The 144179-nt window shown below is 38.5% G+C and overlaps 4 protein-coding genes across 5 annotated transcripts; 1 reads left to right on the top strand and 3 right to left on the bottom strand.

Annotated features, from left to right (window-relative positions):
• Positions 1–42193: 42193 nt before the first annotated feature.
• Positions 42194–47184, bottom strand: plk2b (polo-like kinase 2b (Drosophila)). The gene is made up of 14 exons (XM_014985581.2): positions 46892–47184; positions 46685–46792; positions 46467–46583; positions 46131–46260; positions 45752–45935; positions 45406–45604; positions 45129–45276; positions 44906–45000; positions 44470–44602; positions 44266–44346; positions 43976–44135; positions 43594–43723; positions 43337–43447; positions 42194–43183 (listed from the first exon to the last, which is right to left on the bottom strand). The coding sequence occupies exons 1-14, from the start codon at positions 47111–47113 to the stop codon at positions 42992–42994; spliced, it is 2010 nt and encodes a 669-aa protein (XP_014841067.2). The 5' UTR covers positions 47114–47184; the 3' UTR covers positions 42194–42991.
• A 1644-nt stretch (positions 47185–48828) lies between these two features.
• On the bottom strand, positions 48829–52577 carry LOC106916957 (adenine nucleotide translocase lysine N-methyltransferase). Its single transcript, XM_014985584.2, has 5 exons — positions 52228–52577; positions 50455–50559; positions 50201–50341; positions 49378–49428; positions 48829–49286 (listed from the first exon to the last, which is right to left on the bottom strand). The coding sequence occupies exons 1-5, from the start codon at positions 52393–52395 to the stop codon at positions 49107–49109; spliced, it is 645 nt and encodes a 214-aa protein (XP_014841070.1). The 5' UTR covers positions 52396–52577; the 3' UTR covers positions 48829–49106.
• A 4183-nt stretch (positions 52578–56760) lies between these two features.
• On the top strand, positions 56761–68343 carry rab3c (RAB3C, member RAS oncogene family). The gene is made up of 4 exons (XM_014985585.2): positions 56761–57333; positions 61264–61382; positions 64993–65117; positions 65417–68343. The coding sequence occupies exons 1-4, from the start codon at positions 57055–57057 to the stop codon at positions 65605–65607; spliced, it is 714 nt and encodes a 237-aa protein (XP_014841071.2). The 5' UTR covers positions 56761–57054; the 3' UTR covers positions 65608–68343.
• A 1760-nt stretch (positions 68344–70103) lies between these two features.
• Positions 70104–127366, bottom strand: pde4d (phosphodiesterase 4D, cAMP-specific). Of its 2 annotated transcripts, none has more exons than XM_014985592.2 (15): positions 124885–127366; positions 92061–92252; positions 90579–90615; positions 90422–90498; positions 89819–89868; positions 86282–86394; positions 77877–77970; positions 77615–77790; positions 77431–77529; positions 77160–77324; positions 76905–77004; positions 75731–75885; positions 75490–75612; positions 74426–74608; positions 70104–74343 (listed from the first exon to the last, which is right to left on the bottom strand). In XM_014985592.2, the coding sequence occupies exons 1-15, from the start codon at positions 124971–124973 to the stop codon at positions 73849–73851; spliced, it is 2148 nt and encodes a 715-aa protein (XP_014841078.2). In that variant the 5' UTR covers positions 124974–127366; the 3' UTR covers positions 70104–73848. The 2 variants fall into 2 exon arrangements, with proteins under 2 accessions (XP_014841078.2, XP_014841079.2); XM_014985593.2 differs by lacking the exon at positions 124885–127366 and adding an exon at positions 105848–119536.
• Between the last annotated feature and the right edge of the window lie 16813 nt (positions 127367–144179).

Raw genomic sequence — 144179 nt, 5'->3', positions numbered from 1 at the left:
TTAAAGAACAGCACTGTTTGTTTGACATATATTATCATTTTTACAACTTCAAAAAATGTGAATAAAATGGTGAGTGGAGAGTTTAAGTGTGGGACATTAAATTTATGCATTAGCTAATAAAGTCAAAAGTGGCATTACGTCTTCTAATTAGTCTGTCATAACTTTTTGGTAATTATAAAACAAATGCTAAACATTCAGGACATTTGACAGCTATATTCAATCAGGATAAAATAGAGGCCAGTTTAGAAAGTAGTTAGGGACTGAAAGGACAAATTTATTCATGACTTCATTTTCACATTACTAAAACATTCTTCTGCAAAACGCTGCACATACACATAATGCCAGCCGGTTTTTTAGGACAATTACTGTTGCTGGGAAGAGCTTGTCAAAACTGGACGAGGTGGAGAACCAGCCAGCTGTGGAAATTTGCAGTCCTCTGGGGGATGGTAGGAAGTATTCTGTTTTCCACCAAAATATCATCAGATTGAATCAGTTAAATGCAGAAGGAAGATTGGTTCTGGGACGTAATAAGCCTGTCTCAAAGCAGCTGTTGGGCTGCGTCATGACAACACTAAAGCTTTATTTTTCAAAACTAAAAACGAAGGAGATGTAGACATTACCTCTTAAACTTACAGAATAATACATACAAAAGCAAATCTGATTGTTCTAACAAGTACATGGAATCAAGTCACAATGAGTTCCAGCTATTCCTTAGACTAATAAGGCTGAAAAAGTGTAACTGCTGAAAAGATTTAAATATGCTCCTTTTATGGGCTTATTTCTCCCATCTTACAAATTAAAATGGTAGTTAAGCTTTTTTTATGAGAAAGGAAAAAAGGCTGTTCAATATTTTTAACTTGGAAACCCTCAACATTTTTATAGCATTTAATAATAGCCTTGCAAAGGGAAATACATGTATGGTAAATTGACTCATATAGTCATGAGTCTCGGACTGAATTGCATTGTACATGAGGTTCTGCTATTTTACTGTTGCAGTGAACCAGGTCAGCTATAACACTATGGTGATGGACGTGGCAAAAGCTTCAATGATTGCACTTTAGTGATGAACCATGTCAGCACGTCAGTATTGCACGGATGTGCTCCTGGGCAAGTCCAACTGTGCAATATATATCCAGAACACTGGGTAAAAAGCAACGGGCACACTTCTACTGGCCCCATTTAAATTTCTTCAGGAATTTTCTAGTTCATCTTTGCGAACACAACCTTAAATTACACAACCCAAAGTGTTCGGGACACCCAGGATGAGGCAATGTAGCCAATGGCAACTGTTTGCTTTCTGTGCTGCAAATATTAGAACTGCTAATCTGTTTTCAGCTGTGATCTCCCACTGGAGGTTGGTTTACTTTCATCAAAGGGAACTTGCTTTTAGAGATTATGCAACTCCATTAATGCCACTCGGCTTGGTTGCTGTTCACTAATGTTCTCGTTGCACTTCCATCACGATGAATGCCCTCTGACAAGAGCCAACACAATTCCTGTGAGGGCTTTGCTTTGGTGGATCCATGGGGATTTCTGAAACATGGGGTTTAAATAATAAGGACACAGAAAGTCTCTAAACTATTAAAGTCTGCTCAAACTTGTGGTGCTTAGATAAGGCTGTTGTACATGAACTATAAGGATTAAAACAGTCATGGGTGCTAGTTGTGTTGAAAGGTCCCTTTACTTTCTCACTTCTTTACATTTTATCCTAAAAGTAAAAATTCTTTGCAATTTAATTTCACCTTCATGTTTTACCAGACATGAAGGTCTTTTAAACATTTTTCTCTTGATGATGGCTGCCTATTGACTCACAAGTCCACAATTTAAGTTTAATTCATATTTTTGTTTTGCAAGTATTATGTCTACACATGATGCACAACTGACAAAAGTAATTAGATCTTTAGGCCCTTTATTACTTACAGCCTTTGGCAAAATAACATTCCCCTTCATTTTCCCAAATTGGCAAAAATACAAAAGATATCACAGTGTGACAGACAGAAAACAGCATCTTGCAACAACAAACAATATGCAAGGAGCAATTATAAAATTGGCAGGCAGCAGATCAATTAACTGAGGAATGATACATTTTTCAGCTCCACCAGAAATCTGGAACTTTAAGCATCTAGCTCTGCTCATTCTCTTAGGTTGTTTATATATATACATTTTTTTATGTCTGAGTTATTTATGTTGCAGTATCTATGAACACTGCAGAAATGGCTAAGACATGCCAAGTTCCTGACCCAATGTTTTTTGGAGTTCATCTTGTTTTTTCTAAACACTCTGTTTAATGTCTCCCTATACGATTTGAAAGTATTATTCTGCATTTGGAACAAACTGAGTTTTGTGGCAGGCTTCTTCTCGCAATTCATCCTATATGCAATGTAGAAATGTTTTGCTAAGTTGTCTATTATGTGCAGACACAATTGGGGTTTTACCCTTGAGCTTAAGTGTCTTTCATACTGACTCATAGGTCAGACTCGGTGGCTAAAACAAAACATTCCTCGACAGGTTGTGAGATAAATGGAAGAGATATATAAGAAGTATAAGCATCATAAGAGCACACTGGAATTAAGACGCGCAAACACAGACATTTCTTCTGTGTTTGCATATTTTTAAAGAGGTTCAACAGTGGCCACTGCAGCACTGCAGTTTACAAGGTGGACGTCATCATGTGTGCCAATGTTTAACAGTGCAGAATGGGCTCAGAAACAATAGACGGGGGAACCCTCAGGGGCAAACTCTTTCCAGGGATGATTTCAATCCAGAAGGAAGTCAACTGTAAAAATGGATGGAAAAGTTTGGAGAGGGAGGTGGGAAGGGAGAGAGGAAGTGGAGAACTCTGCAGCCTTTTTTTTTTTTCTCCCACAAAGTGCAGCTGCAGAAGCAAAACAATAATGTCATGAAAAACAACAGGCAAAAACAAGCACTCTCTCAGCAAAGCACTCCTGATACTTTGGAGAAAAACATAACAGCCCGTGATTAGGCACAAGCACCAATTAAGCGTGTCATGACCTCGAAAACCAGAAAGATCAAACTCCTGGTGCAAATTTCACTCATTAAGCAACCTGGGTGTCATGGTTTGGGTGTCGATGGCATTCGATGCCAATGAGACCACTTACACTTAAACTTTTTCATTATATATTTCCCTATATAGTTTACAGCTTTGGGAACTAAATTTCAATTTAGAGGCACTGAATGAAATAATTCAAGTGTTTACTATCTTTAACAACCTGAACATTAGCCTACAAAATCTAAGCTTAATGATGTTGGCGTCTGTTAGCCACTTTAATTTATTGTTGCTATTTATAAACCAATATGACAGGAATGGTTGGATAACAGATTAATCCTGCGTGGAGCCAAAATTCACCCTGTCCTGATCTCTTTGGAGTGCAGTTTTCTGCCTGATGCTCAGCTAAAAGCTAACATTGCTTAAACATTTGCATTGTACATCTCTTTATGTACAGCTTGCAGCAATGGGCATCTTTTATTTCAAAACTGATTATTGTTGTTCACATTTGGATTTTGTTTCTGATGACTCCTAATGTTTTGAAAGCACAAAGAACTGTTGTCTCATCGTGGTTTCCAGGCTCCATAGAAGCGCACTGTTTGCATTTAACTGAAAGCATTGCCATGCCCAAGAAGAGACTGATGGAGTTGAAGCTGTGGAGACCTCTGGAGGGAAAGTCCATTATATTGAGTGAAAATGTAAATAGTGTTGCCCTGCGACAGACTTGGCGACCTGTCCAGGGTGTACCCGGCTTCTCGCCTGGAACGTTAGCTGGAGACAGGCACTAGTAAAGAAAATGGATGGATGGATGGATGGATGGATGGAAAATGTAAATAAGCTGTCAGAAACAGAGCTATTGATATTTCTGCATGCACACCAGCCATGTGAGTTTTTCCAGGTTTTTCACAGTGATTGAACTGAACATTTCAGGGAAATCACAAGCAGCTGAAATCAAGCTCATTAACAATCATTGTTCTCATTATTTTGCCTCGGGATCCCGCTGAGCTTTTGGTATACTGTGACTCACCGGGGATACGCATGGAGAGAGAAAACGAGAGAGGGGGGGAATAATGGAAAGGAGGGTTTCTCTGTTGTATCTTTCTCTCAGGAGGGGTTAATTAACAAGCTATGTTACTTTACTGTTCTTTGTTCTTCAGTTCATTGGGCCTTTTCACAATTCTAAACTTTTAGAATTGCAAAGAATTAAGAATCTAGAACTTAACTTGTTATTAAGCTACTTTCTAATGAGTAATTAAGCCAAAAAAAAAATAAAAAATAAAATAAAACTGAACGTCAACACCTAATGATCAGCTAATCAATCTATATTTGAAATTAAAAGAGAAATTTAAACAAGGGTATGGATTTGAGAGTGTTACCATCTTAACTGTTCATACCTGTAACATTTATCAATTATCTGTCAGACTACTAGAGGCCTAAAATAAAGGGTTTTTTGGTTTAATTGTGAAATTTAACCTGACAGGGAAATATCTAACTATGCAGACCTGATTCAGATGACTGCAGTTCAGGAAAAGTCTGTTAATCAGCCATCAATTGAAATCAGGTGTGCTGAATCAGGAGCAACATGCAGGCAGTGTGCTCAGAGGACCAGGGTCGACAAACGCTGGTGTAACTTTCCTGGAACTGTCAGTTCCTGGAGTCTGAAGTCCACTACATCAAAAGAGATGTAGCAAGCAGTCTGAGTGTCAGATTCTCAGAATGCTCTGTAAATGCTCAGGATACACAGTAAAGGATATTTATACTGTATTGTATTTAAAGTTTTGCATTATTAGAGATAGATTAAAGAAATTGTTTTAAAGCTTTAACTAACAGACTTTAAAACCTTGATACATTATTTTGAATAATCTCAACAGAAAAGTTAATCAAACTTACTAGCCATAAACATTTGATCCTAAGATATTCCAAAAAATTAATTCTACTTAAAAATGTAATTTTACCATGCCACTGCAAACGTACTTCTTTCATCATCGGGGCGGCTCATGTTTGTAAATATTAGTTTCCTGGGGGCCTTCGTGACATGCTTCTCATCGTGTTTACTCATGTACTCGAGTCTCTTTAATCTGAAGCCATCAACTGGCTCTCACTCCTGTTTACCCCGCTACATGTGTCCTCATTAAAAAGTGTTGTGCTGCTCGCTAGATGGCTCACGGTGGCTTGTTGGGCTGAACTTTGAGGGTAGCTCAGGGAAAAGTTCAGCACATCACAAAAACCACAGACTCGGTTAAGAAAACCCAATCTGTCAATCACATCACGGCTGAGAGAAAAAAATGCACGTGCACAATTGCAGATTTGTTTCTTAACTATTCAACATTGATGGTGAGGATTGCACTTCAACTTTTACCTGGAAAGAAACTGCCAGCCTTAGAGCTGCAGACATGTTCATGCACAAAGTGTTCTGGGGACAGCTGTGTGAAGGACAGAGGAAGGAATACAAAATGTTTGACCTTTAGAAGACTGTGGTCTTAAAAAAAAAAAAATCAGCACACTCTCTTCAAGCCTTTTCAGGAATCTTAGAGAATTCTGTGAGCCTGACTCTCCGTAATTACATGTTAGTCCCGTTGGATGAGAGTAGAGAGCAGGCGGAGAGGGCCAGAGAGTAGGCGTAGCTGCACAGTGGGTGTGCATGTGTGTCTGTGTGTGTGTTTGCATGCACAATTCAATTTGGGGATTAAAAGGCTTTTAAGGCAAGGACAAAATGTCAAAGTGCTCATTCTAAATCGAATTAATGTTTAATTGAGCTCCTGGACAACAGTGAAGTTCAAGTTAACACTTTGTATTAACAATGTCCTGGTCTGCTTGGAATAGCATCCCAATATGCCCTTTGTTCAAACTTTTTCTCCAAGCTCATCTTTATAGAAGGAACAATTTATCCTGCTCTGCCTCATTCTCATTTTATCTTTGATAGTTGTTGCCTAAGTTATTTATTATGCTCAGTAATTATAGTTAGCTATTGCATCCTGCAGAAAATACACCACTCATAGTCAGAAATAACCTATCACAGCCAGGAAAGAATCTCACTGTGCAGAATGTGTTTATGGTGGATAAATAACCTATTTATTCAATTTAATCTTTTTGATTTTGTTTGAATAATGTATTTGTAAATCAAACAATAGCAGAACACAAAGGCCTTTTATGAGACAAGGGTTAACTGAGGCCAACATGGAGACTGAAACGCACATTTAACACAACGCATAAGCACTAAAGTGTCAAACTGCCAAGCTGATTAATATTTCTATATGATTTTTAAATGCTTTAATTTCTAAGTGTAGCAAGTGCAGGATCGCATCTTACATAACTAGTTGTTTAGAATATGTGACCAGGTGCATCTCCTCATCTGCGCTTTGCCCCGTGGGACAACAAGCACCTTTCCTAGCGCTGTGGCAACGCTGAGAAGGAAAAGACCCTAGATGTTTGTGTGAGGGTGCAGTTTGCATCAGTGAGCCGACGGTGGATCCAGGCATGTGTGAATGCCAGCGTACATCTGTGCTTGTGTGTTTATACGTCAGCCAGAAAGCGTTAAGAAACGGCCACATGGGGCAAGGGTGGTGAGTGTTGCTTGGTGGTAGGACATGATGAATCCTGACAAAGTGTCTGTGTGAGTTTTTGTTTGTGTGCTGCTTGAAGCACGGAGGATGCAGTGGTGACGACTGTAACTGACAGCATCCTGGTCTGGAAATTTACCCCAGCAATGCTTTGGCTTCCACTTGTTCATTTCCAGTTTCTCTTCAGCAATGAAATAGGAAACGCTGCTATGACTCTCTGATTATCTCCATTTATTTTAGCAATGTATGCATCATTTGCATTCTACTTTTCACTACAATAAGATATTTTTAAAACAATCTTCTTAATCTGACCAGTCTGTTCTCTCAACATCATGCCATTAGTTTAATATTTGCCAAGCAGACATGGCATGCTAGTTTGATTTGAGTGTTGAAATGCTGCAGTGCAGACAGTGACTCATCGAGGCACAGGAAGCTGTAGTTGACAGAGCAGAACCTAAGAAGAAATGTCTTAATGCATTGTCTGTACATGTCACCATGGATACCACAACAAGTTTTATATATTTCACTGTGATGTGACAGATTGAATATTGTCAGTGTGATAAATGAGGTCAAAAACAAGAGATCAATGAAGAGCATATTTTGGATTTGGTAGCTGGTGAATATGTATACATGAATTAATTAATATTTAAGCTGACTGAAATTAATTCACAGCTAATTCATGTTGAAGAGGAATGATAATATATTTTACAGACACATAGTGCCATTTTATAGCACAGTGAAGTAACTTTGTTGCCTTCAGTTGTTATGAACATGCTGTATATATAAAAAAAACTTAGAAGAAATATCAATTCAGCTCATAACAATATGTGATTCCTTGAAATTGTCTCTTCAAGAACTTTTTACCCTTCCTGACCCTCTCACCTCACCATGTCATCACAACAATGCTTCTCTCCACTGTCTATTGAAGCTCCAAGACAGAGCTTTTGGACAGGCAGTGCCTTGTATATGCACGAAGGCATCCCTGAAAGATCCTCTTGGTCATAAATCCATATAACTAAACGGTTACACTTCTAAGGAAGTTTAAGAATTTATTCGTCTAATTTCTGTTTTATTCTGAACTGTGCATAATCTAACCTTTTTCCTTCGTCTCAGTGCAGAAGTTTCCATAATACTTTGAAAGGAAGTTGTTTGACTTCTGATAATTTTCCAAAGTATGAGCTTAATAGAATATTTTTTTAATCTTCCGGGCATTCCTGCATTTTGACAGAAGCTGGCAGGGACCCACAATCAACCCGAGACCAGAAGTCTGCGGCAGGGTGAGGGGAACTCTTCTCTTTGTGAGCCAAACTCGGCAGTTCCGGTTGCACATTGAAAAAGTAAGGCTGATCTGTCTCAGCTAAATTAAGCCCATTTCATAATTTAAATAGCATAACCTCTAACGTAAGACTTGTTACAAGTAATCCCTCTCTCAGCTCCTCTGCTCAATAAGGATATTAGCGTTACCATGTTTCTAAACTTAACATAGCCTCACCTTGTTTTGTGGTGAATCAGTCATTTTCAGGTATTTGTTAATCTTGAGCATCCGTCCTGTTTGTCATAACTCAGTTTATCACTGATTGCAAATTGTTTATGGTTGGTCAAAAATTCAGTTCAGTAAATTTCAAAAGGTCACCTTTAATCCTAAGGAGCTTAACTTTGAATATAATTAAACAAGATTAAATTAAATTAAAAACAATTAAAGAATTCAATGTTGTCATCCTCATCTTCTGCTACATTTAGGTAAGGATTATTTGACCAACTATGGACATTTTCTATGTACAGTAGAGTGTTAAGGTTTAATCCAGATGATCAGGTTATTTTTAAGTAACATAGCCAAAAAGTAACATAGCCTGTACAAAAACACTGGTTTTTACCAACTTAATTTCAATGCACACACTACAGGTACACCTGAAGACTGAAAAGTTCCTGTTGTTAGAAATGATTACCAGGATAAATGCCCAGGCTAAATAGACTTCAACGCGGTAATGAACTAGCAGTGGGTAGTAAGTAGTTTGCTCTAGTAGCACCCGGGGATCTGAAAATGGATTTGAAGAAGAAACATTACAGAGAAACTGGAGAATTAATCAGGATGGCAGAGCGACAAGTAGGTCCGTACTTACTAGCACCTGACTAGTTGGAAGGCTGATGACTTGAGATGATCAGAGCTTGTGACCAGGGTGGCTTTTGACATGGGCAGCATGGGCAAAGTTTAAAGCAGTGGTGCCCAAAGCATCCTGCATGTTTTAGTTTCCCCCTAGTGTGGCGGTAACAACCTTTTCAGCATGTCAGTGTTCTTTTTAGGCCTTCTAATGAGCCATCATTTAATCCAGCTGTGTTAAACCAGGAAGAGAACCAAAACATGCAGGATGCCGGCCCTCAAGGACCGACTTTGGACACAGCTGTTTAAAACAACGTGCATGCTAAATATTTGCACAGTGTGAGTTTGAACTCTTTAGCACAAAGAGTCAATGAAACATTTTAGTTTGTGTTCCTATTTTTGACAAGACAGAAAAATGGATGAAGGTGGGAAATGAAAACACTTTCAGATAAACACTAAAGACTTGTGATACAGATTTTACACGAAAGACAGGTCTGGATATTTGGTCTGACGAGATGGGGAAAAAAAAAGATTGGGTCTGTAAAGGAAATTGACTTCGACCAATTCTGATTCAGCTAATTTAGGACTTTGTGCAATGTACCCGGTAAAGATGTGATGCATTTGTTTGGCTTTGTTGAGCCAGACTGTCTGTGCCAGTACTTGTGGTTATATTTACCTCTTTTTTTTTAGCAGATGCTATTTCAATCCAATAAAAGCCTCAGCCAATGTAATGTCACAATAACCACTCTGTTTCTGTAATAGTGCCCACAGAACTCAAAATAGCCGCCTTCAAGTCCTTACTTACAGCCAGTTTAAAGGATAGTTGGTATCTCTCATTTCCCACCTGAAGCATTTAGAGAACATGCTGTACTTTTATTTCCTAGACAAATGCATGTACTGAGGTATTCGATAAATTAGTCCTTCTTTTTATTAATCCAAATAACTAAATAAATTAAAATTTTCCTGACAATAACTAGAGTTTCTGATTATCGTAACAAAATTAGATCCAATGTAAAAAAGTAAGCATGTCTAATTATACATGAGAAATGTTTTAAAACAGTCATGTTTTGTGTACTCTTCTTTATTCTGTTTTGCTGTTTCTTGTCACATCTTGTTCACTTGTAGCTTATGATCTATTCTGACCTAAGTTCATGTTCACTTGTCCTTAAAACACACTCCTAGCATAATGAGCAAAGTACTTAAAAGATTTGGATGGAAGAGGTGACTCAGACAAAAACAACAAATGCTTCAACTTTTACCACAAAGATCCTAATTTTACTTCATCTTACTCATGTAACAACAAGTTTTGATTAGGATGAATTACTAGAATTAAAAGTTTCCTGAGAACAATGTGAATTGTAATGTCAAAGGTGGAGCTGGACACTTCGAAAGAGAGTTGTTTTCCTCTTCCTTTCATTGCTCTGTTAGCCTAGTTATTTTCAGTATGCTGTGTGTGTCAAAAGCAATAATGTTGCTTTACAGGCAAAATATGCAGCTCAGACAAAGGCCACAATAGCAAAAATAATAATAATAAAAAAATAAATAAAGTCAAAGCCAAAATGAAAGGCTGCTTTTGATATCAAGAGCATAACATGTCAAAATAGCCAAGAGGTGAACCCCCACAACACAAAGAAACTTTGCCAAGGACTCAGGCAAGAGAATGGCAGTAACAATATTAATGACCAATAGAAATTACAGTTGTTGAAGGAAGTGCTGTATCTCCACTTTATGTAACTTCATTTCTTCTGGATCTGTTATTTGTTTATTGCATCATGAAAAAAAGAATGTGCAGCCTGAATAAGCTATGTGAAAAAAGGTTTATAAATCAACCAGTGTCACAATCTGATCAAAAATACATACAAATTCAGCGGTCTCTATTAGAAAAAAAATGAAAAGCAACATTTCTGTGAGGTCTTTAGGGCTTGGATTTTTTTTTATTTTTATTTTTGATCAGCGTTAAAATGATTAAAATTTTAAAATGTAAAAGGCTGCTAATAAAGATACGATAAACAAAATAAACTGGTACTCAAAATTTAGAATTTTTTTTATTTAATTTTTTTTATTTAGTGATACTGCAGAGACACAAAAACCGACAAATGTAGACAACAATTTAAACATTTTAACATTCATCACCACTTTTAGTCAACCAAGAGAATAAGGAAGGAGGGGTTTGGGTTTATTTTTGAGCTTTAGTACCAAACAGCAGGGAAGAAAGGGGAAATGATGGCCAGAGTTCAGAATAACATAGATTTGTCATCTTCCAGCACCAGAACCTACTTATCTACTGTGTTACACTGAATTGGGCTGCTGACTCACTCACTGGGCAAATTAGCCTTCTCCGCTGTTCCGGGTCACAAACAGTTGTTGATTTATCTGGAAGGTAAATCAGACCGGCAGGTGTCAGTTCTGACACAGTTCAATGTGTTGGTGGTTTCTCACTTTAGATTGGATTAAACTAAAAAAAAAGTTACTAAGCAACACCAAATACTGTTGCTGGTGAAAAGAGTTTAATCTCAAGTGTTTGCATACACTTTATATAGATCAAATTCAATTCTTATGATTCCCCATCTAAACTGATCAAGTCTGCAGTGACTGAAGCTACTTGAAAATATAATCAGTGTAGAAAAAAACTACATTTAAAATGTCCATGTTGCAACAGCCTTTTCAACATTTTACATGTCCACTTGTGCCACCTTACTGCTTTGTGCTATTTTTTTAAACGTCCTTTTGTATTTAAAAATGTTTCAAAACAGTCTGCACGCATTGAATTGCTTGTTTGTTTGTGCAGGTATAGTCAGTGCCCAGAAAACGGGCTGTGTAATAAATACAAGAACTATGAAAGGTTCTAAAATGTCAAAGCAGTTCTAAAATTTCAATGTTCCATTGCAAATTTCTGGAGCATCTTTGAACCAATTTATTTAATAAAGTCAAATGTGCATTACTATCTAGAGTAAGAATTCATGAAAATATGATGGCTTTATAGATATTTCAGAGACATTATTCAGCATGTTTTCTATAAACCTAAAATAACCTTAATGCCCTTAGCAGAAGAAATAACTCTTACTGTCCTGATCTGATAGAGTTTGAGTGTCGTTTGATTCGCTTAGAGTCATATGAAGCAGACAAAAATAAACATAGCCCACTGGCACTCTTCCCCTTTTTTGCAATATTTTTAGCAGTTATGCTTCAGACAGTTTAAAGCTAAATCATAATTCGTAGCAGGGTCTGTGGCACAATAAAACAGATACAGTTAAACTCATAAGCAATGCATTCGTCGGCGTCTAAATGAAAGCATAATATAATGAACCATTGCAAGGACAAGTGAAAACACTGTGACAGTCTCACTTTCTGCCCCAACTTCACAGACAGCCACTGAAGGAAACACTAGCTTTAAATTCAGGGTCACAAAACAAATGGCTTCTTCAAATTATTTCCAGCTATGTAATGTGACCACATTCTGTCGACTCGTACCACAACAACTTTTGCGTGGCAGTCATTGTCAAGATTTTAAATAATTGTTGACATAAAATAACAATAATTTTAAAAAAAAACAGCTATAACCGAGCCCCGTGAGCACTGTGACAACGCTCCAAAGGAGGAATTATGGTTGCTAGTAATAATTTCTGAATGACTGCTTCATTACTTTGCTGTCTGAATGCAAAGAGAAAAAGCGAAGCTCTGCATTTTCCGTCCTTCAGTCCGCTTAGTCTCATTGAGCAGCAGCTCGCTCTGTTAGTGCTGTTTGGCCTCCGAACAGGGATAAATCCTGAATTCGCTCTTGGTTGCAATTTTGTCGGTCAATTTTGTGCGATTCATGTTTTATTTTACATGAATCCCACGGCTCTCTCGTACAATGGGTTCTTTAATCGTTTTGAAGCTGTCTTGTCACACACACAGTCCTCAGCACTCCCTGCGTTTTCTGTGTCACACTAGCCTCGCTCTCTCTCTCTGTCTCTCTCTCTCTCTATCTGCTTCATCCCTCTTCCTCCGTTATCTCTCTTTCACCATGCCTCCTGCCACCATTAGTATTCTGTTCAGTCCCAGCCTGTCTATGAAGGTAGTAGTTGGCTGTCTGCTCCTGTGCTCTGGAGCCAATGGCGTGAGATAGCCTAGTATGACAAAATACCATTTTAATCAGTTTTTAACTTCTCTCCTATACAAACACAAGACACCACAGAAAAACACTGCCAAATCCATATCAATCTTTGTATCTCACCCTGCAGCCCCCTCCAAAGTCCCCCACCCGACCCCTCTCCTCTCCAGTGTGGTGGTAAGTAGTGCTGCTGCACTTCAGGCTGCCCCTGAGTGCAGTCTGAGCTGACAGATTTCATTAGAGCTGTAATGCGGCCTGTCTCGCCTGCCTCACTACGTCCTTCAGGACAACACAGACCTGAGACATCACGACACAGCTCAGCACCCAACAATGCATTTAGAAAAGCACAGCACGATGCAGCAAAGGGAAGAAAAAAGATGAGCGTGGAGGGAAAAAAAACCTAATCTGACAACTCCATTTAATAAATGAGAAATTTGGTGAGTCTTATTGTTTCTTAAAAAAAAAATAAGCAAGGGATTACTCAGGCCATTTAAGGCGGTGACTTCACCAGATGTCACGTAAAATATACTTGCGATGCTCTGCAAAAATATGTCATTCCTGTGCTTTGGAGAACCTTTACTAGCCCTGAAGACGGTAAAATAATGTAACTCATAAGTAAATATCACCTAGACAGACTCACACAGAAGAATATTGCTGCTCCAGCTTTCTGTGGTATAACTTTTGTATGCAGGACCATGCTTTTACTTTCAGTCAGGGTCATCTGTGGTCAACCCACGCAGAATTTTGCAATTGTGAAGCTGCCACAGAGACCATTCAGAGAACTGGAGTCTGCCTTTTGTGAGTTGTGCACAGCATCTGCAAAGCAAGGATGGATATCAATCAATGTTATTTAGTCATTGAATAAAAACCTTAAACTGAGTTCTTTAAATTTAACTTTAGCTGAAAAACATATATGTTGGTGTGTGGGATAGATAATTTTTGTTTTCATGTGTCCCAAATGAACTAATTTTGATGTGAATGTACTTTCTCCCCACAATGTTCTATGTACTATTTGTTTTTAAAAATATTTTTGTGTTTAGATGAGTCAGAGAACAATGCTGCAGATGCTTTATCCAGCTCAGCAGGGAGGCCTCCAAACTCAGCCAGGCTCAGAGAAAAACAAACCCTACTCTACATATTATTGTCTGTTTCATATCAAATTGTCAAGTATTTGCTTTCATCTTAGGTCTTTTTTATTACCTTTTCTACATTGCTATGGACCGCTGAGTCTGAAACATAGTTCGTACTTAAAAGGACAGCTGTTGTTTGTCATATCCCTGTTCGCACAGTTGCCAGGCTAGAAGAAAATTACAGGTGAAGAGGGTATGTGGGACCATCACAGTGGGGGGTTTTTACGTCAAGTGGATGACGTACACAAATCCCACAACGTTGCTGCTGCACACATTTAGATGCTTCTTTGGATTGATGCACATTTGAACAAATGAAGCATTAGGATGTGATTTCTGACCACTTGGCGTGAGACAGTTTATCAATATCTGAGGTTTAAAAATGCAGAAGTAAACACCCCCATGCTGTCTTGAGGAACAAATTACCCACCTATTTCCATTATGTGTGCTTTCTACCTGAAACATCCATAATGAAGTGTGCAGTCTGTATCATGTAAATGTTCATTTAAGACTGACAGTGGCTCAACATAAATTGTGTCAATCCCTCATTTTATTAAAGCCCTGGCAGCAGGGCTGTAATACAGAGACCTTAATATAGTACAGAATCTTCATGCCAGCTTTCCTGGCTCAGTACTGATGAGTTATATTGACATAAAAGATTCAACCGGTTGCTGCTTGAGTACCATGTGGCGCAACATGTATCTTATAAAAGTACCCACACTCCCTGGGATTTTATTTGGATCCATTAAATCTGAAATGTGTGGATTTGTTTCCAGCCCCCCTAAACTCTGATACCCCTACATAAAATCTAGCCCAACCATTTGCCTTCAAAAGTTACACAATTAGTCCACGTTTGAAATTTTATCTTCACTTTTGTGAAGTGGCTTGCCAGATAATACTAATTAAGTAATGGCTCTAACAGGAAGAAGGAAAAGACTGGACAGGTCACAATTCCTCCTGTGTAGTTAAGGGGGTGGAGGACGAGGTCGAATCCAGTGCTTGTGCCTTCACCCAGTCTATATTTCTGCAGTCTGCATGAAAAGCCATCATCGACGGTACACTGAGATTTCAGGCACAGTACAACTTTCTGCAGAAGGCCCTGTTGGGAACTTACATGCTAAAAAAAAAGACGGGAAAATTTGTGTGAAGTGGTCAAGCTAACACCAGGGAAATGGGAAATCTAAAGATAAAATTTTGCTGATTCCAAATAAATTCCTTGACAGGAGTATTTATTCAGCTTCATGCATTTAATTACTATCTTTTCTTCTTTCTTTTTTAGAAACACACCTTATATAACAACAAAGTCACAGCAAGGTAAAAGACATAAAAAGCAATAATATATTGACCAGAGGCTGTACATTTCTTTTTTTCTTCAATAGTGTCGAAGTTTCTGCTACTGTCACCGCCCACTGAATTCATTCAAAATCAGAAGAAGGAAATTTTGATCACCTCTCATTTTATTTGTTCGCCTTGTCCTGCGCACACAGGGCCATTATCAAACTAACCTCATCACTTAGCGGCCATTTGTCCACTGACCTCTTCTTCTTCTTCTTCTTCTTCTTCTTCTGCTACTCCCAGAAATCAATACACCAGAGTGAGCTCTATTGCCTTGCTTTTCCATGTTTCTTCTCTGCCCGCGCATTAAGTGCTTTGTTATGAAGATGGAGAAGTACACTTGTATAAAATGTAATTCTATTTTTAGTTTTTGTCAGATCCCTTTTAGATACAAGATCTCGTCTTCCAGGTAGTCACAAAGCGAGGATCAGGCAAAAGGAGCACCCACGTCACCAGCAGAATTACTCCAGCTGCCTCCTTTCACTGGTGACCTCAATGGTTCTTTTTTGAGAGTTTATTAATTTGGCGAACACTTGACAATCAAGCCTCCTCCGAAGAAGGAGACCTTTTTAGGCTCTTTCTCACCAAGACAACCAAGCACAGCGGGTTTATTTCAAGCTGAGGCACATGAGGGTTCATTGACATTCTGAGACAAATCACACTGAGCAATCCTCTGCCTGAATCCTATGGATTACACAGGGCTTGCATCAAGCCGGACCATGCAGTGCTGGCCTAAATTACTGTGATGATTTGGAGTTTCATTTCAGTGCAGGGGCATTTAATTACACTTTTAACTAACGCAACGCTACAGAAAGATATGTAAAACTTAATTCAAAAGTACTGAGGCAATCTGATCAAACACAGTGCTTCGTTACAGAAACATAAACAGAGATGGTATGCCACTGGGTAAGCAGCATTAAATCCACAGCAAGTCCAAAATCCCAAGACACCAGTTCATTGACTTTACTCCTCAGGATTTGCTGGTTGTTAGTTTTTGAGATGACTTATACTCAACGATATGAACTGTGCCTTGCTTTGAATCAGGCCTATCCTACATTACGTGGTATTTCAGACAAGTCCAGACAGGTTCTGTAACTGGAGTTCAGTACGCAGGCTCCTGTTATGACACAGGAAAAACCAGAGAACTTTGCACATGTGAGCATTATATCAAAAACAACCTGACAGTTCTTGATGAGCTGGAACAAGTAAACACAGTAATAAAGTCACACGAAGTCCTGCCTGTGTAAATGCCATTTTGCCAACCCAATATTTAACAATTTTGTGTTAAGTTCATCATAACTTAAAGGGATACACTTCAAATCTTTTTTTGCATGTCTTTTTTTAGAGGTAGCTTCCATTTAATTGATAATTGTGGGGGTGAGCTGCAGTGGTGCTGCGGTAAAGCATAACCCACGTATGGAGGGCTTAGCCCCAAACGCAGAGGTTCGAGTACCAGCCTGACGACCTTTGCCACATGTCTTCCTCCTCTCTTATTAACCACTTTCCTGTCTGACAACTCTCAAATAAAGGCCACTAGCCTCTATAAAACTTGACGGTGCCGTGAGAAAGGTTCAAGCTGTTTTTGCTTTGAACTGCTGCTTCTCAGCAGGAAGGTCCTTGGTGTAAATCTCATCAGGTCTCTTCCATTTGGAGTTTGTACCTTCTCTCTGTGCATGCACGGATTCTCTTCCATCACCCCAGCTTTCTCCCACAGTCCAAAAATCTGCACATTATATTAAATGGCCAATGTGAGTCAGCATGAGTGTGCATTGTCCAGGGTGACTGTCAGACAGATCTCAGTCACTATCCCTTAAACTCCTTTCTAACTGTACCATCTCCAGCCCTGCCACCTCCAGCGTATCCTTCTGTCTGTTTTGATCATGTCATCTTCAGTCCATACGTCATTGCAGGTCTCCCTCCCATCTTGGGAACCTTCGCCATTATTCTGAGAGTTATCCTTCTGTCACAAAGTAACCCTGTCACTCATCACCATCTAATTGTCTCCACCTGCCCTTTCCTCTCCGCAGTGGCCACTCTTTTGGATGATTGACCACACATACTAAACTTTATCCACCATTTTCTGTTAAATCGTGGATTATTTTATTTCATTTTATTAATTTGTTTATTTTCTTCACTTCAGTATAAGTAAACTAAGATTCATTTTGTGAATCACAGTTTATCAGTGTTCCATGCAAAAGCCATTTATTGATTTTAAGTTTTCTAAAGCCTCAATAGAAGTAGTGGGAAGTCAATTTAGTTTCTCTCTTCTGGTTTCATTTTCTTTCTGAGAAACTTTCAGAGGATACAATTTTATGTAAGTTTCCTTTAACCCCTTTTATATGCCAGTTCTTTTATAAACAGGCACAAAACCCACTTTGTTTTATTCCACTAAATGCTTCACACACCTGCTGAGGAAAGCAAAGACAATGGAGTAAAATAAGCTCGTCCATCAACTCCTTGGAGGCCTTCCCAGCTCTCTTGTGCTGATCCCCATTTCCTGTTGTGCAGGAAGTGAGACTGAATCCACTCCACCCACTAGCTAGAGGCTAAATACTATGTAGTGCAGCAAGATTGAAGGGATGGGTAAAGTGAATGAGTTGTTAGCTCTGTTTATGTAGCTACAAAGCAACACTGGTGTATTTTAAGTTGGTAAAATTAAAATATAGCTTTCTTAGACAATGGGCTGTGAATACAACTTAACATAACAGCTGAGTTTGTCCATTGTAGGAGGTCAGTGATGGTTCAGTAACTCAGGAAACAGTCTGGCAGGAAAAGAACTGTTGGGTTAATACAAGGTGCAGGAAGCCATTTGCTTGGACAGCCATCTCTTTCCTGCTGGAAGGAAAGGTGTGATCCCTTTCGTACTCGATGATCTGCAGCTAGAGGCCTAGCTAGACTCAGCTAACAGCCTATTGTGAAACAATTAATGAGTCCCGTTGCATCATGCATAGACTGCCAGTTTTTCTAATATTTAAATCAGAATTAGAGGTTTTTGTGTATTCTATGTAAATACAGTCCAATGTAAGATTTGTGAACAGTAGATGAAGGGAGTTCACGTTTGGGACCATTTAAGGTTTTAAACCGTGCTGCTGGCTTCAAATTAAAATGACTAACTTTGTCGTAGAAGTGGAATAAAATGACCCTTTCAACATTTGATTTCATTGTTGTTTCTAACAAAATAAAATAATAATCTGCTATTAATTTAGGGTTTTCATGCAGCGAAAGCTTTCTTTCACTTACTTACCACTGCGAAACCCTGGAGATAATGATGGTCATTAATCAAGCAATCACTGAGCTGTAATTTTTTTTAAACAGTTTATCATTTTAATTTACTAGCTGGTGGTAATTTTTGGTTATGCTTTTGGTTAATGATAATGTTTCAATCAGTTGGCTGTTTGAGCAGCTCACCTTTCTTTCTTGATCAGCAGAAATGATTCAGCTCAAACAGTTCAGCTCGAATACAAGAAAAAATTTCGAAATGTTTTGAAGGTTTCCACAGAGCTCCGACAGAAGAACATGAGCTGGCATCTCCAATGACCCTAACCTGGTTTCCTAACTCTAGTCAATGTGTTATTTTCCCAGTGAGGTTGACTGAACACACCAGTTTCTTGTCAGTACTGCACATGGGTGCATTTGCATGGCAAAATGTGAACATGTGACCTGGATAAGAAAAACAGCTCAAAGCTAAATTAATAAACTAATCAACTAGGTTTAAATCCTTCCAGTTGGATCAGCACAAATAAAAAAAAATAGATTTATAAGTTAAATGAATGTTCTGCATATAAAGTAAATAAAGAGGGGAGAATATGAAAGACCAAACAGGAAAAGGATGGATGTGTTTCTTATTTTCTTGTTTCTCACAAGAAAATAAAGTAAACGGTGTGGCTTGTGTTTTCTTCAGCCCCGAGCTCTGTGAGATGTTCAAAGCAAGTGTACATAAAAATACAAACGTTTACTTGTGGGTTTGCTGTGGTTCAGTGGGAAGAGTTTCCTTGCAATCAGAAGGTTTTATGTTCAAATGCAGCTTCTTCCCTCGCCTCATCACTATGCCAGCACAAGGCGTTTAACCTTGAGCTGCCTTTCTGGATATCAGTGTATCCAGCCTTGGTAAGTGAGCAAAGCCGGATAAATGTAAAACACTTTAAGTGGTCAGTGTGAATAGAAAAGCTCTATACAAAATTTCAATTCCCTTTATAAATTCAGTCCTTTTACTCATACAAGAAACAGTGTCTGTGAATCTGTGCAGGTAGACGAAAGATATACTTTCAACCTCTTGGATGAAATTCAACTAATTCTACCTTGACTATAATGCTTCACTGTTTGACAATCCCCTGCAGGGAAGATTTGGCAACCAAATGGCAGCTTGAACGTCATTTGGTTGTATTTACCTACGGGCTCAGCGCATCCCAAACTGCCACTTGCAGTTCAGGATTCTAGTATTTTTAAGAGAATCACATCACTTCTTGTTTTACCTAAAACATTACTTTAAATGTTAGCATTTTCTGGTCAATTTATTTATTTATTTTTTTCATTTTCTCATGGACTTTTCCGCAAAGAAACATAACCACTCTCACAAGTTAGCACGGTTTTCCCCACATTGTTGTTGATCCACATGTGAAGCTGGCAGTTTTCTCAACACTGCGACTGTTGATTGCTAATGGACTGAAAGCAAAGGTCCCTCTGTGAGGCTGTTTTGTTGCCTCATCATCATTCCAGTCTTCTACACACCAAAAAGACACCCCACTCATCCACATACCTTCCTATAGCCTCCTCTGGTTTATATCCTTATTTTTCAGCTCTGTCCTTTATAACCCTTCTTTTCTACTCATGATTTTCATTCACAATTGTGTGCTAACTCTGAAGTTTGAGTTTAATTTTGTGATATCAATGACCAGATGTAAAAGTTTACCTTTAAAATCTTTCATCTGGTTGATGATGCTAAGTGTTGAGTGGTTTTTGTTCTTCTTTGACTCCCAGTGCTCCCTGTGTTTTGTACATTTTTGATCATTTTTCTTACTAAAACACCAATATGAACTCATTGTTTCAGCCTTGCTACATTTGGGTCCGCCGTCACTACGGCACCATCAGGTGAACACAAGGGCGTAGGAACGAGTCTGTCATTGGGGGGGACGCATATCGGAAACCTGACAGATCAGTAAATAGCTTGAGCAGAAGTGTCAATTATGCCATCAACACGTCAGTAATGCGTTACTCTAATTTGACCCTTGTTTCAGTAACAAGTATTCTAACATGTTACTATTTGCAATCCAATAATCAGATTAAAGTTATGCATAGTATGATGACCGTCATTCCAGGATGAACACTCACTTTAGAATTTGCCTCACAACTAGCAAGATAAATACTCTGGTAGCACACACAGGCTAACAGATTCTGATATATCTTCTTGGTCAAAAGACATTTGATTATTGGTCAAAATGCATTGATATAAATTAACTGGTAATTTAACTGGTTTTACTTCTTTCTAAAACCAAAGTAGAAAACAGCTCATAAAATAGGACTCGGCAGTTTTAAACTTAATACAGCAGTTTGACCTACAAAAATAAAATCTAAAAACAAGTTTTGTTCTTTTTGAACAACTCTACATCAGTGCAACAGTTTGATCTACAAAATAAATAAAAATTATACTTTTTCACATCTAACAGACATCTTAGTTCCTCACTGTTAACTCAGTCCCACTTTCCATCCCTGCATTCAGTAACTTACCATAAAAAACACTGAGGCAAAAAGCCTAAATGTTTTTTTTCCTCCTGTCATTTTCAGCCACATTTAACTAAAATATCTATGGATATGTGTTTCTGTCTCTGCCTCCCTCTGACTCTCTGCAGCCTGATGTTCCTGCATGGATTCATGGATTTACAACAGACACTACAGTGATGTACAGTGTCAGAATGTGTCAGAATGTGAACTAAATTTCATACAGTATGAGAATTTAAACAACTTAATTTTCAGATGTATACATTATTATACATCTCAACTTCATTTACTGTGTAGCAAAAATTTTCACAAATTTATTTTAAACCTCTCCTCAAGCACCTTTCTTATTGTCAATGTCTCCTAATCATTACCCTTATAGTTTGGAAATAATGGAAAAAAATATTGAAACGTTGAAAGAAATCAACCTGACATCAGTCTTCACCTGTTCTCCTTTCTGGTTTTATTGAAATTAATGTAATTTTTATATCTTCACATTCTGAAACTTCACCTGGCTCTCCAATGTCTTCCCTGACCTGCTCCTCTCATAATAAAATAGTTTAGTTTATTTAAAAATTAAAAAGTTAATACATATTTTAATAAACTAAATGAAGACCTCACCAGAGCTTCTTCACCTTTCTTCAACATCATTCCAGCACTGTTGTTCTTCTAAATATCTAAATAATATAATATAATATAATATAATATAATATAATATAATATAATATAATATAATATAAAATACATGTTAAGTGGTCGAGTATGATCAGGTGTTGCTCACTTTAAATAATAAAAAGGCTAATTTTGCTGCTGTTTCAGTCTCAATCTGATTAAATAAATCATTATGGCTAGTAGCTAACTTTTAGACAAAGTAATAATATTGGACATGTGACTATTCCAGAATTAAAACAGCTTAACCAAAAAGATTTAGTTCTATTTATGAAAGTAAACTGACAACAAGATGTTATAACCGAGCGACATTCATGGCAACATTCCTAACAGATCGTTTACCTCCTTCAAACGGAGTTTCTGACTCGTCTGCTGCTGCCTTTACTCTGAGCCATTCAGAGGGGGGAGGGGCAGGAAGCGCTCTGCTGAATGCGCTGTTGTGCGCCTTCAAAATAAAAGCATGCGAGTGGAAGATTTTAAAATTCTTCGCAACTGCGGTGAAATTATTGGGGGGGACGAATGTGGCTCTCTCCAATATTGGGGGGGACATGTCCCCCCCGTCCCCCCCGCTTCCTACGCCCCTGGGTGAACATACAGTAAAAGGAGGCTGCAGTAAGGCACAGAAATCTTCAAAAAATAGCCTAAGACAAACGTGCCTCCTGTCAGTACAAGTTAATATACCTCGTCTAATCTTAATTGATGTCCTTGCTCGGACCATAACCCAGAAATTGAAAGAACGTGAAGTCACCATTAACCAGCTATGACCAGATGCTCCTTGAAACATTTCAAATTACTAATCATATAAGTTGTTCAAGCTGCAAAGGCAACTTTGAGAGATGAACTCACCCTGATTGGCCTTTATGTGCTTTCATTACACAAAACTCCACAGTTTAAGAAAAAAAAAAAAAAGAAGCTCTTGTTTAAGGTTTCCTGCAAAAGATTTGGACAAGTCAAAGAAATCCTGCAAGTATATTCTGATGAAATGAGACCAAGGATGACATTTCACACATCTTTAAAAATGTTGCTCTGTTACCCTAAAACACTACATGAATGTTTTTTGCATTTGTGAATTACTTGAGTTATTTTTCTGCACCTTGTGTTGTGTATATATAATGTCAATTAGATATATATTTACAGAGAAAAATATTGATGTATTTAAGACTTACTTACCACGCTAACAACTTCACACCATCGTGTTCAAAATAGCCAAACCGTCATTTTAAGAGGTGATATGCAACAGAGTACAGTTCAACGTAACACCTGTCTCCCATATGTTACATAATCTTCCATAAGCCTGGTGTAAACATCAGTCTCCAGGGGAACGTGGCAGTAAAAATCTTAAAAAAGGAACGATGCTGATGTCATTTATTTCTGTCTACCAGAGCATGTTAAGATGATTTCAGTTTTACAGAGTAAGTGGCGGGTGATCTCATTTTGTCTGCCACTCGTGAATAGATGTGAAAACATTTGATCTGATTTTGTGTCTATGACTGGTAAGCCATGACATCACCTGAAAGCAGAAGCAGACGAGATGCGCCGTTTGACCAGCGTTATCATAACATCATCAAGCTTTCAAGGACGAGCAAACGAGGGCTGACGTAAGACCAAGAAATGCAGAGGCAGATAAGGAAAAAAATATATAAAAAAAATTACCTGGCAGGTATTCTTTGAATTGCAGAACATTCTTAAGGACAGCTGTTATTCCCACATGTTGAAACTAAGATGATATCACACGGAGAGTTGTGTTTCAGTCTTGACAATAAAAATAAACACACACAATAATTACAACACTGCTGCTTTCTTTTTTCTTTTTTTTTTACATTTTTTGCACTTCTTTTTTTCCCACATCTGAAAGAAGATAGACAGCACCTGGCAAATGGGAGTACAGATATGAGTCTCCAATCTCCACATTGAGTGGTTTTGGACAATACGTCTTCACACAAAGAAACATAAGAAACGATTGACAAAAGCTCCTTCCAAAAGATTTCCAATAAATCACAAGCTTAGCCCATAAACAAATTAATTATTTTTCCTCGTTCTTGATAGTTGAGAGTTGAGGATTTTGAAGCATGCCTGGACTCGCTCATACCGGTATAAAAGATTGCTTAGTGATTTTCTTTCTTTTCCTTTTTGATTTCTATCGTGCCTAAACATGAAAGGTTGTCAAGGACAGTGTTTTTTTTGTTTTTTTTTCCTACAATTTTTGCCAAGCAACCCTGACAGAATAAATATCAAAAACTGTTCGTTCTAGATGATTTTTGGGCGTGCTTAAACAAGACCCCCATCTGGAATGAGACATAAGGTTATCCTTACATTTTCTGCAGTTGTTTTCATTCCTTCACAGCTTGTGCTTAATAATAGGTGAAAGCAAATGTGCCTGCCTCTTTCAGTATAATTTGTTTCCGTGTAAGACATCGGCGCTAAGTTATTAAGTAAAACACAAAAATGTAGAAAACTGACTAAAAAGTGTTAGTCAAACGTAACTTTTGGTCTGCAGGTGGTCTTTCAGCTGACACACACACACACAGATGTACAGACATAAAGTAACAATTACTTTCATCACGTTACCCTGATGAGAGTGTGAGTAATGCTGTTTTGTCTGTGTTGTTGCTTTCAGTCAGTGTAAGTCACACACAGGTGAAGTCAGCACAGAATCCTATAAAAACTTCCCCTGGGCCACAAAAACCTACATGTAGCTTGCAGGCTATTTGGAAATTTGTGGGCCCTTATAAGGATACAAGACAAGTTTAAGTATAGACTTTCATGATAGGTGAATACAGAAAGCATTGTGCAAACGTGTCAAGTAAAAGAGTATGAAAAGAAAAAGTGAACATTGCTTTGGGCTGCAATGAATTAATTAGTTTTATTTGTAAAATGGAAAATGGAGTGTTTATAACAGAAACAGAAAACATCTCTGTCTCCAGAAATGTACCTGAATTGAATTTATCATTGTCTAAAACTTAGAGTCACCTAATTGAAAAAAAATCCAAAACTATTTTTACCACACAGGAGTCCCCATCAAGTGCTCCGTTCTTTTAAGCGATGTGTGCAGCTGCAGGACAGCGGGCTGTGAGGAGCAGGGCTGGGAAACTCTGAGTTAGAGCATCTCTTCAAAATTCCAACTCTGATTGTTGGGGTTTTCAAGGCAACCCCTTTGTCAAAAACCCAATAGCCCAATAAGCTGAGCATACAAGTCCTCTATCCTTCTTGAGGATTCCATTTCACAAAACAATTTCCTCACATAGTACAGCACAACCTTTGTCTTGTTAGCATGTTGCTGCAGTGTTTAAATAGATTTTTATTGGCTTTGTTTTCTATAATTTGCTTGGTTAGTATCCTATGGTTTAATGCGTCTAATTCTGAAAATAAGGGGATCAACACATAAATTCTAGCTGATGGTTTATTACATTCCATCTATAATTTAACTTTGTCTAATAAAGCATGCCTTCAGCTACAAGCACCGTTCAATCTTTCGGCACAGGCTAGAGGAAACAGTGGTCTTTTAATATATGATAATGTAATATTAGCTGTCATTTAAATTAAGATTTTGACTTTAGAATTACATTTCAGAGTATATTAAAATGTTTTCTAGGACGTTGCCTTCATTTTCCTTGTACCTGATTTGCCTTGGAGGATTTGAAAATGGTTATTATATCATCACATTTCTTGTCTATTATTAAAAAATACTGTCTTCTAGAGATTTTCTCCCACCTCCTCCATGTTTTCCTCCCAGGGCTAAACTCATCTGGCTTATTGTTCTGATTTCATCCACTGAACCAAACAGAGGATATCCAGTCGGATGTGTTCCTGTTCCCTTCTCCCAGAAGCAATACAAACAGTGACAACAGCTATTGTCTTGCTGCCTGGTTAACAGTAAGTGACATGACAGTTCGTCAGCAGTTATTCTGTCACTTCTGGCTAAAGTCGAGGGTTTGTTCAAAAAAAGCATGTACCTCAGCGGCTGTCACTGTTTATCAGTCCTACGTCAATCTTATAAATTATTCTCTGAACAGTGGCAGCAGCTGCATCCTATTATTTCTGCTAGTACAATGAAGCTTTCCAACAAGCTACTTCCCCCGATGGTCAGAAAAGTGTTGCTGAAATTGCTTTCTGAAACAGCTGATATCCTTACATGTTGCACTTGTCGGTTTTAAAATGCTTGAATTCAACTCTTCTGAAAACTAACGAGAAGTGATCAAAGCAAATGATGAGATAGCCATGTTTGAGATAAACAACTGTGTTTACTTATCTGGGCGGACACTTCCTGTGGATATCAGAACGATAACACCAAAGTGACTTTTAAATAGGGACACTTGATAGAAATGAGATTACACCGATAAGGCAAATTAGTTTTGGGAAAGAAAACGCCAAAACATGTCTAAAAATAATCCCTGTTTTGTTTACATTTGATTAGATTTTAGCCTAATATTTTCAAACTCAAATTAGGCACACCTGACTAAGACGTGTTTGGCTTTTTCATTGCTGTAGTTTCTGTTGTGACATATATTTTTGTGACTCCTCCATTCCACCACATCTCAAAAGTGCTCTGTTGGAGAGATCTGATTTATATGGAGGTTCACTGGAGCACAGGGAGCTCATTGTCATGCTCAAGAGACCAGTTTGAGATTACTTGAACTTTGTGACGAGGTGCATTATCTTGCTGGATGTAGCCATCAGAAATGCATACTCTGTAGTTATACAGAGATGCATATTTTACTATTACTAGCAGTCTGCCATGTTTGATGCTGTTCACACCTAAATCTTACCCAACTATCTGTATTTTGTAGATATTGTGACTTATCAGTCTAGGCAATGCTGTTTTCTATCTGTCTCTGCTATTATTGGTTTCACTCATCTGTTACCCTCGTCCACATAAATGCCACTCACCCAATATTTTCTCTTCAAACCTGAAAGATTGCTGTTTGTGAAAATCTAGTGGAGCAGAAGTTTCTGAAACATTCAGACATCTGACAACAACAGCCGTGCCATATTCAAAGTCCCCCGAATCCACTTTTTTCTCAATCTGAGGCTCGGATTGAACTTCAGTGAGTCGTTGTTCCCTCCACTGGATGTCTGAAGATGAATGGTTGATTTACATTTTGTGTCAACAAACAATTTAACAGGTGTACCTATAAAGAGGATGTTGATACAAAAAAGTGCATGCTCCCCTTTTCATGCATTTGTGTCCTAAGTAGATTTTCACTGGAACTGTTAATTGGCCACTTGCCATCGTTCGTCCTTATTTGTCCCTTGAAAGGTCAATGTGTCCTTAAGACTTAGTGCTCCATAAAACAGAGTCAAATAAAGGGCATAACAGTCACACTCCAGTTCTATTGATTTAACCTAATCAGAGACAAGGAGGTGTGTAAGCAATATAGGATGACTAACACTGAAGCGCAGCTGGATGTTTACACGCAGGCAAATGTGAGAAAACTGTTTGCCATGGAAACAGCATTGTCTCCCACTCAAGAGCAAGTGTCTATTATCTGAGATGATGTGCTGATTGGCAGTGTTGTGGTACTCGAGATCGGTCTTGGTCTCGAGTCCGGTCTTAAGACCGTTTTCTGATGGTCTCGGTCTCGTCTCGGATTTGGTCTCGGTCTTGTCTCGGTCTCGGGCTCTGAGGACTCGGCATTTTATTTCAAGACCAGTCGAGACCGCAACTGTGAAAATATCACTAAACGTGCAGCATACTGTCCAGTTTATTTGTTAACATCTTTGTTTTCAGTGGATGCAAAACTCACCGATTAAAATCCAAGCAACTACGTGTTTCTCCCCCTCCCCCTCCCCTCCCCACCTTTCACTCGCGCGCGGCGCTACTCCCTCCTCCCTCCTCCCCACCTTTCACTCGCACGCGGCGCTCCAAGCGGCAGAAAATGTTTGTCTAATCGTCAGTAATATAATAGCGCTGCATAAATAGTAAGAAATCCGATGGCCAGAGCTAACTCAGCAGCGCTTCGCTTTCAGAGACGATGGGGACAACGTCTAACTATTTTCGTCACTTAGAAAAGTAGCTCAAAGAAGGTAAGCTCCGTTAACATGATGTTAGCAAAGCTAGCTGTACAGAGACACATAAGAATTTGTGATGAAAAAAAGTCACTCACTGCCTGAATTATTGTGCGGAGATGTTGACTGACCTGTCGCATATATAGGACAGCTATGTCCAAAAGTCTGCAATATAGTGATGTGACATTCAGAAACAGTCGATTCTTCTCCACGGCTCTTTATTTATTAGATAGGACTGGAGTGTCACTCACTGAGAGCCGTTGTTTACGGTGGCCGACAGGTGCAAATGCGCACCAAAAGAGAAAACACCCCCGAATTAGAAAACACCCCCGAATTCGAAAACACCCCCGAATTAGAAAACACCCCCGAATTCGAAAACACCCCCGAATTCGAAAACACCCCCGAATTAGAAAACACCCCCGAATTAGAAAACACCCCCGAATTAGAAAACACCCCCGAATTAAATGCAGCAAACAAAAAAGAAAACACCCCCGAATTAGAAAACACCCCCGAATTAGAAAACACCCCCGAATGAAATGCAGCAAACAAAAAAGAAAACACCCCCGAATTAGAAAACACCCCCGAATTAGAAAACACCCCCGAATTAGAAAACACCCCCGAAGCAGCAATGGCGACAAAATAATTTTTGCTGTATTACACTTAAAATTACACAAATTTATTTTTTACAATGTTTTTAGGCGAGAATGTAGATGTGTAGATCTGAAATATCTGCTCGGTTCATTAATAAATCACCTACTTCCAATATTGCTCCGACGTTTTCGGAGATGTCTTCTCCCGCTGCATTAACAGCCAGCTTCACTCGCAAGCTGTCAGCTGGCCGGGCGCTCCATGTAGATATTAATAAAGTATTTAATTTATTCCTGAGCAAATGGGTTTGACTGATTAAAGTTAAGCCTTCAAACATAGTTTATTTAACTGTAATGTCTTACTACCTGAGATCTGGAGAGTATTTGAAAATGAATAATATCCCTTGTATACATTAAACATTTTAGAATCAGACAGATTTTCTTTTTACTATGGAACAACTTTTATTACAAAAGGTGAAGAATAATACAGAAATAAAGAGTAAAAAACAACTGAGTCCGTTTTTTTTACTTCGTTGCTCTGTGCTTCACGTTGTCACGGTTGCTAAGCAACATAACGCCGAGATGGAGGCTAGGCAGCTAGCCGGAGGCTACAGCTTCTCTCTTCTGGTCGTCCATATTCGTGGCCTTCGAAGGACCCGTCTTCTGTAGATCGGGCCGTTTCTCACATAGACATAATAAAAGGACAGACGCCTAATGAACCGCTCTCGTCTTATCAATACATACTTATATAAGTATACAAACATAAATAAATAATCATTAATACTGAATAATATACATTAGGCTATGCATGATTATGCACGCACACACACACACACACACACACACACATATATATATATATATATATATATATATATATATAAATATAATGTTTTCCAGCCTACGAGTTCTGGTTTAAGAGTGATTCAGCAGCTGAGATTGGGTCCAAAATCCGATACGAGATTCATCCGTGCTGTGCAGTGAATCTGTCTCTCCCTTCTTCCTCACGTCGTAGGAAACCTTCAAAACAAAAACGGGACATTTTCGAGTTATCTTACGTTGACTGAGTTAAATAATTAAATAATAGCCATTGTCATCTGTGTAAACTTTGCTGGTGAATGTTATGATTTTTATAATATTGTTTCATTTCTATAGTAGGCTCTTGTATCAGATAATCTAAATGTTGGAGAATGACTGAAACATTTTAAGATTTACGGAATCTCGGTTAGCTGTCAGAGCGGGGGCTGAACACCAAGCACTATAGCTAGCATTAGCTGGTATTTCGCCAGTGGACATAAATACAGTATAGTAATATTCTAATCACAAAAATACACAGTAATATGTCCATCTTACTTGCGAAAAGTCTGTCGAGCCCTCACGTCAGTAGTCCGTCGATCCGATCAACAATATTCCGCAGTGCTGAAGGCATCTTCTGCTGTTTTGGTTGAGCAAAGCAAAGTGTATTTGCGCCGGAGCAGCCAATCGTGGGGGGGAGGGTGTACTCTTTTATTATGTCTATGCTTCGAAGGATCAGTTTCTCAGGGCCCTTGAAAGGATGCAGAGCCTGAATTCGGACACAGCTATTTTTTGTTATAGACTCCCCATAGTGGTCTGGAGCACTTCCGTTTTCAACACTTTTTGTTTGCTGCATTTAATTCGGGGGGTGTTTTCTAATTCGGGGGTGTTTTCTAATTCGGGGGTGTTTTCTTTTTTGTTTGCTGCATTTAATTCGGGGGTGTTTTCTAATTCGGGGGTGTTTTCTAATTCGGGGGTGTTTTCTAATTCGGGGGTGTTTTCGAATTCGGGGGTGTTTTCTAATTCGGGGGTGTTTTCGAATTCGGGGATGTTTTCTAATTCGGGGGTGTTTTCTAATTCGGGGGTGTTTTCGAATTCGGGGGTGTTTTCTAATTCGGGGGTGTTTTCTCTTTTGGTGCGCATTTGCACCTGTCGGGGGTGTTTTCGAATTCGGGGATGTTTTCTAATTCGGGGGTGTTTTCGAATTCGGGGGTGTTTTCGAATTCGGGGGTGTTTTCTAATTCGGGGGTGTTTTCTCTTTTGGTGCGCATTTGCACCTGTCGGCCACCGTAGTTGTTCTATCAGATTACCATACACTGTCAGAATAGCATACGTGCAGTGAGTACCATGCCTGCGCATGCGCATTAAGAAGTCCGACCGTCAGAGGAGTTGTCAGTTCACCATATGCAGCAAGTTATGACGAAAATAAGTCATTAAATTGTTTTCAATGATAACTATATAGATATACATGTGTTGTCATGGTTGCAAAGTGTATTTAAAGCAGGTCTGGCTGCAGCTGGAGTCAGCTACAACACACGCCCGTGTAAAACTCACTTAACCGCTAAGTCAGGATGCCATACAACTGTTAATAACAGATCTACGTCACGATTCTATGTTCCTAGCATACATGCAGTGAGTACCATGCCAGCGCATGCGCCTTAAGAAGTCCGACCGTCAGTGGAGTTGTCAGTTCAGCATATGCAACAAGTTATGACGAAAATAAGTCATTAAATTGTTTATAATATGACATAATATGATAACTAGATAGATATACATGCGTTGTCGTGGTTTCAAAGTGTATTTAAAGTAGGTCTGGCTGCAGCTGGATGCCATACAACTGTTAATAACCAAGTGTATGATGATCTACGTCATGATTCTATGTTGCTGATTAAATAAAATCATATGGTAATGACAGCGTATGCATGTCTGAGCTAAGAGTACGACTATCTGGCAACGTATGCTGATCTGACAGAACACCGTGAGTTCGTGCTAAGCGTATGACGATCTGACCTGACAGAACACCCGTTCTTTGTTCTAGTAATGCTCTGAGTACACTGCATCATTATTTAATTATGTACGTTGATATTTAAATGAACAAATAACTAAAACACAAGAACGAAAGAGCATGCAGAGCATGCACATTGCTCTTTGTTTTTGTTCAAAGTGGCAGCTGTAATGTCTGCCATGGTGTCAGACTACCTGGCTTCATGTACTGGGAGAGAGAGTGAAAACAGTCCCGATGAGCGCCTTCTGTTTGGTTACTTCTTGCTTGTTGCTCCTTGGTCAGTGTTCATAGTTGAGTGTTATTTACCATCAGGGCATTGCCTCAATTGCTATGTTTAATGGTGCAACAGTGGTGGATTCTTATATGAGCAATATGGGCAAATTCCCAGGGTGTTATGTTTTTAGGGATGGCACGAGACCATCACACATTGTAACACAGAAATGGAATATTTAATATTGGTAAAATGTATTAAGTATTTAATATCTAGGTGTTTTTATGGGAATATGGATCTTTCAGATTATTCTGAGAAGCAATTTCGATCATATTTTACATTTTATTGTGTCATGTAGCATGGCCGCTGGTCTTGGTCTTGACTCGGTCTCGACTTTCCTCGGTCTTGGTCTTGACTTGGTCTCGGACCCTAAAAGTCTTGGTCTTGTCTCGGTCTCGATACACTCTGGTCTTGGTCTTGTCTTGGTCTCGGGTTAGGTGGTCTTGAACACAACACTGCTGATTGGTTCATTGATGTGTCTGTCCAACAGGCATACAGGAACACCTCTATTGACGGCTCTCTTCTGATGTCAGCCTCTCCTGTTTTCTCTTTCGCCTGACATTTTACGGCTCTCTTTCACAGTCTATGAATGCCTGAGCACAAATCAATTCTTCATGAATGAAGACAATAAGGCAGGCTGGGTGGCAGCAGCTGACTAGAAAGATCTGTTAAAGTGGGGGTATTATGTATATTTCAGTGCAATTTTTAAAGCACAATTACCTTCAGTAATGCTGTCTGTATCAAACATAACTTAAAATATATTTGACTTCCAAATCTGACACTTTGAAATTGGGTGGCTGTCTCTTTAAGAAGTTCTTTCTGACATGCCTATTTCACGTCAAAGTCGTCTGGTGGGGGAGACCTGAGAAGGGACACTCTATGAGGCAGAAGCTCAGCTGCTGCCTGCAGCTCCGAAGAGGAGCTTTGTGTTAGCAAGCTTTTAGGCACTCCAAAATGGTTGCCATGGGAGATTCAAGGATTCCTCAAATATTCATGAAAAAAATCAAATGGTAAAAATGGTAAATGACCTACACTTGTACATCGCTTAATCAAGTTCAGAGGACCCCAAAGCGATTCAGACTGCATTCAGTCATTCACACATTCTCGTGCTGATGGTGGCAAGCTACTCCAAGGAATAGCATTACACATAAAGCTAAAAAAAAATCTACTTTTAGAATAAGCTGAAGTTATTCTGTGTGATCTGAGAATAATGATTAATGAAATAAGGTCATGCTTAACATCTGTTTATTTTGATTTTGCTATATTGAGCAAAGACAGAATGTACCCACTACATTTAGCGGCAGTTTTTAAGTACAAAATAAATACATTTGCCTTTCACAGAGCAGTAAAGTCCAAAGTTAGTAGTAAAGGATCAGAGCCCGGCATGTTGGAGACATTTCCCTGTTTCAACACACCTAATTAAATATGAGTGTCTTGGGCAGGCCCCATGCAAAACCTGATGCCCTGCTGAGGAACTAGTTTAACATTTTAAACGAGATGTGTTAGAACAAGAATCCACCTGTTTTTGAGGGCTGTCACAAAACAAATTGAGAAAAAATACTTTAAAGGTACACCCTGAGGACAAAAATAAAAGTTAAACGTGGAGCACTGTATAGCTGTTTAACTCGTATAAAGTGTGTATGCATGTATGCATGATTTAGCTGAATCAGCAGTTTTACATGAAAATGACTTGAACATAAAATATTTTCTGTAGCTACCAGCTCAGTACATCCGTTGAGACTAGAATAGATTGTGAAGTGCCAGCATGAAGTTAAAGAGAAACATTAACATTAAAGGGTTCCCTTATTGAGCAACATGGCCCCACCTGTGTGTACAGGAGTGTGTGGTGAAGGATTTTCTTTGCCTTCCTATCTGTGTGAATCACAGGACTGAAATGCTGCTCTGATGCCTCAGGGCTTTCCTCCCAACGGAAGACATGGCCATGTTTAAACACTGGCCACACTTCACAGATCTTTTCTGCACAATTACTGATACCGACAGTCAACCTGAAACAGGCTTTGAACAGACTTCAGCAGCTTGTGTGACTGATTAAAAGACCATGTGCCTTTTTTTTGTCTGTTTATGACTCCAAATGTTAACTTATACAAGTTAATTAATTTTCATCATGTAACATTTTATAGAATGATTCATAGCAAATTGCCACAAGGCGGGTTTGAACTGTGTAAACTACTTCAAAGACAGTCTTTTGGAAGCAAAGCTTTTGAACAAATAACACATGAATGAATCATCTTCTGTATCAGCTTTTACATGCATACTTGTTGAAACTTTGCACAAAGGAATTTGAGCAGGGGGTTCTCACACCCCATTGGCTTCTAGGGCTGGAATTTGGGATTTTTTTTTTTAGTCTTAGATGCAACTGTTCATGAGAAGAGCTTGAACAATAATTACACCCCTGTCCAGCACATTTCGGTGATTTACAGTGAAACTACCGTGTTGTAATGATTGGACTGACAGTGTGGAGCTTTTAGGCAAGGTTTCGATCCCACTGAAATTACTGCTGCAAGTTAAAGCAAAAGCAGGCGGTGTTGGGACAGTCAAAATATGTAACTGCCTTGTTTTGATAGAGTTTGAGTTTAGTTTTATCTGAATTGCTTTTGTTGTTTGTCAGTTGTTTAGAACATCCCTTAGTGTTATTTTTATTTTGAACTGTTTCCTTTGTTTTTCCTCCACATCAACTTTGCTTGGTTTTCCTTAGTTCTCCAACCCTGCAGGTTATTCAGGTAATTAAATTCACTCGTTGCTTGAATAAGTGTAAATGTTCAGTCTGTGTTCAGTCTTTCATAGAGTCACCACTATCCACTCCTTGGTGCTCTCCTGATTGTCGTTTTTTTTGTTCTGTAAATAAATAAATTTTACGTAAAAACAAACAAAAAAAACTTCATTACGGCTTCGTAAAACTGCAGTGAACATGTTTTCACAGTTTTCCCCAGTCCAGATTTGATGACTAAACCTGATGGTTGCCATGTCCTGACAACGAAAGCGGAAACATATGAAAAAAAAAAAAAAAGAAAAAGACAAAGAGGAAACTTCTACCTCTAAACATTTCATTATCTTCTTTTGGCCTTTTCCTGTTTATGTATGTTTATTTTGGATTTCAGAGCGCAAAGCAGTTCAAACTGGTCTAAGAAGTAATCAAGCATCATATCGTCCATCCTGAAGGGAAAAAAAAACATAAAATTGGCTCGCTGAGTTGGCGGAGGTCAAGGATTACGATTATAAAACAGTGAAAGGTTTGCATTGCTCCTAATACCAAGTTTGTTTTACTTTAATTTTTAAAAGAGAAGCTTTTTAATTTGAAAATTGCTATAAATCCAGTCCTGCTGAGAGAACAGAAAATGGCCTTTCAGTACCCTTAGTCATAAGTCTGCCCACGCATACAACCATGTGATGCTTTAATAGCACGTCTGCAGATCATCACCCCATTTTTCGAGGAAACCAGATTCTCCTCAGACCTCACGGAGGAGGGCTGCACCAGTCAGAAAGGACGTAAGAAAATCTCTTATTAGAAATGGAACAAAAAGCATCAGTCAGTTCAATACAGTAATCAGCTTGTGATGCTCATCTGCATGTGACAGCATCTGAGACGGTAACGCAGCGACTTGACGTATGAGAGGGTTCATCCGAGTTCAGTCAGTCTGGCACGCGTGATTAATGTCTGAATAAAACTGTTGTTCTGTCTTAATTAGACACGTTCAATAAAGCATGAAGTCCAAGCATTTAGTAATGGCAGCTTAATTAGGAGCTGGACAACTGGACACATGGGAGACAGAGCGAATTAGACAAGGAGAGTAAGATTAAAGCTAAACATATTCAGCTTCTCTGTGCACAGTGATCTGGATTCAGAACATGGGATGTGCTTCAGTCTCTATCGGTAACTGGGGATATTTTTGCCAAACTCTATTGTATTGTTTTAAAGTAGAATTGATAAATTCCTCTGAAAATCGTTGGAAAGAACGTTTAGGGTTTTTCTTAGGCTTTGCCTGCCTCATTAATTGGTTGTAATTCAGAACTTGGCATTTTCAAAGGACTCTTTATTTTTCTGGTTTAGCCTCTTAACTCTGACCTATAGTAAGGTTTTGAAAAGACTTAAAATCTCAAGAGAATACCATGGCTACATAAAACAGATTTCACAATAAATCATGTTAAAATTTTACTTTCATGTAATTTGTTGCCGATTGTCCAAAAAATTTGATTCCTTCACATTTCTATTGTTGAATTTATCATAATAGCACACTTTAATTCACCAAAAACGTGATATGCATATCGCTTTAGATATTATAGACTTGTTTTTCTGCACTCAACTTGTCCACTGTCAGTATTTTAGCCACATCTTCTTTAATATGCCATTCCAGATAGAACTGACAATTAGTGAACAGCTGCTAAAGTCAAACGAAAGGCTTTAGAAGAACAAACTGCTGATGAAGACTTCTTTTAAACAATGCAGAAAAGTAAAAAGAAAGAAGGGGGATTAAACCTTCAAAAGTTCACAGGAAGGGGAATAGAAGTGGTGATAAATTTACATGAAGGTGTTTGAAAGGGCGTTTCATTTGGAATCAGTCTTTGCTCCTTTTGTGCTTTCTCACTGAGGTATAAATAAGATAGATTTGGCACAATTCTTTGATCCACAACTGAACCAAAGCCTATTTTTACAACATGCAAGCTTCTATTTTTAGTTGGTCAAAAAAGATCTCTTCAGAGGGCTGATTGTAGGAAATTGCAGGAATCAGAGCTTGAGCGTCACACAAAGTATCCACCGCGTCTTACCCGATGACTCATTCGCAACTCTAAATATCACTGAACACCTGGAGGGAAACCAAAGATGACATGCTGCAAATACACTTGAATATCTACAATCTTATTTAGACACTCAGTAAACAGATTTCTTTTATGAACAAGAACATTTTGGCCCCAGGTAATTTTGTGAGAATTGGCAAGTTCTGATCTCTCCAGTCAATAGGCTACAGCTGGAGTAGAGGAAAGGCTGAGTTGCACTCATCCTGGCTCTTTTTCTGTTTTAGTCCACAGAGTAGGAGGAGGAGTGCTGACATTTGATATGCAAAGGCCTTCAAATTCCCAAAGAACATCCCAGTACGTGTGTACTTCAAGGCTTTTTTCCCCCCCTTTCAAAACTCAACTAAATTCTCTTCATGATACCAAACTGACTCATTGTTCTGCCTGCAGAGAACTTTCTAGCAATAAAGAAATTCATTTCACTACCAAGTCTGCCTGGTGGAACAATACCTTTCTCAATGTCAATATGACATTTCGAAGCAACAGCTTTGTGGGTTTCGAAATGGAAAACGACCATGTTTTGCTAAAATTTTAATGGGAGATTGCATCACAGCAGTGCTTCCCAAGCAGTGTGAGAAGTATCACTTTTAGGGGGGAGCATAGAAGAAATGTTAAACATAAACTATTAGTAAGGCATAAACAGATTAACTGAAGGATTAAAGTCATTGAAAGCCAAAAAGACAAGTTGTTAATTTACAGCTTGAAATGACATCAAACTAAACTTATTATAAGGGCATATATGGCATAGACCACAATGTTAGACTGACTATCTATCTATCTATCTATCTATCTATCTATCTATCTATCTATCTATCTATCTATCTATCTATCTATCTATCTATCTATCTATCTATCTATCTATCTATCTATCTATCTATCTATCTATCTATCTATCATCTATCTATCTATCTATCTATCTATCTATCTATCTATCTATCTATCTATCTATCTATCTATCTATCTATCTATCTATCTATCTATCTATCTATCTATCTATCTATCTATCTTCTGCAGGTATTGGTAAGCTGTTCAGAGTTGATTTGCAAACAGGAATCGGCGTGCATCTAGAGGTTTCACTCTCTAGATGCGTGAAGCGGGAACAAGCAACCTTGCAGATGTTATGGTGATGAAAGGTGGATCTACAAAGTGTTGCCTGAGGGTGTGCCAGTGGATGGCGGGGGGGACTGAGTCAAATATAAGCAATACTTTTTGGATTGTTACTTGTGAAACATTTGGAAAATCATGGCGTGTTTTCACTTCATTTCACAGTTAGAGCTAACTGTGAAATGAAGTTAGCTCTAACTTCATTTCAGATTTTATGTGATTTTATCACATAAAATCTCAAAGAACTACATAGCAGTTTGTGTTTGTAATAGGACAAAATGTAAAAAACTTTAAATAGCAACTGAGTCACAGTAATTTAACTTTCAAAGGAAAATAGCCAAAAGAGGTTTTTCTATTGTTCTCTATGGAAACAATAGAGAATATTCCATATTGTTCTCTATGGAAAAACAAACTGGAAAAAGTGTAGTCCCTGTTATGGTACTGTTGTAGCCTCTCTATGTAGCTGTTTCAGTGAGGTGGTATTGTCAGAAAAGGTTTGAGAACTACAGATCCATACGATGCCAAACACCAAAAGCTATTCCCATTTGACACAAGCAGATTCCTGTGTGGCCGGACAAGTTGATGAGCAAACATTCACTGACCAGCTCCTGATGTGACCTGAATTTCTGAGTGTGTGTGTATATAAAAGCTGAATCTATATTCAACCATAGAGAGTTCTCACTCTAAAAGCCTAAGGGTAAGAGCCAGTTTCCGAGCTGCCTCCTCAGAAGTAGCTATTATTGTATCCATGCGATGAAGACGCTGCACTTCTATCCAGTAGTAAAGATGTCCTTGAAGGACTGAAAAACTTCCCATCACCAGCAGGGTCTATTCCTGTCAGGCTGAAGCAGCCATTCCAGGGGTCATTACTGTCTGAACACACACACACACACACAGACCTGGAGGTGTTGTCATGAATAATTCCAAATTGCTGCTCCTGTAGGCTACTTCCTGCTCTTGTTTCTTTTCTGTGTGGGTATGTTTATGCATGAGATATTCATAATTGAACTCTGAAGTGCACAGATATTTTCTGAGTGAACAACTAAAGAGAGGAGATGACTCAAACATCCATCTTCAACTTCCACCATTACGTAAGCACGAAAGAGGTGGAGAGGTCTTCGGCAACAGACGGCTGAATCAAACACTGGCTGGGGATAAAGGCTGATTCTCATTCCAGCTGATAAGCGGCCAGTGGTTGTGATTCTCAGTGCAGGGGATCAGCGAATAGAAGCAGCGTCACACATCCTTTACGCAGGGTTTGTTAATTTCAAGCTCTCGTCACGTTGGTCAGCGGGTTGCTTGTTTCCATGGCCACGGAGAGTGAATGTGAGAAGATGTTCAAGAATGAGTGTAGTGACTTTCCCTGAAATGCTGTGATGTAATCAGTGACATAGTTTGGCAAAGTCTGTCACTGTGATAGTGTGTCTGTGTGCAGCAGGCTTTTCTTTCCACATTTCTGAGCCACCCGCTCTGCCCACGTATCTGCTAATCAGTGCGCCTGTTTGTATGAGAAATAACGACCTCCTGTGTGTATGTGTGTGTGTGTGTGTGTGTGTGGGGGGGGGGTGTGTGTGTGTGTGTGTGTGGGGGGGGGGGGGGGTGCGTGTGTGTGCGTGCATGCATGTGTGTGTGTGTGGCACAAGGTCAGCCACATTGCACAGACGTCCATTTTTGCAATCCATTATTTACAGCTGCAAATGAAAGCTAAGCTGAAGGAAGAGGGAGCCTTGAACTGCAGTTCAAACCACTTCCCTGCAAACAAGTTTTCCCATCTATCCATCGCTCTACCATTTCCTGTCGTAATTGCAAGATAAAGTAACCAGACCAGTGCATGGCTTAAAACACTGAGAGTTTTAAGATTTAATCAAACAGACTACAAGCTGAGTACAAGAGAGATTCTGTTAAAAGGTTTGAATAGTTACCTTACCTGTATGATGTACCTCTTCTTGCATCTTTATGTGAGCTTCAGCTACACTACAACCCCTGGCAAAAAGTATGGAATCACCAGTCTTGGATGAGCAGTCATTCAGACATTTCATGCTGTAAAACAAACTCGGATCAAAAACATGATACAATATTAAGGTCATTCCAAAGTGCAACTTGTTGGCTTTCAGGAACACTCAAAGAAATGAAGAGAAAACATTGTGGAAGTCAATGAATGATACTTTTATTGACCAAACACAGGGAAATAAATATGGAATCACTCAATTCTGAGGAAAAAAGTATGGAATCACTCAAATTGGAGGTAGAAAAAAGGACACACCCAGTCTATTTCCTTTCCCTAAATGGACACCTGCCCCAGATTAGATGTGCCCGTTAGTGTGCAGTTCAAAACACCTGCAGTCATGACACCTTGGAGGGCTGCTGGACGAAGTGGAGTGGCGAGAACCATGACTCCAACAAGAGAAATGTCCCTTGAAACAAAAGAGAGGATTGTGAAACTTCTTGAAGAAGGTAACCCTTCACGCATGGTTGCTAAAGATGTGGGCTGTTCACAGTCAGCTGTATCCAAGATATGGTCCAAACACAAACAGCATGGAATGGTTGTTAAAGCCAAGCGTACTGGTAGACCAAGAAAGACATTAAAGCGTCAAGACAAACAACTAAAGGTCATTTGTCTTGAAAACCAAAAAAGTACAACTAAACAGATGAAGCATAAATGGGAGGAAGCTGGAGTCAATGTATGTGACCGAACCGTAAGAAATCGCCTAAAGGAGGTGGGATTTCAATACAGGAAAGCTAAATGAAAACCAGCATTGACACCTAACCATAAAAGAACAAGATTCCGATGGGCTAAGGAGAGGCAATCATGGACTGTGGATGACTGGATGAAAGTTGTCTTCAGTGATGAGTCAAGAATCTGCAATGGACAAGGTGATGATGCTGGAACTTTTGTTTGGTGCCGTTCCAGTGAGATTTATGAAGAGGCCTGCCTGAAGAAAACAACCAAATTTCCACAGTCCTTGATGATATGGGGCTGCATGTCAGGCAAAGGCACTGGGGAGATGACTGTGGTTAATTCTTCTATCAATGCACAAGTTTACATTGACATTTTGGACAGTTTTCTCATCCCTTCAATTGAACAGATGTTTGGAGATGATGAAATGATTTTCCAAGATGACAATGCATCGTGCCATAGGGCAAAAACAGTGAAGGCATTCCTTGAAGAAAGACACATTCAGTCGATGTCATGGCCTGCAAATAGTCCAGATCTCAACCCAATAGAAAACCTGTGGTGGAGATTGAAAAAAATGTTCCACAAGAAGGCTCCAACCTGCAAAGCTGATCTGGCAACTGCTATCAAAGAGAGTAGGCACCAAATACTGTTTGTCCCTCATCAAGTCCATGCCTCAGAGACTAAAAGCTGTTATAAAAGCCAAAGATGGTGCAACTAAATACTAGTGATGTATTTTGAATGGTCTTTTGTTTATGTGTTTTTCATGATTCCATACTTTTTTCCTCAGAATTGAGTGATTCCATATTTATTTCCCTGTGTTTGGTCAATAAAAGTATCATTCACTCACTTCCACAATGTTTTCTCTTCATTTCTTTGAGTGTTCCTGAAAGCCAACAAGTTGCACTTTGGAATGACCTTAATATTGTGTCATGTTTTTGATCCGAGTTTGTTTTACAGCATGAAATGTCTGAATGACTGCTCATCCAACACTGGTGATTCCATACTTTTTGCCAGGGGTTGTATTTTGAATAGGTAATAGATAAGCAACACTCCACCATGACATTTCTAGCCATTTAACAATGTAGCAAACACTATTTGATCACCAGCTAAACAAAACTACCTCAGGTCTTTTAGATATGTTTAAAACTCTGCAGCATAAATGATGAAGTGCTCAAATGTATACCTCATATGCAAAATTGCTATAAAATTCCCACAACTGCCTCTCAAATGTCCAGAAAATGACTCAATAATAGCAACACTTAACCTCAAAACCAGGCAAAAACTGTACTGATGAAGATATTCTCACATAAGGATAACTAATACTGAAAATGAAAGTGGCAGCATTACCCACCCTTTGATTAATTCAGTTAATAGTTACACTTATGTCACTTATGTGCACACAGAGTTTGTTTTGATGATCCTTGAAGGAAAACTAAGACAAAATAAGACAAGACAGTGGGTGTTGCAGCTGAAGCAACATACTCCATCCTGATGCAACCGGAAACTGTGAGTTGCACACCTTCAATCCTAACACACACTCATAGTTCAAACTATAAATTAATAAAACTTCAAAGGCATGACAAGACTCTATGGTCCACAAAGTCCTCTTCTTTTTCTAGGCTAAATGTTTTAGGTAACATGTATTTTTTTTAAAAATGAGGGAAGATTTTCACTAACATGGTTTCTAGAACAGAATATAGTAGTGGGCATGATCAAAGTGGGCGTCTGCGTCATAGTTTTTAATAAAACCTGTAATTTCTAAACAAACAACTGGAGATAGGCGCCATCAGTACATGTTCTGTTTGAAACATACTAAAAACAGAATAGAAAAGTAAGACACTCTAAAAATGAGCTAAAAATTATAAAATATGTGAAATGTGAAATTACCGTACTTTTATATCTTTTTTTTATTGCTCTGCTGTTCTCAGTATTTGCTTCACACAGGAAGAATGGCGTGTCGCCTCCTCTCTCCACTTTCTGTGTAAATAACCACTGGCTTCTTGGTAAATTCCCAACTTTTGCAAACATCCACAGATTTAATGTTCATAAAATACCATTTGAATTCAAATCCACTTGGCTCTTGTCTAGGAGCAGCAGTTACCTTAATTCTGATCTTGATTTATGCAAAACGGTGATTACTCTACTTTACTAGAGTAGCTTACTGGAGGTGAGATGTTAACTACCCACATTATAAGATCCTAACAGAACCCTACTCTAAAAACTCTTCTACTAAGAGTTCATACCTTGGAAGGTATTCAATAAACCTCAATGCCTTCCAAGTGCTTTTGTTAATGAAAATTAGTACGGAAAAACTCAAATGAAAACAATAATCAACTTTCTTTTTTTAGAAAACACTCTTATTTATTAAATAAATAAATACTGCACTTTATTACACAATAAGTTATTTAAGACATTGTTACCTAGGTGATAATGGCTCTTAAATGGTTCTAAAAAGACCTGGTGTAATGTCATTCTACATAACCTCTCGCTCATTGTGCCGAGACCATCTGTCAAATAAAGACAATAAGAAACAAATCACAGTTTTTAAAAGTTAGCGTAGTGTTACACCCCTCCCCGCTCAGACAAACATGTACTCATTTAAACCCTTCAACATCCACACCAGTCATTTCTTTCCACAGCTGCGGTGGCTTGGACACATACACTGTACATCATTTACAGTATCTCACAGTCGAGCTCTGTTAAAGTTCAGAGCTTCGTTTTATGCTTCTGGAATCAAACCAACTGTTCTGTACACACCTAAGCTGGTGCCAGCCCAGCATTAGTCTCGTTACATGCCCGAAAGCCCAACATGTGGGGTTCACATTCGAACCAACATCCACGGTCCTCTCTCTCTCTTTACCAACAGTAGAAATCAGCCCTTTGTTCCCCATCAACATTCATTGTGCTACATTTCGTTTTCCCCGGCTCTTTCAGTCTCTCTCTGCATTACACTTTCACCTGCACCGACGCTGAGTCATGACAGTGAAACGGTGCAGGAATGTTCATATATTTTGCTCAAGCCCAGCCCTGAAAATCCGCCTGTTCTCTCGCAGGTTTCCTGTTCCTCTGCAGCACTGCAGTAACACAGTGGGTGGAATTTTCAGTGTTTCAGTCCAAAGCAATTTTTGTGGGTTTAGCTGCATCTCTGAAGGAGCATATTGAGGGAGTACACCAGGCGCTGGCGCAGGTCGTTGGGGCAGCCAGACGTCAGCAGGGAGCTGAGCTTGAACGTTTTAGAGACTCGTTCCTCGTTGATGTACGTCAGCATGTACTCATCCCTCTGGCAGCACAGGATGATCTTGGTGTGATCGTGGTAGAAGTTAACCTTTGGAGAGAAAAATAAACAGAAACCCATTAGAATATGTTACCTTTTATCTATATCTGATGTGTAATTCAGTGGAGAGAAAATGTCATCCAAACAGTTCCTCTGAACATGCCCAGCAACAACTGTGTTTTCCGCAGCTGTGGGTGTGTTTACCTGGAAGGTGCCGTCGTTAAAGAGCATCATGAGGGCGCGGTCTGACTTGAGCCACTGCAGCAGGTAGAGACGGGGCATGTGTGAATCTGTTGTAGTACCAAGGTCCCCACCCTGAGAAAGCAAAAAAGACAAATGCCTCGGGATTAGACAGGCTGCAACTTGAACATTTCTCATGTTGTAGGGTGTGGAGAATGGAGGAGCAAAAATAACAGCAAGAGAGATACGGCTTAGCTTGAGAGACTGGTATTTTTACTTACATCCATGAGGTTTTCCTCCATGTAATGGGAAAAGTACTTCAGCACAGTCACTTGGCCCACAAAGTGCTCAGGAACCTCGCAAGTGGGAAAGACAGAGCGCTGGCCTAACTCTGCATAGTAATGAATGGTCCTGAGAAGGAAGAGAGCACAGGGTGTTACACATCCAATTTGTAAAACCAACACTAGATAAAATAAACAAGAACATATAGCACATTTTGACTTTTGGAAACAATTTTTTTGTGAAAACTGGAGCTGAATATGTCAAAAAATAACCCAATCTTTACGGTAACTCCTTTTTCCTTTTGTAAATCTGACTGTATCACCAAGCCAACAGCTTTAACAACAAAGTATAGGCGTTATGAAAGCATAGACTACTGCGTACTTTCTATCAGGCAGGAGGCTCATGTGGGTGCCATTGTTGAAGAGGACGCCAACGGTGTGATCGGACAACTGGTAGCCGAAGCCGTACTTATTGGAGTAGTCCACCCATTTGGTGACCCACTGAAGACTGCAGCTGTTTAACGTCTGAGGAGTGTCGTTTGCTGCAAGGAGAGAGGAAAAGTCAGGATCAGAATACAAGTACATGAAAGATTTTGGGCAAGTCTGAAGCATGAAAGTACACAAGGGAAAAGCTAAAGGACTAAGGTTTCAGTTACTCAGTAGTTTACTCACCTTTAGGCATATTTTCTAGGCATCCTCTTAACACACTGGCAACAGTCTCAGCCACGCTCCCTGTTGTATTGTCTTCAAGACCTTTGGAAACAAAGACAGAGAACCATTTATATGGATCACAGGTAAAAAAAAAAAACTAAAAAAAATCCCCGCATACACTCAAGATTTATTACACATAATCTTTTCACTCATGATGTAACTTACATTCACTGCTGCTGCTACAGCTGCCCAGACTCCCCCTGACGATCAGACGAATGGTGTCTTGCGTTGCTGGCGACTGACTCTCTGTTGCCAAGGCAACGGGGCTCCCGGCAGATGGCGGAAGTAGACTTCCATTCTGAGGTGGGAATGACGACAAGGCTTAGATTCTGCGAGTTTAGATCATCTCTTCCTACTCTGACTCAGTGGTCACCCACAGATTTCAAAGTGCCTGCCTTTAAAGGTTGAGATTAAAGTGCTTTCAGCTAGTTCAGAAACTGTGCTTGTTAGAAAGTTTTGCTGCAACTACAAAGGGTGATTCATTGGATTCTCCACAGAGGGGTATCTCAAATCCACACAAGTTTTAACTGCTGTGTGACTAATGCACCTGCGAAAGTAGCCTACCCACGCCCTTGTAAATATTGGGCTGTTGCTTTCTTACCTCAGACATCTTTTTGCTCTGCTGTTGACTGATGACCGTCCTCTCCAAGTCGTGCTGCAGTTTGTAGATCTCCTCCTCCTCCTTAGTTAACTTGTCTGCAAGAAAACAGCAAACATTAATCCTTCAAGCTGCACAAACTGACTCTTAGAAGGTTTCATGCAGGCATCATCTGAGTCAACTAAGTAGTATTTTTTTTTATTATTATTATTATTACTATACTCACTGAGGGTCTCGTAGTATTTGACCTTATCTCTCTTCCCACCAAACAGTGCAGCAGCAGCTTTCTTAAAGAAGCTCTTTGCAGGACTGGAGACGTGAAAGTCTGGTGGTGAATGGCAGCAGCTAGGCGACAGACGCTCTGGACTAAAGCCCTGTGGAGAAATGGGGAAAGTGGGTCAGTGTGTGGACAGATAATTACAGGGGCAGAAGAGTCATCTCTGAACTCCCACAAAGTGACATTTGCAGACTGAAAGCCAGAGCAAGCTGAACAGAGGTCTAACCTGGGTGAAGAAGTCGTGCCTCAGAATATGCTCTAGATCGGGTCTATCTTCTGGAATTTTGGCCAGCAGATTGGCAATGAGCTGCTTCGCCTGCGGTGACAACGAGGAAGGGAGCGAGTACCGTGCTTCTCTTATACAGCGGTAGGTCTCCTTCAGGTTGGTGGTTTCAAATGGAGGTCGGCCCAACAGCATAGTGTACCTGAAACAGAATCCAAGCGATTGCATGAGTATACGGTTTAGAAAATATATCTTCTGTCTTCAAGCGGTATTGTAATTTATGATGTTGACAAATTTTGCTGGAGCTTTTTGCAGTCCCTAACAGTGGAATAATAGGAACCCAACTCACATTACACAGCCCAGAGCCCAGATATCCGATTCACAGCCGTGACCCTGCTTGTTGAGGACCTCAGGGGACAAGTAGTTTGGAGTCCCGCAGATCGTCTTCCTCCTGTTTCCCGCCGGCTCCAACTTGGCAGCGAGACCAAAGTCTCCGACCTTCAGTTCCATCGACTCGCTAACAAAAAAGTTCCCTTTGGGAGAAGAAAAACAGTGGAAATATGAATACTTGCTAAGCCAACCCAAGATCAAAGGCATGGTACCACACAATTATTATGGATTTGAAGAGTTTGGTTACAATAAATCACATACATGTACAGATTTGCAAAATTTTGCAAAAAAAAAAAAAAAAAACTGTTATGAAACTTTTGTGGATAAAAATTTCTTACCCAATTTAAGGTCCCTGTGAAGAATTTCTTGTTCATGCAGATACTTTAGTCCAGAAACAATCTGTCTCAGGTAATACCGCACTTCTGGCTCGGTAAGCACTTTGCGCGCCTTCAGAATGTGGGCCAGGGACTATGGAAAGACAAAATAGAAAATATTTAAATATATACATCTACTTTAAGAAATCCTACATTGACATGCTCCATCATAAATGCAACTCTGTGAGCTTCATTAAGAAGTCGAAGGTTGTTATATAGTGCATAATAAAATACAGATAACTGGTAATATATTTACTTTCTATGCAATGTCTTCTTTATCTTTCTTATAATTGCACTCACTTTTCGACTGCAGTATTCTAGCAAGATGTAGATGTTCTCTTTGTCCTCAAAATGGTGATAAAAATGCACGATATTTTTGTGGTGCAGGACTCTGTGCAGCTCAATTTCTCGGTCGATCTGCACACAGAAAAAGGACAACACGGTCACGTCTGCAACCAAAGACATTTGAGCGACAACATACCCGTGAGTGCGCACAGGCACCGCAGCAGCGCGCTTACCTTCTCCCGCTGGTGAGGCTTGGAGACGCGCGCATGTGGGATAATCTTTGCTGCGTAAACTTTGCCGGTGGAAAGGTCCGTCATCTCATAACATTTAGCAAATCCTCCCTGGATGAAAGAGGGGAAACAACATTGTTAAAACACCGTGCCGTCGGGGTGAGAAGTAAATTCCAACGAGTCGAGGGCAGATGCTGAGCTGTGCGCTACCTTTCCCAAAACTTTCCCCCGGCAGTAGCACTTCCCCGTGGCCGGGTCGGTGATGATCCTAGCCATCTCTGACGGAGCGCTGCGCTCCTCCGTTCTCTTCCGCCGAGGCTCGCAGGACCTCTGCGTTGATTCGCACATGCTGCTGCTGTTAGTCTGTTGGAGGACGGTGCTTTTATGTACTTCCATTGGAGAACTGATTCTCTTCCCGCATACAGAATGCATCCCAGAGAGGCTCTCTGGAAGCTTTTATACCCGCTCTTCCTCCCTCCTTGTGCTCTCCCCGTCTCCCTTCTCCTCCCTCATCACCTACCCAACTCCCTCCCTCTTTCTCTATCTTATGCTCTCTCTCTCTCTCTCTCTCTCTCTCTCTCTCTCACTTCCTAACGTCATTGTAGGAAACGGGAGCAGGAGGTCTGACTGTTATCGATCACCTATACCAGACAGAGACTGCCCGTTGATGGTGACACAAATATAAAATACGAATTTAATAAAACGGAGTGTTTTGATTGATTTATTTTATTTGCTACATTATGACCCCAATTATTTATTAGCAATGGGAAAATGGTAAATGGCATTTATTACATTGCGATTTATCAAGTCCAGAGGACCCCAAAGCGCTTTACACTACGTTCAATCATTCACGCATTCGTGCACACATTTAAACACTGATCAATGGAAAAAGAAAAAAAAAAATGAAAAAAAGATTTGTTCACGGAAACAGAAAATTAAAATGTTATGTCTATGTTATATCATGGTAGAAAACAAACAAAAACAAAAAAAAACAAAAAAAAAAAACAAAAACAAAACAAGGACATTTAATCCGTGGGTCTAATCCAAAAAGTCTGCACGGCTCACGACAAAACCAATCTGCATTCGGTACAGCCTGGTTTTAGGCTGTGGAGTACCAAGGCCTGTTTAGAGTTATAGCGCCCTCAGGTGGATATTTTTGAGTCAGGGTGGATAATTGTGTCAGCATGATACACAAGTCAGATGTATGACCATAGACAGGTGAAGTACATGACTCTCACTGTCTGGGTGGGATATATTAAGCTAGAGAACCTGTTGTCTTCAAAATGAATGTGTTAGAAGTAGGAAAAATGCCCAAGAGAAAGAGTTTGAGCATATTTCACATGTACATAACCAAAACTGCAGATCTGAAGAGGGGCTTACAGTGTTCTTCATCTATTAAAAGTGGTCTAAGGAAGAGACAATCTTGATCCATCAGACAACCAGACAACTGTTGCAGAAGCTGATGCAGATCCTGACAAAAAGGTGCCAGGATATATTAATGTAGTTTCTTGCATGGACAGAGCAGTCAGCTAACCCATGTTCACTGTTAAAGACGGCAATAATGTGGACATCAGAACTGGACTATGGAGCAACAGAATAAGGTGATTTGTAAATTAACAGTTGTTGTGTGTGTCACAAACCACATCGATACAGTATGGAAAGAAGGTAAGCCACAGGTTGTAGCGTTTTGATTTGGGTAATGATCAGCAGGGATACCCAAGATCCTACCATCCACATAGATGTTAGTTTGACACCTACCAACTTCCCTATAGCCCAGTGGATAGCTGGAGCCTCTTCCAGTAAGATAAAATGGTTCAGGAATAGTTTGAGCAACACAATAACATAGTTAAGATGTTGACTTGGCCTCACAATTCTCCCAAGATCTTAGTAAAGAATCTGTGGGATGTGCTTGGCAAACAAGTGAGAATCATGGAGGCCTCACCTCCATGAAATATACAAGACTTGAAGGATCTGCTGCTAATATGTTAGCACGGATTAAGGGGAGTGGAGTCCATGACTTGACTCCAACAGACCCCGCTTCCACCGTTAACGCAATTTACAGAAAAATGTCTAACTCTTGACATTTAATGACATAAGGCGATTGCAAATGTCTTCTGATAATCTTAGAGATAGAACAAATTCAAGCCTTATTGACATTTATGAACTTGTTTTATTAATATTTAGACAGTGTGCTGCACAGATAATCAGTGTTGCCTGTGCAAAACTTATAATTTTCAATTTAGTTAAAAGTGTTATCTAATGTAAAAAAGATCTTTTCAGATTTTCACAAATCATTGACAGAGTAAAATAAGTTAAATCTTTTATGAAAAACTGAACAACAAATAAATCATAATATTCAGCATTCTTCATTAAAAAACAACAACAACAAAAAACACTGCACTAAATGTCGGTCACAGTATTCGACTCATTTCATCTCCGTCTTTCTCAAGTGTGAGCGCACAGAGTTGATCTCATAAGCAAACGTCTGGTCAAGTCCAGAGCCGGCAGCTGATTTTTGGGGCCAGTTAGGGAAAGGAAAACGGCAAGAAATGACCAGCGCATCTTGAGGAAGCTCCTTCAGTAGCTTCTCTCCCAGCACTTCGATCTGTTAACAGTCATAGGAATACAATAACAATACAATGACTTGGTAGCAAAAATAAAGTAAAGAGAAGATTTTCAGTAGAAAAATGGCTTACCACTCCTGGAACAAGGAAGGCTGTCACATTGTTGTACGAAGACAAATCGGCCTAAGACGAAAGATCAAGACACTTAGGACTTTGATCACATATTGTGACTTTCTAAATTATTTTATAACATTTAGGAATATTACAACCACAAAGTTTAATAGATTTTATTTGAATTTTAGTGAGAGACCAAATCAAAGTTGGGCATAATTTTAAAATGAAAGAAAAGTACTACATGGTGCACATGAGCCAATCTACCTATAATAGTATTCGTCAAAGACCCGAGACCTGTCCACACAAACTCCATGCTGTGATTACAGCTAAAATCACAGTTGATTTGTAAAAGCAATAAAAAGGGTAAAACATCCAAGCTGGTGAATACTTTTTATAGACCCTGTATCAGCTCTCATGTCCCTGACAGTGTGATGCTGCCATCAGCATGTTTCACTGAGAGGACCGGTATGTTCGGGGTGATGTGCAGAGATAGTTTTCCTCTACTAAGTTTATTGCAAGTTTTAAAAAAAAAAGTATAGTTTGGTCTTATTTGACCAAAACACCTCCTTTCACATGTTTGCTGGGACTTCTCCAGGACATGTGGACAAACTTTAAATAGGAGTTCTTCCTGCTGTGCATCAACAATGAGTTTTTTCAGCAATCCTCCATAGAGGCTACATGTATGGAGAGCTTAACAGTTGTCCTCTCAATAGATACTCCCACTGTAGCTGTGGATCTCTGCAGCTCCTCCAGAGTTACCATTGGCCTCTTAACTGTTTCTCAGGTATTTTGATGGCTACTTTTGAAAGGCACAAGAAGACTGTTTTTGTCCAAGCCTTACCTTCCAGAAGTCCTTCTTAACAAAGGTTACTTGGCTGGAGGGGATTCTTCTCCAATAGGCTTTGCTCCTTGCATAAGCCACTAGAATTGAGTTGATCTCAAACCCTGTGCACTGAAAACCAGCGGAAGAGGCTGCAAATACCTGGAAATAGCACAGCATTGTGTAAAATTCAACCACAGCAAACAAGGCAACAAGGAAAGTGTCTATTCTGTTCATTTTGATAAACTTGTTTCAGAGAGCCTCTCTTCACTCACCAATCTTCCATCTCCAGCTCCAAGATCTGCTAAGCGACCTCTTCTCCCCTGGAGCAGCTTCATAACGTTCTGTGCTTGGTCTTTACTGGAGGGCAAATATGGGACCTGAGCCACAGTGGACACAGCGTGTGGTGAGTCAACATTGCCTGCCTGAGCCACAATTACTGTAAATGCTACTTTGCTTTTCCAGTGGTGAGAACAAGTAAGAACATAATATTCTGTTGTCGCGCTATGGTAAATAAGCTCTACAGAGCTTAAGTGTTGCAATTTAAATCATCCCAGTGTGAAACACAAATTTCATTTTTTTTGTTTACTTACTGAAAATGCTTCATATTAAATATATTTCTGCTTTCAGTGAGCTCTCTATGTGTTGTTAACAACCTTGACTGACTTTTGTATGTCTGTAAAATAACATAGCAAATCTTCAGATGAATTCTCTTTAGCTTTTACCTGATTAAACTCAGTTTAATCTGTCACTGGAAACAATTCAGTTCTCTTTTTGTTGTCTTGATTTTTTTAACACACTGTCTTACTCTATATTTTCAAAAGAGGAGTGGCACCGGCTCATAGTGGTAGAGCAAGTGGTCGAGGACCCATCGTTGCCCGGTTAGAATCCTGAAAAGCATGAGTGAACTTATGCAACTACAAAGATTTGTTAAAGAACGGACACTCAGTGAATTCCTCACTATTAAATGTACTAAATATTATGTTAATATAACAAAGTCGAAGTGATTAAAAACCCCAATGTAGTAAGTAGTAACAAGATCACTTAAAATCATAAAGCTCATCATTATGACTGTCTGACCTCACATTTCTAAACCATGTGGGAAGACTTCCCAGAAGAACGGAAGCTGCAAAAGGGTGAGTCAAAATCATGTTGAACCCTATGGACTGAGAATATGATGTCCATCAAGGTCATCTGTGTGCGTAAAGGTAGATAAGCAAATTCTTTAGGCAGGATAGCTGGTAATGTAAAAATCAAGTGAGTGTTGCATAAGTAACAAATTTAAATATAACAAAATGTTATAAAATTTACCATTAACACTTTATTTGAAGGGGTGTGCATCAGACAGACATGACACTGTCATAAACATGACATAACATCTGTTATGAACATAAAGAAGTCTTTATGGATGTTTATGACAGTTGTCATGAAGTGTCATTTGGTAAATAATGACACTTTTAATGCAGAATTGCTCTAAACGTTGCATTAAAAGTCCATTAAAAATGCCAACTTTGCATTAAATTATCATAATTTACAAAATCATGCAAAGTTGTCACTTTTAATGGACTTTCAATGCAACTTTTAGAGCAACTTTGCATTAAAAGTGTCATTATTTACCGAATGAAACTTCATGACAACTGTCATAAACATTCATAAAGATTTCTTTATGTTCATGACAGAAGTTATGTCATGTTTATGACAGTGTCATGTGTGTCTTATGCACACCCATTCAAATAAAGTGTTACCCATTTACCTTTGAAAACAAAAGCCATAAATTAATTTCAGATTAACGTTTTTGGTTGTTGGTGCAAAATTAATAATTACAGTTACAGACTTACCAGTTTCTTCTTTTCCCACATTTGATGCTGGCATGGAGCACTATGCTCCAAAATAAGCAAATTATTGTTAATCAACAACTCAAATTGCGTATCTGTTTAATTGTTTTTATTATTATTATTATTTCAAGCATGCGATATTTAATAGATTTAAGGGGAAAATACACACAAGGCAAAAGGAAAAAATAAAATAAAAGAAGCAATATTTTGTACCTTAAGATGCCGTGGGATTTTGCGGAAGCCAGGCATAGTGAAAACGCTCCATAATCCATAAAGACCTGTGAGGACGGCTCCTGTGCAGGCCGACACGATGGGATGGGGTCTGCTGGTGGGAAAGACCCCACCGTAGTCCTGAATGATCAGCTCGATTGAGTCCTCCATTGCAAAAACAGTGTGAACACCTGTACAGAAAATAAACAAAAATGTCTTCTATACTTAAAGAATTATTGCAACAATAGAGTTTCATAAGAATAACAGCAGCCAAAAAGGCTTCGACCTCTTTGTTTTGATTAAATTAGCGAAATAAATAATATTTTCAAAAATGAAGGTCATCTGCACTTTCTTCTTTTTCGATTCGGGGACTTTAAAACAAAAAGTAACACAAATGATTTTCAGCAACTTAATACGATCTTATCGCTCATTGATGTGATTAGCAAATGTTTTGAGTGGTTAAACAGAAATGGAGGAATTACAAATTAAAAACATAACATCACCACCCAAACATAGCAGCAAGTGCTTTCGACATAGAGCTCACAATATGGCAAATATATATTTTTAATACTTAAACTTGTCCAAACTCATCCAAATTTTATTTATGTGATTAATTCATATGTTTATTTATATTTTTTGGTTGGAAAAAATGTGTGACCAGGCTTTTTAAAACACACTGTATATGTAAAACATGAACCTATTAGGACAGTGTCAGCCTGTCTTACTGGCTTTGGAAATGAAGCCACTGAATTTCAGAGAAAATTTGAGATTTCAAAATAACTGGGATAACATTGAATAAAAGATGTTACTTTGTTCCCCCCTCCTCCCCCAGTGTGAGGTAACAGACTTAGTTCTTTTAAGGAAGATAAACTGGAAAAACACATCCGGCGCAGAATGAATGGAAAAAGGGAAGAGTGTTAACTCAAATTGGCTGTAATTGAGGGTTGACCCAGATCCTATTGAACATTTCTGAAGAGAGGAAATGTCATTGAAAAGATTACTCCTGCGGGCCAAAAAGAGTTTTGTCAATAGAAGAGAAGTGCTGAACAACATACAAAGAAGGCTTTCAAAAGTAGATGATAAGCAGATGCTGTCATTGTTACCTAAGGTTCTTCAAACATTAGAGAAAAGCAATAATAAGATGAACCCAATGTTGATGCTGTCAAATAATGTGAATGTTTTATTGCTTTATTTATTTCATTTTTTATAATCGAGTCCTACTTTAAACATTTTCCACAACCATGTCCCCTGATGCCTTCGTTGATCTTCTTGATACTTTCAGTTCTGTAATGTTCTCTAACAAACCTCTGCATTTACGCTGTGGATAAATTACACATCCTTGAAACTCTATTTACTCCAAAAATGGCCTCTAAAGTTGGTTTAATGGCATTCTAAGTGATAGTAGAAAGGGGAATGCACGCCATAGTTTTAATATTTATCTCTACAGTTTGTCACAACTCCTGTCACAAAAAAAACAAAACAAAACAAAAACAAACACTTTGAATGTTTTGATTTTAATGTGAGAAAAAAAAAATTCCTAAGAAAAGAATGACAATGAACTGTATTTACTGTTTATTTTTGTTTTATTGGCGTGTCCACAGAAAACAACGTTCAGAGCAGTTGCTAACGGCAGATGGAGCTATGGCGACCTTTGGTTTCCCTAGAAACCTTCTAGAAAAGTTTGGCTTAAACGCTTTGGATTAAAAGTAATATAAAATATCGGCTCTTATCCTCGTATATATGTTACCTCTTAGCGAAAAATAGAGCTACATGGTCGGACTTTCGCTGAAGTAGCTTGTAAACAAAGTGAAACGTTTAGGTTAGAGGTAGCCGATCGATGCGGAATAAGCTAAAGAAGTGCTACATGCAATAGCAGTGCAGGATGCACACAGAAGCACTCTTCTAAGAAAGGGAATTTTTGTAAAACACAGCATAAAGTGCATGAAATTGTGAACACACATGTCTGAGCTGCCTACCTGCCCCGCCCCTCTTTCTGACGCTTCACAGTCTACTGCCTGCCTCACACGGGTCGTCCAAAGGCCAGTCAGTCACAATAACCCCGCCCTGTGACAACTAACAGGCCCTATCAGTTGTCTGCCAAGTAACGGATGCTCTCTCTGCCTGGCAAAATGAAGTGTATATTTAATCCCCAATCTGCAGTTACGTAATATCTGATGTACTGTGATTCTTAAGATCATTAAAGTCCACGTAGTGTAAATCAGGTGTGTGCATCAATGCACGTTCATTATGTTATTAAATCACAGCATTGGTTTTATATTCCCGTTTTCTAATCTACATACAAAACCCTAAAATCTAATTTTAATTGCAAAACATGGACATTTATTTATCTCGGAAGCTCTACCGCCTGCCTCCATTGTGGAGCCAACAATATTAATATTCATCAGCACTCAGGTCGCTCTTATTTTCTCTGTCCCTCTGAAGCGGCGCTGCCTGCTTCAGGGGCGTGGGCACGCCAGCAAAACAGGGAGAGTGACGCAAAAAGCGAGAGCCTATTATATTTTGCTTCCTGGAAGCAAAAAGGGGGGGAGAGGGGCTACAATCCTGGCCAGGTTGGAGTTGATGTTAACTGGGGGTGAAAAAATAAAAGATATACAGGTGGAATATTAGGCTACTGAGGATCAAATGGACTTGTATGGGAAGGTAAGGTTGTTAAATGCATGTAACTAGAAACTAAGAATGTGGAAAACTATTAGACAGGGCTTTTTTTTATATCATAAGAGGGTGTGTCTCAGATAAACTGAAATCTGAAGCAGCGTTTCATCCAGCTGTTCACAGCTTTGAGGCGCTCCACGCAGGGACTGCTGCCTCCATGCGCTTTACAAACTGTGTAAAAAAAAACAAACAAAAAAAAAACAAAAAACTACAAGACCAGTGTTCTTTGTTCCCGTGACGTAGCCGATACCCATGACACGCGCTTCTTTTCGCTCAGCCAAGCCAGCATCATCATCATCATCACCACCACCATCATCATCATCAGCAGTAGCAGCAGCAGCCTCCAGATCGGAAGCGGAGGGGACAGCTCCCAGGTGCTGAAACTGGTTCGGAGACAGAGAGAGAGGGAGAAAAATACCATAAAATCAGCGTCTGCGGTATAGATTCAGAGAAATAAACCTCTATCCTGCTTATCAGGGGCAAATACAGGTCGAAACGAGGCCTTCGAAACAGGTTTGTCCACACAATGTCCTTTTAGTTTCACATATGTGGAAGAATTTTTGTGAAACGGTAGAATGACATCCTCCTGCTCAGAACAGCCAGTCTATGTAGTTATCTGGCATGCGGCTTCTTTGCTCAGCAGCGCTTGATTATTATTATTATTATTTTTATTTTATTTTTTTGCATAACCGGCTTATGGCGTGAAAACGGTGTCCTTGCAAACACAGACACACGCGCACACATGGAGGCGAATAGAAAGCGAGTGCAGGACTGGCATGATGGAGGTCCGGCATCTTTTATTCAGCGCAAAGGGTGCAGGGAGATATGGTCGCACATGTTTAGGGACGGAAGCTGCCCGGTCCAAACATTCACCTTGGAGGGAGCGATGACCGCTCTCCTGTCATCTCCCCAGTGCAACGTGCATCCTCTGAGGTGGCTGACTGCTGACTGCTGGCATGGAAAAGCTTATGTCAGAGTGTGAGCTTTCAGTACTCTGTGTACAATTGTAAACAAGTAGATTCAAAGCGACATATTCAATTTAAATGGGTTAGATTTTAATCATTTTTCATGAGTTTAAAGGCAAAGTCCAAATTTATTCAGGTGAAGTTATAATCAGAAGTAGTTGTCTTATTCTTGGTTGAGAAAATCTGAGAAATAAAAGTATCAGCGGATTTTTTATTTTTATTTTTTCAGAAGAGACCATTGTTAAGTGTGTTGCTGTTTTCTCTGCTGAACAACTTCTCTGTCATTTCGCTTATGTTGCCACAGATTGGAAATTAATCATATTTAACAGCTAAAATCAATTAGTCAGCTGCCTGCTAGCTTCTAAAATCTGCTCCAGGTAAATCCTGCTTCAATTTTTGCTCATCAGGTTTGTCCTCCAGGGTACAAAATAGGATTTAGTTCATCATTGTTCAAAAACCTGAAATGTGTCGTTTATTGGAAGAAGCTTTCTCATGATTAATTTACTCAGCTAGCTAGCAGATTTTAGCATTAGCATTACTGCTAAACTAACTAAAGTTGGATGCAAAAATTTCAAAATCTGTTTTACTGAGGTGGCATTTTTAACCTTCTCCTAGGACATTGTAGCTAAGATTAATTAGCAATGGGTACCTCAGAGTACCCATTGCTCAGACTTAGTTTGAATTTGGCCTTTTTTTGTTGCAAAATAGAAATTCAAAGTTACTGAAAAACAAAATCTTTCACAATAAAAAATATTGATATTTGTCCAGATAAAGAATATAATATTTTAATTCACTCCTTTTTGAAGAAGCTTATGTCCTTGAGTAAAATTTACATCATTTTAATATCCAATTTCCAGTACTCTGAAAAATTAATTATATTATGAGCCAAATGTTGCCCTTTTAGTATTAATATAAATAAAGACTACTGGTTTATTTATAGAGATTTTCTGATGGTGGAAAGAACTCAGCTTGTTATCTAATACTCATTAAACCAACAGCTTGCTGTGCTGGTCATGCTGGTTTTCCTGACGCAGCCTTCTGTCATCTCTTATCTGTATCCTGTAAAACAAGCTTACTGTACTCTGCAACCAATATGTAGATTTTACAGTCGCCCCCTCACCTTTCCTGCAAGTGCATACAAACTGGTTATTGTTGCTTTAATGACTTGCCAGCAAATTATAAAAAAAAAAAAATGTGTTCACATGTACAGTGTATGAAGTTTTCATTATTGCTTTTGTTTTGGCAGATGGCTGCCACTCAGGATGTCAAGGGGAAAGGAGAAGGAGGAGACCAAAATTTCGACTACATGTTCAAGCTGCTCATCATCGGCAACAGCAGCGTAGGGAAGACGTCCTTCCTGTTCCGCTATGCTGATGACGCCTTCACGTCGGCCTTCGTCAGCACAGTGGGCATCGACTTCAAAGTTAAGACCGTTTACAAGAATGACAAGAGGATCAAACTGCAGATCTGGGTATGAAATATTCATGAACACTGACATCAAACTTTCAGAAGCCACAAAATGTCTTGTAGCTGATTTCTGCCTGGCCTGCAGTAGCTGACCACAAAGCCAAGTTCTGGATGTGTTCACATCTCTTTTTCAATAGACACAAATTTTATTTTATCCAAGCAAATTCCTGTTTCAATTTTACTATGTAATAAGTCTATTTGGGATTGTTTATTAGATGTAATTTTATAAAGATCTGTGATGAAGGTGGCTAAAAAGGTGTAGACACCTCTTAAACAAGCAAGTTTTTCTTTTGATTTTCAAGACTTTTAATCTCCATATGTTTGCTGTACAGTTCAACTGATGAAATCAAAGTAAAGCAATCCAATCCTTTGTTGAGGCACCTTAGATTTTATTTCAACTTTTAATATTCTGGATTTCCTACTTACATGTCAAAAATGCGTCTGACTAAGCATATATTTAAAAATAAATTGCTTATATTCATCTTTTGGGATGGCAGAACTTCCACAGAAGTTGTGGCGGATCAAAACAAGCTCTTGCACAAATATATTACACCAGAGAAGTGCACAGAAACATCAGTAGATTCATACATACATATTATGGCATGGTGAAGATTGTCATCATTAATAGGACAAAATTATGCAACAATAGAGCCAGTTAGAAAGCTGGATTTTTTTCAAATCTGATGGAAAGAAAATAATAAATTGGTCGTGGAGGCTGAAAGGGGCTACTAGATATGATTTTGGATTTTGTTATAGGGGATGCAGTTATAAACAGTCATATGCGACTCAAAGCCTTCAGGTGTCAGATAGAGGGCTGAGGATGAAGTGAGATTTAAATTCCAGCATCACAGGGAGCCCTCCTTATATTCAAAAAAACAAAAGCATGGTGTCACTGGAAGGATGCCCGAACTGGGTGTTCATCAGAATAAATCTGCAGACAGGAATTATCCTTACAGCTGAATTTATTCAGATTATGTGTGTAAGGTACAGTGAGAACATATTGCCAAGGCAATATACGGGATCCTGACAGGATTCTATTAAAAAAACCTAACAGTAAAAACTATTCTTTGGCAAAGTCTCAATTTTAGGTTGTGTACATGATGCAACCAGGCCTTTGCATCTGTTTTGTTTGAGATTTTTTGCTTCAACAGGGTTAATCAGCTGAATCGTAGAGGAGACACACTCCTTCCAAAGCGGAAACATTTTTTCAATAATTTATCTCGGTCTCATTTTTAATCTGGTATTTTTAGATTCAGTGTAATTTGTATCCCGGTGGCCTCCAAGGTCTCTTGGAGAGCTTAGATTTTGTTTTGTTGCTCTTGCAATGTGATTCCTGTCACAGAAAGGTTGTTGTTCTATATCAAGAGTCCATTTGATCCATGTTTGCCCCATTCTCTGTCCGCATATTTCATAGATGCCTGATACATCAATGAGAAATAAGAAAAGTACATCTGGACAGTGCGAGTCAGCGTTTTGGTTTGTAGGGCAAATAGAGATTACTTACATACAGAGAAAAATCTCAGCCTTGCAGCTTTTGACAACAGGATTTGCATTTTGCATGTTTTTTTTATGAATAATCTACTAATTGATAAACATAGGACTAAGATAAGAAACTATAATGCCCGGATAAAAACGTTGTAGTAAAAGCTCAAATAAGTGTCATGATCCCTGGTGTTCTATAAATTCATGCATACAGCTGATATAGAGCATGATGCATTTCCTTAAAGTGTATTCAACAAACGGCTTTGTTGTGCTTTCTAACACTGATCTAAGTGTGTAGACAGATGGAAATCTCAGCATTACTGACAGCAGACTAGTAAGTGTTAACGTGGCACATTGCAGGGAGGAACGCAGAAGCGACACCTTGCTCGGAACATGTGGGAAACTGAAGAATTGGAATGTGTTTAATTAGGAGTTTATCTGAGGTGCAAAAGCAGATTTTCTCTTTTTACCTCACAGACTGTAAATGTAAAAAAAAAAAAAAAAATCCGAAAGATTTCCTGTCTCTCTTTTTTCCTTTGTCCATGTGGAGGCTTTGCCCGTTTTGGGGAGCAGTAGGCACCCTCTGCAGCAATTATCCATCCTCAGAAAGTGAACAATTTTGTTTGAACAGGAAGATGAAAGCTAATCGGGATAATGTGTTTTCATCAGCAGCAAAGACAAGCATATCCTGGGAGAAAAAAGGATTGCCCTTGCATCCAGATAATTGGCCTGTCTCTTTTAATTGGCCTAAAAAGAGCTGAGACATAAAGTATAGGGACCTTTTAAGGTGATGTGTATTGGCTAAAGTCTTTGCACTTGTCACACGTCATAATACATTTGGACTTCTCGCTGCAAATGTGTGAGACTGTGCTGAATGAAACCGACTGATGGCACGATTCACAAAAAAATGGTCACATGCAGAACAAGAAGGCTTTTGCACACAGCATGTTTCTGCTCGCTGCCTTGTGGAAGTCAGCCACTTTGATTGATTTCTGCTGAGCACCAGACGACAAGCAAAGCTTTTTAAAGTGCTCAAATTCCACGGACTTAAGCAGATTTTATTTTTTTTCTGTTGCACTCTATTTTTTTACTACGTCCAGTAAAAGAAAAACACTTAAAGCTATTGGGCCATTTTTAAGTTTTCAACAAAAATCTCAAAGATGCAAATTTCAGACAGGAACACAAACTGGGGTAAAATGTGCAGATGACTAAAGCATGACCTGGTTTATGCGCAATGACCAACTTAAAGTAATTAATAATCGTAAAGTGGAACGAAAAGGTTATATCGTTTTCAACATTTTTTGTGTGACATTCAGTTTTTACTTAGTACTCCTAACTCAATACATTGTTGAAGTTGAATTACATCTGCAAGTCATTTAAAATGTGAGTTTTTACTTTTCATTGATTTTCTGGCCCCCCACCCCCGAACTTCTTTTATAACCAATTCCCCCTCTTAGCAATTATTTTTGTATGTCCAAATACATTCACGTTTGTGATAATGACTCGACTTAAAGAGAAAAAGTTATCTTTCAAGTCACTGTTTGTTGTACAGAACATTAGTGAACATTACAGGCTGGTGCTGGTTTCGGTCTCTGCATAATCTGACAGAGAGTCCCAGCTGCAGCGAGGGACCTGGAAACAGAGCTGACCGGCTGTGAGCAGCGTCTCTGCAGAGTGAAGGTCAGATGTGTCCTCTGGCTATAACAGGCCCGCTGTTGTGATGGTGTGCAGGCGAACAGAACGCCAGATTACCATGGCAAACACAATCCAGAGCTCCCTGTTTGCCGTCTGTTCGTCAAGAGCCAAGTGGAGCAGCCAGTATTCCTCTGCCATGATTCACAGACAGCATGCAAACACACTTGTTGTGGGTGTAAGAACAAAGCTGTAAACATACAGTATCAGCATGAGGAACAGGAGGGATTTCTCATTATGTAACCCATAAAACAACAAAACTACTGTACAAATTTGGTAATCGGCTCCCAACTGTAAATACACTTTTTACATTTCCATTTGCCTCCTGAACATCTTTTGACTGTGATACACGGATCACCGTGTGCACACAAACACTCTCTTAAATTGAAATGGTCTTATTTCTATATTTGGAACTTTTTTTGATGACATGCGTGTGATGATCTTTGCCTCACCGAACACCGCTGATTGACTATTGTGGAACGAACTAAATCAATTTCATCAGCTAAAACCGAGGTGTTGCTCCTGGCACCCTGTCGCTGCAAAGCCGGTTCAGCTACTAGTACAATGATTAGTTCCGAATGACGAGCAGAGGAAACTTTGAAAATTGCAGCCATGACACCAAGCAGATGAGGTTTTGTGTGTATTAATAGCAGTGCATTAATAATGTAAACGCCGGCCCATGAACACTGTGGTCCGGAGTGTGCAGCTTCAGCTGTGCAGGGTCGGGTCAGTGACACCAAATCATGATGTCTGTGTGCAGGACACTGCAGGCCAGGAGCGCTACAGGACCATCACTACAGCTTACTACCGTGGTGCCATGGGCTTCATCCTCATGTACGACATCACCAACGAAGAGTCCTTTGGCGCTGTGCAGGACTGGTGAGTTTGTCTTGTTTTATTAATTTATACTCACTCTCTAAACACAGTACACTGAATATTGACATTTCGTCAATTTTTTTAACGTTATTATCCAATGTGGATCAAGCTATGGCCATCGGTGCAGTGATGTTTGAAAAACGCTCTCCCATTTTATCTGCTTCTGAATACTTTGTGTGAAATCTGACAGGCTTCCTCTGCAGCTTGCGTGTTCACCTTTCATGGAAACCTTTGAAGTTCAAATCTGGGGTCCATTCATGAGTCACATTTGCAGGCTGAACCGTAACTCTGAGCCAAACGTCTGCTCTGTTGACGCATTCATGTCTAGAACTGGGATAGTAGCATTCAACTAGTCACAGAAATTAGGTTTCTGGGTTAGTGTTGTTACTTTAAAAAACAACAGGAAGCCAGGATGCCAGGGACAGAATGTGTTTTAATGTTTACTAATCAGATGTCAAATTGTGAGGTGTTTCTGACAAGCCAGAGGCTTTGCCAGCTCCGAATTGGCATTTTGTTAGAGGAAATTATGTAATTCTGTGCATTCTGCATTAAGTAAGATTACATCATTTGGCATGACTTTCATAATGTGCCATAAAATCCTGAACCACCCCTCATTTGTAAATGTAGCTTTTAAGGACTCAAAAGTCATCCTAACCTCTTAGAGATGTTTGGACTACTATACAAAACTGTTTCAAAGTTTTAACTTGTCCTGGAGTTTTCTATGAAACATCTATCTATGCCTTCAAAATGTAGAACTTTAAACTCTTTATTATTACTCTGTTCCTCACACAAAATCTGTTATTTCTTTAGATAAAGCTGTGAGAAATACAAGTTTGTCAAACACAAAATGGTGTTCTGATATAGATGTGATCTCCAAAGACTGGCTTGAAAATCAGTACAGAGTCAAAGACAAACTCAACAATTATTAATCTCAAATGTCCCGCCAGATACATTGCCTATGAAAACTATTAATAAATTACAAATGTTTTACTTTCAGATATCATGTGATTGACCAACAGAAAGTATTGTTCAGTGGAGGATGAAAAGTCATGTGGTTTTCACATGATAATCTGTAAATTACAGACACTTTTGCCCATTCTGTATTAAAACATACCTTATGAGTGCATGGGAAATGTCTGTAAGCATTCATTTTCATGTCTTATGCCAGCCTTTCTATTGCTTTATGTATGCAGTCTGATTGAGACAACACTTTGAACTAAACCATTTCATTGTTGCTCCAGTTGTTTGTTTATGGCTGTTATGCTGCTTCTGCCCCAGTCTCATATCTTTTTCAGTCCCCCCCCCCAGTATTTCCCTGAAATATTTCAATATTTCTGATTGTTAGAACTGATATTTCAATCAGCTATTTCCTGTCCTACTGAAGAGAAGCATCACCATAGCATGATGCTGCCCACACTATGTGTCTGTCACCACATGGTTGCTGTGATCTGGTCCTCAGTGTTAGTTTTCCTGAAAACATAACTTTTTCATGCAGACCAAAATGGCTGATTTTGGTCTCATTTGACCAGAGCACCTTAGTCCATCCTTATCACTCTTCCATTTGGACTAAATTGGTAATTTGTGGCTTGCATTAATGGTTGCTATGTCAACACATTTTCCACCACACTGTTTTATATATTAATGCAGTTCCTCCAGAATTACAATGGGTTTCTTGGCTGTTCTCTCTAATTAAAGTTGCTGGAGTCTATTCCCTAATTCAGGACATCATAACATGACAAAATATGATATTTTTTCCTCTACTTCTCAGGTCTACAACATAAAATATACTGTCATGCTTAGCTATAAGGACTAGACGGAGAATTAGAGGAAGAAAAAATAAACAGCCATGAACTATGAAATATCTATCCGAAAGACCATCACACTAGATTCAATGCCTCACCTCACTTTCTCACTTTTAGATTAGTCAATTTTACAGCTACTTAAGAGTACACATGTTCACATGAAAGCTGTGGTATTTTTTCAAAATAAATCAAATCTTGGCAGTCTTATTATCTGTATTTCATGTTTGACCCCAATATAAGCAGCCAGATTTTAATCAAATCCCTGTGAACCAGGCAGGCTTTCTGTTGGTCCACTTGCGATTGCTTCAGGACCCTCTGACTCTTTGAAGGTTTGCTGCAGTCTGAGCGCCGACTGTGATGGCTGTCCGATGAAAGGGAGCCGTGCTTACAACAGGCCTGGGTTACCTGAGAGCTTACTTAGCAGAAAGAGGACAGTGGAGTAAAATACATAAATGGAGCGCTCCTCTTTTGTCTTTGCCGCCAGCTTTAATTCTACTTTCTCTTGTTCCTTGTGACAAGGTTGAAGGGGGGAAAGGAGGTTACCATGGCGATGGCTCCATCCTAAACTGTCTCTCAGTTAGTCTTTTGACAAGCTCATTTCATGCCTGAGTCAGAGACAACCCAGAGAAATACTGTAACACTGAATCTAAATGTTCGATTGAAAAGAAATTAATAAACAGTCATTTCAGATTTTGCTTTCTACTTGTGAACCAGCAGTGAGAGGACAAGCTCTATCATCTTGATGCCATCTCTCTTTGTTACTCTTTCATTTTGTCTCCGGCTTCTCTCACTCCTGTTTTCTGCTCATGGTGTGTTTGCTGCCCTACTTTCAGTAAGAGTGCAAACCCTGCAGCAACATGTTCCTTAAATTCCTGCTTATTTTCCAGAGTTCAGAGAGGTTAGAGTAGAGCAGATCTTTAATAATAACTGTTAACTGAGGCATTTTTTTAATATAAAAACAACTATTAAAACAACAGTAATTAAAATTTTGTTCCATGTAGAAAAATCATTTTAAAATGAATGATGTTAATACTTCAGCATGAGCAAGTTTTGAGTGTTAATATTAAAATCTTCACATTCGATATAAAGTACTCCTTTTAACAATAATTAGAGTCTAAAATATCTTTTTGACTAATTTTCTTTTTTTTTCATACTAACGTCATTTTACACATTTATAGTTAATCCAATACACATAAGGGAGTATTTTTTCACATAAATTCTGGACATGAATGAGGATGGTTACCATTATTATTAGACTGAGTATGATGATGATGGTGATGATGATGGTGTTGATGATTGGCACCAGTATGGTAATAAATAATATTATGATGATGCAGAGGGAGCATAATGTAAAATGATGAGAATTATGTCATTTGATAAAAATGAGGATGTTAATTATATGAATGATGATTAGAGTTGGTGATTATGGTGAATTCCATTTGCACATTGTTTGTTAATACCTTAACCTAAAAACTGTGTAATGCGCACCGAGTAAATAATGACCTATATTTGAACAAGACGTGACAGCATATTTTTCCTTCACATATTTGAAATTGACCCACTTTTCTGATAATGCCGTCAGTGACTCACAAAACGGGATGAGCCAAAGAACATGAACGCAATCGCTGTTCGTGACCGCTCCAAAGGGCAGACAAACATTACATCAGATGCCTTCTTCCTCCATCTTTCCATTTTTGAAGGGTCCTGTCAAACAAACATAGGCAAAACAACACAGATCTGTCTGTTGCTCTTGCAGCAGACCCCATGAAGATGATTGGTCTCTCTGTGTGTTTGCTTCTGATTCTGTGCAGGTCGACCCAGATAAAAACCTACTCTTGGGATAATGCTCAGGTAGTGCTGGCTGGAAATAAGTGCGATATGGAGGAAGAGAGAGTGGTCTCGGTGGATAGTGGCCGCCTGCTGGCTGAACAATTGGGTAGGTTGTACAACAACATCCCCAGCAACAGGTATTTTAAATTATTATGCAATACAATTAAAGAGTTGCATACAAACTGTACGCACCACCCTGCAGAAGTCTACGTCCGTCTTGAACTTTCTCACATTCTGCCGTGTTACAATAACAAACCTTGCTGTACATTATTAGAAATCCATTGGACAAACCTACATAAATGTACAATTTATACTTTAAGATGCTGAGAGAAAGATGATCAATGGTTTTCAGCTTCCAATAAAAGTCTGTAAAGTGCGGATAACTCTTTGTTTTCTTTCCTGTAGGTTTTGAGTTCTTTGAGACGAGCGCAAAAGACAACATCAACGTCAAGCAGACCTTTGAACGTCTCGTCGACCTAATTTGTGACAAGATGTCTGAGAGCTTGGACACTGATCCGGCTGTCACCACGGGAGCCCCCACCGCCAAACTGACAGACAGCGCTCCGCCCCTCCAGCAGCCTGGATGCAACTGTTAGTGGCCGGCAGTGGAAAGCTGTCAGGGCAGGAGAGTGCAGGAAGTCCTCGCTCTGCCAGAACCGCCCTCACCGGACTGCAGTTCAAAGCCTGTTTAGTAGTAAAAATTGCAAAGGCTGCTGCTTCATCTCCCAAATGTTATCACCTTATATAATAAGCAAGTACAGTCATTACTAATGTAAAAACATATAACACCACAGGTTATCTAGACTATAGGGAATCAGCGTCCTTCAGCTAGTTAGTTTGATAATAAACCAATCCTGTCTGGCAGGACTTGAAATAGTTCAACACTTAAACTTACAGAGGTTGTCCTTCAGACCTTTAATATCTTTATGAATACCTATACAAGAAATAGAATCAGTGAGTGCTTTAATATGTCTATGAAGTTTTCTGTATGGTGTAAGTCGTCCTTTTTTTCTGGGTAATTTTGACTCCTAGAGCGGCCAAATCTAGGATTTAGCGCACTAGGCGATGTAGCGGCTTTCCTTTTGTGTAACGACTGTAATAATAAGCCTCTGGCTGTGACTGTGCAGTAAGTGAGCGTGGATTTGCATGAGTGTGTCATGTCATGTTGCCATCGATTAATCAACTACCTTTAGGGGGAAAAAAAGTGGCCTTTCAGCATCTCCAACTCGGCCTCTGTAAGTCCCTCTGTAAGTCCTGCTTCCTGTTGGAATGAATTGAGTCTGTGTAACTGATGGGAGTAACTGATGTACGTAGAGGGTGAAACATCTACATACAGTTTCACCCTGTATGTAGATGTGTGAATTCTTCAATAAGTATCTGAAAAGCAACTCAATCATTATCTTCAGCCTTTAAATGTTTGATGCAAAGAGCATGCTGCCAAAAGGTCAAACATGTGTGCTGTTTTATCTGAAGATAGGCCTTACCCAAAGCTCCTCGCCCTCAACTCCATTACATCGAAGCACAGTAAAGCATTCTGATAAAAGGCAGACGATGCGTCCTGGCATGGAATAAACAGCCATAATTTCTTATTCAGCATGACTTGTGCTGTAAAATTGAACCCCTTCTTTAAAAAGAGGAAAGCAAGATGTATGTTGCTTAAAAAAGAAACTTCGTAAATAAACACCACCTTTGTCTTTAATAAATCTGTGCCGTTTAAAAGTCGTAAGTAGTCCAAAAATTCAAAGTTTCGAGTTCATCTCATAAATTCATAAAAAAGTGCCAAAAACATCACGGTTCAACCAACCTCTTAACTGTCACGCTCAAAATACTTACATATAAGTCAGTGAGTCTGTGAGGAGGCTGGTGTCCTCATGACAGTTAAGGGGTTTTAACATTGTTGGTTGCTTGTTGCATAGAGAAACAAAACTACAAAAATGTAAAAAAAAATAAATAAATAAAAAAAAAATAAAATGCATGAAGTCAGTCCTGACGTATCGGTGTAGAATTATACTCTGAGACACTGTAAATATCACTCTGTCTTACACATTTAGGAGCATTGTCATGGCACTCGCTGTGAAATGCAATGGGCCAACAAGTGCAATATTTTATGGATGAAACCCTGTAAATAGTTTCCTTCTGTCATCTTGTCCAACAGCTCCATCTGCAGTTTTTGCGAGAGAAAATAGGAAGGCGTAGTTTTGAACATGCTGTGCGCTTTCTGAAAGGGGTGGGAGCTTCACTGACAACCTGCAGTCACTGAACGTTTGGTGTAATGTGTATGGTGGACATAAAAGACTGCAGACCCTGTTTAAAACGTCTGATTTTTGATCTGTGAGAAGATGAGATCAAGATAAATCCTTTCAGTGCGTTCCACCAGTTTCAGCTGAAAACAAACACCCCCAAAGCATTGTGCTGCCACCACTATGCCCTACTGTGGGTATCTTACTTTGGTGATGTACATTGATATTTTGTGCCAAACAGAAAGTTCAACCAAAAGATCACAACACATTTTCCAACATATTTTTGGGGACTTTTTTTTTTTCTTTCTTTTTTTTTTTTTTTTTACTAAATTTATATTGACTGGGATGATTAAAAAAATGCTTTATGTCCTGCCACCCTATCCCGTGTCTGTGTTGCTACATGCAGAGAAGACAGTGCTTTAGCTTTTTCTTTACACTTTATATACTCCTCTTAATATGGTTTTAAAGGTTAGAGGTCACATTACAGAGGTAAACATTCTGAAATTATCTATCTTGAATTCATTCTTTTACATCACAAAAACCTCCCACTTTAACAGGGGTGTAGACCTTTTATATTTACTTTTAGTGTGTGGATGCGTGCGCGTGCGTGTGTGTATGTATATGTCTGTCTGCCATATTGAAGAGACGAATTAGAGTTCTACAGTGTATTGTTTGTGTATACCTTTTTGTACAATTGTATTTGCGTACTGTATGCTGTTCCTGCTAACTGTTGGGTGTTGACTGAACTCCTGTTACGTTAAAATGCAGTGTTGTTGTGCAAATAGTCAGGGAGATAACCTAGTCCATGCCATATGCTGTACTGTTAACACAAGAAAAAGGGATACACTTAAACTTGCACACAAAGTGTGTTTGTTAACATATGTGTACATGTCTTATAATATAACATGTTGGAATAAATTATAGTAGATCCCTAGAAAAGATTCATTTCATAGAGAAAAACAGCCAATCAGATAAATGAAATCTCATTTTAGAAACCTTTACATATAACTGAATATATTTCTTGGAGTGCAAGCAAAAATGAAATTGTATGTTTTTGAGATTATAGGAAATAAATTCAGATTCTATGACGGGGTCTCTGTTTTATCTGTCTTCACTGATTGTGATGAAGTAGGATAGGGGGCGCTGGAGGCTGGCGAACAGTGTGCAGGCCTCTTGTCTCAGCAGCTTTATTCAGTTGATGCTGTGGAAGTGGCCTTTTTGCAAGACAAAGTGCGCCTCCTAGTGTTAAAATGAGATCTCTACAATCTCTTATATTTGCTCTATCTGTCAGACGTTTTCATCAGCCAAAATTATAACACAAGCTCAAATACACGCATACGCATACATTGATATATGAAAAAAAATCACTTTTTGTAACCTTCAGCTAGCTTCTGGCATCTTCTACTTATAACTGGTTATTCTCTAAATTGGAAGAGCTCATTAAAATTGGTTGATTTCCTGGTAACCTAATCCTCTGATCTTTAAGGAAAGGGCTGTGGGGAAGTAATTTAGGAAGCTTAATGTATTATCTATTATCCATTCTAAAACATGTTCATGTCTTTATGTCAAAACTATTGGAACAGGCCATCTAAAGATTTTCCCACCAGACTCAAAGTGTTTCTCCTCAGGTGACACCAAAGTGGTTAAGGTGCTCAGAAACAACCAGGTTCAATCCAATCAAAAGCAACAAGATACTGATACACTCCTCTCACAGTTCACAATAAAGCATATTTTCTATGCTTTACATCAAAGAAATAGGCCCCTGCTCCAGATACCTACTCTTTCAAGTTGGACTAAAGTATGCAGCTGTCAACACAAACAATCGTTTGAGTTATCAGACTGGGACTCAAACCTGTGACGGCAACGTAGAGGACTATGGCCTTCATACATGAGCGATGCTTCACCGCCGCACCATGGCAGCACCCGCCTTCAAAAGATTTTTCATGTTCACCAGCAACAAAGACTTTGGTCAAAATAATAATAAAGTCTGGGAAAATTAAGCTTCCAAACCAAAAATAAAAAGTACAGACTATCAAGCCTGATGGGGGTGGCATTGCTCTAACATTTCTGACCAGAGTGATCAAGTATCCAGTCAGAAGCATGGCGGGATCTTGTTGCTGGCTACAATAAAAAGCTCCTAAAAAAAAGTGCATTTTGGCTGGAGCATTTTGGCTTGGCACTTTTTGTCACTGTTGCAAAAGGTTTGGACACCACTGCTCTCTGTTTTTTTCTTTATTAATCCACTCTTATCTGCCACTTAAATACTAAAAACTACAATAGGATTTCTTGTTCATGAAATGAATAATAACTAAAAACTCACAGTATGATTTCACTTCATAAAAGCATCAGCAGACACTGTGAGAGTTTAGTTCAACCAGATAAAGGTGAGGGCGCATGCTTTGGTGCATAAATCCAGAAAATGTCCTTCATATACTGTCAGATTTAAGCTCTCCAACTCTATGAAAGAACCTCCAGCACGTCTGTTTTATTAATGCCAATGTTTGTTATAGTCATAAACAGAAAATGAGTCAGCCACAATGGACAATCAGAACTCAGTGACAATAAAAACCTGGCTGCTGCATCTAGTTCTTAATTTATCAAATGTAATCATAACCTGCAGACCCTTTAGGGTTAAAGGTTTGCTATGCATCTCTTGTATTCATAAAATAAATCTAATTCTTATAAAGTGTAAACTTGAAGAAAACATGTTTAAAGTTACAAAAAGAAGTCCAACTAAACTTACATATTTATACATAAGACATCTCTTGAATTGATACAGAAATTTGCTCCTGTGTCTCAGACGGCCTCAAATAAAGTAAAAATATTTGAAACAACAACAAGGAACGAGTGAGTAGGCAGAATCAACCCATGCTTTTATTTATTCCATTGCATATAAAAACTTTTTTCATTCTTTTTTTGTTTGTTTTGTAGATAAAGTCGTATGATCTACAGTGCTATCCAATAGACTGCGATTAACAAGGAATCCATTAAAATAACAATTTAATTGTCCTGTGAAACGTCCAGACAAGTTGGCATTCTAAAGACATAACCCAAAAAAATAATTGTCCTGAAGACCATTTCTTGTTTTCTGAAATTACAGTTTGTGTTTTCCTTGCACACCTTAAAAAAATAGAACACATAATGAGAAAAGAACCCACTATTTCCATTGGTCCAGGGCTGTTTAAAATCTACAGTATGTGTGTCAAAATAAGAGTCCTGCTTTCAGGACAATGATGCGGTCCCCCTTTCCCCCCACCCATTTTCTCCAGTACAGAAATATAGCAGACCCCTCTTCTGTCCAGGCAGAAACATGTCAGTGGTTCTGGATATTGCAGGTCACGTGAGTGGAAGTGTGAGCCGAGCATGGATGAGCAACACATCGTCAAGTGTTTCAGCCAGAATTAATGCAGCGGTGGCTGAACGTGCAGATGTGTCCCAAAGCCTCTGTGCTTTGGATGGCCGTAGTCGAGCACCAACTACACACTGCTGTAACGCCCCATTCAGTGTTTGGTAAAAATTTAAGCTGTGATTCAATCAGAAATCTGACGGTACGCAGCGTCACTCGACAGCTTGAGTCTCGTCTTTTGAGCGTAGAGGCAGAGCGTAGGTACAGTGTGAGCCGTTCAGACCAGGTCTACAGCAAAATACGAGTCTTTGACATCCAGCTACAGGCCACAATCACTCATGCAGTGAATGTATGGCTTGTGGTTAACCTGAACGCCTCAACAAAACCTCTGCCCCTAATGGTGACTAATGAAAAAAAAAGTCTTCAGGCCAACCAAAGCCAAGCAATTCACCAAATGCAGCAAAGGAGAACTAGATAATAAAAAAATGTAAAAGGCTAAAAAGTGTATGATGTGTTAAATTTTAAGGCACAGCCCATGGGCCAAGGAACAGCTTCTTTTTAAAAAAACAATTTGGCTTTCCCCTCTCACTCTTTCTCTCTCTCTCTCTCCTTTCTGAGCTAGTTCTCAAGTGAGCAACAAGTCGATGGAGCTTTTTCTTCTTTTTTTTCTTTTTACACCGAAGCTCGTGTTAATAAACATTCTCTCAACAAGAGGTACATAATACAGCCACGCCATCACCAAAAGGGATGATAAGAATCAACCATTTACAGCAAACTGCATTATGATAGTAATAACATTAATAATTATATATTATATACAGCACAATAAATATATGTTTGTAAACAGCAATAAACCAGAAATTCTTATTACAGGTAAGGACATTGGGTAAGGATGAAAAGAATAAAATAAAATAAAATATTGGCACAAAATAAAAGTTAAATTTTTTTTTTCTTAAATGGCATATCAGTAAAACAAGACCCTCTTTGAGAAAGCAGTGTGCAGTATTTAATTTATTTTTTTACCTTTTGTTTTTTCTTATATTAGTTAATATTTTCCAAAATATTTTTTGTACAAGGGGAAACAAAAAAAAGTGAATTTAGGTGTAATAACTGGCAAGCTTGTGTTATCTATGCTACAGTGAAATATCGACTGTACCACCTTTATATTTTAAAAAAACAACTGTAACAAATAGAAAAATATATAGCAATAAATAACAGCTTCGAGTTAGAATGACAAAAAAGGAGTTTGAAACGTAAAAGAGGAGACAATGACGTTAAGCCTGCATTCAACAAGGAGTCAGTGTTTGAATGGGTTAAAAATATTTAAAGAGATGGTATGAAAATGTATTAGTGCATTAGAATACAAGGGAATCTCAATAAATTAGAATATCATTAAGAAAATTATTTAAAAATAATAATAAAAAATAATTTAGATGTATTAAACAATAGATGAAATCAAATTTTCAGTTAATTTAGCTGAATATGCTTTACAGTTAATTCAAACCCAAGCTTCTCAAAAATGTAACCGTATGACTTGTGCAGTTTTTCCTTTCACTCAATTTTCTATCAATATTCTCCCTGCCTCTCTGTGGCGAGCCAGCTTGCTTATTTAAAACCGACCATTTGTGGCATAGAGTCCTTGTGGATATCAGCGGATGTCTGCTTTCCCACAATAGTGTAAAAAATAACATAAAATTTCTCTATTAATGCTCCTATTTTTATTTATCTAATTTAATATGCTGATTTTTCAATAGACTAAGTTAGGATTTTCCTAATGTAATCAACAAAAGTAACAAACACATTAAGCTTGTTACTGTCTCACATTTTGAAGTGAATTGCTGAAATAAATTAACTTTTCAGTGATACACTAATTTACTGAGATGTACCTGTATCAATGTAGAGAATAGTCTTATCTGATATGCTGTGCAGCTGATTGTCTTGTTGAAAGCAAAGACAGTAAACTAGAGTTAATGGCAGGAATCGGATGAGAAATGAATCGTTGAAGGCTAAGCAGCAGGTGCTGATCTATAAACCAAGCCAAACAGCTAAGAAAATAAAACTAATTTCTCTTTACTTTGTTATAAAATCACCCCAGTCATTTTCAACACCATTACTATTTCTAAACACTTGGAGCACTAGTCAAACCTCTAAAAAAGGTGCTTTTTGTAATAACTACAAAGCATTGCATTGTCTCAGGATGTGTTCAAAAGAACTATAGGCAACAATAAAAACATTTAAGGGCTTACTCCAGGTTATGAACGACTCCCATGAGAAGCAAAGCACAAGACCTCAGGTTTCTGCTTCCTTCCCAGAGGAGATTTTCTCTAAAAATAAGAGTTACTAAAAAGAAAATACAGATTTTAAGACAGAACTAATTGAATACAAGTATAGTGGTATAGGAGTATAAATGCTGTTGGAGCTCTTTTGAACAGCCTCCAAACGCATCTGACACATGTCTCCCTCTACGTTTCAACAAGGTTCCTCGACTTCTCTGACAGCAAAATTAAACTCTAGAAATAGAAAATATCTCAATCTTACATACAAAACAAACAAACAAACAAACAAACAAACAAACAAACACAAAAAAAAACTAGAGGTTTAGGACAGCATCATGGTGGTTCAGATTTTAGTTTTTGTTAATCAGGTTATGGAGGAAGACTTCCACATCGCAAATGTGGTTTAACAAGCTCCCAAATGTGCTGCAGCGACCTGTCGGGTTTTGAGCAAAAACATTCTTTCTAATTTATTGTGGAAGGGGGAGAACATAATCAGAGAGATATATAAAAACAAAAGGGAGACTCTCGCCAATAACTGACCCTTATTGGCACTTCATAAAACATAAAGACACAGGTGAACTTTCAGGTGAGGCTGAGATGGAAGCAAGAAAAAAGAAAAGCAAAAAAAAAAAAAGAAAGAAAGAAAAACAGAAACAGATGTGATGTATGAGCAGCACTGAGGAGACCGTCCGCATCTACAACTAAAGACTGTAAGGAGGAGGTGGAAGTAAAGACACACCACTTCAGTACGAATGGGAATGAAAGGGAGTTCTTCCTGAGTGCAAAAAAACTTGAAGTAGTACCAATGGGCGTGTCTAAATAAAGGAGACGAGAGGAGTAACCCAGGGTGAGGAGCAGCGCACGCTTTGGAAACAGACGTATAAAAAACAGATTTCACAAAACTCAAAAAATATTCTATAAATAATAATCTGTCATTACTAAGAGGAACAGTTAATCAAAGGCTGTCCATAACTGCTATGTGTCGGGGGATTTCCCCTCCTTTTCGTCCTCTGCCACCTCTTCATCTGCAGCACAAGGCTCTGAGCAGGGGGTCTCCCCCTCCTCTTCTGCATTCCCCTCCTCATCGTCATCATCATCGTCCTCCCCCACCTGTTCGTCCAAAGGTATCTCTGTTGATTCGGAGTCCTGCGTACAGAGTGTTTTAGAGTCAGTACAGCTGTTTTCCTCCTCTTCTTCCTCCTCCTCTTCCTCTGGCTGGCTGCCGCTGTCCTTTTCAGTGTCGGACTCCCCGTCCTCCTCCAGGGTCAGCTCAAACTGGAACTTGTCTGCTCCTGGGGGTCGAGTGCCGTCCTCTGGCTCGTCTAAAGCTGGAGATGGACTTTGGGGGATAGTGCTTTGGTACCACTCTCTATTGTCCTCCAATGTGTCCAAGATGTCTTGTGCGTCCGGATGGACAAGGTCGGCCCACGTCTCCCACAGGGGGTGGACGATATAGTCTATGAACCCAACCTGCAATAGAAATGAGGCTCAGTCAGTGTTGAAGTGCTATGCGTGTAGGGCACATCTTTTTCTGCCATCCTGGAGTCCTCACCTGGCTCTTTTCTACGGAGGCGTTGTGTTTGTCACACATGGGGCTGATCTCCATTCCCCTCTCCCGTTCTCTGTCCCCTTGGCTGAAGAACTCCTCCATGATGCGGTCCGTCCACTGTCGGTACAGCTGAAGAGGCTTGGTGGGGTTGCTTAGGTCAGCGCAGTGGACCATGTTCTGGAGAACCTGAACTCAGACAAAATCCGTCAGTTTTCCCCTGATAGGCGCTGACTGGTGATCACCAGGTCAAACACATTCATTAAATAGATGAGGACTATTTTTCATAATGCATTGCGAGGATTAAATCTTAATTACAGCCCTGATCCTACATGTGATTCACAAAGTAAGACTGGGGTCCTGGTTGAGGCATTTTGCTAACTGAATGAAGTGGAGTTTTTCCCCCCAAACAATTTAGATGCTTTACAGCCTTCAGAGTGACATTTATAAAGAGGTAGAGGATGTACTGGGTGTTGCAGCCTGTGATCTGCTTTGCATCTAAAAATCAAAAATTCCCACATTTACAGTGCAGGAGAGCTTTTTCTCTAACAGTTTCATATGCAGGCAATTAGCAGAACTGAAATAAAACATGAGCAGAAGTATCAACGAGTCATACCGCAACGAAACAAAGAGTGAACATGCAGGCTTAAATTACAGCATTAGCAAGATGGAAGTTAATTGAAGGCTGTAGCTGTTTGTTTTGAGTTAGGCATTGGTTTAGAAGCAAGGGATGAAGTTGTCAGAGCACCATTTTAACCCACGATGGGTATCGACATTTCAGGGCTGTCATGAAGACGACCTGATTTTGGATAGGAAATAGAAGTCTGAATATCACTGGTGAGTGAATAACGGAAGACAAAATCACAACACTAACCTAAAGCAAGCAATATCGTTATTTTATTGTTTTTAAAGGCATCAAGTTTTCAAGCATTTATATTGCTTGATTCAATAGATTGAACATACTATAAGACTGATCCTATCAGAAATAATAATAATAATAATATTAAAAAAAAACACCTTGATTATTATTGTTTTATTTTACTTTTTTTTTTCTGGACCTTGAAGCTCACCTGTATCCTATCGGAGTAGTTGTCCAGCAACAACACACCAGAGCTGGTCACTTTCTTTGTTTCCACCATCGTCTTCAGGTCAGCCAGCAGATTCATGTGTTTGGACATGTCTGTTGCTAGCACCTAGGAACCCCCAGAAAAAAAAAAAAAAACAACACACAAAAAAAACAGAACAGACTCAGCTCAGTGTTTTTTTTTTTGGCAACAAAACAACAACTTCTTTTGTGATCACTGAACTTACGATGTCAATGACCATCTTTCGCAGTGATTGTCGCTGTTTTTTGGTCAAGTTTTGGAAGATGTCACAGTTCTCCTCTTGCAGTAGCTTGAAACCAACTGCTAAGTGGTGGTTCTCCAACACTGATGAGTCATTGTACATCAAGGCTAGCTCTGAATCTGCAGGGAGGACAGAATCAATGATTTTAGGTGTTAACGTTTAAGTAGAAAAATATGTCTTGTGCTCTGTGAAAAGAGCACCATCGTGTTTTATGCAGACAGCTTTCCTTTACCAGCTTCAGTTGCTCTGACTGTTGGAGTGCGATAATGTGAAAGAGGATCAGAGAGAAGAAAGGGGATCCTTATCTGATGCTCTTTTGGTTGACAGTAGATCGGTCGGGTGACTCCTAACTAGGATGACTCATACCGTCTTTACTGCAGGGATTCCCTATTTGGGCTTTCAGGGAAACACTGCACAGTTTGTGTATGTTTGTGCGAGGCGTATGAGACCGGACTATGTCTGTTCTGCACTGATTAGTAACAGTCTTATGCAACATTTGCAACGGCCTGGAGGATGGTCGTTTAAAGCGATGCCGCCCAGTGGATATAAACTCTGTGTTTTTGGCATAAATTGCCAAATTAAAGCGGCGTCCCCTGGAGCCATGATGAGGGTGAGTCAGTTAAAGAGGCATAGCCAGGGTTGAGATTGTTGCTCAAGGACACATTTAGTAACACAACACCATTAGCCCGCTGTGTCGGGTTTGAAGCTCAGCTTACCCTTTCTCAACATTTTGTTGCACTGAGTCAAGCTTTTACTTTTCTTGGTTTAGAGACATTCTTTATGTGATTTAAACCAGTCTCTACTGGAAGACATCAGAAATATTGAACTTATGCTTCTGCTTTTTATTTGCAAAAAGAAAATTAAAGGTGAAGTATAATTTTCACCTTTCCAGTTCAGAATTATGCCCAATTTTGGGTTGATCTGTCATATAAAATCATAATATAACATGTTAAGTTTTCTATTCTTTGCTTCATAAAATGTAAAAAAATAAAAAAAAATAAAAATAAAAGTTCAGGCAGCATGAATACCTTTTACAAGATACTGTATGGCTTATTTTAAATTATTAGAAAATCCTATTTGAATTTCTATATTTGTTAACCTGATGTGTTTGCTGGCAGAAGCTCATATTTACACTTACTGGTGTTGATGAGGAACTGGTTTGAGACTCCGGGATGGTCCACATCATGAATTGCACTGGCAAAGATGGCAGCGAGAATCTCAAGGTCTGTGAACACAGCCTGAGGAGAAAAAACGGAGCATGGGCAGGGTGAAGGAGAGAACATTGATTAGACTTCGAGTGGGGGAGTGGGGTTTGATTGAAGCCGACTGTAAAAAGCATGTGATGCGTGTTTATGAGCAGACGTCTGAGAATGTCTCTGCATGCGAGTTTTACCTCAAGGGCAGGGGTGGATAGCAGCACGTGAGTTGACTGGGTGACGTCAGCAGCATGGATGTTGTTATGGTAGGCCACATCGGCATGATAATGGTCTTCTAAGGTCATCAGGTATGTTATAAAGGTGTCGAGTGGAATTTTGAACGTTTTTAACAAGTCTCTCTCCTGAAAGATCAAGAAACAGAAAGCATTTTTTTTTAAAAGGGGAATAAGGTTGAATATGAGATTCCCCAGACTTCTCATATTCTCAGGTAAATATAGGAATATTTACCTGAAATATTGTGTACATCATGACTGTCAGTGGCCGATTCCCAGAGAATTCTGAGATTTTAAAAAGATTAAGGCCCCATTTGTTCACATGTTCCAGCTCCTACAGAAGGATTTAGAGACACAATCAGAACGTGTGTGACACGCCAGGGCTGTTTCCATCGGTTCCTGTGAACATGCAAACACACCTTTGCCAGCTCATCCTCAGTCTCCGTCTTGACGCCGAAGCGAGGGATGTTTGAGTTTGTGAGGCTGGAAGAGTGTTGCAGTTTTTTCACTCCGCTGATCTGAGACATGGGCTTGTTCTTCTTCTCCTTCTCTTTCTGTGTCTGCGGGGACGGCATCTCCACCTCATGTTGTTTGTCTGCGCCGTAACAAGTGATTGTGAGAACACCTATTAAGGTCTTTTTTTTTTTTTTTGATCTAAGTAATTCCTGAGTCATCACTCACCGAGAAACGTGCTGGAGATGAATTCAGACACTTGGTTCCCAGATCGGCTCATCTCTGATAGGTGAGTCAGCTCCCGATTCAACATCCTCTTAAACTGAAACGAGGACACACACGCAAACATGATGGCTTTGACAGCGTATAATACAGAAAAATAAAAAGCATCAAAAGTAATTGCTTTTCCAGCTGCTCACAAAATCTGAGTTCAGGTGCATCTCAATTAACAAGACCAAAAAAAAAGTTTATTTATTTCATCGATTTCGTTTGAAACATTGAAACCGTATATATTAACTTATATACACAAAAGTTAATTTTAAAGATTGTAACTTACACCTCATTTTCTAAGAAAAACAGAATTTTACATAAATCCAACAAAAATGATTTTGACTGATTTTCATTGCTGCTCTGGTAATTTTTTTCTACTGTTAATGTTTTTCTTCCACTAAATTCTCCATTAAATTAGATTGATACAGAGCTGCCTGAACTGACCGCTTCTTTAGCAATGAATTTTTGTGTTTTAACCTCCTTGGGCAGGGTGTCCATTGACTGGCTGCTGAACCTCCATAAAGTGCAGCATAACATTAACATGTGTGATAAAATCACTTTCCATTGGTATGATGTCATTTTCTAATTTTCCAAGAAAATTGATACACAAATAGAAAGAAAAAATGGGAGAAATTAAATCCCCCAACATGCTCACCTATATTGAAATACAGTTCTCATTAATAAGAACTAAGGGACTGAAAATAGCGAATAGAGTTTATGTATTTAACTTCACAGATGTTTGAGTCACTTGCCGTTTAAGTGCACAGAAACCGTGGAGTGCCAGTTAGATAAATCAGTTTCATCTGCAGATGTTTAAATTTTAGAAATGTCTAGTTTCATCAGAGAAGCAGCTCCCAGGAGTCATCTTTTTTTTTTGGTTTAACACACACACAAACACACACACAGGGGATCATAGAGGACTACTGCAACAAACACAAACGAACAGTAACCCAGATTCCCATTTTCTTTTAATTTTTCCACTGCCACACTGCCAGCCTCTTCATCTTGGCTCCTCTGCATCCTCATTCCCTCTTCTCTCCCCAGGGCTATGCCTATCTATAAACACAAACCCAAATTTAGCCCTGGCTTTTGATCTGGAGACCCAAAAGACATTTTTATCTAGATGAAAACATTTTAATCTACAGATTTTCCAACATAGCTGCAAAAATGAGAAGCAAATGGTAAAAAGGGTGTGCATGCAGAGCTCTGCAGATCATAATAAATCTATCGCTGAATTGTGATGTTATATTAAATAACGGTCTCTTTAACCAGGCACAAAAATATTCATATCATTTATTGGTTTTTGTAAAAGAATGCCATAACTATGCAAATCAATTAAATCAAAGCAGAAAAAAGCGCTTGAGTTTTGAGATTCTACTGTGTAAAAAAAGAAAATTATTACTTAAAAAATATAGACAAACCCAACCATCCTGAGTACTGCTGACTTGTCATTCATTAAATGAAGAAGAAATAACCAAACACTTATGAGTGAACAAAGAGAGATCGATTCTCTGTCTCCTAGAATCTAAATCTTATGTGTGTTTCCTGAGGTTTATATGTAAACCTGTCATACATCGTCATTTGTTCTGTTCAAAGATACGTCCCGATTGATAAGGGATCCAGAACAGACACACCTATGAAAAATTATTCTGTGGTCGACATGTTGGTGCAGTTCTAAATATAGCAGATTGTGTGTTCATTAAAAGCATAATCCAAATCTGTCTAAAGCTTGATTTAAAAAAAAATAAAAAAATAAAACTCTTTTTCACACGTATAATGATAATGTTGGTGTAAAAGACCGAACATTGAACCTACAAAACCCCAAAAATCAACATCAGGGGAACAATTCTTACCTTTATGTAACCCCAGGAAACAGAAAGGAGATAATTTGCTTCAGGCATTTTGACAAAGTAGATCCAGAAACAGAGAGGGTACGAATATATGTCCTTGTGAAGTGCTCACACAGACAAAACAGAAAAACAAAAGCAGCCCAGACTTCTTTCTTATACCAAATGTCAACCTTAGGAACCCTCAGAGCTCAGTTCAGAGTTGAGCATTTGAACAGGGTCCACAAACAAAGCTTCATGTCCCGGTCCTGTGTATATCCACAAACGTGTGCCGATGTCCCAGAAAGCAGAGAAGAAACGCAGATTCTGGATGATAAACGGCACGGAAGTGGCTCTCAGAGGGTCCAAACACAGCATACTGAGATCACACACACATACACAAACTCTTGGATATAGGGACACACTGCTGGGTCTCTGAATAATTGATGATGGTGCGGAAGCTTGGTATATGCCAAAGCAACAGGACAGTAAAAAATAAATAAATAAAAATTTTCTATGAACTCCTCCCAAACAGGATGGGCTGCCTGCTTCTGTGTGTGTGACACACTCTCCCATGTGAAGAGCACAGGCTGCCTCTCTCACCATGTCACACAACGGCGACAAATCAGGGTAGAGAGTCTGAGCTCATCATAACCTCTGATTGGCTTGGATTGGAACAGACTTAAGACTACCTGCTGCTTGATTGGCCACCACTGAAGTCAATGGAAAAATCTACGCTTTTTCCTTTTCCTCTAATTCCTACAGTGCAGCAGGATGTTGTTTCGTGCATGTAATGTGTAAAACAAAGTGCATCCATATTGGGCTGATCCTGTTAAAACAGTATGTGTGCTTGTGATTACAAATGAGTTTTTTTTGCAGCATGATGTAAAAGTACGAGTTACCTCACCCGACATGTTGCAGTAATAATAAAAAATCTGAGGTCACCCTCCACCCGAGTATCCATGGGCGGTGAGTCACGCTAGCATCAGTGATGATGATGTAAATATGGGAAAAAAGACACATCAATCTTACAAAAAGAATGAGCGTCAGTTATCTGAAATGGGCTCAACAGTTGCCCGATGTGTTTTTCACTGCACTCAAAAGGCTTAATTACAAACAGATGTAGACCTTTTAGAACATGGGTTGCTTTGAATTTTCATTCAAAATATGGATGAACATTTTCCTGAGAAGTGCACAAAACCTACGAGGTTAAATAACATATATTTGTAATATTAACATGAATGTGTTTTATTCTTCTGACCGAGAAGCTGACAGAAAATTTTCAGATCAAAATTCTTGAGAAAGGGACAGTTAATTTTGTTCAATGCAAATAAATGCGTACTGTTTAATATCAGAGAATAAGGGACATTAAATTAGTGTCGAAACCTAACTACATCATCCAAGGCAGGACTGTGGAACAAAAAGCAGAGAAGGACTGTTCTTTGTACAGTACTGGGAAACAATTTCAGGGGAGATTTCAAAGAAAATGTGCTAATATGCACCAACATACTTACAACTGAAATGTATTGAGGCAGTCTTAGTAAAGACTGGGTATACAGTTTTTTCCACAAATGCTACAAGAACAGTAATTCCTTACTCTGTTTTTTATATATATATATATAAAATGAAAATCAATAGAACTAGCATGAAGTGCACTGAAAATATAATAATTATGCCCTTTATCTTCAAGTTGTTGACATTTATTTCTCATAAACATATAAAAGAATGGAAGGACATCATATTTCAAGCTATCCCTATAAATTGATTGGAAAACCCATTAACTGTATAAGGTGTATATAAGTGTAAAAGGTGCTGAGCTTATCCTATTTGTTCCAGAAAAAGGCAACAGCATATCAATATTCCAGATTTATCAATACATTTTTAAGAATATTGGTCAAAAACTTTTTTTATTTTTTTTTTTATTTCAGGTTGGTGCTACTAAAATATGCCTAATAACTGCACGATAATTATATATTTATCCAAAATTTTCAGACTTAAGGTAAAATGTGATTTAATAGTATGATTTTACAAATAAATACTAAGAAAATTGAAAAAAAAAAAAAAACTAAAAAACTAAAGATGTAGAAACAAAAGAATTGCTAAAATATTCCACATTACTATTTATGTCACGTTACAGAGTAGTTTAATTGCCTATCGCTATGACACTTGATATAAAACCTCCTTTCCATTGGAAGTGTCATTTCATGAATTTGCTTGTAAACATCGATCTTGAGCGATACTCCTACGGTCACTGAACACGTATGAGAAGGAAGTCTTTTTTTTTTTTTTTTTTTTCTTTATATGTGTGCATACATGCATTATCTTAGTGAGAGCCCAGTGGTTGCATGGATTGAAAAGAGACCGAGCATGTCTCTGCTTACTTTACACCCAGACTCAGCAGCCAGCCTGGTACTGTGAGTAATTTACAGCTACGCTGGAGCAGATGAGACCACCTGCTAACTGACATCCAGAGTCTTTGACTAACTCTGAGCCAAGCAGGCCAGCACAAGCTCTCCACACACAAACACATGCACACACACTAATACGCTTGCAATTTATCTCAAGATGAATAATACAGAAATAGTGCTCAGAGACACTCCACCCTGTGTAACTCACTTTTACTGTCACAAACACACACGTACAAAAGCACCAGCTTAGTCAAGAGGTGTGAACACACACTATTGGGTAAAAATTGGAAAGTGTCACACCTATCTTAGTTGTGACTTGTGTGTAATTTGTTCCTCAGAGGAGCAACCAAAAATACCCATTCCCTGCTGTATATAGCCCTCAACACTTTAGTTTCTCTATTGATTTTTTTTTCTTTTTCTCACATTCAGCATTTAATCTGGCAGCAGACACCCCCTCTCTTCACAACACAGACAAACTGCAGTGCCTGTCTTCAATGAAAATACAGAAGTCAGTTCATATTCCATCCCACACAGTTGTTATAAAGCGGAAACATGAGGGCATACATTGATAAACAAACTACTTCTGACCAACCTTAAAAGAGAGAGAAAGTACAAGAAGTTCAGCTGCTGTAAAATGCGGTAAAGGCCTGTTTTAGACGCTGCTTTATAGTTATTATGGGGCTTGAGAACACTGCCATACAATTACAGTAAAATTCAACTAACAAAGCTGTGAGAGCTGTACTTGGCATTATAAACTTAAACAGTAAGATACAACCTACAGCCAAAAGAATGAGTAGAACAAGTGGATTTTGGGGTACTTTCATTTGAAAAATAATAAGGTTTGAGACAATCCTAAATAATTAATCAGGCCCAATTATAACATTTTTAAATGTTCAGTATCAGAGCCCCTGCTATATTGTCTACAGTTTGCTGTTGTTGGTGATTTTTTTGTCCAAAGTATCCAAATTGTTAGGAAGAACCCGTTAAACCCAGATTTACTGATTGCAGCTAACACAGTTCTGGTCGAAACCACCACATCTTGGGTCTGAAATAAACAAATGTTTTTCTCTTGAGAAATACTTCAAAAATTTCACAAAATAAAAATGAGCATGCTCAAGCATTATTCTTTAATAATTAGAAGAGCTAAAGAGAAATAAACACATAATATAAGCAATATATAGGATGTTAAAGCGGTGTTCTCACTGCACCTCTGTTTATTTTATTTAGTTGAAATGTTGGTATACTCAGTCTAAGTTCAGTGCTTCTTGTTTTTATGGAGTAACTTTATCAATAAATAAATAATAAAATCCTAACAATCAAAATGGTTTTTACCCGTAATTTTCACAAATTGACAAAATAGAAACTGTTACTTCTTTGGCATCTCAATTTAGACAATATAAACAGAAGTAAGAATGACCTAAAAGGGTTAAATGACCGTTTTTGAAGTTTGACTGTGGGTGTTCATTTGTTAGTAACATAAAAACCAAAATAACAGAAGACAAAGACCTTATTCTCTTATTTTGACCCATTAGATGAAAATTTAAATGAAAAATGGACAATGACATTTTCAAATATTTTTCAAGAACTCAGATGATATTATAAGAAAGCTAAATTGGGCCATCCCCAGAAAATGTTACATTTTCTTTCAAAACATTGGTTTATGGGCTTCCTGCTCATATGCATTGCCAATTATGAAATAAAGAGAAACCAAGCATTCAGTGAAAATCCCTCTTTATCCCCTGGTCATAGGTCAAAGTGACACTTTCTAAAATCTCTCCCCTTTTATCTACAGTGACCTCCAAATCTGGCGATCAGACTTAAGCAGCACACACTGTTCTCTCAGCAGAGGCAGAAAAAGATTCAGAGCCAAACACAAAGGGTCACTCTAAAACAGAGCCCTCATCAATTAAAACGATTGATTGAATACTTTATAATAAATACAACATGAATGTAAAGCTAGTGTTTGAAATGTGAAAAACTACAGGAAGCATGCCCTTCGTGAACATAGCTTGGCCTTAAGTAACACAACAGTTTTAGGGCACAACTTGCATCATCATGTAGGTTTTTTTTTTTATTAATATACTTAAAGATTAGAAATTCAAGAAAATGAAGGCTAGTTTTGCTTTAATTGAATCCATTTACTTTAAGGGAATTCGGGCTGATCTTTCAACGTTCCTTCATAAATGTCTGAAGAGTTACGTTGAGAAACAAAAAGCAAAAACAAAATAAAAAGTTTGCGGGCCTCAGACACCAGGTGATCACTAAAGATGCATTCGTTACCTGTGATGTTTGTGTATGTGTGCGAGTTAGTGGAGAGATAGCAGGGCGGCCGGGCCTGTGGATGTTACCATGACAACTGGAGATAGCTCTGTTGGTGAGCGACGGTGAGGCAGAGCTGTACTCTTGATTTCTCATCTCTTTTAGAAATCTCCTCATGTCTAAATGAGGCCAAGTTGTGGATGGGCTAATATTAGAGGTGAACACTGTGCAAGTCCTTTGTCTTGTCTGTCCTCGCCATCTCTCCTCACCGTGATGTCTTGTGACATCACGGTGTGTGACATCACGAGGACCCAGTGCTCATCAGCATTCAAAGCGACGCAGCAACCTCCTTCCACACACACACACACACACACACACACACACACACACACACACACACTGGAGGCAACTGAGCATGCTCATACCTGGACTCCCTGCCTGCATGACAATGCTACCACAAAGATGCACGAAAACAACACAAACAATTGAACTTTTGATGTTGATGCACTACAGAGTACATAGCAGAAGCAGGTCATGGCAACTCGAGCATGTTCAATCTCTACCTATGAGAGGCTCACACTCAGACAGGGGGACATTATTTAAGTAATACTGCACTGACAGCTACCACACATACTACAATCAGTAAAATCAACAGTGCATGATGCACTGGAGCTTTCTGTTCTTTTCTTTATTTATCAAAATGTGCTGATCATGAGCATTATGCTGATAGTAACGCAGCATGTGAGCAATCAAACAACTACATTATTGTCTACGACAACATACCAGCATATACAGCACTCGACAGAGTGTATATGCAAGAGGAGTGTCCTTGGAAAAGGTGTCGGGTGAGGACTGACAGCAGATAAAAAATTAATTTTCTTTCATAAATTATTTGAAAAGGATTGAGATCACCCTCAGTGCTGAGCAACTTCAGCATACAGTTATTTAATACAGAAAAACAGAGTAATTCTAGGGTCAATTGACCCTGACCTGTGGCCAGACAGTCAGAAACTCAGAAATCCAATCTTTTTTCTATCAATGAACAAACACCTAGACATCACTAGTCTGGCTACACACAGCAGGGTGGAGATTTGAGTGATTTAAAACAAAGAGGAACCACAGAGATCTTACATGATATTTAAAAAGGGAAATACATTTTCTACGACATACAGAGACATGTCTGAGATTTATTAAGGCTGCAAGAGAGTGAGCAAGACTTTTCAGTGGACAACAGGAAGGTTGATGGCCTCTATGAGTTACAGAACAAACAGGAATGTTGGAATGTTGGTTTCTTTTGGAAAACCTTGAACTTAAGGGAATCATAATAATTGTATAACTTTAAAATTTAAAATGCCAACTTTTAATCACTTTACCTTTGTTATAAAGTAGTAGTAAACTCTTTCTTTACAGGAAATTCGTATAATGGTGTTCTTGCATATTATTTTAGTGCCTAAAAATAAAAGGGGATTAATTTAAAATCTGTATCCAGAGGTCAAAACTTTACAAAATTAAAGTCTGCGAATTTTGCCCAGTCAAATCTGATCATTGGATCTCCGTAGCAGACCTTGCTTACAGATGTTTGCAACAGTGCAACTCTAATAGAGGCAAAATATGGAACACAAATATAGAATCCTAAATACCATCTATACATACTATCACACCCAACTTAAAAACTTCAATGGACAAATTCAGACAGGCATTTTGATGACCAATAACAAACAAACATATTTTAGTTAACTCTTTGAGCAGCTTCTCCATGTTTTAAACAACTTAGCATATTCATTTTTAAATTATTATTTGGTCTTATCAACAGACATTGCAAAGAGATAAATATCTAACAGCGGAAAAACATTTTTCACTCATCTCTTACCTTGTTTGAGGCCATCTCGCTGACCGAGTGTCTTGTCTGCAGCGTCTCCAGCTGGTCCAGGCACCAGTCCAGCTCCTCCAGGGTCTCGGTGGCCAGTTTCTGGTAGGCCTCCTCTGCGGGGGCAAGACAGGAGGGCAACGGGTCAGTGAGGGCCCGCTTCAGAGGACGAGCGGCCGGTCCGGGGTCTCCCACCCCACAAACGGTTAAGCTGGGATACCCCGAGTAAACATATGGGTGACTCTTCATAATGGAACAGGTGAGCCAGCTGTGACGGCCTGGGAGAGGGGCCTTTCTCTGTCTTCATATGCCACCTTGCAGCACAGCTGGAGCGAACCTCGCTGACTGTTTGCAAAAAAAGTTCAGTTCTGCCCTCTCAACCTTGGATTTTTCCTTAAATGCAAACTCAGCTACAGTCCCCTGGAGTGTTGTGGTTGTCGACGGGTGGCGATCTTGCCACCCTGTTAGTTCTTTGCCCAGATGTTAAGCCTCCAGCAGATGTTCACACGGACTAAACGCAACAGCAAGTAGGAATAGAGAAACTTGTCAGACTCATTCATGAGCAGCCGTACACAGCGAGATGTGGAGAGCGTATTCTCTCATTCTTAGAGGAAGTGTAATTCCAGTCATGTAGCAGGATGAACAACAGTCTGTTTAGCAGGCCCATGTCTGCTATCGGATGGACAGAGAGGAGACAGGGATGGTGGGAAGAAGAAGAAGATCCGGTGAGCACCTCAGAGCCAGTCGGCATCCACAGGAGTCCAACTGTCCAGCACACACCAAGCATGTCCACCGCACCAAGACATGGTCAAACAGCACAAAGACATTTCACTCAAACACACACACACACACACTCGGAAGCAAGCAGACACACATGTTTACACATACACACTCACACCAGCTGAAAAGCTACCCATAACACATCCTGGTTTTGTCTCCTTTGCCCCCATGCCAATAATAAAAAATAAAAAAAAAACGAAAAAAAACATCCACAGTATCCAAGAAGCAAGTGGGTATAAGCTGGCTCTGTGTGTCTGTGCCGGATGGTGTATCCTACAGATGCTGTGTAAATAGGTGGGGGGGTAAGGAGGGTGGGCTGCAGTTGCTTTGGCGTCCCTGGTAGCCAAACGTGCTGCTCTCCCTAAGCTGTACCTAAAGCCTGAGAGGACTGCGCCGTGGACGGGGAAGGGAGGCACACAAAACACGGAGTGGATAAAAATAAAAATAAGAAGAGGAGCCAGAGCTTGCAGCTCCAAACGCTGTGTGTGCATGCATGCTTATATGTGCTCAGCATATCAACACCAGCAAAAGCAGAGAGATAGTTGACAACAATATGATGAGAGTCTCAGCATCACAAGCTTTCCACATGACAAATTTCTCTCCTTTTTTTTGTCTCCAAACAGAACAGAAAATGTCACCATGCCAGACACCAGTTTGTACTGATTCCCTTCATAATGAAGAAAGCAAAGGATTTTAATACTTTGTGAAAGAAAGTGGTGGTTAAGAGGTTGGGAAATGTATTATTTCAGCATTGCAGCCAACATTTATGTGTATGCCTAAATGCAACAGCAGTGCCAAACGTGGAATTTCTGTTGTCTTTTTAACACTGAATTACTGACGTCTTATTGCTGCAATTGCATATGTACATTTTATCTCATGAGTATTTTGAATTATAAGAACAATTTCGGTTTAATTAATCTGAAAGGTGTTTTTAGATCATACAATTTGTTCAGAAAGGACTGGTGCATCCTTGCGCATTTTTGAAAGGACTATTTTTTGTTACTCTTGACTCTACCTCTAAATCTTTAACATCTCATATGCAAAAGTCCAGTCTCTCCTGCTTCACTACCTTTAACATTCTCTTTCCCTTTCTTGCATTTTATGCTTCCTCCACTGCTCATCCTTCCTTTTACCCCCCCTTTTTTTAGCCTCTCATCTTTCAACCTTTCAGCCTCCCTTTTTTTGTGTCACAGTCTTTCTCCCCCGGTGTGGTGTCAGTGGCTCGGGTGCTACTCTTTCTGACAGCAACTGCACTGACGTCAATGACATTCTTCTCATGCTTAGTGCGACATCAGACACCGGCGCTCGGAGAGGCCACTCTGCTGCACAGACGCAGGGTTGGAGCCAAACTATGGAACAGCTTAACACCGGAGTCGGACTGGCAATGGAAAGGAATGACATTCAACGAGTAACAGGAGGGGAGGGAAGGGACAAGAAAAGGAGGAACCCTGACCCTTGATCAAGGTAAAAGCAAGTGAACTCTCACACATTTCAACCACAAACTTTACTGTGCTGAATAATGAAGGAAAATAAAACTCAGTTTTTTCTTTTATCAACAATTTGTAGGGTGCTGAATATAAACGCAAGGCGCACTTTTCAGATTTTTATTTGCGAAAAGTTTTGCAAACCATGTATTGTTTTTCTTCCTCTTCTACCACTTTCTTTTAATTTATTATGGAAACGCCTTCCAAAAACATACAGAGATATGTGTAATTTAGAGTTAGATAGACAGTTTTCTTTTTAATTTCCTAAAGTATTTCAACAAGTAAATCTAATAAAACTAGAAAGCCCCAAGATCCTCAAATCAAATTGCAACTTTATTGGTCCTGGGAAAATCATTGAGATAATATTAATTATGCTCTTTTATTGCTTTGCTCTGCAAGCTGGCTTGTTGCAGAGTCAGTATGCTTGTGCATATGATGATCGGTCAATACTCTGATGTAATGATGCCCATGACTCACAGCTGTCACCACTTTATGGCAGGAGCAATAATGGCTTGCAGCAATAGGATTGTGTGCTAAATATAGCACAATGTCACTGGGACCCCGATGATTTCAGAGTGTCACATCTGAAATCACTCATGATTTCAGATGTGACACTCAGAGAACTGCTTTAGATATAGTTTTAATGTTGAAGGGAAACGTGACATATTCACTATTTTGAGTACCCTGTTTTGCACTTGTAAAGCCAGTAAATATTTTCACTTTTATGTAAAAGTGCTTTTTTTTTTTTTTTGGTTCTGTGGATGTCTTTGCTATCATGGTCCTTATACTAAAATGGGAAATGTGAAAGGTTTATCGGTTTTGAAAGTCATATGTAGTGTCTTGGCAAACATGAGCTGAGTTACAGCTACTGAAAGTGTTGGACTGTCAATGGTGAATCTTTTCTAGCCATCTGATACATCTGATACAATCTTCACAATGCCATCAGAAAACCCATTCAGAAGAGACCAGACAGGTTGTGCAGTGAAAGATGACTGTCTAACAGGTAAAGGACAGCTGTGAATACACGTTCAATAACCAATGACTCTTTTATGCTGGCACTGATATGTCTATGTCTGAAAAAAAATTATACTTGATCACCATGAATATAAATATATAAAGTAAATATAAAGTAAATCAATAGTAAAAAAAAAATCAAATGAAATCAGAATATTTATGAGAATGAAAACAGAAGATGAGAAGATCTGCTGGTGAAAATAAACATAGTGTATAACATTGAAATAATTTTCTCATTACATTTCTCATTTAAATTTCTTACCTGTAAAGGTGGTCTTGGTGATAGGGGGTGGGTTACACATGGGTGATCTCCTGTCATAAACAGACACATAATATTATATGTCACTTTAAAATTCTGACATTTTGTAGAATATTGAAACACAATCTGTAACAAAGAAAAACAACATCTATCATTGGCTCAGTAAATAGAAAGGACCTTGACTGTCAGGAGCTACTGCAAAGAAATCACTGAAGGAGCAATTGCAGTACTAAAAACGAACAGCAGAGGGCAGACACAGCCAACTGTACAAGACGAGTGTGTTTGAGGGATCCATTGGCTGGAATATAAAATTAATTTAATAACTGTACCTTCAGTGTTTTGTAATCCTATAAAAATAATAACCACTGTGATTCAGCTCACTGCACTACTGTCTTTCTACAACATCCCCGACTAAACAAACTGGTCAAGTTTTTGTAGGGTCCTGAACATAAATCCATTGGATAACTTGTTTACATGTTTAGAAGATAGTAAAATATCTCCTACGTGTTTGGATGTTTAAGGTTGGAATCATGTAGGAATTAGGGGCTGCATCATGTCATGCCACTCATTTTACCTCAGTATTCATAAGTAATGAAAGCAGCTTACTTATTAGATGCTCTGTCTTGCTGTAGATTGGTTAATGCACCAAAGTTGTTCCGTACAGTTCTCAAGCTTGCAAGAACCTGAGAGCGGGATACGATTGATTAGGATTCAATCAGGCACCGATCATCACAATATGCAACATTAAGACAAATTCACATACCTGTGCAAATGGCGTTACAATCATATCGTCACCATGACTGAAAGAAATAAAGAAAGTGGAGTCTATGTTAGTGGAAATTCCCATACTGCTGAAATTTGACAATATGTTGTGCTCTGGAACCTGTTAAGCTGTAGATATGGGGTAGGAAAAAGCTCTGTTACCCCAATGTTTGTGCTGTGGAACAGTAACTGTCTGAGCTGAAAACAGAAAAGCTCAACAACTTTGATAAAAAATGAGGAGCAAGGCCATTGAGAGCTTCAAAAACAAATAATTAAAGTTTAAAGTGTATTCTAGAATGGAGGGGGAGTCAGCATAGTGAAAATACATTAAGAAAAATATAAAATATATTGGAAAATGTCAGAAAATGTCGAAATCAGAATATGATTGCGACATTTCAGCATCAGAACCTATTTTTTGTGCTTAATCACAGCAAGGCTGCTGTGAAGAATGCTAGCTTTCTATGCACCTGTGAAAACATCCCTAAGCTTTTTCCCATTGCTTTCCTTCTCTTCTTTTAAAGGAAAACAACAACTGATTCTATTATCAATTACTCAATTATTTTGTTACTTTAGCTGTCCAGCACTTTGGTCAACTGTTGTTTTTAAATGCGCTATTGAAAAAATGTGACTTTGACTTGAAGTTGAAGTTTAACTTTACAGATTAAATATTAATTGCCTTGGGCGTCAAGTGGTTACCTAAAGTTTGAGGCGCAATAAGGTTAAACTGAAAAGCCTTGGTTGAAGTTCATACCAACCCAAAAGGGAAACTACAGCTACTATTGACGTAACCAATAAATTGAAGACAAAGATACACACGGACTGGCAACAGGTGCAGCAAAACAGGTGTGTGTTACTATGACAATGGCTATCCTGTTGCAAAAACACCACAGCTACAACTTTTTATTCATATGTCCTTTCAGCATGTGAACTGGTATTTGTGGGATAAAAATCAAATGAGATGATAGCTTTTTCTGTCCTGTGCTCCTAAAACACAAAAAAGAGATTTAGCTAAATTAACTTAAAAAAAAAAGCCTGACATCTTGTGTAAGACCATTCAAAAAATTAAAATGAAACTACCTCAGTACAAAGTTCACATTTTCAACTTCCTAAAATAATGGTTTAAGTCATATTTTGCCAAAACGGTCACTTTTTTCCCACTGTTTTTGCCTAAATCATTTTGGCAAAAAAAAAAAAAATTGACTTAGGCCATTATTTCAGGAAGGTGACTATATTATGCTGCGTATCGTCAAAATGCATTTGCACCACATGCTTACTCATGAGTTAGGGTTAGGATATGTGACACCACACAACCATGTGTTGCTCATGCACTCTTCCTATGAGGTCTAGAACTGGTTCTTAAAACATCCAGCTGCGACAGAGCCACCAAAACACAAAAGCCCCCACTGAGATCGACAGATGCACATTTTATTTGGGTGGATTGTCTATGTGTTATAAATGAAAGGAAAATCTTTGTGCCACTCACATGTCACTGGCAATGGAGGAGTTTCGGGACATGGACTTGGGGGAGAGGTCGTAGTCGCTATCCGAGCGGTAGAGGAACGACTCTCTCCGCTGGCTGTGGACAAAGTTGGCCTGCAGGATGAGGCCTGAGCCCGGGCTGGCCATTGGGTCCAGGGGGCTTCGACCTGACGACGTGCCATTGTCCACATCAAAGCTGCAGGCAAAAAAAAAAAAGAAGAAGAAGAAGGAAAAAGGGTATTAAAACATGAACAGTTTTTTTTTCAGTGGGTTTGTAAACAAAGTAAAAACTGTAAAATTTGCAATCCGTTAGTAATTGGGCATAAACATTTTAAAAAGCATTGAAGTTATCTTTATATGGCAGCACTGTTCAACATTGTTCAACATTTTGAATATGTCTGGAATTTAATTTAAGAGTTGAGTGTGACTTATCTATGCATGTTGTATAAAGTGCTGACAGCTATTGATATTGATAGCAAATATATATATATATATATATATATATATATATATATATATATATATATATATATATAGACACATCATCAAATCATGGTAATGTGTGTACAAAAGTGGGCTCCTACTCTATTTTCAATCACTTATGCTTGTAATTTATCACAGCAGGTTTTCTCTCTAGTCCCAGAACATATAAATCTGCTCACACAGAACCACACTCGGCACGCTTTATTCCAACCTTCCTCAGTGCCACAGGGAATACCTCAGTCCTGATACTGCTACTGACTCACAGCTAAGCAGTGTTTTTTAACCAGTGACACCACTTCCTATTGGGATGTCATGCTGAGCTCCTTAGTCTCCAAGGTGATTGTGCACCCAAGTGATGACTAATGCATATCTACAGAGACATCTGTCTCATCGCCAAGGCTGGGACGCAATCCTATAATCTGGTCTGGGGAGGATGCTAAGGTCAGTGTGGGATTCCCCTCGACACAATGCGTAATACCCAGAAGGGTGACGTCTCCTTATCTTATCATAATCATCATAGCGATGCATAACAAAGAAAAAAACAAAAGTCTTAATTCAGCATTGGCTCCCTTCTAATACTGTTAGAGAATGAGCAAGCCTGTGCATGTGCGACAGCCTAAAATATGCAGAGTGAACAGTTATTGAAATGAAATCTTTTTAAAGTTTGATGGTGTGTAAACACGGGTTATGTGTTGTTAAAAGTCCCCCGATATTAAACGTACCTGTGTAAATAAACGCATTCATTCAAAGTAAACCGGCTCCTTTCCTTTAACTCCGAGATAAAACCTGACTCCTTCTGGTAAAGTTACAGAATGCCTGCAGGTATGGGAAAAACCCTGGCTTGGTTTGTTCAGACAATAGAACAAAAGTTGGAAAATAAGACCCACAAATATGTTGCCTATTTTGTATGAGAAAGTAGAGAATCGAGAATATGGGTTTTACGTAAAGCCAGTCTTTAAGTAAAGCCAATGTATCCAAAGATATATTCTTAAATGAATCTGTTGATAAGTTCCAATAGTACAACTGATATATTATCTAACAAGAAATAAACTGAGAAATTAAGGAGGTCAAGCAGAGTACAGCAAAGTTGCTCTGTTCTCCTCATGAGCTTTAAAGGTCTTTTTGTCATGAAAATTCCTGGATTTGGAAATGTTGTCGACTTTTTACTCAATGTTTATTTCTTCATTCTGTAGCACATGAATGTTTTGCCATGTGAGTCACACCAAACACACCGATCTCTAACAGATGTTAAACACAGTTTAAAATGTGAACACAGTCAATGCTGTTCTTGTATCTGATTTTATCACTGTCCTCTTTATAAACACCGGAGACCAAAAATTAGCCACAGAATTGTGATTAGTGCAGTCTGTAAAATATCTAGCAGTAGTCACATCTTATCAAGCTCCTCGAAAGCCACACTGCAACACAGGACATGCCAAGCATATTTTCCAGAATACTTGAAGGGCTAAATGATCTGTGATCTACCTTCTTCCTGTGATATAACTGATGGCAGAGGCTGACTGAGAGTGAGCTTTTGTTGGGGAATAGGATAGTTTGGCTGCCTGCCTGGAGCAAAGGGCAATTGTATTGTCCTTGCCCTCCTCTCTAAGTTCTTCTTAGACAAAAAAAAAAAGACACAAAAGTGCTGCAGTCGAAATGAATCTGGTAACTTTTCTCAAAAGTTGCTCTCCACACTCTCAAAGAGCACCAATCAGTCTGAACCTCCCTCATATCACCCATCTTCACACTCTTATCAAGCCAAGTAATCCTTCTGCTGTCTTTACTGGAAGCGTTGAGAGCCCCGACTCACCCCAGTGAAAGAAAAGTCATCAGTGCTAACACAGGTCAGCTCGTCGTGCAGCTGCTCTGTGTGGTAAGTGCACATGAATGAGTACATCCTGTATGTGGACAAGGAAAAGATCTCAAACTGAGACAGAGAAAGTGTTGACACAGAGCCTCTAGCATATGTTTAACATCTGATCGCACTCTGACGTCAAAGCCCACGCTCAGTCTCACCTAAACTGCATGTGTGGTTTTACTCTATAGACACACCCTCCCTTCCTCTGGAATAACAAATAAGTCTTGGAGCAAAGTTAGCATGGTATTGCGCCAACATTGACATCATAGTTGGAATACCTGTTTTTTTTTCTCCCAATAGAGTAAATCTTTGAGACAGCAGAGAAAAAGAGAGAAAAGAAGGCCAACACTTGTATGGCTACATAGTGGAAATAAGCAGAAGACTAAGTGAGTGTCCCTTTTCAAGAGAAATACTTTTGAACTTGGTCAGCAAATCCAGCATTACTTTGATAATCTGTAATAAAAAATACTATCGGACACTAATATTAAAAAATTGTTTAAAAAAATACTCAAGCACAGACTAGCGAGTATAAACAATAAATGGATGCATGGATGTCAGGTAGTAAGTGTTTCTGAGATTGCTACCTCTTTAAAAAGTTGTCAGTCTTAAATAAATATGTTGCTAAATTTGTAATACACTCTATAAAGTCAAATGCTGTTTGAAACTTCCATGTGACATTTATAATGCACAATCCTTTTGGTGTCAATATATCAATTGTGATACCAAAAACAAAAAAAAAAAAAAGAAAACCATCCGAACGTCAAAAGAAAATGTGCTGAGTTATTTCAAAAACATCATAAAACTGTTAAGATCACCCAGTGTCATTTTTCCTTTGTTGGCTTTAGCATAACAGATGCACGATGAGAGCTGATCGAACTGTAGTTGCCGTAATAAACATAGCCAATACCCTTCTTCTTTTGTAATCTACTCAATCAAACTTTTAATCTATAGAATCCATTAATGGTTCCTGGGAGCTCACCAAGCCAAACTATGTGTAGGCTTCTTTTGGCCTGAAAGCTACATTATTTAATACTTCAGAGAGTGGGAAAACTCTAAGTCTGTCTTTATCCCTTTAAAAAAGATTTTGAACCCTGGGAGCATTCTCCATCACTTTTAACCCTTCAACCCTCCCCTGGTCTTAAGAAATGGGGACATTTGGACCCCTTTTTTTTTTTTTCTCTGCCTAAAAAGATCGCACTGACCCTGTGTGGGCCATTACAAGTTTTTTTTTTTTTTTGTGTGTGTAGTTTTGAGAACTGATGGGCGGCCAGGATAGCCCCCCCCCACTTTCCCGATGTCTGACAGTGACATTTGCCACAGTTAAACCCTGATTAAAAAAGCAAAACAATAGCATATAAATGGTATATCTCACAAAGAAGAAATTGAAACTGATGCACTGACCCCTAAAAAATAAATACAACAGTTCATTCAAACATTTTCATTAGAGGTTTTCCATAACTTATTATTCCAACTATAACGTTAATTATTGTTTTTTGTAGTTTGACTCTGCAAAATACTTATTTTTAAAACAAAAATGTCAGACAGTTTCTTTATCTTACTGTAAACATTTTGAATGAAAAACTTTGTATTCTATGAAATTCTTGAGGCGTTTATCGATCGTTGTTCTACCAAACAGCCCAAAGCAGGTACAGGGTCCGATGCAGATGGTTTTTTTGTTTGTTTGTTTTATAGGAACACATTTCAAGGTGGAGTTTCCAGAAATGAGCACATCAAAAATGATAAAAATGATTATTAAAAAACAACTACACAACAACAGGGAACAACTACCCATTTCAATGTAGCTCCTCTGTGACTCTTCAGGAAAAACTCATTTTTTCCCCGACACCTGAAGTACTAATTTATACTGGCATATAATTTTCCCAAGTCTTTGTACATTCAGTGACTGGTTTTGATTGACACATTTGCTGATAAATTTCACATTATTATTCCTTTTCATAGTTTCATCACCCCCTCACACATTTGCTCTCAAACACTGAATTAGTTTATTTCCTTACTTCCAAAACGCTGAGTCTACTCTGAATGATCCACTTAGTTAAAAATGGCAAAGTGGGGTACTGCTGTCAAATTATTCTGGGACACGACCTACATTTAACAGCCATTCTGCAAATGTGGCTCTTAGAGATACCACTAAGTAAGAACAGGACTTTGACATCTTTGTGTGTTCTAGTTCAGGAGCAGAGCCTTCTGTAGGAAAAAACCTGCATATTTTACACTTACACCGCTCATGGAAAACTAAATGACAAAAAAAATGAATATGCTACTTATTGTGGCTTTAACACAGAAACTTTAATACCAAATTAATATAGAATGTGATCCGTAATAATGTTCTGTTGAATTTTCCACTTTGTAACTAGAGTCAGGAGTTGACATAATTTGATTTGAGAGTTAAAACTCAGAGTTTGTGAGTCTGTGCCATCTTTAGCCTCTTTCTGAGGTCAGCTGGTCCTATTTGACAAACAGAAAAAAAAAGGCATTTCAGTATTATGTCCCCCAACCAGGCAGGGAATCAAACTCCATGAAATACATACTAATATATATTCATTAATCTTCTTTTTGCAGCTTTAACTTCAGAAAGGTTTAGGTTTTCTGAGGTTAGCTTAACAGTAAGGAGATAAATATTTCTCCTCACTGTTTCCCACTAGCCTGCTTCCTTTTGTGTCCATAGCTTTCTAAAATAAAGCAAGCGTTGCCTTCCCTCTGTCTACTTTAGCACACAGCTTGGAAACATTTGGGATTCCAGGTTTATAAGATCTTTTTTTTTAATTTGTTTTAAAGCTCTCGGTTGAGTTATATATAAACTTCACATTCTTTGCACTTGGTTGCACATTTAAAAGAGACACATAACTATGTTTGTGTTATGTAATGTGACCAACATTGTTCTCATGGCTACACCCTCAGGTGGAGCAGAATCCCATCTATCCTCATCCTTGCTGATGTGTTTAAAAAGACACACTATGCTCTGTCCCATCATTAGTTATGTGTAACAGCTCGGAGCTGAGAGTGAATCGGTGAACTAACCATTTTCTGTTTTGGTGTAAGCGGAGAACAAGGAAAGACAAAGAGGTGAGTGAACAGTGAAAAATAGACGGAGACAGAAGGAAAGGACATGAGCAAGGTGTGTCCTGTGGCATGTCCATGACCTACGGTTTTAAAATGGCAGCACAGTGTTTATGTCAGGGTACCGACAGCTATGTGTCCTAGAGGAATGAGGTCCCACAAGATTATCATAAAACTATTGCCTTGAGTGAAGATGTTACACAAAGAAAAAAAACTAAAAGATATGAAATGATATAATTACTTTATAAGGGAAAAGCAATGATGTTACTGCTGCTAAAACATTAGAACATATTGATTAGCATATGTTCCTGTTGTGATATGATTATTTTATTTCAATAAAGACACTCAAAGAAAGATTTAGAACCGACTGCTCAACTTTGTTGTTTTAAAGCAACACTCAAGTAGAATATCATAAATTTCTGTTGCTGTGTTCTTCTTAAAATGACACCGATTATGACAGGCTGATATTAACTTAATTATTGATATTATTAATTATGTAGTTGTGCTATCTGCTCATGTAATTGGCCTGAGGTTAACTGCCGAATATTTAGTCCTCAAATACAGATACAGATAGTGAGGGTAAAATATTTCAGGTTAATAATCAGTGTAAACAAATACAACAAATCAAGTAATAGCAAGCTTTATATCTACCAAGATTTAGAAAATGAATATTTTGGCTCTGGAAACCATCCGCTTGAAATGTCACTGTCCAATCAGTTGAATGCATTAAATATTGTTCCAAAGATTCCCTTAAAAATATTATTTTTACTGTTATTATTATGATATAAGTATCTTGTACTTTTCTATGTTTCTATCTCAAGTGATAGAAGAAGTTTTTAGCAAATAGCAGTGACTGTAACATTGTCGCAGGTCAAAGCAGATTGGTTGTACGTTAAGGGCAAGCCATAGCTACAAGCTGCAACATATTACTATTCATGTCAAGGCAAATCCTTTTCTTCTTTTACCATCTCGTTTGAAAAGACTGGGGAAGGAGGTAAAGAATATGTGACAAGGCCATCAACCACAAAGCAGACCGGACCAAGCAGATAAGGACTGACCATTCATTGATAACTACAACGCCTGTTTCCTCTATCTGCACTGCCCATCCACACAAACACACACACACACACACACACACACACACACACACACACACACACACACACACACACACACACACACACACACACACACACGCACACACACGCACACATGTATTCACAGAAGTAAAAAGAAAAAAAGTCAAGGCAGATATATGTTGATTTGCCAATACCCAACAAGAAGCAATAGCCAAATTTGTCTTTGGCTCAAAAATTAGGAGAGAAATCTGAGACATTTTTTTCCAAATGAGAGAAACTTCCTGTACAGTGCAAACCTTAGGAGATTCATATGAGGGGCCGTTTAGGACAAAATTTACGTTTTGTCTCTCACACACTACCAAAAAGTCTCGCATACTCCAAAAAAGTTGCCTCGCATACTCAAAAAAATTACGTTTCGTCTCTCACACACTACCAAAAAGTCTCGCATACTCCAAAAAAGTAGCCTCGCATACTCAAAAAAATTACGTTTTGTCTCTCACACACTACCAGAAACTCTCGCATACTCCAAAAAAGTTGCCTCGCATACTCAAAAAAATTACGTTTCGTCTCTCACACACTACCAGAAACTCTCGCACACTCCAAAAATTACGTTTTGTCTCTCACACACTACCAGAAACTCGCACACTCCAAAAAAATAGCCACGCACACTCAAAAAATACTAAAATGTCACACACACACAAACGTTAACTTTCTCGCACACATACACTACTAACAGCTCGCACATTCACAAACGTTCTTTCTCGCACACATACACTACTAACAGCTCGCACATTCACAAACGTTAACTGTCTCGCACACATACACTACTAACAGCTCGCACATTCACAAACGTTAACTGTCTCGCTCACATACACTACTAACAGCTCGCACATTCACAAACGTTAACTGTCTCGCTCACATACACTACTAACAGCTCGCACACACACACAGACGTTTATCTCTCACATACACAAGACTAAAGTTGAACACACACACACAGTACTAAGACTCGTTTTTTGAATGTGTGAGAGCGAGACTTTTTTTGAATGTGTGAGAGTTGTCACGGAAGAGGCGGGGCATAATTTTTGGATCAAACTGCGCATGCGTAGATCCTAAACCTTAAGTTTCGATTGTTGACTCACTGTATGTTCTATTACTTAGTATATTTGTGCTATATATATTTTAAATATATATAGAACGTTTAATTTTCTTGTAGATTAAATGTGCTATAGAAATAAATGAATTTGATTGATTGATTAAAAATAGCAAAATTGCTGTAGTACAATCTGTCCACTGGGTGCCAGCATTACAGGAATTATTAAGAGGTCTTGTGAGAAATTCTGTTCCCCCGTGAAAATCTGTTCCCCCTGTGACGGGAGCGCGCATTGCAGCCAGAGACGCGGATCCGGTGAATATGACCATTTTCATGGCGCTTCTGATCGATTTCTCGGTAAAAACTACTCATATGATCATATCAATGTGTAACTTTCAGTTTAATCGGCAGCTATCAAAATAAAAATACATACATAAATAAACGAGGTCTGGTGTGGAGGTCTTTTTTCGCTGTTTTGTGTTATTTTGAAAGCGAAGAAAATCGATCTTTTTTCAGCTTTTGTCTCGTAAGCCTGACAAATAAAAGTCAGTCAACAAACACAGGTTCCCAACACATAGTGTGCATTTATAATTTTTCATTTCTGATGAAGGAGGAAGGAGATTAATATACCTGCAAGATCTTTACTTTGTTTTCAAAATATTTGCACTATGTTTGACATTTGTCCTTAACATAGTTTAATATAAGGTAGCTATTGAAAGATAGTTTCAATATATTTATATATATTTAAAAGCACAAATATACTAAGTAATACAACATACAGTGAGTCAAAAATGGAAAATTATAGTTTAGGATCTACGCATGCGCAGTTTGATCCAAAAATTATGCCCCGCCTCTTCCGTGACAACTCTCACACATTCAAAAAAAGTCTCGCTCTCACACATTCAAAAAAAGTCTCGCTCTCACACATTCAAAAAAAGTCTCGCTCTCACACATTCAAAAAACGAGTCTTAGTACTGTGTGTGTGTGTTCAACTTTAGTCTTGTGTATGTGAGAGATAAACGTCTGTGTGTGTGTGCGAGCTGTTAGTAGTGTATGTGAGCGAGACAGTTAACGTTTGTGAATGTGCGAGCTGTTAGTGTATGTGTGCGAGAAAGTTAACGTTTGTGTGTGTGTGACATTTTAGTATTTTTTGAGTGTGCGTGGCTATTTTTTTGGAGTGTGCGAGAGTTTCTGGTAGTGTGTGAGAGACTAAACGTAATTTTTTTGAGTATGCGAGGCTACTTTTTTGGAGTATGCGAGACTTTTTGGTAGTGTGTGAGAGACAAAACGTAAATTTTGTCCTAAACGGCCCCTCATAGATTCATACATCTCTTTTATACATACGACTTGCCATTTCAAACCTTTGCACTTCAAGTTTTGCATCTAAAACTAGTTATGTACCTAAGTAATTAACAAAAGCATGAGTTATTTTTAATTATCTTCATTCCTCAACTTTTTTGTGATTTCATTTAAGTTTCACTATACTTTCAAAATGAGATGGACATAGACTGTATGCTTTATAATAAACCAACTGACACACTGACCAAAAATGTACATAACAGTGTCATAATTGATTATTACAGTTCTTCAATAAATTAATATTATGTTGTTGTTTTTTTCTACATGATTTAGAGACTGTGTTGATACTTGACAGACAGTTTTGTGTCAAACACTAATTTACACAGAATTTCAACAACAAAATTTTGAAATTTTTGTATCTCGTGAGATCATATCAAATATTCCACATGGTTTCATGTACATAAATAAAAAAAATAACCATAATAACTAATTCTATATTCTTTTAAAGACTGCAGCTGTTTTGTTGCATGACATTATTATAACAAACATGAAATTCAATTTATGTTTGTTTTTTTATATATACACCTCTAGGTGTATATATTTGACATAAAAACAAATTTTCTTACAATAGACATACTAGAAAATGTAAAAAATAACTTTAAATAGTTGGTTAACAAGTACAAAATGTTCCTTATCACAACATATCCTCAAGAACAAGTGGAACCTAAATACAAAACATCCAAACTGTGAAGATATCTAAAACAAAGCCAGCATCTTTTGCTCTGAGTCTTCTCATCAATGTCTTGTCAAATTAAAGAGTTCTTGAGAACTTTGTACTTTTGTGAGTATATTTAGAAAACCACTTCAAGCTGAGGAATGACTAACTTTTCATAAATATTTGGCAGCTGTCAGATGCGGTGTTTTGGTGGTTGTGAGAACGAACGCTGAGACCCAGATGATGATGATGATGATGATTTAATAAAGAGAGCTCAAGCACAGTCCAACACAAGCGGCACGGCAGAGAGTTAGCACACAGCTAATTACCGGTAGCAACTGAAAAACTGAGGACTAAATAAGAGAGCTAAACCAACACAGGACTTTACAGTTCAACTGTGATGGCAGGCAGACAAACGACATACGACAAGGATCTGATGAGGAACACAGACAACAGGTGGGACTAAATACACAGGGAGGGTAATCAAGGAATGAAACACCCCCTGGGAAGCAATCAACGGGGAAGACGCAGAAACAGAGACTCAGGACAGAAACTGAACACAGAAAAACCTTAAAATAAATACACAGAAACACAGATCATGACAGCAGCTGAAACTCATTCATGCAAATCTTACTGGGAAAAAAAATCACCTTAAAACAGCAACAATTTGCCATAATTCTTGGAAAATTGGTAGGAATTTTTACTGCTTGAGGGACGAGTACTACTCAGTTGACCTTTTTTACATAGCAGGATGCAATCAAATCAATTATTAATGACAGTGTTTCATTCCCTGGTTTGCTTTCCCCCTCTTTCCTTCAGACTCTGTGAGATATAAATAATATGAATCTTTGTCTTCAGTCGTAACACTGCTCTAGCTCCTACTGCCGCAGCTGTAACACTGAGAAAAGTTAGTCAATCATGAGACACATAAAGAGGTCACCATGGCAATGCGCCGTCATCTTGGTTCGTATGGGTAAAAGCAAAGCGAGCCACTTCAGCTCCAATACACACGGGAGGTCCACTTAGCTGTGAACCTATTTTCCATTCTATTCATTATCTTAGGAGTGGGCTATGTAAATGCTAATTTTAGAAGAAATATTAAATAACCTACAAATTGTCAGGCCTTATGAAAGGCCTGACCTGATGTTCAGTCATTGCCAGAAACTGTCAAAACTGTTAAAACAAATTGCTAGAATAAAATTAATGCAACAGTTTGCAAACATTTTTTGGGGACTAGGCTTTAAACAACATTTCTGAGTTGAATGAAGTTGAAATAACTGGTAACTTTTTAGATAATTTTACTCAACTTATTTAATTTAGTTAACTATTTTGTGCTATACTGTCTCCATCTTAAGTCACTTCTCCTCGGTCCTCCTTGGTTGTATCCTGACCAGCGTTCACCTTCTCTTTTTCTTTTTTCTGTATTATTCCACATATTAAGAAGAAAGAGAACCCTAAGTAATTGGATTGGCTACATCATAAACAGTTACTGAAAGAGTAATAAAATTTGAAATACATTTTACAAAGAGTGGCCATGTTTGAAACCTTTTCTCTGAGAACCTCAGTTAAGGTGTGCTAATCACAACTTCAGCCTAGCTCTGTTGACTTTAGAGCTTTTAGCTCCAGCACAGGAAGTTTCTAAATCACAAGACTCAGGGCAATTTTGATACTGACTTACATTCCTTTTAACTGAAGGAGTTATTTTAATAAGGAGAAAATCAAATTACAGAAAAGCGTCCTTCACAGGACGCAACTCAAGACAAACGAGAATAACTAACATTTTACCTAACTAACATCTCTGAATTCTTGCAAAAAATGTTTTTTTTTGTATTTGCTACTAATTTAAAGTGTTGAACTTTACATTCAAATATGTTCCTCATTAACTTTATATTGGCAATAATTTAATAAATGCCAATGTTTATTATACCTTAACATTTTTTACTAAAGTGTAACGTTGGCTTGAAAAAAGTCAGATGCAAAGACTTGCATTAAAATGAACACTTTTTCCATCTTTTCTTGCTTATTTCTCCCAATTTACATCTTCTGATGATTGATCTATGTTTATTCCGCAAACACAATGATGGACACCAACAGTCTGTAATTATTAAACATCTATTTGCCTAGTTGAGACAAACAGGTCTGTCTGGATTTCTTTATGCTGTTTATGCTGAATCTTGTCTTTGTATCACATAGCTATGCACAGCCTCACACAGCTGTTCATGGGAGTTTGTGCAAAAAAAAAACAAACAAAAAAAACATGTTAACCTGAAGACATCTAATCAGGCATGTAATGGCATAATAAAAGCTATTGTGATACAACACACTTATGTTTTCACTGGACTTAAGCACAAACATTTGGATCCTCTTCATAATACTGCCCATCAGAGATGTATCTCTCATCTTAAAAACACTCAGATATCTGTCATGACAGAAAAAAGGCAATGTTAGAATTAAATGAAAGAAGCCTCCACAAAACAGTAAATGGCATAGAGGAGGGCAGGACAGATGGAGTAGGCGGCATGCCTTGTCCAGCTGAGTATTGCTTTTGGTAGACATTCAAAAAGATGGCTCATACAAACCAAACACTGCCAGATTCTCAGCTTTTAATGGGAACGAGAAAAAAAGAGAGACATTTTGCAGTCAGTTCTTTTACTAAAACCAGTTTTATAACCATTCACTTTACTGTAGGTACAGTAATATGTCACACCTGCAGGAGCACTATAACGGCGTGAGACCTGGTTACTATGTCTTCATTTTACAAAAGCTGAGTAGGTTGCAGAGTAAACTGACACGAGACTATAAGACTCTACCAGGTTTAAACACGTGTCTCTTGTAAAAACCCCACAACTTCATGAGCATTGTATTATGAGTATTTTAATTGAGTACAAACCGCAGTTGTACTCAGTTACCATCCTTTTGAAAGAAAGTAATGTAAAATATGTCGTTGTTCACCTTCAATGTTGGAGCTGCAATTCATATTTTGTTTTACTGACAAGCAAGAACAAGCTGGAACAGGAGGGAATAGGAGACAGGAGGGGAAGGGCAAGGCGAGTTCTGCCCCTGGGGATGCATTCAGCATCCTGAATTCAACTACAGATAAATTTAGCTTTTCAGTAGATATGCAAAAACTGTCTGTAGTCTGTAAGCAGAGGGTTTTCAGCTTCACCGAACCTAAGCTGTGACGGGCTGGTTGGAAAGTTTACATTTGTATTTTGATTTTCAGTGAACTAACAACACCTGTATACTAGCAGCAGTGCAAACAATGGCACTACAATGGGGAGAATACGAAGAGCAAGCTATTTAAAGCATCTGCAAGGTGTACAATAAATAGGCCAGATGAAGAACAGAGATGAAAGACATTATTTAAAAAGAAGTATAGATATGTCTAGACATTTGTTCAGGTTTTCAGACACCAAGACTTTCAACAGAAAACAATAAGGTTTAACGAAGTGGAGAAAAGTTGTGATTTTAGTGTTTTTGTTTCCATGCACCACGCATCAATGCGGATTTGTAAATCATTTCATAACTGAAAAGTTTTAAAGATGAAGATGTACATTATTAGGAAATACACAGAGACTGCTGCATCAGTAATGGCAGCTGAGTTAGCATTACTGAATAGCAATAAAATAAAATGCTGGAGTTTCAAATGTCATCTCAATAACTGTTTCGTCTTTGTTTCAAAATAATAAAATACTTTTGCTGATCTTGTGCTTCTAACATAAAGCTCTGCCTCAAAAGCAAAAACAATGACCACTAACAGAACAAATACCAGTAAAATATTCTGACTAAACTAAAAGTTCTTTTCATTTTTGAAGAGAAATCAGAATTAGCTAAAATTGGATGTGATTTGTTAAGTCTTTACAAAAAACAGAGATCAGAAGTCAGCCACACTCTGACTGGAGCATCTCTATTTTTCTCAACCTAGTTTGCTTCACCTGCTGATGCGAGGAAGAAACCCTTGGGTCATCAAAGCAAGTGTGTGGTAATGTCAAAGGCAAACTCATCCTCTGAAAGAAGAATGAGTAGTGCCTTGCACAGAAAAAAATCACAAACACTCTAGTGTGACGTATACAGGGTCAGGATGACAGCATTTAGACCTGAGCTGAAGAGAATGTGAATAAAAGTAACTACAAAAAAAAAAGAAAAGAAAAACAGAGTTAGAAGATAAAGTTTCTTATCAATTTACCATATCCCCTCTGTGTTCTTCAAAGAGCTGGTGGAGCGAGACCGAGGCTTAAGAATGATACTCATCTTCTGATTTTTCCTTCCACATCCACACAGACGACATGTGTAAACTCCTCGTGTGCACAGAGTCGCAGACACCTTTTCCAGCAAGCCACCGGGATCCCACTGACCGGCCGCCGCTGGTCTGAGGCGATCCGGACGGAGCGTCCTTCCCCCAGCTTAGCAGAGTGGTCCAGACCAAACAGTTCTCCACACTGCTGCTCCTCCTGACGCTCCGGCGGCTCGGCAGCAGGTCGGTTTGTTACCCGGCTCTCCCTCTCACTCACTTGCACTTATCTATCATGCCAGAGCAGCATGTGATCTTCCTCTTTCCTAATCCAGCCTTGCACTCACTCACACTGCTGCTCTCCTTCCTCACTCTGTGCCTCCCTTTCAAGTCCATGTGCTTACTTTTTCCCCCCGCACCGAAGGGCTGAAATAAGATTCCAGTTTCTCAGGACGTACGTGACGGTCTTCCTGTCCCTCCGTTTCCCTTGGGCCGCTGCCTGAGAATGACTGAGTGGGGAGGGGTTGTTATGGTAGTAGTAATTGTCTGAAGGGCGGGCCTTCTTTTATCCGTGAGCAGTCTTAACAATCATCTCATGCGTCAGTCACTCGGCAACTGCTGTAACCTAAAACCAAGCGCCAAGCATTCCAACGTTCTTTAGACTCTTGGCAAAGATAGCATTACAGAAGCAGTGAATTACATTACAATAGAAAAACAAGTGTCCTTTATTCCCCCCTTTTTTTTGGTAGAGTAACAACTCTGTGCAGCATAGTAATCTAGGCTAGCAGAAGCAAACTAAGGATTAACCACAGGAGGAAAAGACAATACGAAACAATAAAATAGTTGTTGATGGTGAGAAATGACCAGCCATTTAGAAGTAAAACAAGAACACAAAATCCCCCATCTTTAAATTGTTTTAACACGTATTTTCTTCAGGGCTAAACATGTCTCAGTGCAAAACCATCAAACGTTTAAGGCAGGACACCTGTTTTCTGCTGAGATCGGCCTCTTAGAAAAGGTAACAAAGAGTTTAGCACAATTTTCGAGGCCATTTGTGTTTCACATTTTCCAGTGTGCAGAGTCCTTAAAAGCAGGCAGGAAAACTCAGAAATGAACTTACTCATCTCCTTCAAGATTCAGTTATTTATTTTGTTTTGAATTAGGGTAAGAAAGTACATTTTAGGACTATTTCATAATCTTCAACCAAAACTATAATTTGTCTGGAAATTTGGCTAATCTTAAGAGCAGGCTTGGGTTCTGTTTTTTTCATATATTCTTAGAGGGCTAGTCCCATCATTTGAAAAATTTGTAGTGTTGGCCGTCACCTGTGATGTATTTTTGACAATTAATGATTTTAAAGCAATTTTCCATATTCAGCCTGAGTCTACTTTGAGGATATGTGGTTACAGGACTCCAAGAAATCATCTCTACCAAACACAAGTGACTCAGGAAAGAATTACACTGGGAAAGAAATTTGACAAATATTGACAGACTGCACAGCCTCTCCAAACGTGTAGTTAAAAGCCAGCAGACTTCCATTACTACACATCCATACATACATCACTTTTTTATACAGCATAATCCTGCTTGGATTAAGAACCAGGATTAACCAAACTGGTGGCTATCCCAAGAGTCATGAGCCAATCTTCACATGTTCATCACAAGGCAATCCATACTGACTGGCACAATAATGGCCAATTTGGACAACAATACTCAATGTCACTGAAGAAAACTCATGCATGCAAGAGAAAGTCCACGCAAACAGACCTAATGTATTGAGTTTACACATAAAAAATGTCTAAATGTTACCCACTCAAGATGATATAAAGTCAGTTGCACAAGCTAATGTATTGCTTACAGCGCACCATACGCAACTGATGTAGATCAGAGTTTGGTGAAAAGGGGGAAACTAATCCCATCACCACAGACTGTAAACGCCACGTGCTCAGAGAAATGACTGGAGAACTGTTGACTGGTGGAAATTGAGCTTAAATGGGATACTATTCCTTTATAGCACAACCAAAAGAACCTAAATGGAATCGCAAAAGATCACTGACTTTTTTTTTTTAACTTTTGTATTACCTGTTATTCCTTCTTAGGTTCATGTTTCATTATACAGCAGATGATGACATAAACATTTCAGACTGCTTTAATAAAGTGAGCCTGATTCTGTTGAGGGAGCAGCTCAGTTCTGCACAAATGACCTGTTTTTTTTCAAGAGTTGATAGAGAAAAGTTTCACGCAGTGGGCTTACTGTATGAAATACAAAAGAAAAAAAAAACGCAAATCTGCTTGTTTAAAAGTAAATATTTGGAGTTTAATTGATATTTCAGGATCTGGGTGCAGTTTTTTAGTAGATGTGTATTTTACTACTTCTTCTTTGGCCAATCAAAGGACATCCAGAGCTTCAGGCACAAAAAGCCCAGATGTAAAGGGCCCCTATTAAAAAGAGTAAGTTATACAAGCAGTCGTAATGCTTATGGTGCAGAAAGGCAGACTGATGCAGTTCAGAAATTGGTGACAAGGGGAAAACTAATCCTATTACCAGTCTGCGAATTCCATGTGCTCAAAGAAATGACAACTGTGAAGAACTAATCTCTGGTATAAACTGAACAAAATGGCAGCCTGTTGTTTTAGAGTGATTTAAAGAAACCTAATAAAATTTCCACTGTGACATGGACATTGCAAATACTGTGGAGTTTCTGATACGGATCTCAGTCAGAAGCATAGTTGGTATTGATAAAACAGGTCCACGAAGCAAAAAACACAACTTCATAAACTCAGGTTCATCTTTCTTCAGACTGGAAATAAATATGTTAATATGTCTGAATGAGCAGTTTAGCAGTTTTCTGAAAAAGCAACTGCGCTTTGCTAAGATCAAACAACTACCTTTAAATACAGCTCAGAAACAGGGGTCGAAAATCTTAGTAGCACAATTCTAAATTGAACATGTAATCTGCAATTAATGTGAAGCAATACAGTAAAAACAACACTCTTCAAACTTTTCAACACAGGGACATTCACATAAAGCATATTTTAACGTTGAAGCTGCTTTACTGCCACCTGCTGGATGCAGGGTTGTAAGACGTATCAACGCTTTGTACATGCCGAAATGTAATATTGTCTCTAGAAATGATGAATCCACCATAAAATACCTCATGACGTAAAAAATACAACTATTTTTTTTTTACATTTGAAAAAAAAACTTTTTTTTTTTTTTTTTTTACATTTGATGCGGCTATGAACAATAAACACCTTAGCCATTAGCCATTAATTGTTCTTCATCTCATTTCAAGTGCTTGTGAACACCAGATTTGACTTTTCCTCCTCTATATTGTTTCCTTCATATCAGTTATGAAATATTTTTGCTGGAGCTTTTAGGCCATGCAAAGATAATCTCTTATTCCATCAGGTGGTGTCCAGAAACCTGACAATATTAATATTTTTTTGCATTTTAAAATGACCTGTCTTAAATTCTTATCAATTCTGAAATGTTAAATCCAAAAGAAACACATAACATCGAGTATAACACATCATTTTTAAATCATGCTCACTAAACTTTACTGTATGTACAACTTGAGAAAAACTTTAGGCACATTATAAGCTAATTATAGTGTAGAGATAATTTAACAAAATCTAATAAGTAAAACCTAACGAGTTTAAAATGCATTAGAGACAAGTTTATTTTCTTGTTAAAACATAAATACATTACTGCCACCTACTGTTCCAATTAGTTATTGCTATAAACCTAGAGACATGGGCTAAGTTAACAGAGTAATTGAGAAAGTTATAGATTTTTTTTTTTCTCCTCCAAGAGCCAGACACACACATATCCATTAAAGGTTGAAATAAATAGCACTTAGAAAGGGGACAGCACAGATGGCTGGTAAATATTATCGACCAGGTTACATCCATATTTGTATGTATGGAACCGCCTGTCAATAAAGCTGCATCCAAATACCATGCGGGTGCGTATACTGGTGATTATTCATGTCAGACACAGAAAACAGGCAAGAAGGAACATCGAATGACAGCCACTTACTGGGACTGTGGACAACATGATAGAGAAATGAAGAAGGAAAAACAGGCATAATGAGCTCCTAAAATGTATCTTTGAGCTTTAATGGACACAGAGTGGTCTGATGATTAGCCTGGCCTCTGCTCATTAGTGAACACATGGTCACTTGATGGAACCTGCTTATCTCTCAATTATTATATATTTGGCTGTGCTTTATCAAAAGCTTGGAGAATACTTTGTTTTCCTCACAAAGCACTAAGGAACACAAACACAACCCTGGACAAAATGACCTACACTTCAGGCCAACACTATGAGTTTTATAAAGCAAACAGCAAAACTGCAGAGCTGCAGCCACCAAGCAACGGCCGTTTACACAACTCTCCGCTCCAGTTCTGTGTTGTCCAGGTAGAACTATTTATCAGCATATTTTCTGATAAGACAGGAGCACACATAAACACACACACTGTGCACATAAATACCAGTAATACAAACACACAAATCTGTTTTGGGCACAGAAAGAATACAAGCACAAAGCGATAAAGAGTGAGTTCTTCGATTCTCATTCCTCTTTTATTTTCAGTTATCAAATCTCAACTTGTCACATGCAACCAAAAGCCCAATTCCAACTATACTGCACATACAAAGCCAGTTATTTGAAGACTGTTATAGGATGTTATAGGAAATAGCTTAACAGCGTATAGAAATCAGATTAAAGTCTGTTTACTGACACACCTTCCTGCAAATAGTTTTGGTGAGGAGCCATACCCTCTCCTAGCACGGGGTTTGATGTCGATGGGCTTGTTCGTGGCGTAGGGCGAACCATTGGAGCAGGCGTGGCGGTACCGAGCTATCTTCTCCAATGACAGATAATCCGAGTTCACAGGCAAACTCATGTTTTTCTTAAACGAGCTATATCGCACATGCACTTGTGTGCAGGCTCAGAGAAAAGAGGAAGAATAGATAAAGCCACCTAACTAGATAGGAGGGAGGTGTGTGTGTGTGTGAGGACAGGAGGAGAAGAGAGGGATCAGAATGGGTGTGACTTGAAACAGAAAAAAAAGGAGAAATATGGAGAGTGAGAGAGAAAGATGCAGACAAGGGAGGAGCAAAGTGCAGACGCAAAGCAAACTAATTTAGATTTCCTCTCACACAGCCACTAAGAGTCAGTATTGACAAAGAAATCACATTCAGTGGTGTACTATAGATTTGGTACAAAGTTAACATATTCGGTGGAATCTTCTGCTTACAAGGGTTTGTCAGCATGATAATTGTTACAGGGGTATGAAAATTAAATTAATTACACACACACACACAAGATCTTGAAAGCCCAAACTATCACTCCTGATTTTTTGGTGACCCCTAAAAAATCACCCCTTTTTAACTACTTTAAGCACCTTCAGCTGGTATTCTTGAGGATGTCCCAGAGTGATCAGAGTGCTCTATGATGCATGCAGTTGTTTTAGCACCAGCACTTCTGCAAATGTCACAGTCAAATACACCGATTGTCTGCTATCTTAAAAAGTTCCTGCACCTTTCCCTCACTTATAAGACAAATTTGGCTGTTTGGAAATGATGGCAGGAAGCAGCTGACTCCAGGTTTACTCAAACAAATAGTCTGAATAAGTAACCCGCTTATATCCACTGGTTATACTTGGTGTTACTTTATAAAAAACAGACCTTCAAAAAGGTGCAATATGAGCAAACAGCATTTAAAAATAATTCTAATTTCAAAATTAGGAAATCTTGGATGGAAGGTGGAAGGATGGATTGCTTTTCTACTTTGAAAAAATGCTTTTCTACTTTGAAAAAATGCAATTAGATCATGTTATATATTTACGTTTTAGAAGTTTATTGGACCGTAAGAATTTAATGCTATGTATTTTTTTAATTAAAGATTGAATAAAACAGCAATGGGTGCAAATCAAAAGATATGGCTTCCACAATAAAAAAAAATCATAATATACTTTCATAAATCTTCTTTTGGGTTTAATATTGTATTCTTTTTTTTTTATCTAAAGTTCTTTGAATTAAATCTTCTAATGGTAATTCAGTCTTTCTGTCTGATGTTATCCTTTTGAAGATTTTAAATTATTTCTCTAGAATTTTAAATAGGAGGTAATTAGCTGTTTTAGTCCATATAGATGATTCATTTCTTCACAATGTTTAATAAAAACCTGCACCAAAACCATCTTAAATTTTTGATTTATGATGAGGATTAAAAAAATATATTTAAGACTCAAGAAAACAAGTCAGCTTTTACATACATGAAGTGAAGCGTCTCAGATGAGCCGGTAATAGCTCTTTTGTACCTTCAGGGGGCAATACAGCTCCATTAAACATATCAGAATCATTTGGTTTTACATCAGAGCATTTCAGATTTAGATCACATGCTTAAATTTTGATTAGGAAAATGTATAGCATAAAATTTGTCAAATTAAGAGGTATAAGTAATAATACATGATCAGGAGGAATATTTTTTCTCCAAGCAATATCCGAACTACTTCATGGCAAATGGTTTTATTTGTCAGTTGCATCCATCCGTCCATCCTAAACTGATAGATCCTGAAGAGTTTCATCCTAAGCTGCCAGCAGGTGGCAATCGTTTCCATAGAGAAAACTCAGGTATAGGTGAGCAACAGCCCAAACCAGGAGCAGCACAGCTGCACAAACACGCAGAGCAGCAAATCTCCTCGGAGCTCCAGCTCCTCCAAGCTCTGACAGAAGCAGCCAGCATGTGACAACAACTCCTGCGTGGACAGGGACTGCTGTCAAAGTCAAAGATACTCAGACAGATGATGACAACCCTCTCTATACTTCCTGAACATCTGAACACATCAGCTCACCGCACACACACAAAGGCGCATGAGTTGGTAAACAGCGAGTATTAGAAAAAAAACCTCACCGTAGCATGTTAAATGTACACAGACCATCACACAAACACACAGACTGGGACACACGCCTATGTTTGCCCTGCTGCCGAGTCGGCCACACATTGGTGGTTGTACTGACGTGCCGAGACGCAGTGCCAGGCGACTGTCGTCACTCAGACTCCCCAAGGGTTAAAGGCATGAAAGCAGAACGACTGGATTTGAAAACTGAAACCCTTTCACACCAACTGAGCAGCTCAGACGAAAGGTTATGCACCAACTTTTCAAATTACATGAGTGATAGATGTGTGCAGGATTATAAATTCTTAATTTTGAAAACACCACATTGAACTATTTGAAATAGGTAAAGTAACTACTGCTTAGGGGCTCGGAGCCCTTGGCAACTCTGCAGGCACTGAATATGATTACAGTGATTGCATATTTGTCTGTTGAGTATGTAAATAAGCCAATGTGATGTGATTAAAGAGGGGGAACAATAGAAAGCTAATTGAAATTCAAGGGAAACTGCATTTACTTAAAATAGGAACTGCTCTCATTTAAAGTTTTGTCACTTTAAAATGGGCTGCTAATATGTATGTCAAGGAGCAATTCCTCAGATAGAGTCATGCTCCGTGCCCGTCTTCATAGTCCCTCTGCTGGATTCATGTTTATAATGTGGTTGCTATGGCAGAATTCAAAAGGGACAGGTAGGAAGTTACAACCAATGAGCCCTCAGTTGCTAAGGACACGGGGGAAGATTGTGTTATGAGAGATTGAGAATGACAGGGTCAAGGATGGAACAACTGAAGTTATACAATCAGGGCTGACTGTGGAGGGAAATTTGTTTATGATAATGCAAAGCATTGTGCGGGCAGGATTTCACATTAGTTTTGGCCAAGAAATTAGTTATTAGCAACATTCATTTAATATTGCACAGAGTCCATGACTTACCTGAACTCTATTTATACATCCCGCTGACTCAAAGGCCACAGAGCGGATTTAAGCTGTTCGTCTCATAGACTCAGCCGAGCACAAAGAAGAATAGAAAGCACCTTTACTGCAGAATGAGAAGTGTAGAGAAGTACGGAGAGCTGAATATCAAACCAACAAAAGGTCTTAGTCACGGCGCACATGTGTGTTCTTGGAGTGCTTACACATTTTGCTGCAATTGCTGAGAATACGGCAATACAAAGACAAAGAGACAGAGAGAGAGTGAGAGCGAGAGTAGAAGAGAGCGAGTGTCGTGATGAGTTAAAGCTGAAGAGATGCTGGACTGAATGAATTAGAAAAGCATGTAGTGTGACCGGCATGAAGAAATCAGTGCTACCAGCACAAAACCACTTGTGTCAGGATAGACCTCAGAGTCAGATCCACGGGAGAAATAACAAAACCAGCTTGACGATTTTATTTTTTGATAATCCAGCATTATGTGTGATCATTACTCACAAACAAAACCCAAAGGGCTGCAATTTATAGTCACTCTAGCGAGGCACCTCAGTACAGAATGTACTCGAAAGGAAATGTTCTGGAATACAAAAGCAAATCCCCCCACAGACTTGAGGATTTGTGTCCCCAGGTTCAAAACGGCGTCCAGGGGCCAAAAGAAGAAATACATCTCTCCTTGCTGGCGGGTAACTGCTGTAAATGTGTAAGCGGGAGGGTGTTGATATCCCACAACCACTAACGTTTAAACAGTGGTGCACCAACAGAAGTCACACACACACCATCGACTCTGAAAGCACAAGGCTTTATAATCTACTTTAATGACATTTGGTGGTTTTAATCTGGAACAGTTTAACTCTTTCCAATCCCATGTCTGCTTGCTTCTCTAACAACACTAAAATCAAAACAAAGTGAATAAAATCATATTAATATTTAGTAGAAAATTAAAGAAATACCTCTGATTACTTAAAAGCCAAATGCCAGATGTATTTGTCAGAAATTCCACTTTTAAAAATCAGTTTATTGGATTCTGGCAAGATAACTTTTTTTTTTTTTTTTTAATATCACCTTTATGTATTAGCCACGTGTTTCTGTATTTATCATATTTTCTAATCAAAGTGACAGCTTCTAAACTTTAAACGATATATTTAAATGAATATTTAAATAGTAATTTTTTAAAAAAAATCTGAAACTCGTTAAAGCAGGAAGCAGACAGTCGTGGACTTGAGCACTTTGCCCAAGAGGCTTTTCCATCGCACACATGCACACGTAGCTGCAGCTCAAGTGCACCTCAAGCACATGGTGAAGTTAATAGGTTTAAGTTGGCAGCGGTCCCTGTGATGTCAGAGTAATCCTTCATTAAAACTGTGATGACATCATTGGGCTGCTCGGCGTGTGAAACCTGCATATGGCCACATATTTACAGTACGTGTGCAGGGGGATGCCTTGCCACCTTGCACAACGAATGCCCTGAACATGCAATCCAGATTAGGCTGTTCTTCAAAACACATGCAGAGAGTGCCAGTCTCACAGCGATTTTATGAAATATTCTGGGGTCTCATATGTGGTTTAATAAGTACGATTTCAGTAGCTCAATTCATTAAGTGTAACACATTCTACCGACTAATTACACAGCGACTGATGTATTCAATGCTTTAAAAAAACACAAAAAAAAAACAACATTTGACATGAGGGCATGAAACAGAGGAACAGGCCAAAGAGGCTGGGGAGAGGGAAGTCTGGGCCTTTGCTTAGGCTGCTGCCCACGACCCGTCCTGGGGGGCGAGTGGGTGGATGGATGGATAGACAGATGGACAGAGTAAATGCTGTGCCCTCACAGGAACGGATATTCGACTTTGTTGAATGGGTTTGTAAGCATTGAAAAGGACTTGAAATTTGACTCATTATACTGACTAAACCTATCTCAACTATTTCTGCTGTGAGGCAGGGAGCGTTATTCTGAATAAGGCTTCACCCATCAGCGAATACTGTTTCTATGCCAGAGTGCATGTAGTCTGCAACAGTATTTTGGTATGTGGACAACATCAAACTAACATCAACAAACTCGGGGTTTTCCAGCAGAAAATTGCATCAGTTGATAAAATTGACCCATTACACAATGATCTTTATCAGAAGAAATTAGAGGTTGCCTTGACTGAAAACATATTGCCGTCGGAATAATACTCCAACGTTACATAAAATAAGAAGGCATGTCCCCCTTCTAATTGAGGGACATCCCCTGACCCTCAATAAGAAGCTTGCAACAGACTCATCAGGATTTAATTGCACTTTGCATGGCCAGAAAAAAAAATACTGCAGAAGTAGTCAGCAAAGTCTATTAAAACCCTGTTACAGTGTTCATTTTGGTAATACTTAGTAAACTGTAATGTGGCAAGCTAGACTGAGAATACCAGAGGTGCTGGAATATTTAATATATTCTAGGCACACTTGTAATATAATCATTTTAGTTATTTCATATTCACTATTTGCATTATGCTGGAGGGATTTAGAATAATGTGTAGGCAACCAGAAAAATTGAGCAACATTGAGAACCAATCAGCTGGCATGTTTTCAACCCAATGCCGTTCAATTTCAGAGAACAAGAAGCCGAAAAGAATGCAAAAATACTGCGAAGATAAAACATGTATTTATATCTGTGTGTTCAACTAGTTCAACTAATGAATGCAGTTGTTCAGTGTCCATCCATCCACATTATGTAGTGCACAACACCATGCGATGTGACAGTCTTTCCTACTGTATTGGACAGGAAATCACAATTATGATTAGTCAAGTAAGGCCGCAACGATAAGGACAATCATGCAGACTAAAAATCGGCCATAAAAAGATCAAATCTGCTGCACTTAAATGGAATGAACCAATAACGATCAGCGGAATCGGCTAAATTCAAAGTCAAACCATCCAATTTTGTGCATGAGCATAAGCTGGAGTTATAAGCTAGCAAAAGTCCATAATATTTCTAAATCCAGTGAAGTATGTGTGTGTATGTGAGGGGACACCCTCTACACGCCTAAGCCTTTTAAATCTCCTTCTATGCCTCCTCGTACACACTGTCGTCATCATGGCAATCCTAATCCCCACCTTCGTCAAAAGCAATTCCCTCATGAAAATGAACAGCGTCATGTCAGTGTTTCTTATAAGACATAATTCCCCTTACATTTGTGATGCTCTGGGCTTCATGTCTGAAACTTGCATCACAAGGGAGGTGGCAGAACAAAGAAGGAAACAGCTGAGCAAATAACGCGTTGAATCAGTCAATTTCTTGGACAAGTCAAAAACTGTTAAGAAATTGGCATTTGATGGGGGTTGCTGTTCAAACTTGAGGCTTCTTAAAAAAAATCAAAGCAGGTCCAACCTCTCCATTTCACCTGCTTACAAAAAGCAGGGAGTGACACAGACAACCTTCATACAAAGTTTATCTTAATGAAAACCCCAGGGCCTTGGCCTTTGAACTACTTTTTTTTTTTAACATGTTTTCATTTCTTTACAACTGAAATAAAACATCTAACCACAGGAAGCTGCTTGGTTTTATACAGGAAGGAACCCGAAACCATCTGGGCTCAGAACATTGGGGACAGACAGTGCTGCACCGTAAGAATATCTCATGGTTTCTTTTGATTTTCTATCAGCACACATAAATGTCAGGAAAATTTGATCCCTTTTTAGTCAGATAACAAAGAAACTGTTTGTTTTTAACCAATAAAAATAGGTTAACAAGAACATAAAAATATGTTACAGGTAAAATACCTTTTGCAAGGAATATTTCTAACAAAAGAGAGGTGTGGCAAAATAATATTTCTCAATTAATGAAGTGGTGTATGTTTGGTTTATCACTATCCAGTCTATATGGTCTTTTAGACAGTTTGCGATTTATTAATTTTTTAATCTGTCAAAAAATAAAAAAAGGAAGAATTTAGATTTTGTTGTGAGGCATTAAGATCACCTTTTGGCAATGAAAACACAATCTATGTACTCATCACACTTGGACTGGATTGTTGTACAGTAATTACAAATTTTGAAACCATGTGTTGTGATAATTTTATGATATTCATCTATATATTCTACTGTTGCCTTTCAATCATCCTAACTCAGTCTGCCCATTTTCCTCTGATGTTGAGGCATTATTTGCACAACTGCCACTCTATGGATATTTTTTCTTTCTCAGATCGTTCTGAGAGATGATTGACGTGAAAATCCCAAAAGTATCTGAGCTACTCAGCTCTATCCAATAAATGTGCCATGTTTAAAGTGGCTTAAATCCCCTTTCTTCCCATTCTGAACATCCGTTCTAAAGTCATCTTTACCACATCTCGATGTCTAAATGTGTTGCTGCCCTGTGACTGATTAATTCAATGTTTGCGGTAACAAGCAAATGTACAAGTTTACCAAAGCAGGTGCCAAGGAAGTGTATATAACATTCAAGTTTTTAAGTTTCTCCTTTAATTAACAGCAACACTTGTAACACCTACTTTCGATTTATACCGAGCTATCAGACGAACCACCAGCTAACCCCCCCCAGCCTCCAGTGTCTGGTTTCCACACTGTGTTCTTATTGATCTGTCCATCTTGTTGCCTCTGTCCTGCAGATAAGACCATGATTGAATACCCTGCCCAGCAGCTGCTGTGCAGACAGAGACGGTGGAAACTAAGGTGACAAAAATTGGAATGAAATTGATATTTAAAATGATCCCAAAGCCCCCTGGGGGTCTTTGTCTGGAACCGAAGTCCTTGTGTTCATTTCATATGCACTCCAGTAAGGCAGTTATGTAACTATAGTGCCACATAGTTATGCCCATTAGTACCATTCACACTGCTGTAGCACATCCAAACTGATGTCTTGCTGTTTTGTGTTTATTAATTATAAGTAAAGAAAGAGTGGCTGAAAGAGTTAAAGTGCGCTCCTGAGTCAATTCACAGAGGAAACAATCAATGCACTTTTAATAGATTTCAAGAAAAATAAGTACTGCAAAGTAAATATTTTTAAATGCCAGCTGCATCACTGGTTTGATGACAAATATGCACAAAGGTTAACTTGTTTTATTCAGACAGCTGAATAAAATAATATGCTCGGTTATCCCTAATACGCTCGGTTATCTTCATGATCCAAAAGCTGCGTGTGTTTGGACTACACTGGTCGGCGAAAGCTTGTTTTTTGGCACACCAAACGAGGATAACAGAGAATGAGGACAATCCTCATTCTGCACTGTAGCTCATCTGATAGGTTTCATGGAACACATGAGAAGTGAGAAAGATGGAAAAACAAGGGGAAATCTACTGTAGTGTAAATAGGTGGCACGAAAACACAATGTGAAATCCAAGAGAAGCAACGTGTGACACACAAATTGGATGATGAAGCAAGCAGAAGGCTGGGACAGAGAGGAAGGATAGGCATGCCAGTAATAACTGACTCACTACTCGTATGAATTAAAATATAAATAAATAACACTGGACGAACAAATAAATGACCATCAGTGGGAGGGCAGAACAAAGTGTGAAATGGTGAGCTGAATGTTTATTAGTTCAAAGAAGGGAATGAATCAAGGTCCTAATGGGGAAAAAAAGGTTACAATCTGAACAGAAGTGATTATTGAACTGCAAGCACATCAGCAGGGGCATGCCTGTTATGCTTCAAGTATTTTCTAAATCAATTTAACACTGCAATGCTTTGAGAAAAAACAAACCAACAAGAGCTTTCTTTGCTGACTTACTAATGCTGAAGCGACTTACAAATATTATTTTGAAAGGGTGAACATTTTACATGCTTTAATAATTAATCAGCGACACCCACTTATGTTGTAAAAAAAAAAAAAAAAAATATATATATATATATATATATAGATATATATATATATCTATATATATATATATCTATATATATATATCTATATATATATATATACTTCGACGATAATTAAGATCCTCAACCTGTCAGCCAAAAATTGGAAGGTGCTCAGTTCCCCTTAATAAGCTCTGACGCGTAATCAGCAGATCAAATATTGAAGCATCTTTTTTTTTATTATTTACAAGATGCATCAAAACTAAAATCTCCCACCATTTTTAGTGTGTTAATCAACCAACTGCATTTATATCGAAGCACTTTCCTAAGGTTAGTAAAAATCTGGTAAAAGGTTATGTACATATGCTGGGATGATTAAAAATACTCGATAATCTCAAAACTGAACTATCAAACGAATGTAGTTATTACTAGTTTTTCAGTTAGGTTTTGTTCCTGCAGTCTAATTTTCACCGTAAAGTGCACGAGTACCTTGTTCAACATGTACAAGCACAGTGTTCATTGTGAGCATGAGCAAAGCAGCAGGGCTAATGTGAGAAAACGAAGTGTTAAAAAAAGGAATGTGTGGAGAAGAAAGGAGTGTTAGACTGCGTGGCCTTTTCAGGTGAGGTGAATTGCTAGCACCCTTAATAAGGCTGTGTAAGGCAGAATCTCCCCTGCACAGCAGGCTGGCAGAGATTGATGCTGGAAGTGAGCAGCAGACCTGTATTTCATACCCACACATGCACATACTCTTGCTCATAGCTCACGGAGTGAAGGGACAACAGTGACTGATGAGTGCATCTCCCGAAAACTGACAGGAAGTCTCTGCCGTCCCCAAACAGCACATTTTAGAATCCCTGCCTCGGTTACAACACAATGAGTCGGAGTGATGGAAAGCAATCTAAAACCCAGCTGAGACTAACCCGTCGGAGCTGGAATCAATGACAACGCACCGTGGGAGAAGCGTCAAAGAAATGAGATAAAAATTCCATGTGTCTTGTTATCTGATAGATAAAATACATCTGAGGTAGCGACTGCTGGGGCCACCAGACACAAGGAAGGGTGAGGGAGAAATGAAGCAGAGCGAATGAAATCTAATGTTCTTAAACACCTTGCATACAGCAGATTATCGCATCCCAAACCGTCGTATTTCCACTGAATCCACTCATGCTACAAGACTGTAGTAAATAGTAGAGGATGGGAAGAGAGAGGAATCGTGCAGCAGAGCATCTGCAATCTTTGTTCTAAATATAGCCTCTCCTTTTCCCTCTCCCCGCTCTCTGAGGCGCTGGATACACTTAAGTGGATTACTACACAGACTTTTCATCTCCTTTCTGGTTAGTGTTTAATGAAGTTTAGGCAATCATACATCTCAGTTTGTTCATTGCTCAGCTGGAGGCAACACCCAGTGTCAGAATGTGGATTGAACTGTTACAACATAACTAAAAGCCAGTGTGCATCTGCATTATTCATGGAGACCGTAGTAACTCGGAATCTTTATTAATATTATTAAGCATCAGCCTTTCCATTTTCATCCTTCTAATAAACTGTGCATTTATGTAGTGATGAAATGAAATCAGTGCATTACAGAAGGAACCTGCTCCTGTGTCTGACCAAGCCTGTAAACTCAATACCAGTTCTCTGTCTAGGGGCTTGTAGAATGAGGCTTTGCAAGACTAAAACATCATGATAGCTTTTATCAAAGGGCATTCAGTCTCACACGGAGCTACTTAATTGATGTCAACACAATTTTGTGTAATAGATTATTAGGAGATCTTTTTATGCACACTTATGTTTGAACCTCTTATTTTGTACTAAGAAATGAAATAGTACTGTGGTTTTGAAAGTATCTACAAATAAAATGTCTCAATAAGCTGCCTAATCGACACTCAGTCTAAACAAAATCTATGTCCAAACTTTGCTTGGCAGGAATTTAAGTATTTTAGGCTGTCAAATGGCAAAGTACAAATGGTTTGACAATGGCAATGAGAATACACTGAGTGGCTAACAGTTAGGTGCTAATTAGGAGCTTCTTCTTTTTCCTACTAATCCCGATGGCTAGTGGTGCATTTTCTTATTATTAAGAAATCAAATATTTCAAGTTGCCATATTATAAATACAACAAAAAGTCTGAATTTCTGTAAAGTCTGAATTCCAACAGGGAAAGTCGGTGGCCACAGAGCAGCAACAAGTACAGCATCTCTGGCTGCTATACATATTACCTAACATCAAGCCATTAAGCAGAGATTCTTTGAAATACAGTTTAGAATTGTAAAAAAAAAAAAATTGGTAGTTTATTTTTAAATTACTTATTTATAAAATTCACTGAAGGTTGCCTGGCAAACTATTGTAGATGCTGTAGCCAGAACAAACATACAAAAACAAGAACAGATACTTGTCTTAGATTGGAGCATAAAGCATTTGCTTGTTGGAAACCTTTAAATAACATAGTTTTTTTTTTCCCCAAAATGGGCCTTTTTCTTTCCATTTGGCATTCGCATGCTCCAAACTAACCACTGGAGTCCCCAAAGCATGTTCCTTTGTGTACATGGGGAGCATAAAACAATGACCAGCAGTCTTCAAGTTCTCAGATGAAATCCAACAGGGCTTATATCATAGCTATTTTGTTCTGTTTTTAGACGTTGTCATGCTTTGTCTAATTTTATTCCCCTGTGCATGGTGATTCTTAAAAATAGCTATTTAATTAAATTTGGCTCAAATCAGCCAGTACTTAGCAGTTTACAAACTACTATCCGTACTAGCATGTAAAGTACTGGAACTCTAAAGAACATTAAGAGTTAGCATTAAGAACATTAGCAGTCATTTTGCTGATGTAATGCTTTTATTTGTTTTAGGAGCAAATGCTTATGAATCTGAAGCTGTTACAAAGATTATATAGTCATAGTAGAATGAAGGATCATGTTTAGCTTTGCTTTAGATTTTAAACTAAAGGTAACCAAATGTAAGTAAAGTAAACTTTAAATCTTGAACTCAGTTAAAAATGTCTGCATCATTTACTGGGCATGCATGATATATTTTAGCTAGTCTACAGTCCTTGTTAATTAGATATGACAAAATATAACGTAAACAACCCAGTTGGGATCTTGTGCCTTAATATTTTGATTTTGTTCCCTTCAGTGTACCTGTTTTAAGCTTTAGAGTGGCTTAAAAGGTCACATTTAGACAAAGTAAATTCAAAGCTGAGTATAAAAATAACTACAATGCTCTACTGTTGTGAAGCTTGTCGAGACACAGAGAGGGCAACGCGTTTCAGAGACAACTGTCGTGGCCATCTGAACTTTACAGCCCCTGCAATGGTTTCTTTTTTTAGCCTTCGAAAGCTTTACCTTGCATATTTATGAGCAGAAGAGTACATATACAAAAGCATACTTTAAACTGAAATAAATCCTATCTTACTGTAATCCTTATGATCCCCTTTCCTTTTAGTGCCGCACAGAATAACACAGGTCTGACAGAGAGTAAAGGATGGGTCCATTATCAAGGTGCAATGAATAATACAAGTCTTCCTGAGAGCTCTTTTTTCACTTGCACACACACACACAAACACATCCAAAAGTCACAAGGCTAATAGATTTACTGTGTAGAAAAAAAATCTTTTCCAAGGTCTGAAGGAAAGTCTGAGAGCCTGTTCTTCAGTTCTTCAGACTAATGCTTGATTCTGAAATTTTTAACAGGACTGAATAGTTATTTGCAACTAGACTGACTAAATTATTATAACTCAGCTATGTTTATGTTTTCCAGGCACATTTTATAGCAGCATCAAGTAACTATGTTACTTCCAGTTGTATATAAAAAAGTATGTATATATATCAAACATAACTTACAAGAAATTTGACTTTGAAATTTGGCATCTGTCTCTGAAAAGTTCCTGCTCTTTCTGACTGTCATCACAACAATGTTCCTAAATTAGGCCATTTACAACCTTAGTAGTGTTGGACGGAGAAGTAGTTTGTATGACATGCTCAGTTCCACCAGGGGCTAATTGCTGCTCGAGGTAGTCTGGTGGAGCTGAGTGGTGGAGGTGCAGGGGAGGGGAGATCTAGAAGCTCGGCTGGAGACTGCAACTCCAAGGAGGAGCTTTGCAGACATATGTGGCAGTTTGTGGGAGCAAGAGTTTAAGCACCTCTGAATGGCTGCCATGGGATAGTCAAGGATTCCTCAAACACGCATAAAATAAGGCAACACTCCAGGCATGTTTTTTGATGAGAGGAAATCATTATAACATGATGTCAAGCTCAAAAAAGTCGATTTCACATAATAAGCTCCCCCTCTTCCCACCCCCCACCTTAACTACCCATCTGCAGCATGGTAACTAGATCTTGGAGTTGTTATTGGTGACTTTAATTAATGGTTATATCTGCAAGAGCAAACTTGCATGTTGAAATAAAAATAATTCCATGTTTATGAATTAAAAGTTTCCTTGCACTCTGCTTCCATAATACAAGGCCAGCTCTCGTTCTCTTTCTGTCTGTCCCTGTAGGTAGTAGCCGGAAAATTCAATAAACAATGCCGTATAAAATATTAAAGCCACAATCTACTCAGCTTGATGTAAAGACTTCAATCCAATACCTGGCAAAACTGTACATGGGCCTTCTCTGCAATATGAACAGATGCTCCAACCAAATCAGGAAAGGAAATTTGCATCACATGGTGTTCTTTAACAAGAGATGTGTGTGAGTCTAAGGAGAAACATAACAGGAAATTATAGCACAAGGCTTATGGACAGTCATAACAGGTAAAGGAAGTTTATTGCAGTTAGGATAAAACAGCTGTGTGAGACAGCAACAGCATCAACTTGTTTAAGGAAATGACACGTGGCTGAAAACCCTTTGCAAAAACTCAACTCACTGGAAAAACCATGTTAGGAATACAAACAATATCCACGTCCCAATATCCCCTCCATCTGACGTCACTGGCTGCTTCGCGTCCCGCCCAGTTTACAACACAGCTGAAAGACAGCTACTCTCAGTATGTATGCACCAGCCTTAGGAAGAAAAACCAACACAGGACAGGCAAAACAGTGTGAAAACACATTAGCTAAATATTCCCCTTCCGCTCCACAACAGCAGTGTGCTGTTGCATTGCAACACCACGGTGTCCTTTTGCTTGCTTTTCTGAACTGCCTTTGAGTTTATGGATCAACTAGAGCGTTTAGTGTGGGAGAAAATGACAGGAAATGTCTGGCCCATTTAACAATAAATTTCCTTGAATACATGTGAGCTGTGCCTGGGAAAAACATAAAAGGAGAACAGGGATGGGCAAGTCATGAGGGAGCGCTTCGCGTACAATTAAAACAAGAAATCGCCACAGAGTCACACAAAAAGTATTTCACCTGTTGCTGTAAACTTACCATATCCACGAGTGTCGTCTGACAGGAAACTGACTGAGGTGCATCATGGATCTGTCACAGGGAACACCTGGAGATTTTCCCGGCTTCATTCCAGAGCTGTGTCAGGAATGCCCTGCACCCTTGGAGCCCCTCTTCTTCTACAATTTAAAGTTTTCTATCTATAGATCCTGCCCCACGCTATCTGCAGACCCCTAACCATGATATAGTGTTCCATAGTTGTGTGAAGTCCTCCTATGTGATGCATTCAGACCTGTCCTTGAGCACAGAACTTCTTGCTTCTTTTGTTTGGTCCTATCATCATTAGAAAAAGTTCCTACTTGTCTCTCAAAAGGCAATCTTTAAAAAAAATAATAACAATAATAAAGCACAGCAGAATCCGTAAAAAAAAAAGAGCAAAAAAATAAAAAATGAGCTGAAGTTGAAGTACGAAGACTTGAGCCTTGCATGAAGTCAGTTTCTAAGTGAAAGTGTCAGCGGTGCCAACAGGCAGGCGGCCACCCGGCAGGACCAACTAAGCTCTCCGGCCGCTGCTCTTTTTTCCGTGGGATTCTTCCTGCGAAGGCTTGGAAATTACTGTCCCACATCCACATGGTGAACTGGTTCAGGGACTCATTCTTAGCGTAAACATTCCTTTTCCTGAAAGCCGATGACGCCGGTTGGAGAAGGCAGCCACAGTCGCAGCAGCATGACAGAGCATGTTGCACACAGAGAGAGTCAGTCACACTCACAGGTTCGCTTTCACACTCTCAGCTCTGCCACCTCGCCACCCCTTCTCCTTTCTTTGTCTCTCTTGTTTCTCTTCTGCCTGTCTGTTCTGCCCAGGGAGGAAATTCAGGAAGGAGGAAGGGAGTATAAAAAAAGAAAACAGTATAGCGTCTCTTCAGTTTCTCTCTTACTCTCTCTTGACTTGCTGCTGATCGTCTTTCTCGCCTTTCCTCCCTCCTCCCTCACCCCAGTGGGATGTCCTGACTCTGTAATAGGTGTGCCTGTTGTACTCAGTAAGCTAAACCTAATGATCCTCTTAAGGCTTCATTCAGAGGAACAGGTCTGCACAAACACAATTTGCATAAACAGAAGAGTGTATTCGGTAATAAGGACAGACTTTCCTGCTCTTTCTTACAGCCTTCCTTTGTCATGACAACAACTTCTCCTGTTGTTCATTATGTCAGTCTGTCTTGTTTTTATGACTCTGAGCAAAACTAGTCTGTATCTGGCTTCTGCATGCCAGTCTGTGAACCATGAAATTTCAAACCACACAACATTGCAAAAATTTTCTTTTTTTCTTTTTTTTTTTTTGTTCCAGTAAATACATCCGAGTATAAAACATATAGTTGAAGCATGTGTGATGAAAGCAAGCAGGGGTTTTATGAACGCACGTTTGCTTCTCAAAACCAGTTAAACTGGATGCCTTTTTTCCTTGCAGCAACCTCATGAATAATTCTGCTTTTACACATGATGACTGTGTATATGCTGGAATCTGTTTTCGCATGTCTGACTTTGCACTCCTTTCTCAGCGTATGTGTAGAATGAGACTGGAATTGGCAAGGATGCTTAAGAGTCGAGGTTGGAGTTAGCACGCCCAGGTTGTGTCTGAGTGTGCGTGTTTCGCATTTAAAGCCAAAGTTCCAGTCTTTTGTTGTCTGAAAAACAGGATCCAGCGCTGCTTCTTGCACACATCCTGCCTAGCATACACGTCACCAACTTCTTAACTGCTGCCAAAACGTCCAGCCAACTCGCCACCCTGAGTATAAACTGGCACTTTTCAGTTAAACCACCATGAGTGGTAGATAGCAGAGGGCTAAGCTGTGAGGTAACTTAAGACAGGAATGAGTCAGTTTGGGTGGGAGGTATGCAGTTAAGTCACTGGGCTTCACACCTCAGGAATTAGAAAATACAAGGTAAACAGAGTTCACTGATAAAACGAAACCCTTAACAAAGCTGAGATCTTGATATCTGTTGTTGGTTTTATGTTTGAAATCAGGTCACCCGTACCAACAAGATGAAAGACGCTGATATGGGCACATTTTTACAGTCACTGTCTTTTTCCTTTTCCTTTCACAGCTATTACATGCCTAAAATACATTTTACTAGATGCACCTGTTTAGTATCAAGTTGGACCCCTTCTCCTTGCAGACCTGCCTTAATTACTTGTGGTACAGGTTCAACATGTTCTCTGAAACATTCTTCCAAGATGTTGTTCTGTATTTACATGGAGATTTGTAAGATGTTGTATTATTCTGCTGGAACTGTCAAAAAGGAAGGGTCACGGTTGGCTGTGGTGATTAAATGAAGCTCAACTGGTACTAAGGGGCCTAACGTGTACCAAGAAAATATCTTCTACACTACTGCATCTAATAAATGCTGAGCAAGTATTAGAAGGCAAGATGGAGCTTTCTTCCATGTTGTTTAGTTCCAACCTTGAGCCTAACATCTGAATGTTGCAGCTGAAATAATTATCAGACCAGGCTGCAGTTTCCTTATGAGATATTCTCTAATTTGTGTGAGCAGGATTACATTAGAGCCTCACTTTCCTGTTTTTGACTGACAGAGGTAGTACTCAGAGTGGTAAACTGCTGCTGTTGACAATTCAGCATTCAAGGGTTAGGGATAGAGTATGTTGTGTGTTCAGAGATGGTATTGGTTAGAGCAGTTATTTGAGCTACCGTTGCCTTTTCATCATCTCAAACTAGTTTAGTCATTCTCCTTGATTGTCTGACATGGACATACATTTTCAGCTACATGACCGCAACTCCCTGCATATCTCCTCTTACACAGACCATTCTCTGGAAACCCAATAGATGCTTGTCCATGAAAATCTGAGAAGAGCAGCAGTCTATAAAATATTCAGACCACCCTGTCTGGCAGCAACAACTACGCCACACGCAAAGTCACTCAAGTCATCATTGCTTAGGATCCTGATCCTCGGCTCAAACTGCAAGTTGTTCTGAGTACGTCAAGAGACCTAACCGCATTGAGTTCTGCGACTTGCCGAGTCCCTATTTGTGCTAACAAATGATTACAAATGGAGATCTAATAAAGTGGGCATTGATTCTGTATAGATCACTTTGTTCTGGGTTTTCCAAATCTGGCTGGATGTTTTTTAATTGTTTCCTGATGTTCAGGGTACAGTTGTTTTCTTTCTGTCATGTGACCTACTTTGACAGTTGCACTTGTGTATACAGCTACAGCTCTGTGCAGCGAATGAAGCTGCGCTCAGCTTAACTTTAGTACTGGGTGTTATATGTTACAACTTTAAAAGCAAAAGCAGGGGAATCTTTCTGGAAGTTTTGTCACATGATTAACTGGAAGTGAACAATCATGCAAACAATAATGAAACTCTTCAGGTAGGCTCTCTGGTTGCACCCCATCTTCGTTGACACGAAGATGGGGTGCAACTCAAATTGGGATAATTTTCTAAGGAAACATTAAAAGGATAAATTAATTTTAAAAAAAAAACACTCGAATGAAGACTCAGACAAGGACTCTGCATCCACAGTGGCTCTCATCTTAATCTGTCATCTGATTAAGATGAGAGAGAGCATCTTCATCAGAGCATCTCTTTAAAAATGTAGCAAAAAGTTATTCTTTATGTGTTTCCTAGACCAAGTTATTAAAACCATCTCACACACAAGCTGAGTACACACAGTATGTTTCAGTGCAACTGTATGTGCCAGTGTGTGGTATTGCATAACTGCTGTTGCCCCTTGTTCTGCTCAACACTTGTAAGCTGTCACGACTCATCCTGCAACCTGCGTGAGACCAGAGGATAGAGGAAAAAAGTCAACTGAGGGAAAATGTGAGCTTCCAAACAAACAAAGGATAAAGAAAGCAAGCATCGGGGAGATGCGGGAGAGATGGAGAGCGAAAGAGTTGGAGGTTGTTCATGAGTCTTTTGAGCAAAATAAAAATGAGTAAAGACAAGGAGGAGATGGAGGAGTGACAGACAGAACAAGGAAAGATTTATGAACAATAAAAGTAAAATGCAGCAGTGACGGAAGGACACAGGAGCCTTGAAACAACAATATGTTCCCCAACACAGCTAACATCGTAACTTATAGCAACCATCAAATCCTAGAACAGTATTAACCTATCAACATCTGTGACCCCAGCTTGTAAGCACACAGTTTCCATCCAAAATAATATCACATCATATTCCAATCAGGGCAGTCTTTTCCATTACATTACCACTCTGTCTGTGTAGCTGGGACTCAAGGGGAGGGGGCCGGATTACACAGCGGCACAAGTATATATCGATTTCATGTGTACTGACATTTAGCAAAGTACTTTTCTTCATTTTTCTGCAGATCGATTGTCCTGAGAACGCAGGCTGAACACCCTCTGCAGAAATGGGTCCAAGCTTAGCCCTGCAGCAATACCGTGACAGCTGCAACTCCTGCTGCTCGCAAAACAAAAACATTATGTATGCAATACTTTACATGACAAAAGCTTTCAAGGCACATAAAACTGGCAACACAAAATCGTTACAGCTTCTACGAGAACTAATCACATTATCAAACCGCTGTTCATTAGCAGATTAACCAGAGAATAAATCAATCACAACAAATGCACCTAGAATCTCTAGCCAATCCATTATCACATTAGAATAAAAATCTTACATATCTAGCAACTGAGCAGCCAAGAAAGTCTCACAGACTGAGACAAAACTAAACCTCATGCAATTATTCCCCCGAGGTAGGAAAACTGCCTATCAGTCAGCATGTTGCTGTGGAAATGCCTCGGGCCTGGTCCTCCTCCTTGCCATTCACAGATGGTAATGCAGTGGCATTTCAGCAAAAGGTTAACTCATTCCCCCCTTTTCAAATCAGATATTTGTAATTAGATTCCCACATCTAATAGGAACACGGTGGCTTCAAGGGCCATTCTGTAAAATGTGAAGAATGTTTAAGTAGAGAAAAAAAAATTACTCACTCATTGAGTCAAGAGGTTTTTCTGACACTTTGATTTTAAAGTGGGCCAAAAGACAGTGGAGGAGGGGATTAATTCATAAAAAAAAATAATAAATACTGGTACATTAAAGCTCAGCGTGAGCTGTGACCGGTGTAGCTACAGAACATAAGCTGTGCACATTCAGACGGACATTGGAGAATCATAAATGAAACAAGTGATCATATACCCCATAAATATAACCTTTTACAGCAGAGTGGCAAGAAGATTGTTACATTTTCTAAAGAAGGCTATAAAAATACACCTTTGCAGTTTGTCACCACAGATGGAGGAGACACAAAGAACGTGCAAAAGTAGGTCTGATGATGTTCTTCTCAGATGAGACAACCCTGAACAATTTTGGCCAGCATGCAAAATAAGCCCTAAACATACCACAGGCCCTGTAATGAAATGGCAAAATAAAAGGAGACTCGTGTGTTAGAATGGGTTAGATTTAAATTTAATTCAGAATTTGTAGTGATTGTGTCATAAAAATAATAGTCGAGGTGACAAAGCTTTCTAAATGTGCTCCAAATTTACAAGAGATTTTCGAGTCTAAATTACAGCAACGAAAAGACAGAGTATTCAAATCAGGTGTTCACTATTGGGGAAAGAATGAGACTACATCTGAAAGTGACTGAGAAAACAAATCCCATCATCAAGATAAGAGAACAAACCTTAAACATACTTGACGCAAAAGTATGTGCCATTCTTTTTCCATTGTCTATTGCCTAGAAGAATATCTTGCTATCTTTATCTCATTTGTATTGCTTTTTCAAAAAAAAAAAAAGATGTGTAAACTGAATTTAAAATTGATTTAGTTCAACATAGCAACAGTTAACAAAAAACAAATAATTTTATAGACATATTTCCACACATAGATGTGTAAATCATATAAGTTTCTTTAATATTTTTTTTTAAATAAACAACTAAGATGCAATACCACAGTGAATTGTGAATGGAATATAAAAACTCCAAATCTCCCCTTTTCATTGTTCACAGCATAGAAAGAAAAAAAAAAAGACAAATCCGCAACCATTCATCAATCAGCTCAGCTGGATTATAGGCCACCATCTGTGCTTAATAGCATCATTAATACAAAGTTAAAACCACGACTCCAAATGGCGACGTCTGCTGTGAATGCTTCACCAAGCAGTGTTTTTTTTTTTCTTCCCCTCAAAGCAGGTACAGATGGGAATGTCCTGAAATATCAGTGGTCCATTACCACAGGCAATTTTCACTCTAACGCCATCTGGTAACGGCGACTCTCACTAACAGTTGGAACGAACAACTTCGTTCTTCTTTATGATACCTTAATTACCAGATTATATAGTTACAGGAATCATAACTTGTCCTCTAACAAGCTGACAATAACGGGTGAAAACATCTTGTGTTCTCTACACAAAAGATGGGTTGTTGAGTAACAATAATGCACAAAAACTTATAGACATGTATTTTTGTCTGTGCTCCATCTATTATTATTTATTTATTTATTTATTGGTTGGTGCGAGGTCTAGTGTGAATTCCCCAGAAGTTTAAGCATGATAGCCTTTAGGTAGGTATCTTTGGTATTCCGCAGTGAGACGTCACAACTTCTAGAGGCACGGCAGAGTGTTTGCTATGTTTTAGGTAAAATATTAACATGATTAACCTATGGTGCCCTTAACAGAAAACAATATGTGAAGATATTTTATAGTAATAAAAATTACAAATTAAGTAGGTCAGAGATTTTAGTGTTAACTTCTGACCATTTTTGATGATTTTAGCTTACAGGAAAAGAAAACTTAATCTTAAACCATAAATATAATAAAAATAAACAATTAATTACAGAAATGGAATTTCCATGTACAATGCACTAAATATAGTCAATTTCTGGATTTTGGAAAAATGTTTTTTTTTTTCCTTTGCATTATATACACACACCTATAAAAGTCCTTTAGCTATTCAACCTTGTTCTGTCACCCACTGCTCCTTTTGTTTATCACTTTATTTATGGAGTTCATAACAACCTCCTGAAAACAAGTTTTCAAAACAGGATGTCATCAGTTACGGGCTGCAATTGTTGCTTCTTTAGTTAGTCCCCAAACTGACCTTACAGAGACAACCATTTGCCATTTCCAATTAAAGAAAATACACTAATCAATGACACATTTCAGGAAACTCTTATATAATAATGTCCACGTCGTGTTCAAACTGTGCTAATAATAAAATCCAACATTTAAATTCAATCAGGATATACTTTATCCGTCCCAAAGGGAGATTAGATATGTTTATAACTCATTTTATGCATGCTTCTCCAAAGATTTGTGACAGACAATGACGCCTGTACGTAGGAAAGATGCGTTGTTGTGGTCATTCCAAATTTAACAGAAGTAATCTATTAATTTTAGTCATTCTGCATGACTTTGCTGTGCTGGTTTACTGTAAATGTGCCTCAAAATGTCAGTCTAAGCTCAATTTGTTTATCCCTTTCTGTATGGAGTTGGTAAAAACTTCCTGAGCATATGTTTTCAAAACAGTGACTGCAGACAGGAATTATGGCATTGCTGGTATTCCACAGTTTGACGTCACAGCACTCAGAGGTGTGTTGACACGTGACGCACGCTGAGAAACCACAAGCCACAAAGTCTAACTTTTGAATTTTCATTGCTGAACGACAACTATGCTTTAATGAGTTTTACAAGCAAAACAATAGAGCAGTGCTGCGCCTGCTTTTGTGCATGTCTCTGATTAGTTAAGGGTACAAAGGAGGAAATTTGGCAGTTAAGATACAAATATTTTATCTAGCATTGATTAACCAATTTTTAATGCCACTCTGAGCATCATCATGCAGAGTACATAAAATTTTATATCTTATTTTCCAAATCTAAAACTGCTTTGGCTCTGTGCAGTGCAGCGGAACATGTGTTCAGTTCTTACGCAGTGAAGCATTTGTCGAAATTTTGTTCGGCCTCATTGACTTTTTGGCAACACATCCTCTGAATGGGATCGGACAGTGACCCTGCTCCTCGTTTACAAGCTGTCAGAGACCTGTGAATATGTGGGTATGGGCTAAAGATGACAATGATTATCAAGTGTTCTGTCAATTGCCAGCATTGTGCTGCGGATCTGCTGCCATCAGAGCGTAAATGCTCCTCTGCACATTTGAATGAGAGCTTTGTGCCTGGGCCATCAAATTAAGCTCAGCCGCTCACGCGGTAGGGGTGAGTGCATTTTGGAAGCTTGACACTCTGGGAGCACTCTAGTTAAAGCGTCGTAAAATTTCACTTCTCACCAGTTTTTGTCTACTATATAATTTAAAGTTTCTTCACTCCCTTCAACAGCCTGTTGCTGACGTAGTAAAAAAAAATTATACAGATCCATCTTGAATTAGAAAAATCCTGAAAGTTGATCTATTTAAGGGATTAAGTTCAAAATGGAGAACCTAGCTAATACATAGATCCGTTACTTAGACGGTAAAGTATTCTGAGCATTTAGAATATTGCAAAACTAATAAAGGATATTTCACATAAAGGTTCATCAAGGAACTTTTATGTGCTCAAGACTGTTTGAACAAACAAAAAATGTGACTTTGGTTTTCTGCTGGTCTGATGTAATATTAGAGTTTCTTTAAAATTAGCTTGAAAAAATGCGTGAAATACATCACACATTTTTATGTTTGATGTATTTATCATCTTTATATCAGATCTGAATCTGATATGCAAATCCATATGTAAGGTATCTGTATATCAGTTTCACTATAACTTTAAAAAACCTATAGCCTCTTTTGCTTATTTTAAAGAAGAATGCATTTTTAGCTTTCACAAATGTCAGTGAATCTAATATGCTATAAAACAGAAGTCTAATGGAAATGTATTTTGCTGGAACAAACTTATGATAAATGTACCAGATTAAAACCGGATCAGATTTAATTTTCTAGCCCATTAATTGTCCTGGGACACATTAATCACCTCTATGATGGCTTTTTGTAAACAGTTTCAGTCTAATACCCTCATGTTTCATTTGTTGTAGTTGTCATCTTTCATATTTGAGGACATTGCTTCGAGCCAATTAGATCCAACAGATGTAAAGAAATGACTGGATAAATTCATTTTATTAATGTGCTGCACAAACTAAGGTGTGTATGAACCTGTTGAAGGCATAATCAACAACTGAAAGCAACCTGTTAAATAATCCACACCCTCCATTTCTAACCATGGTCTCGGCTCTGTTGCTCAACAGCTCCAAAAATAGACTTTTCCTGCATTGCACCATCGCCGTGTCACTGTTGCTGCCAAAGCGCTTGACTGGCTCCCTCTGGACTGTCTGACTAGCCTGAACCTTAATCACAGGACTGGATGAACCCAGTACATATTTGGTTATGATTAGCTGTTCCTCTGAGAATGTATATTACCCAACGATGACCTGCGGTGATTAATTGATTATCATTGGCTCAAGGGAAAAGATGAGCCTATGGGTTGCAGTGACTAAAGCAGAAGACCTTTAGGACCCTGCTCTGAGTCGTCGGTTTTTAGTTTAAGGTTTTGTTATTTGTCATTAAGAGCTGGAGCAATAAAAAGTAAATGCTAAAGATTACCTTGGGATTTGCCAAATTGTCCATTATATAAGCTTTGGCATAAAACTCATGCATTCTTGTTTATTTAATTTATTTATTCTACTACACAGAAAGCACATTGAATGTTTGATTTCTTTTGACTCAAGAAACATTTATTTAACTTAGACAGAAAAATGTCGGGAGCAGTTTAATCAGTTATTATTAACTTATTATGATTTATGCACTTAATCAATGTGTTTCACTGGAGGGACAAGTGACACTACAGCTTTCAGCATTTGTTGGTTAATTCTTCCCAGTGGCGCAATTTCTTATTTTCACTCTCAGACAAAAAATACAAATAAAAAAAATCCAAATCTTCATTACCTACAGTTATAAACTGGTGAATAAAAATGCTAAATGGGCCACCAACTAATTGCACCCTTACATTAAAAATCATAAGACATATGGTTATTTAAAATAATAAAGACACTATTTAATAGATATACACAAAGATCCTAATGCAGCAGTTATGTAATGCAGCTCCTTCAAGTCTATTTTCCCTTCGAGTATTTGAGCTACACCTTTTGAACACTGAGCTCTGGATGCAGAAAAAAGGTCAGTGTGTCACTTCACTGAGTAAAAACAGGACGTTTTATTAGTTGTACGTTGAGTAGAACTAGTAAGCAACTTCCATCACTCTGCTCTTGGGACCCTGATATGTGAGTAGAAAACAAGAGTGTGCCTCCATCATTAGAGGATAATTCAAACACAAAGAAAAGTTTGAAATGTTTGATTCCTTAATTTTGAGAGCATAAAAAGCTAGACAGATTTCTTCTATACCTATTTTGTGTTTTAAAAAAAGCAAAAGTAAATCGGCCTTATCGACTTTTGTTTCTTCTTTCTATAAACATGTTTATGATACATCCAAACATCACACCATCATTTTCTGAAACATTAGAGTCCTGACTTGTGTTTTGTACACTGCATGTTGATTGGGAATGAGGATGTGAAATTTTGTAAGTAAAAATGATGTCATGCAGTAGAAATAACAAAAGTCAGATTCATTTCCTGTCATCTACACAACGTGGGGCATTTCTGTCATGCAGATTTTCAGTCTGGACAAATTTTAAAGTGAAGCAGTTACTGTGCCTCAGACTAAATAAACAAATCAAACAAAGAGATAAGAGACTGAATATTATCGTTCTGAGAGAAAGAAATACAAAAAGTCACTTATCTGGATGAAGAAATCATGTGAGTGACTACATCAAGTTTTCTTTATTTTTCCGAGGCTGCCCTAAATCTCATTAAGGGGTATGAATTATAAAGAAGGAGCAGCATGTAGGAAAAGAGCTCTGTGGGGGATTTGTCTGACATTAACCCGGTGAAGTAATTACATGTTATAAGGAGGTTTGCAGCATGTCAAAAGATCTTCCCCTGATAGCGACTCATTCACTCTGCAAACTGGAGAGCTTATACAAACACTTCTACAAATATTTAGATATTTGTCTCACATTTCAGTTTGGATGTGGCCATAAAACAAGCAAATACACGGCATCTAATGGAAATGCCTGCAAATAAGATATCAAACTGCTGGGACACAGATATTTATAACACTGGAGGAGAGACACATTAAAACAAACTGGAAAAAAATGGAAAAACTTTAAACTAATTTAAAAAAGAACTGTGCATAAAAGTTGAGATAGGGATGTGAAGACTTTCTGCTTAATCTTTAACTGTGTGTGACTAATTTTAATATCTCCGTTCCATTTAATTCTGTATATTTCTCTCTTCCCTTGTTCTCATACACAGAAAGTACTCTAATTGAACAAAGTTATCCAATGCATAAAAAAAAAAACTACCGCACAATCACATTCCTACAGTTTTCCAAACGTATGTAGAAAAGCAAAACCACAGCACAACAACCTCCATGAGTTCAGCTACTTGACAGGCAATCCTTTCTCTCACCAAGTAATGAGCAACGAATCCTTCAGCGTGTCAAATCCGGCCTTGAATAGATTCATCTATGTTTTCACACGCTGCATTCATTGTCTGGAGATTTGGCTGGGTAAAAGGGTTTGGGTTGTCCATCAAACACCACCAAGCTGAGAGAAAATGTTCAGCAGGAGAGCAAGAGAGAATGCACGATGAGATGCACACATTTGCAACACATGGTTTTACCATTTACCGTGGTTTACTTTTAAGGCATGGATGAACTTCTTGTACAAAGTCCCAATGAGAATCCAAAAGCTTTGTAAGACACCTGGAAATATTTATGTTGCAATATGATGACCATGCCCACATTTGTTTACCGAGTTGTTGCTGTTTATTTTGTGTCGTGGTGGCTGGGTGTTTGGTGTTTTTCTCATGAGGTTTTATGTTCAATCTTGTTCCACGGGTGTCCGCTGTCCGTTGTCTTGTCTGTGGGTTTGTGTTCTTAGTTGTCTTGGTCTCATGTTTTATTTCAGTTAGATAACTGTTTTGTTTCCGTTGGTCTACTGCTCAACTAGTTCTCATGTCTGGTCTTGTGCGTATTCATTATTATCTTAGTCTCCCTTGTCTTGGTTTTGTTTCAGCCTTGACTATCTGCATGCTTCAGTCCTGTTATGTTGTAGAATGTTGTAGGATCAGTGATTCTTTAGTGTCATTTGTGGGTTTTTTACATCGGTTAGTTTGGTGAGCCCTCATGTCAAGTGTTAAAAGTCTGATGTAACTTTAAATACATTTCCACCATCTCTTGCCTAAGATGTCGTTTGCATATTGGCTTTTCCTTTCGTCCACCGTCACCAATCATGTATTATTCTTAAGGCTTGAGGAACCTTAAAAATAATACAAGACTCTTCTTGTTGTATGAATATAGTGTTATGAGGACCGTTTCCAATTCCAAATGAAAAAGAGTTGTAAATGGACTTATATAGCACTTTTCCAATCATTTTTGACCACTCAAAGCACTTTACACTAGAGTCACACTCACCCATTCGCACACTCTTAAAAGCCTCAAGCCGCTGCGTATACATTGATACGCAGATCAGTAGGCAATTTGGGGTTAAGTACCTTGTCCAAAGGCACATTGACATATGGCAGGAGGGAGCTGGAGTTGAACCTACAACCTTGATCGCAAGACGACCACTCTACCCACACAGCCACAGTCGCCCCCAGGTGGTTGGTGATGTACCCACCAACCACCTCATTAGTTATGCCTGTGCAACAGCTCCAACATAAATAGTGAATCAGCCAATCACATTGCAGCGACTTGAGGCTTTTAAGAGTTTCTATATGGAAAATACTATTTGCTGAAGATCAAATGAGAATCAGAATGAAACAAAGGTGAGGCATGGTTGTTGGTGCCAGAGGAGACATATTGAGTGTTTCAGAAAGTGCTGATCTATTGGGATTTTCACTTCTTCACTGCCATCTCTTAGCTATAAAGAGTGTGGTCTAAAGAGGAGACTACTATATCCTGTGAGTGGATGTTGTGTGGATATAAACGCCTTGTTGATGTTGGAGTGTGAAGGAGAACTGGTACAATGATCCATCCCTTTATGACCACAGTGTGCCTGTGTTCTGCTGGCTAACTCCAGCAGAATAATGAATTACGTTCCTGAGTTCAAATCATCCCATACTGGTTTCTTCAGCCTAACAAGTTCACTGCACCCCAGAGGCCACGGCAGTCACCAGATTTCAATCCAACTGAGGCACTTTAGGATGTGATGGAACAGGAGATTTGCATCATAAATATGCAGCAGACACATCTGGAGCAACTGTGTCATACTACCATGTGAATATATACTGATAGATGTTTCAAACAAGGACAAAGAATTAAGCCAAAAAAGTCTGTTGTTGAAACCATGACCTGTATGTACTGTGTAAGAGGTGGTAATATGGAAGTCCAGAGGAAGCATTTAGACGATGAGAGGCACTGAGGGCCACTGGTATAGAGAATGACAATGTGTGAAGAGAAGGAGAAATTCGGTGTTACAAATTGCGTCGAGCCATGAAAGCGTTTCTAAGTTTTCCGAATGTGTGGATGATCATATGAGAAACAAGTTAACTCTTTCGGTAGGTTTCATTATTTTTCTGAGAAACTGTCACTCATTTAATACTTTTTGTGTGTAGGAAGGATCAACACAGAACATTTTTGTCAAGAAAATAATTTAAAAAAAAGATTTGGGTAAATCTGGTTTCAGTTTAATAACCAGAACAATAGAGCATGAATAAAACGCCTGCCAAAGTGATGAATCACTGTGAAGTAAACTGTAAAATTGACTTCCACAATCAGAAGTAGGCTTATAATTACAGTGTTCCAGAGTAAGTATATTCACTTCAAGTGTCATTTATTCAACGATAATTAATTCATAACCTTTTCAGACATAAAAATACTAAAATATTTATTTAACACTAAAGCTGTGTGCTAATATAATATTTTATCCTGAAAGAGTCAAATAAAATTAAAAAAAAACAAAGAAATTCCTTCCATTTTTTTAAAAAATAGCATTTATAAACAAACAATCCTAATTTTATGTGTGATATGTCAGTGGACATTGTACACCTGAGTGAATCTGACAGACACGACCAAGGATTAGACAGCTGTGACCGTGCCACTGTTGTCTGCTGCAATGGTCCTTGTGACATTTAAAAGTCAAACTTCAACTAAATCTCACCATCACCACACGAAACCTGTCAGCACAGCAGAACCCCCAGGCAGGAGGGGACTGTTGTGAGCCCGAGACGTCACATGGAACGATTTTACTGCGGGTTGAAGAATGAAGGAGCATTTAATTGAGTCAGTTCCCCTAAATATTTTAAAGAGTCAGTGTTGCAGCTGCAGAGTTTTAAGATGTGTTAAGAGCCTTTAAAAGTCAGAGAGTGGGTGAGAGGCTGTGTGTGTGCGAGGTTCATTATATGCATGTGAAATCTGTGGGAGGCTGGGGGCAATTAAGGTCGGTGGGATGAACGTCTGACATCATGCTAGACTGGAAAAAGAAGGCAGTTCTCACAAACAGTCTGCTGTGAAATCAAAGACGTTTTGGCTGAGGTTTTTCAAGTAAGCCGACTCCTGCAGCGAAGAACAGTTCACACTCAAACATAAACAGATGTTGAGCACAGAAGGAAGGAGAGTCGTTTGAGATGACTAGCTCTACGCCTTCCGGTTTAGCGTATGCGTAACTGTGGTTAAAAACAGGCGAGTAGTACTGGATATGCAGCCTACGTACATGAGCACGTGTCGCACATGTGCTCATTTCCTGTTATGCACCTGTGTGTCTCACATGAAAAAGCAAAGAAACAGGACGGTTAAAAAACAAGATGGGATCATGAATCCAACACTATATTTAAAGTTGTACAATATCTGCCACATTATGTTTGTTGAAAAAAAAATATATACCAGAAAACTCAAACAGATAGAAGAGCAAACTAATTCTATATGAGGCTACTGTGACTTATCTGTGTAATAAAACATATTTTTAATCAAGAAATATATATATATATATTTTTTAATTATTTTTATTCTTCTTAAATTTTAAGAAGATTTTTTTAGCAAAACTTACAACTGTTTTCCACCAAACTGAAGAGTCGCCTCGGTGTTGTGACCATCACCATGTAGAAACAGTGGCTCATAGCGGATAAAGCGTGTGTCATTGTTCAGTTTCACTTCATCCTGCCTAAAACGTATAGATGGTGTTAATATCTAGATTAATCTGTTTTTAATCAAACTCAAAGAATAGCTGCAGCTGATGAGACCTGCATGAAAATATATTAACATATTTTTGTTCAGTTATTCCCACCAGCAGATGCTGATGCTCCAGGGCACGATGGCACCCAGCGACCCTGATAAAACTGTCTACATTAGACAAATTTCTGTCCCTGCATGTTTCACCAGGGCATGTCCAATGTGTCAAGTGAGGCATGTCTATTTACATGCCGTTTGTGTGGCACAGGCTACCACAGATTTTTTTTTAACGTTATAAAATATTTCACAGCAATAGAATCACAGCTCTGCGACATTAGCTGTGCTACCTATAAGCACACTTGAATGTCAAATCAGTGATCCAATAAGAAAAATGTAAGTTACCTCATACTGAAAAGCTCCATCTGACGTACTCTCACTAGTACTCAGCTGTCACATATTTAACCAGGAATGTGAAATAATTTCAATATATGCATTTAATGAGCATTTAAGCTTCATTATAGATGATAAAATATATAAAAGACAAAAAACAAATAGATGGCATTTCAAAAATAAATAACTTAAAGATGTGACAGGAGTTTTACGTACCACAAAATGCGAATTTCTTCAAATTTAGGCAGATTAGGTATGGACAATAAGTCAATAACAATATATGTATCGGCAGATGAATGATCAATATCAAGAGATAATATATCTGTTAGAATCTTCAGTAATTTCACTATTTTTACTGTGTTTTTAAAATGTCTACATTTTCAGCTTATTTTGAGTTAAGTAATTAAAAATAAAAAGAATCTTTACATGTTTCCCCTGTCAAAGTAATAGGTATGAACCCACCTCCTGGAAATAACCCAAAGGTTTCACTCAGACTTTCATCAAAGGGGAAAAATTACAGTTGTCCTACTTTCAATCTACTAATATTGTGAAAGCAATGACTTCCGCGTCTACGCCTGAAACTACAATCAGCAGCTATAATTGGAGGAATCACACTGAGGACACAATTTTCAGCCTCGCTGAGTGTGAACTAACTCGGAAATAGTGATATAATTGACACCAAAGGTAACATCAAACACATGGAAACAGCAGTAAAAAAATGTACGACAGAGAATTATTCTACCAAAATAAATATTTGTTGTAGGGGTTTTTTTAAACCACACAACAGATGGAGATTTTAAAAGATTAAAAATAAACGACAAACTACAGGTAAAGTTAATTACAGACAACATAGAAAAGCCCTTAGAAAAATCAGTATGAAAAAAAAAATCCAAGTTGAAAAACACAGAAAGAGGTTTAAAGGAGTGAAACATGAAAATATTAAAGATCTAGTTTGTTTCATGGCAGTCTAAATAAAGCACACCTTTGAACTGAAAGTCATCTAAAGTGGAAAAAAATTACATCTGTTGTGCCATCCTGTTTGAGAATTCTGTATTTGTGATATTCAGCAAAGACCCTCATGCTGCAGAGTACGACTGCCTGGGAAAAGGAGGAGCCATTCCAAAGAGCGGCGTATTCACCAAAATGTTTATACTGGGATTTTACAAGTCATAGAAAAACTGGGACTCCTTGACGTAAAAAGACAAAATGCCGGGGTGCTGTGGTGGCGCAGGGGTAAAGCGCAACCAATGTATTGAGGCCTTAGTCCTCATGCCAGTGGTCACAGGCTCAATTCCCAGCCTGGTGACATTTGCCATATGTCTTCCTCCTCTCTCAAAACCCTATTTCCTGTCAAACTACTTTCAAATAACTTAAAGAAAAAATGCCTGTCAAGCAGTAGTATTATCCTCAGCATTCTTTCAAACACATTTAATTTACACAGAAAAAATACTATTACAATAATACTTTTACAAATATTGGAGAGACTTTAAATCATGTCTATTGTTAACAGTTAACCCAATTTAATTGTGACTGATGACCTACTGCAAATCCCATCTACTGTGAATCCCATCAGTTCAATTGGCCACAAATTGAAGAATGTCTCTTCTGCATACTTACCAACATTTAAATCACTGACAAATTCTTTATACATGAGTCAGAAAACTACAGTGTATATGCCTAAGTGTAAAACATATTAGGTATAAAGGTTCAGTTTAAGTTTGGCCACCTGATTCTGATGTTATAATTCTATGGCTTTGTTGCTCAATTGTTACTGACTAACATTGATAATTGTATATCTACTGCCCCAGTCTCTGCAACACATCTCCCACCTGGCAGGGAGTACAGCAGCGTCTCTGAACTCATAACCCATGGGTGGATGCTGGGGTGATGGAGGGGCAGGAACAGAAGCAGGAAGGAGCAGTGGCAATTCATTATATGCATACTGAAGCAGGAGCTTTTTCACTTGGTGTAGACTCTTGAGAGTCAATGTCTGGGAGGGTTTGCCTGATATGTTCTATGTAATATGAAAAAATATCAAATGAGAAATAGGAATTGAGCTGGAGTTAATTGTCATTTGTCAAAGTATAATAAAGGTTCTCTATCTGTGATATATCATTTTTTTAGTGGTAAAATGAAAATCAAGATTTAAATAAATAACCTGTACATGTCATAAAAATATAGAAAAGTAAATTTACATTGAGTTCAAATATATATAATGTTAAACTTTCACATTTTTAAAGCATGCAAACATTTAGTCAACTCTGTTTTTGAACATACGCTGGTGAAATAATATGCATTGGCGGCACTGTGCATTATCTGTTCATATGACCTTGTAAGTGTAAATTAGTCTCTACTGCATTAGAGACATCACTGGCCTACTGACACAAACTAATGGGCTCGCTTTTCAAAACCCTAAAATTGCCTAGCTTTTCCAAATCATTCTGCAAATATATTTTAAGACTATACCAAATAATATTCTGTACTGAAAACGGATAACTAAGATACCAGACAAGATTTGCATATGGGATATTTTCCAACAGTTAGACACCAATGTTTTTTAGGGTAATTTAAACCTTTTATGCCAGTCACTGTTCCAAATTTCCTCTCAGAAAAGCACACAGCTCTGCAAAGTGAAAGCAGCAGAGATGGGCAAATGAACGACAAACCTTTGACACCAAGATCAGGTTAGAGGCATTATTAAAAGTGTCAGCTGTAGTAATGGATACATGCGGACATGCACCTCTTCCAAATGCAAATCTGTCATTACTGTAAGAGAATCATGTCATCTACAGTATAGAGGGAAGGGTAGCTTGTTGCAGGCGTCACTCAGCAGTTGTAAATAAGAGAAAGTTTTCTTGAGCCATTGTAAGACAGACAACAGTTCAGGCCGTGAAAATAATGGCCTTGAATCATTCAGTTGTGAGTTTGCGGTGATGTGGCTACAGCTTTGGTAAACCTATACCTACTGCTCAATGAATAAAAAGAACTGAACATAAGACGGAGACTTTAGGCAGTTGCTGTTTAATAAATGTACTCAAATTATGCAAAATAGATGTCTTTTAGGGTTAAAATTAACTGCATAAAAAAAATAATATGTGGGTCACTTTTAAATGTAACAAAATCCATTTGAAGAATAGAATCTCATCTAAGGATTTTTTTTCCACAGAGATTTGTCATTTATATTAACATGGATCATGGCTTAAAGCATTTCTATAAGTCTAAATTCACTATCTCAGAAAATATGATTACATAAGCCCAATACATACAATAAATCCAGAAATGTTATAATATGGCATACACAATTATTGACAGTTTTCCAACAGATAATTAATAACAGTTAAAGATACTAACCAATAAAATGTAATTCCGAAAGAAGCAGACTGTTCATACAGTTGTGTATATTAATGAACAGTTGAGTAGAAGAAAAAACTGTGGGACAAAAAGATGTGCAGGGTGCACCAGGCTGAAGTAGCCAGGACACTCAGAAGATCTTTAGGCACATCTCAAAATATTTGAACATGGTCAAAAATTTCTATACTTTTTGGAAGTAATTTGTTAAACTGAGACACAAGTAATATTTATAATAAATATATAATAAGGTTTTATTTTTTAGTGACTTTGAATGATTAGAGATTCTAGAATTAAAGACTAAAATAACTATCCTTCAATAATAATTTATTGAGATGACCCAGCAATGACATTATACAATAATTTTTCTTTCTACAACTTCTAAAGCTAGTAGTTTTTTGTTTTTTTTTGTCT

Source organism: Poecilia mexicana, unplaced genomic scaffold (assembly GCF_051168715.1).
Source record: "Poecilia mexicana isolate PSO_F unplaced genomic scaffold, ASM5116871v1 scaffold_9, whole genome shotgun sequence".
NCBI lineage: Eukaryota > Metazoa > Chordata > Actinopteri > Cyprinodontiformes > Poeciliidae > Poecilia > Poecilia mexicana.
The sequence above is the reverse complement of the archived record's forward strand: the minus strand, read 5'-3'. Positions and strand labels throughout refer to the sequence as shown.

Coding starts and splice junctions, on each gene's coding strand:
- plk2b (XM_014985581.2), bottom strand. CDS start 47,113: ATGCATTCTGTATGCGGGAAGAGAATCAGTTCTCCAATGGAAGTACAT. Junction 44,347..44,469: donor CTGTAGCAGCAGCAGTGAAT/GTAAGTTACATC, acceptor TTGTTTCCAAAG/GTCTTGAAGACAATACAACA. Junction 43,184..43,336: donor TTAACGACGGCACCTTCCAG/GTAAACACACCC, acceptor TTCTCTCCAAAG/GTTAACTTCTACCACGATCA.
- LOC106916957 (XM_014985584.2), bottom strand. CDS start 52,395: ATGGAGGACTCAATCGAGCTGATCATTCAGGACTACGGTGGGGTCTTT. Junction 50,560..52,227: donor AAATCCCACGGCATCTTAAG/GTACAAAATATT, acceptor ACTGTGGCTCAG/GTCCCATATTTGCCCTCCAG. Junction 50,342..50,454: donor GAGCTGGAGATGGAAGATTG/GTGAGTGAAGAG, acceptor TGCTATTTCCAG/GTATTTGCAGCCTCTTCCGC.
- rab3c (XM_014985585.2), top strand. CDS start 57,055: ATGTGTTCACATGTACAGTGTATGAAGTTTTCATTATTGCTTTTGTTT. Junction 57,334..61,263: donor GGATCAAACTGCAGATCTGG/GTATGAAATATT, acceptor GTCTGTGTGCAG/GACACTGCAGGCCAGGAGCG. Junction 61,383..64,992: donor TTTGGCGCTGTGCAGGACTG/GTGAGTTTGTCT, acceptor GATTCTGTGCAG/GTCGACCCAGATAAAAACCT.
- pde4d (XM_014985592.2), bottom strand. CDS start 124,973: ATGAAGCCGGGAAAATCTCCAGGTGTTCCCTGTGACAGATCCATGATG. Junction 77,791..77,876: donor CATCTCCAGCACGTTTCTCG/GTGAGTGATGAC, acceptor GTTACGGCGCAG/ACAAACAACATGAGGTGGAG. Junction 74,609..75,489: donor ACTACTCCGATAGGATACAG/GTGAGCTTCAAG, acceptor GTCTGAGTTCAG/GTTCTCCAGAACATGGTCCA.